At 36.9% G+C, this 127,476-nt stretch overlaps 4 protein-coding genes across 8 annotated transcripts; 1 reads left to right on the top strand and 3 right to left on the bottom strand.

The window, feature by feature from the left end:
* Positions 1 to 16,646: 16,646 nt before the first annotated feature.
* On the bottom strand, positions 16,647 to 22,016 carry LOC132053798 (carboxyl-terminal-processing peptidase 3, chloroplastic). The gene is made up of 12 exons (XM_059445903.1): positions 21,646 to 22,016; positions 21,007 to 21,088; positions 20,716 to 20,846; positions 20,443 to 20,529; positions 20,121 to 20,199; positions 19,302 to 19,390; positions 18,923 to 18,955; positions 18,654 to 18,773; positions 18,448 to 18,534; positions 18,190 to 18,339; positions 17,953 to 18,060; positions 16,647 to 17,035 (listed from the first exon to the last, which is right to left on the bottom strand). Exons 1-12 carry the CDS (start codon positions 21,985 to 21,987, stop codon positions 16,787 to 16,789), a joined length of 1,557 nt encoding a protein of 518 aa, XP_059301886.1. The 5' UTR covers positions 21,988 to 22,016; the 3' UTR covers positions 16,647 to 16,786.
* Positions 22,017 to 45,643: 23,627 nt separating this feature from the next.
* On the bottom strand, positions 45,644 to 67,037 carry LOC132053770 (cytosolic endo-beta-N-acetylglucosaminidase 1-like). Of its 4 annotated transcripts, none has more exons than XM_059445877.1 (12): positions 66,496 to 67,035; positions 64,749 to 64,886; positions 64,166 to 64,275; positions 63,765 to 63,876; positions 63,570 to 63,677; positions 61,824 to 61,891; positions 60,891 to 60,972; positions 57,778 to 57,858; positions 56,728 to 56,783; positions 49,059 to 49,194; positions 46,310 to 46,625; positions 45,644 to 46,264 (listed from the first exon to the last, which is right to left on the bottom strand). In XM_059445877.1, exons 1-12 carry the CDS (start codon positions 66,964 to 66,966, stop codon positions 45,840 to 45,842), a joined length of 2,103 nt encoding a protein of 700 aa, XP_059301860.1. In that variant the 5' UTR covers positions 66,967 to 67,035; the 3' UTR covers positions 45,644 to 45,839. The 4 variants fall into 4 exon arrangements, with proteins under 4 accessions (XP_059301860.1, XP_059301857.1, XP_059301870.1 ...); XM_059445874.1 differs by having other exon boundaries at positions 61,779 to 61,891; positions 66,496 to 67,034; XM_059445887.1 differs by having other exon boundaries at positions 61,779 to 61,891; positions 66,590 to 66,725.
* Positions 67,038 to 70,301: 3,264 nt separating this feature from the next.
* Positions 70,302 to 85,343, bottom strand: LOC132053788 (DEAD-box ATP-dependent RNA helicase 18). 2 transcript variants are annotated; one of them, XM_059445894.1, is made up of 11 exons: positions 85,049 to 85,334; positions 76,595 to 76,831; positions 73,893 to 74,153; positions 73,714 to 73,793; positions 73,501 to 73,606; positions 73,276 to 73,389; positions 72,430 to 72,528; positions 72,224 to 72,313; positions 71,253 to 71,359; positions 71,034 to 71,177; positions 70,302 to 70,836 (listed from the first exon to the last, which is right to left on the bottom strand). In XM_059445894.1, exons 1-11 carry the CDS (start codon positions 85,286 to 85,288, stop codon positions 70,551 to 70,553), a joined length of 1,764 nt encoding a protein of 587 aa, XP_059301877.1. In that variant the 5' UTR covers positions 85,289 to 85,334; the 3' UTR covers positions 70,302 to 70,550. The 2 variants fall into 2 exon arrangements, with proteins under 2 accessions (XP_059301877.1, XP_059301880.1); XM_059445897.1 differs by lacking the exon at positions 72,430 to 72,528 and having other exon boundaries at positions 85,049 to 85,343.
* A 35,980-nt stretch (positions 85,344 to 121,323) lies between these two features.
* Positions 121,324 to 124,562, top strand: LOC132053764 (protein trichome birefringence-like 33). Its single transcript, XM_059445870.1, has 6 exons — positions 121,324 to 121,592; positions 122,196 to 122,406; positions 123,069 to 123,240; positions 123,346 to 123,545; positions 123,735 to 123,893; positions 123,994 to 124,562. Exons 1-6 carry the CDS (start codon positions 121,331 to 121,333, stop codon positions 124,331 to 124,333), a joined length of 1,344 nt encoding a protein of 447 aa, XP_059301853.1. The 5' UTR covers positions 121,324 to 121,330; the 3' UTR covers positions 124,334 to 124,562.
* Positions 124,563 to 127,476: the final 2,914 nt, after the last annotated feature.

Below are 127,476 nucleotides of genomic sequence, written 5' to 3'. Positions count from 1 at the left end.
GGTAAAAAAAATCGATTGAGCAAGACCTGGCGAGGGAAGTTTTTTGAAAAAAGATCTCGAAAATTCTACCGATTCAACTACGGCAATCGCGTCCAGAATGATCGGAGGAAGACCTCGTTCGAAGGAAACACACGCCGTGACACAAAATGAAAAGAAAATATTTCTAAAAAAAGAAAAACAACGCGTTTTTACAAAACTTCACTTTTAAATTTTAAAATCGACGCAAGTACGTCCTAAAAAACCATCTCGAAAATATCGAGACGAAGAGGGTTCAAAGAGCGTCGAGAGGAGATGCCGGCGGGGGGACGACGATGCTAATCGGCCTCTTAGGAAACTCACAATTTTGTGGATGCCGATTACCCAACGAGGACGGTAGGCACGTCGTCAGCGAAGCTTACCCACGCAAAAGGCGAAAAGTAAACTCAGCTAGGCGGCAAATTACCAGGAGGTCACAGTAAAGAATGGGCGATAAAGACACGTCTGACCATGAGGGTCACAAAACAAATGGACAAAAGCATATCCGACCACGAGGGTCACGAAAATAATGAACGACAAAGACATAGCTGACCAAAAGGGTCATGCAAAGAATGAATGAGCATAAAGACAAATCTGACCAAAAAGAGGTCACACAAAGAGCGAATGACAAAGATATATCTGACCTAGAGGGTCACAATGAATGAGCACAAAGATACATACGACCAAAAGGGTCATGATAAGGACGAAAGGGTATTTTCAACCATAAGGGTCAACAACCCATACAATGGACGAAAGATCATCCGGCCCGCGAGGGCCATATGTAAATGCTGCGTACACGAGGGCCATTCATTTATTTAATTTGCTGAGAGGGCCATTCATATCAAACTGCTGAGAGGGACATTCATTCAAACTGCCGAGAGGGCCATTCATTCAAACTGCCGAGAGGGCCATTCATTCAAATAGCCAAAAGGGCCATTCATATCAAATTGTCGAGAGGGCCATTCATACAAGCAGAGAGGGCCATCAGTCAAACAGCCAAAAAAGCCATCAATTCAAATAGCCAAAAGGGCCATTCATATCAAATAATCGAGAGGGCCATTCATACAAACTGCCGAGAGGGCTATTCATACAAATTGCCGAGAGGGCCATTCATATCAAATTGTCGGGAGGGCCATTAATCTAAAACTCCACAAAGAATATCTGCAATATTATCAAGTCCAGGAGAAAGGCACATAGCCGCCAAGAAGGAGTCGGCTTGCTGAACCAGATCCAGACAAATTGCGAAGCAAACGTGGAACTTTTTCCTACGCAGTCGGTCAAGATAGTGTGCCCGTGAGAGTCAAGATCTCCGGTTAGGATTTAGAAGCCATCCGATCTCAAACTTAGCCCTAATTTTGTCTGTTTTTGTTTTCTTTACTAAAAATCGCGACCGGTCGGATACACACCGAGAAATCTGAAGGTATTCCGCATAAAGGATATACTCTTCTCCAGTGAGTCGAACTACATGTGACCTAATTCCCAGAGACCAGAAATATGTAGGTGGACTCAAGACCATAGAATCAGTCACATTCCAATAACCGTCCAGAGAAAATCTGGTCACTACGCCGGGAATCTCAAGACTTTCCTGCCGAATCACTTAAAAGTCCTTAGTTGAGTCGAACTACAAGCGACCTGAATTCTCATGTATCTTGAGATATGTAGGAAATCCAGAAGCCAGGGCCCGGCCATGTATGTGAAAAATTGCATGAAATTGAAAGGTAAGATGAGTCGGGTCAGTGAAAAATAAGGGTTAGTCAAATTTCATTGCTCAAGAATAACTATTATTTTTAAAATTGGTTTCACATGATTTTCAGACTGATTTCTTTATGTATTATTGTACTCTATTTTCTTATTACTTATTGTCCCCGAGGCATTCACTGAGTACGAAGTACTAAAGCATACCATTGTTGTTTTTGATGGTATATTAGGTAACGGAGAAGTGTAGGTTCTTGATACTTGGGGCATTTAGGAAGGACTTGCTATTGCTGCTGATTTGGTGAGCCCACACATTCATTCGTGGGACACCCTATTTATTCATTATATTAGTTTTCGGGCTGCGTTCTGATGAGTCAGGCTATTAATCCTTTATCTTAGAAGCTCTATGGTATACCTTCTTATCGGTAGTTATTGAGTTATTGATTAACTCTCGAGCACGTTGTTACGTTTGACTAAGTATTTGATTAATAAAGACTTCCGCTGATTTAATTCTTATATTCTTGATCTGTTTGCATTTATTTTTATAAACTGTTGGAGGCGAATGTTGAACCTAGCGGGTTCAAGCGTTATTATTGCATCATTTAGGCTCTTCCGATATTGTTCATGACGTTGGATGCCGATCACGTCTAGGGTGGGTTTTTGGGCGTGACAAGCTTGGTATTAGAGCCTAGGTTTAAATACGTCCTAGGATTATTGTCGGTGTCTGTGGAGCTGTGTCTAGTGCGGTTTCCCTTGTGCAGCCTGATCACCTGCATAATCAAGAAACTCCCAGGACATTTATAGGTGTTTCCTATTCTTCTTGATTCTATATTGTGTTGTAGAGCTTGAAGTCCCTTTAGGATCGTTCTAATTCGCTCGTTAATTCGTGCCTTGCAGAAATGGCTCTGACGCGATCCAAAAATGGTAACCGAGCATAACCCGCGAGGGCTAACCGAAATCTTGGGGGCGCGAATGCTGGTAATGGAAATGATGCTGGAAATCAAGCACCAGCTGCTCCTGCTGTTCCTGTTGCGGGTGTGTCGGAGATTGGCACTATGCAAATAGCTATTCAAATGTTGACTGCATTGGTTGCGGCTCAGCAGCAGTGTGGAGGTGTGGGACCTCATGGTGGAGGCATAATTAAGCAATTTCTCGAGTTGAAGTCACCAGAGTCTTTCGGGTCACGAGAGATGGATGACCCCCAACACTTTTTAGATGAGACCTTCAAGGCATTGAGGGCAATGGATGCCTAGAATTCCGAAGTTGTGAGGCTTGCTTCTTATCAGTTGAAGGATGTTGCTCACGCATGGTTTGAGATATGGGAATCTGAGAGGGGTGATGCTGCTTTAGCTCCGACGTGGGCTGAATTTGAAGAGGCGTTCATGGAAAGGTTTTTGTCTGATGAGGAGAGATTTGCTATGGCTATGAAGTTTAAAAAGCTAGAACAGGGTAACAAGTCGGTTCGTGAGTATAGTTTGGAGTTCACCCGTCTGTCAAAGTACGCTTTATACATGATTCCGACTGAAAAGCATAAGTTGACTCGTTTTGTGAAAGGCTTGGTACCACGTATCAAGTGCGTATCTTGCTATTGCTATGTCTCTACTTGCACTTTCTCATCTACGGTTGGGTTTTCGAACAACAAGAGAGTTGGAAAAATGAAGAGAGGGTGGATCGAGATCGAACAAGAAGAAGGCCCGATCGGCGGGTGGTTTCAGTGGTAATAATTACCTTTGGAGGGCAGAGTAAAGGGTATTCTGCACCCGCTCAGTCTGGCGTCTATTCCCATACTAGTGTGCCTTTTGGTAGGCAAGGCTAGAAAAATAATAATAATAATAATAATAATAGTAAGTTTTCGCGGAAGTAGTCATCCGCCAGTGTGGGAAGAACATATCTGTCATCATTGTGGGATTAGAGGCCACATTAAAAGGGAATGCAGAAAGTGGCTACGTGAGATGGCTGCTATGAATAACCAAAAGAATGATTCGCCTATTTACGCACTCCCCAAAAATCCGCTTTTGGTAATCTAACAATAATAATCGAATGCTCATAATAATGGCAAAGGAAAGAAAGTTGCTAACACTTACGGTGGAGGGACAACTCGACTTTATGGGCTGACTCGTAAGGAGGTAGTGAGGGCTTCGACGTTGTGGTTACGGTATCCATGCATCTTGTTCTCATGATGCTTACTCATTGATTAGTCGGGTTCAAATTTATCCTATGTGACCCGTTATTTTTCTCTTGATATAGGTATGAAACTCGAACTTTTGTTAGAACCCTTTGCTGTTAATACGCCTTCGGGTGTTCCTGTTATTGCTTCTAGAGTGTACAAAGATTGTGTTATTGTGATTAAAGGTCGTGAGACCGTGGCTGATTTGTATGAACTTGAGATGGTGGATTTTGATGTAATTGTGGGGATGGACTGGTTGTCCGTGTGTTATGCTAATGTGGATTGTCGCCATAAGTTAGTTCGCTTCGCCTTTCCCGATGAGCCTGTTATTGTGTAGGAGGGTGAAATTGCTAAGCCAAGGGGTAGATTTATTTCCTATTTTAAGGCTCATACGATGATTACTAAGGGGCGTATTTACCATTTGGTTTCTATTAATGATACAAAAGCCGTAGTAACCGAATTTGCATCTGTTCCTATAGTCAGTGATTATCCCAAAATATTTCTCAAAGATCTTCCTGGTATTGCTCCTGCTAGAGTTATTGATTTTGGGATTGATGTTATCCCTGACACCCAACCTATTTCTATTCCACCTTATCATATGGCTCCAGCGGAGCTAAGGGAATTAAAGGATCAGTTGAAGGACTTGTTGGATAAGGGTTTCATCCGACCAAGTTCCTCACTTTGGGGTGCCCCAGTCTTGTTTGTTAGGAAGAAGGATGGTTCCCTTAGGATGTGTGTTGACTACCGACTTAATAAAGTGACCATTAAGAATAAGTATCCCTTGCCTAGGATAGGTGATTTGTTTGACCAATTTCAGGGTGCTAAGTTCTTTTCGAAGATTGACATGAGGCCTGGATGTCATCAATTGAAGATAAAGGAGGAGGATATCCCGAAAACTGCTTTATGTACTCGTTATGGGCACTTTGAGTTTTTAGTCATGTCCTTTGGGTTGACTAATGCGCCTGGTGCATTTATGGATTTGATGAACCGTGTGTTTACATGTATCTAGACCACTTCATTTTTGTATTAATTGATGTCATTTTGGTGTACTCTAAGAATCGTGAGGATCATGCTAATCATTTGAGGATAACTTTGACAACACTTGAGGAGAACGAGCTTTATGCAAAATTCTCTAAGTGTGAATTCTGGCTTGAATCTGTGTCTTTCTTGGGTCATGTGATGACTGGTGACGGCATTAAAGTAGACCCTTAAAAAATTTCAGTGGTGAAGGATTGGCCTAGACCCGCTAGTGCGATTGAAATTCGTAGTTTCTTGGGTTTGGCAAATTATTACCGAAAGTTTGTGGAAGGCTTTTCGTTAATAGCCTCTCCATTGACTAAATTGACGCAGAAGACTGCTAAGTTTCAGTGGTCCGAAGCTTGTGAAAAGAGTTTCCAAGAGCTTAAGACAAGGTTGACTTCGACTCCTATTTTGACTTTAGCTTCTAGGTCTGGTGGATATGTGGTGTATTGTGATGCTTCCAGAATTTGTTTGGGTTGTGTATTAATGCAGAACGGTAAGGTGATTGCTTATGCTTCGCGACAGTTGAAGAAGCATGAGAAGAATTACCCGACTCATGACTTGGAGTTGGCTGCCGTGGTTTTTGCCTTAAAAATTTGGCGTCATTATTTGTATGGTGAGCATTGTGATGTTTTTACTGATCATAAAAGCTTACAATATATTTTCAAACAGCGAGAGTTGAATCTCAGACAGGGGAGGTGGTTGGAGTTGTTGAAAGATTATGACTTGAATATTTTGTATCATCCTGGTAAGGCTAATGTGGTTGCTGATGCTTTGAGCAGGAAGTCTATAGGTATGTTGGTTGATTTGTGTGCTCATGACATGCCTATGGGGAAGGAAATTCGAAGACTTGCTAGTCTTGGGGTCAGACTTGATGAAACTGAAGATGGGGAGTTAGTGGGAATCACGCCATCACGGTCTGACATTATGGAAAGGATTAAATCCAAGCAATATGATGATGAGCTTCTGGCAAAGCTGAGAGATGGAGTGGAAAGAGGTGAGTACACTTCATTTACTGTTGGGACTGGCGAAAGTGTTCTACAATTGCAAGGAAGATTGTGTGTTCCCGATTTTGATGGTCTTTGATAAGAATTAATGATGGAAGCGCATAGTTCCAAATATTCGGTGCATCCAGGATCCACCAAGATGTATAAGGATTTGAAACAACATTATTGGTGGAACAGCATGAAGGTTGATATTTCTAACTTTATGGCCAAGTGTTTGAACTGTTAACAGGTTGAAGCTGAACATCAAAGGCCTAGAGGCCTGGCTCAGAATATCGAGATTCCGTAGTGGAAGTGGGAGAATATCAATATGGATTTTGTTGTGGGTCTACCCCGTGCAAAGGCTAAGTTTGATTCGATTTGGGTGATAGTGGATAGACTCGCAAGTACGCCATTTCTCCACAATGAAGACGTCTATACGCGACGAAGTACACTGAGTTATACCTAAAAGATATAGTTAGATTGTATGGGATTCCAACATCCATCATATCTGACAGAGGTACACAATTCACGGCTCATTTTTGGACAACCTTGCAAGAAGGTTTAGGAACTAGAGTGAAATTAAGCACTGCCTTTCATCCTCAAACTGACGGGCAGAGAGAGAGAACTATTTAGACTCTGGAAGATATGTTGCGAGCTTGTGCTATAGATTTTGGAGAAAGTTGGGATGAACATTTACCTCTTGTGGAGTTCGCGTACAACAACAGTTACCAAGCGAGTATTCAAATGGCTCCCTATGAGGCTCTTTATGGGAAGCGTTATCCGTCTCCAGTTAGTTGGTTTGAACCAACTGAAGTGGAATTGTTGGGTCCGGATTCAGTTCATGAAGTAATTGATAAGGTTAATCTTATTGTGCAAAGACTCAAGACAGCTCAGAGTAGACAGAAGTCCTATACGGATATGAGGCGGCGTGAGCTAGAGTTTTCTGTTGGTGACAAAGTGTTCTTGAAAGTGTCACCGATGAAAGGAGCAATGCGGTTTGGTAAAAAGAGCAAACTTAGTCCTTGTTTTATTGGCCCTTATGAGATTGTTAGGAAAATTGGGACGGTGGCTTATGAGTTAAAGTTACCATCTGATATGGCCATGGTGCATCCTGTCTTTCACGTTTCGATGTTGAGGTTGTACAAACCCCCATGTGTTGAACCATGAAAAGATTGAAATTAATGAAGGGTTAACCTATGAAGAGAAGCCGGTTCAGATTCTAGATCGTCAAGTTAGAAGGTTGAGGACAAAGGATATAGCGTCGGTTAAAGTGTTGTGGCGAAACCATAATACTGAGGAAGCTACTTGGGAAGCGGAGGAGGACATGAAGAAAAGATATCCTCACTTGTTCCCTATGGCAGGTATGAGCTAGCGTTTTAATTATTCATAGATGAATCATTGTGTTTGTTCGAAACAACTTGTGGTTTAGTGAATTCTTTCTAGACTATTATTCTCATTCGAGGACGAATGAATCTTAAGGGGGGAGATAATGTAACATCCCGTAAATCCGTATAGAGTGTGAAAGCATTGTATGAGTCTTTTGGAATCTTATATGTTGGGTTACGTGCATGACTTTACGCTAAAGACCCAAGAGGAGATGGTCAAAATGAAAATTCACTGCAGTTTCGCAAAAAGAAGGTTTGATGGTCGTCATTTGTGCCGTCGATCTGTTCGACGCTCCATCCTTTGCACCGTAGAAAGTATGGAAGAGAAATTTGCTCCTTTGGAAATTTCATGACTATGACGGAGCAGATCGACACTCCGTCATTTGTACCATAGAATTGACCTAGCACAAAGACCATTCGACGGAGCAGATCGACGCTTCGTCGATCTGTTTGTCGCTTCATTAATCTATTCGACGCTTCGTCGATCTATTCGACATTTCATCGTTTGTACAGTAGAATGTGCCTGACGGGCTAAAATTATATAAGTTGCAAAATTTTAGTTTTCTTCGATTCTTTTCACTCTCAAAAACCCTAAGGACGAAAATCTCTCTCTAGTGCTCCAACACTAAGGTAAGAACATCTTAATCGTTGATTATCAATCCTAACATCAAACCCATGATTCTTATAACTAAAACCTAGGGTTTGCAACATAATTCTTCCTAAAGTGATTCAGGCTAGGGTTTGGGTGTTCTTCACTAGAAAATTGAATTGTTAAACTTTGTTTAACATATTAAGGTATGTCTCTTTTCAAAAACTCTTTTTGACTACAAAGGTGAATTGTACGCATCCTGTTGAAACTAAATATGTGAGTTGATTATGGTTGGTGTGTGTGAGGGACAAGCCCACATTATACCTTTTTTGTAGTATATTCTATATATGTATTTATGATTGCTTCCCTCTATAAGAGATGATTAATGATGAGACAAAAAGGTTAGTAAATGATTCTAGAAATTCCCTTAATGGATGATTGAACTTGATACTTGAAAGACTAATTGGCTCATGTAAATACCATTTAACGAATTTTGGAACTTGAATGCTAAATGTTGATGTGACTACCCGATATAAGTGATGATTTAGCTTCTATCTTTGTAATTCGGCTTCTATGCTATGAATTTGATTGTTGTATTTGGCCTAGCTATTCGGGAAGAAGGGTAGTCACTATGGATCCTAGTGTGATAATTCCTAGCCATTCGAGAGGAAGAGTGGCCACTTCTGGGTTCGCTACCTAGGGTGTGATTATACCTAGCTATTCGGGAGGAAGGATAGCCACCATTGAATTTCATATTCCGGTGTGGTGCGCTGTGACAAGGGAACCTCTACGGTCACCCCTTCGAAGTGCTTGATTCTTGGGCCTGTATTGGCATGTGTGATATTCTTATTTTCTCATGGAATTGTTATTGTTAATTATGATCAATTGAAAGACATATTTGAAGTTGTACCTTGGCAAGAGGCCTTATAATCGGTTTTGATAATTCTTATTGAGACACACAAGTTGAATATTTTTTTTTTTTTTTTTACATTGGTTCACCTGATTTTCAGGACTGATTTCTTTATGTATTATTGTACTCTATTTTCTTATTACTTATTGTCCCCGAGGCACTCACTGAGTACGAAGTACTCAGGCATACCATTGTTGTTTTTTATGGTATGTTAGGTAACGGAGAATAGCAGGTTCTTGATACTCGGGGCATTTAGGAAGGACTTGCTGTTGCTGTTGATTTGGTGAGCCCACACATTCATTCGTGGGGACACCCTATTTATTTATTTATTCATTATATTAGTTTTCCGTCTGCGTTCCGATGAGTCAGGCTATTAGTCCTTTATCTTAGAAGCTCCATGGTATACCTTCTTGTGGTTAGTTGTTGAGTTATTGATTAACTCTCGGGCACGTTGTTACGTTTGACTAAGTATTTGATTAAATTTAGATTCGCGCTGGGAAGTTCCACATTGGGGTACTCAAACCCGAGATTTCTAATTAACAATGAAGGAGAATTTGCCACTCCACTACAACCCTTGTTGGTCGGTGTAACAAACTTAAAGGTAGGTGAGACGTGCTTTCAACAGTTAATCAAACAGCTCATAGTTTCATATTAAGATCATTTTCTTGTGTTTAAGTTGTAATTAAAAGATAGAAATCATTTCTTTGTGTATAACTTAGTGGTGCAATTCATCTTCCTTTTTTTTTTTTCCCCCCGAAAGCTATGATATTACGGATCATAACATGGATGGGCCAACAACCCATCTAGAATCTACTCATGTGGCAGTATTGTATAACCAGGTCAATTTACACGATTTCGAGTTGGACTTCTTTAACGCGGTCTATTCCCTCGAACTCTTGGCCCCCTCTAATCTCTTCTTCATGTTTTCCCAAAATTATTAATAAGTAAGAGAAGTTTAGTTGAAAATCAGTAATCACAAAATTCGAAGTCACTCGAACTAAATTACAACTCGTTCAGTGCAATTTAAATTGTAATTTTTGGATGATCGGACTCTGTTTTGGAACGTTGATCTCTTTCTCATTTCGAACTTATAAATATCACAATATTTTTCCAGCAACACAGTACTAATAAAAGTCAGGCCTTAACCTGTTTTAGATGATGAATGCAGTCTCTGTCACTGTCGTTCTAATGAATCTTTTAAATGATGCTATAAACATAATTTAAGATTACGAAATTTCCGTAACATGGATAGACCAACCACCATGTGGCAGAATCATTTGTACAAATTATCTGCTCCAATTATTTGTACAACAATGGTCCAGCTGGTCACTATAATTAACCCGGTCAATTTATACGGCATTTGAGTCGGTCTTCTTCAAATTGGCTATTACCAAAACCAACCTCCTCTCATTCGTTACCTATAAATATCAAACACAATTTCTACTTCAGCTTCATCACTTCAATCTAAGTGCTTATAAGTTGCTTTCTTTAATCAACTCTAATACTAGAAGGCAATTAGCCAAGAGTACTTAGCTTTTTCGAAATGTCGCAAGTTAACATTGTTAAGGTTTTTGTTCTTGCTGTCATTGTTGCTGCCTTTGCTGCCTCCGCACAGGAAGTTGGAACGGCTCCGGCGCCATCACCAGATGCTGGAGCAGGGTTCTCTTTGCCGATTTCTGGTGCTTTGGTTGGAACCTCTTTGCTTTTCTCCCTTGCTGGTTTCTTCATTCGATGATTTTACTGATGTCTCTTTTATGATTTATAAAGAGAGGAAAAAGGAGTTGATTGTTCATTTCGAGTTACTTTGACAGCATATGGCTAGTTGGTTATCATATATGTACTGAATATTGTCATTGATATTGATGGAGTATATTGTACATCTTGTTATTTTAGTCGGTGCCAAATAAAGTTTCTATTATTTCCATGGTTATTAAGTTTGAGATGGTAGCAGCTTTATTTTCTAATTTAATTTATCCTTCTTTTTTTTTTTTTTTTTATTAGAATCTCCTCTAGCTAAAGTTCAGCTTTCTAATTTACTTGAGGCAAATAATTAGACATCAAGGGAAAATCATTACAACTTTTTCCTGACGATTAGCCGAAATGTGCAATGTTCCTCTCCAAAACAACTATATAAGATGTTCATACTATGTTGATACTTGATAGCATACAGATTTCCAAACCCAAAATTAAGCAATAAATCTCTAAATTAAGTACCAGGTTGTTACATCCTCCTTGTCATCTTTCTAAGTACTCTTAGAGAGAAATTTTATATTAATAACTGAAAAAACAACTTAAAATTTAATTTTATTGAACTTTGTAATTGTTGTTTATTGATACTTTACAATAGTTGAAGAGTATAAATAAAAAATAAAAAAACGGAAGCGTTAAACCGACGAGCATCAATGATTTATTGGTTGATAGTACTCTTTATTATTTGATAGTACCCTACCATGGTACAAACAGTTGTTTTTGGGTTGTCATCAATTAGTTGAATAACCAATGGAGGTTATCGGAAAATTCCGGCAGCGTTGGTCGATCTTCCTCACCCACGTAATAATTTTCGGCAGACCTCTTTATGTAGTTTTGTCAGAAATCCTCGATTACAGACTCCACCCCATCGATTTCTTTTCTAATAAAAACGTGTATTTGCAGTAGGGGACGTCCATGAAAGCTTATAAGCATGCGCGACGTGACTAGAGCAAGTGTTAATAGAAAGTTCCAAGGTACATAGCGATGCATCGGATTGAAATGCTAATAAACAATTCATTATCGATGGGGCATCCCTGTAATTATCTATGTGGCTTTAACGTAATTTTTCCGTCCGATAAATGATATTTCCTCAAGGATCACCGGGTGGGATATCTCCCTTATAATGTTTTTAACATCAGATTAACCGCCAAATAAGTCCTTCCTACATGACAGTCATAACTATGAAACACTTACTAAAATGATGATATTTGTTCGTCGTAATTTATTCTTACTACGGAAATTATCATGACAGTTTTAATTCGTTTATTTGCATTCTTATCGGTCGTGTATGATCGATTTTTAGTAGCAGCACCTGATGTTCACAATCCCTCAAAATTAATAAGATTAATCGAACAAATTTAACTAGTTGTTTTTTTAGTATAACTATTTGGTATTCGGAGCTCACCGACCCTGATTCTACGAATCCAAATTTCGCATAGAATCCATTAAATTAAGTTGAATTCTATATCTACACATACCAAAAACATAGCAAAATCCTAGTACCAATCTAATCTATTCTGTAGATATTTGGACTAGAGTTGACAAACAAACAAAACCAGCAATATACTTTATTAGTATCGAATAGAAATCTAAATGGGGCGTGGCCAAGTGGTAAGGCAACGGGTTTTGGTCCCGCTATTCGGAGGTTCGAATCCTTCCTAATTTTTATCTCACATCATGAGATAAGTACGCAGTTATTATTGTATCGGCCCAAAACCTCGCAAATTGATCTTTACGGTGCTTCCTCTATCTCTATCAATTAAAGCCTTATATCCATAGAAAAAAGTTGCTAGGCATTTTTATTTTTTCCTATTTTGACTTCTATCAAGTTCTTTCATTTAAAAAGGCAAGGCCCCTAGCGATAGGGGGAAGAGAGGCTTATTCTCCTTTCCGAAGTTCTTCAACTTGTCCTTGCGCTTACCACTTCTTAAAACTTGCGAGCGAGTGTCGATCGCTCCTTTGCCTGGGCAAGATCTGACAAGTCCTGCCCAAAGATGGCGGGTTACGAATTCAGATTAGCTACTGCCAAAGAGGCCAGGAACGAGCGGAACTTTTGTGTGATCTCTTTTGTGGGTTTGGTATTGGCTTTTTTTTCGCCCTTGCCTTTTCTCCGATCTTTAAGATTTCTTCCTTTGAAAATTCTCCCCATACGTATGGTTTCTTATCTTGCTTGGTGACATACCCGTAACCAGAGAACAATCGAAAAGATTCTGGCAATCTTTGAGAACGATTCATCACCATCTTCACGTATTAAAACAAGAATGTCCCAATCTCAAGTAAGCTTTCCCTCTCGGCTTCGTTAACTAGACTTGAGAACAGCGCCTGAATCATCAGCATGTAGGTTCCAGATCCAAGTGGTAGTATCAGGCCCTTTAGCTATTGTTCTTGAGAAATGACCCGGTCTGGCCCATTCGTCGAAAGAAGTTTTCTTGGATCCCAATCTACAATAAAGCGGGTAGGTCTTACTAGCCCTTACACTCGTCAAACTTATTTACTCATTCTCCACAGTAATGGATTGACTTTCATTCTTTCCCACGCATCTGGTAATTCTGGCTGCCTTTCCACTCCTCACTTTGGTTTCCACCAAGCCAATCAAATCTGCCTCTTGTGCTCTTATACCCGTTGGTACCGGATTCAAGGGATTAGTGCACCCTTCAAAACAACATAACAACATTCCTTTGGAAACAAAAAAAAAAAAGAATCTATTCGAGGGGGAGATGAGAGATATTTTGTTCCACCACAGAAAATTATTTGATTCTTGTCTTTCAAAAAAATTCCACGACATACCCGATCTCGATTATAGGAATAATAACAGTATTATTAGGAGCCACTTTAGCTCTTGCTCAAAAAGACATTAAGAGAGGTTTAGCCTATTCCGAGAAAACACTCCCTATCAAAAATTGTACCTTAACTTTTAGTACTCTTTACCCTCTATTTTTTTTTTTGAAAATATGACGAAAAAAAATATCATTTCAAAAAGATATAGGACAACTAATATTAGAAGTAAGCACCTATACTTCCAGCATTCTCCACCTCAATTTTTAGTAAAAGTTTCATTTAGTTCTTTTTCATCAGGACAGAGCTAGAAGCCGATATACGAGTTTGACCGATCTCAATAGCTTTAGTACAAAGTCCGTAGTTATATTAAACGAATCACTACCATATAAAAAAATTTAATGCAAAATCTAGTTACTAAACCTAATATTGCTATCTTAAAATTTAGAACACATAAAATTATAATCTTGACTACACCCCTATTTTCCATACTCTGTCCTGCCATTTACCCAACACCGAATTGCTCATCATTAGAAACGGCAATAATTTATATTGACAGCTGTAAAATTTAGAATATTATTATAGAAATAATAGAACAAACTTATAGGAGTATCAGAGAAGAAAAAGAATCCGAGTAATAATTAGATACAAAAACAGATGGAAAAGCAAGTTTTTGGTCTCCAATTTAGAATATACCAATAATAATCAAACAATCTTATAATGAAAAGAAAAAGAATCCGAATAATACAATAGAAAAAAGAAGAAGTAGCGTTTGGTCTCCACTTAGAAAATCTTTTAGTCTATAGCTTCCATAGCTTAAATATTAAGCAAGATTTGAATGTTATGACATTGCCGACCATAACATGGATATGCCAACCACTCATAGCATCACACCATGTGGCAGATTATTATTGTTATATACGTCGCCGGTGCACATACCTGGTCAAATTATTAGCACCACATCTTACATATGACAACGGTCTTTCACCATAATATAATCAGGTTAGGTCAATTAAACACCATTTGAGTTGGTCTTCTTCAACGCGGCTATACCAATATTAAAAACAAAGTTCCTCTGCCTCATTCAATACCTATAAATATCAAATACATTTCAACTCAAGTACTCAAATTGCTTTCTAACTATAACTTCAGCACTAGAAAGCAATTTGTGTACTTGATTTCTTTCTACCATTAATTGTATAGAAATGGCTCAAGTTAACGTTGTTAAGGCTTTCTTGCTCGCTGTCATTGTCGCTGCCATTGCTGCCTCGGCACAAGAAGTTGGAATGCCACCAGCACCATCGCCGGATGCTGGAGCGGGTTTCTCTTTGCCAGTTTCTGGTGCTTTGATTGGAACTTCTCTGCTCCTCTCCATTTTTGCATTCTTCATGCAGTGATTATATATACTGATCACCCTTTCCATATGTATATTTTACTGCTTATGATCATTGGATTATATTTATGTAATTTATTACTAATTTGTTATGGTTGTTGAGCTTAAAATAAGGTGTACTCTTTCCATCATTAAGATCGATGTTCTAATAATTCAATTAGTTCCATTTTAATGATTTGTCTGGCTGAGGTGACTGATGAGGAAGCAATATCAAAGTGAATATATATTATCACTTTGCCCCTAGAAGTTTAGTCCAAATGTTACATGTTCCTCCAGAATTTGAACAATAAACATTTCTTTTAATAGCATATAAGTTGAATGTTTTGTAAGATTATATGGACCTTCACAACAATGTTGCTCTAAGTATGTACAATCTTATCGCTCCATCAACTATTTTTGTTTGGGTACCAAAATGACCTAAACAGGTAACAACAACAACATACCCAGTGTAATCCCACAAGTTTCGTTTGGGGAGTGTAGGATATATGTATGCATACCTTACCTCTACCTTTGCGGGGGACTTAAACAGATAATATTATAATTGTATCCTAATATTTGACATGTAGTAAATCAATAATATATTGTATGAAACTTTGATTAGAAATAAGGTAATCATAGAAAAATAATAAACATAACTTTGAAAACTAAATGAATAATTTTGATACATAATAATTTTAAGGAGAATATTTGTTTCTAGGGATGTTACCTTCCTAACAAGGAATGCAATAATTAGCAAGAAAAATAAATTATAGGTTTAGATTGTGAGGACATGGAAATGGTTCTCAAACTCGACCAAACTGTATTTATTAACAAATGTACTTACAAATTTAGAAGCTGCTGAAGCATTGAACTGATAAGATAGACTACAACAAATCTTGAGCTGACATTCAAATTGGAAATTAACATCGGATTACACACCTTACCCTAGGATTTGAGGACATCTATGAGACTCACTGATCTATTGAGGTGAAGTTTAAGAGAAAGACTGGGTGAATTACTGGATTTGCCGTCCTCTGCCACTTGGCCATTTTGCCAAAATGCTACAAACTCTCACTACATCATACTTAATGAATGATCGGGGTTGTCTCTTGAAAGAGGTGGGTGCAAGTGGAGCAAGGCAAACAAAACGAGCAGTTCTGGTAAGATTTGTAATATGAATACAAACTCTCACTACACCATACTTAATTGTTGGATATTGGGTCACGGGTCGCTCCATGTGGGCTAACCCGACCAGGTTAGTAGAGAGAAAGAATAAAAGAGGTTATTAATGATGTGAGAAGTTTTATTTTTTAAATCAGATAACTCCCACTAAGGAGAAACTGTATTATTTGGATAAAGGGAGTGCTTTCTTCTCTATAACCTCTGCCACTTCTTAAAAAGAGCAGAACAACGCATATGCGAAGATATGCAAAAATTTCTTCTTCTCTCAATCTCCCTAAAAAAACACACATAGAAAAGACATTTACTTCGTGGAATACTAACTTCATTTCCTGTAGAATCGAGGTTGGACTTGTGGCAATTCCTTCGGTGGTAATTACAACGACTTCCGCTGCAACAAAGAGGTACGCAATCCTTTGTTCTTGCCCCGTTATTCTTTTCTATCATTAATGAATGATCGAGGTTGTCTGTTTGAAAGAGGTGGGTGCAAGTGGAGCAAGGTGAACTTATAAAATGGTTAAATTTATAATGTTGATCTTATGGAGCGGTAGCAAAAGAGACAACAAATGGATGGAAATGGTCCCAAAGAAATGGCATTGCGTTAATAGTTATCTTAAGAGTCATATTAAGCGCTGTTTTCCTTAAATTTTTGCTGAAAGCATCCTGTGAGGGCTATATTCTTGTTTTTGTTCCATTTTTTATCACAAAGACGACTTAATTGTCTTTGTTGTCCAAGATTCCTTCTCTTTATTCTTTCATCAAAGGAGTACTATGGGTTTGATGGTTGAACTAGTTATCTTCTCCTCATGTTCCAAGGGTAAATATTACCTTTACTTCTATACAATATGATTGATTCATATTCATAACCACTCCTACCATTTTGAATCTCCTACTATACAATGAGTATGCTACAAATGCAAGAGAACGTTGGTATTCCTAACTAGTCAAGAAGTAGAGCCCTTGGATTCTTGATTATCCAATTCATGTTCTGCAACAATGATGCAAGAATCTGTCTCCAAAGATGATGAGGATGCACTTCTGTCCTTGAAGATGTCTTTGGGTGAATTAAGCATGTCAACTGTACACTGAACATCAGGTGTTATTCCCACTTGATCGATGTCATGAAGTGCTGGAGACAAATACTTGGCTACTGTAACAAATAGAGCTGATCCGTCGTGCAACTGTGTAACACTCTGCGTTAAAGACAATTGGATTTCATAAAAGAGGAGATTTATATGCTTAAAGTAACCAACCACTACTTGTGGATAAGTTACAAAGCATGAGCTAGAAGTATCATTTAACAAGACAATGGAGAGAATATTTAGCAAACATAGTATAAGTGTACTACTCAAAAATGCAAGGTTAAAGGATAAGCAACTCAAGCTTTTGAATGTTCAATATCTGTAAGATATGGCCTTATTTGGCATGTGCCAATTTACTTGGTCACATATATTTCTTGGAGCCAAAGTTTGGCTCATGTAGAGGAGATTATTTTGGTCATTTCTTCTTTTATATTTACCCAACTTGGAGCCCAAGTTTTGTAGCAATAAAAGGAGATCATTTCTTCTCATTTGAAATACACCAATTTGAGAAGAATTAGTTGAGTTTGTTTTGTTCTTTATAGAGAGTATTTGTAAGAGAATTGTGTTGGGAAACACTTGTGTGAACCCTTTCTTGGTGTGATCTTGTAAGGTTATTCTTTTGAGGGGTTTTGGGATATTAGAGTATTTAATTAGTCTAATTTTGTACTCTCTTTTGTATCCGTTAGTATTCGTAAATTTGCTCCTCTTTTAGTTGTGGATGTAGGTCAAGCTGATCGAACCACGTTAAATCTTTTGTCTCCCATTATCTTTGTTATTGTCTTTAATTGACTGCTATGTCTCATTCCGCACTATCCCAAACTCCCAATCCTAATAATATACAATTAGGAGATTAATATAATCATAATTTTGACTGCAATGCGACATGTTATGGAGGCGTCAAATCCAACAGCAAGTTAACAATGTAAGATAATCGACAGGTCAAGATACAGCATTTGATTTTAAAAAATAGTGTGTAGCTTTTATACATAGACTGAAGAGTTAGTATCCATCAAAAATTCCAGCCGAACCTGTATCTTTCCTTTCCCAAAAGTTTTATGCCCGACAAGGATTGCACGGCCATTGTCATGGAGTGCCCCCGCCAGAATCTCACTAGCACTTGCACTTCCCTCATTCACCTATCATGAAGGAATCAAAGGCATAAATATCTCTGCAACAACTAAACCCCTCAGCTCAAATGAATTTGTCAAGTAATACTAAATTCAAGAATTTTGCTATTGTATGAGAAGGATGTTTCTTAAACTTACAAGGACAACGAGTGGATCGCGTGTTACAGCATGTCCATTGACCATGCTAATTGGTGCCATATTTCCATCCCTGTCAATAGTGTTCACAAGAGTCTCATCGCCGTCTAGCCATATCTGGGCAACATCCAACCCAGCTGCAACCAGACCTCCCTGCATAATTTTATAAGAAAGATAAGACAGACATTTCAGATGACAAAGCGTGAAAAGATTAAGTATGAGAGTACACAAGTCAAAGAGAAAGGGTTTTAATGAACTTACAGGATTATTCCGAAGATCTAGTATATATGATTGTACACCCTGATTTTCCATCTCCTCAATTGTATTTTCCATGTCCATAGCAGCAGACTGTTACATTAAAAACATGCAAGTATTTACTCAATATATGCAAAGTAATACGTTTGTCTGTCATTTGAAGATGAAGGCAAGTGAATGATCTATGACTCATGAGATGACTGGTTAACTACCTGAGAGAAGTTTGACAACTTTACATATCCAGTTTTCAAGAGACGACCATCAGGCATTTTATGAGGGATGATGGTACTGGATATTGGTGAAAGCTTAATCACTTCACGAGGTAGTTTAACCTTAAAAAATAGGCAATGTTAATAAAAATAATTAGGAAGTCGATAAATTTTGAATTTAAATAACAGGAAATAGCTAGAAGCATGTACTTGAGAAGACTTTAACCAAAAAAATAATAAACAATTTTCATTTCTTCTTGCAGACATCATACCTCTCGGTAACCAGATACTCCTGCACCATTACCCTGGTCAAGAGAAGAGTGGAAAAAAGTGATAACTTGGAGTTAGAAAGAGCATTCACTTCCATTGAAAGATATCAAATAGAGAATTTTTCTAAAATATGCCTATCTAGATGAAGCAATTTTCCATTCAAGCTCCAGCATGATCGTAAGTACTATTGCCTGACAAAAGAGGTTGAAAAATTAAGAGAATGGACACATAATATGCAAAAGAATCACACAGAAAAGGCCATTGCACAGACAAATTCTGATGAGGTGGTTGTGGATATAGAAATCAGATTGCTTAGATGAACAATGTTCTGGAAATTGGTATAAAGTTTCAGTTGGCTCAACAAAAAGAAAACAAGCTTACTTTGTGAACTTTGACTGTAACAATTGTACCAGCACGGCCTCTCAGTTTTTGAGCTGCGGTTTCACTGTCAACTCCGTCAAGTCTCTCACCTGAAGAAATCATGCAAAATTCAAGTTCTAATCAGATTTTTATGTGGTTTATGTTCAAAGGACACATAGGAATGCACTGTTCAAGGATCGTGGTTTTTACTCTCGTTTTTAAAGTGATTTACGACATTGATGCTCACTAAAAAAAGTTCTGGAGTTGCCTTTTAGGGAATAGGTTCATCATCAAGAACATATATATGCAGAGTGCTCCTGAGCATGCATTGTACAAGAACATACACAACTTGATAAGTTTATATCGACTTGTATTAGAAAACAATAAGTGGCGAAGACTGAGAATTCACTCCATCAAATTGAAGTAGGATATAGAACTGGTAACATGAATTATCTCATCTTTAATTAGCTCATCTTTGAAACCTATAGACATTTGGAAAAGGAGATAATGTAAAGCTATGAGATGACAAACAAACTTGAACACAAGAAAAGGCAACTGATTTAGGTGTCACTCTGTGAATCGTACTCATATAAGATAAGCACCATTCTCACACTTTGGACTCACAAGGACTATTAAACTTTCGGAAGAAAGCTTATATGTTTTTAAACAAGACAACAAGGCTTCTGCATTCTCCTCACCAACTGCATTTAGGAAAACTTTATTACTCCACAGGATGGAAGATCACACATTTGAATTCGATTAGTCAACATCTGTAAGCCAATAGGTCATTAGTTTGCCAATTTCTGCTGAAAATAAAAAGATAGTTTGACTAATAAGTACCATTTATCTCAAGCAATTCATCTCCTTCATGAATACCAGCACGTGCAGCTGGGCTATTCTCCACACAGGACAAAACAACCTGAAATCAATTGTACATATGATGCAAAGGTTAGTGGCAATTGTTTCCTGCTTTAGACATGAAGGGTTAAAATAATCATTGCTGAAAATATTTGAACTGGTATAAACTGGACAGTTAAAAACTGATATTTCCCCTCAAGAAGCATTTCTATAAGGAAGCAAACAAAATCTGTTTATGAATAAGCAACCTATACTCCACAGAAATAAAGTAAAATAGCAAGTTCATTCAATCATTGTTACTAACCAGGTGCCCTGTATTTGGTTCAACACTGACGAAGAGGCCAACGCCTTGTAAATTTCCATCACTTCCTATTCTAAAACTTTGGTACTCCTGTCGGGAAGGTTGTCCATGTCATAGAAGATATCAATATTAGTCATATTAGGAACGTAGATGATAATTTATATCCAATAGAGATTATGAACTATTTCTGTATATGTAATATGCAGTTAATTATCTGTTCTTAATCATAAAAGAAAAATTTTCTTAATGCAAATGGAGTGCCTTAAGAATACTGACCTTAGGACTAATAATGCGTGTATAGGGATCTCCAAGTGTAGATAGCATTCCCCTGACTTTGCTATAGGCAGCATCTTCGGACCTCAATGGGAACATTTCTACCATCGTTTGTTGCAGTTTCAAATCCCAATCTGTGAAGAAAAGAACACTAATTAACTTCCATTTTTCGAGTTTTATCACGATTTGGTATCCCGCTTTGAAGAAAAGAAACCAAATTTTTCCTAAAGTTGATAAAAACAAACTTAAAATGAGGTTTTACCACACACCTCCTCATTCAGTAAATGATTTTACCTTGATGATTGAAAGTTGGATCTACGAATGTCTCTCTAATCAAGCCCCAAGCCTCAACTAAGGTCCTCTGAACTGTATTTACCTACCAAATAAACAATCATTCAATTGTATAATTAAGAAACTATAATCCAGTAAATTTCTACATTGAATTAGAATCAGCAACTAATAATTTTTGGATGGTTGTTACATATTGTTTCACAGCACATCATGTAGTAATATTGTATTGTACTGTGTTGTTTTTAATGAAATACAATATTTGGATAGATTTTTTGTTTCCCATTGTTACATAATGCCACACATTAGCAATTTGAAGGATAAACCGACAATATTATAAAGAAAAGGAGGATACAAGGTAGAGTTATTATAAAAAAGGTAGCATATATAAAGAATAAAATGGAATTATTAAATAATAAGCTAAGGAAAAACGATAAAATAAAAGGTAACGACATGACCACACCAAATTGGTTGTTACATAAAATTGAATTTTTTGTCGTTACATAACGATGTATTTAATGATACGATATGATGAAATTCAAGTAACAAACATTATAGTTAAAGTAATAATACAATACAATAGGTATAACCATCCAAAGAAGCTGTTATAAAACAACAAGAAATCAAATAGACTAAATTGATTACCTCAGGTGTGTGAGAGACAGGAAATGCTACAGTTAAAGACTCAGCCAAAGCTGGAGAATTACACAACAAGGACAAAGCAGCAGCTAATCCAGTAACTCCTTTCCCTACCCACATCACCAAATTTTCATTCTCTTCAAGAAAATCCTTCTTCTTGAACTGTGCAATAGCCTCTTTTCTGCCAAGAGCTTGGGGAACAACCCCTCTAAATCTTGGTGTTTTACCATGATTTATGGATGAAAATCTACAAGAAAATAATGGTCTTGAAGTGGGATTTATCAAAGATTTGGAGATTGAGAAGGGGATTGATGATCCAAGATCAAAATTTGAGCAGAAAGTTTCCATCTTTGTGGGAGGGAAAGGAATAACATTTTAGCTTTACGTTTAATAGTGCGTTGGACTTGGGTTCTAAGTGGGGTCTACGTGAATCTATGAGTCTTGTGGTGGTTAAGTTTGTTGCGTAAGCGAGTATCTGTTAACCTCACTTGTCCTTACAAGTGGACCAATAGCCCAATGTCAGAAATAGATACTCCATTTTGTTTTTACTTGAGTTAACACTTTTATTTCAAAAATTAAACAATGGGTAATAAAGATGTCTGATGTCTGATGTCTGATGTCCGATAAAATAAGCACACAATTTTAATTTGTGTTTTTTTTTTTTTTAGTCTCCTTAAAAATATTATCTTTGTATATTTAGTAAATTTTCTAACATTCTCATCTTTCTCATAATGATACTTGTTTAATCGTAACTTAGGAAACAATTTAATTTGTACAAAAGAGGTTAAAAGCAAGTGAATCGAAATCAATCAAACACTTTTTCTTGTAGCTAAACCGATAATATAAGTAAGAACAAGAATATAAATTTCATCATACTATACTAAAAGTGGGAAACTCCTATCTCCAAAATTAGATTACAATTTTATCCCTGATGTAAATTAAAATGTAATAAAACATAATTAAAAAAAAAAAAAGTTAAATTAGAAAAACATAATTGTGGACCCGTTGAGATGCTCAGCTTTTATTAAGTCCTTTGGGCTTCTTGGCAGATGATGCATGTATTACCATTTAATTTTTCTACATTTAAAATTGTTACCTTTCAAAGTGTAATGAATTAGCTATTATAGTGGAGCAAAACATTTATAATTGATCAGTAGATTAACCAAGATTTAGTTATCATTCCATCTACGTTGCTAGAATCTAAAGTGTTTCATATTCACATCCATTGAATCTCATAGGTAAACGCAGGAGTTCCCGTTGATAAATGTGTGAAAGAAGCCCAAGAGACAGTAATCATGAAAATATTATATAAAGCCAAGAAAGAGTTTTCATTTCCCTCAAGTCTTCCTCTCCATTTTTATGGGCTCTAAAGCTTCATAGGTTTTCAAATATTCTCTACTCCTAAGCAGTTTTTTCTCAACGTCAAAGTTAAGGCTATTGAAATACGCTATGATTTTTTCTGGATTCGTCAGAGGATCTTCTTCTTAGTAATCTGCTTAAAGAGAAGGGGAAGTTTCAATGCAGCTATTTTTTTTTCTTTTAATTGTTTTTAGTCTTTTACCCCATGTAATATATTTGTAGCATCATACTCTAGGAAGCTTCACTTTTTGTTAGATGTATAAAAACAGTGTTGTTCGTATTGTTGAAATAATTTTCATCTCCTACGAACTTCAATCCATGAAACTACATTCGCAATGGGTCAGAAATATCATTAAATAACTCAACAAGGTATACACGTGCAAAGCACGAGCTCAGAAACTAGTAAAGTAAAGAAACAAGAGCAAGAAGTATGTGGAATGCCTTAAGTTGATGGTATGAACTCAACAATGGTGTTTCTTACAATAGAATGTGAATCATTTTCCTCCTCAAAGAATGTATACTTATGGGCCCAAAAAGAACTATGCAACGGTAATAAAAGACTATTCCACCCTGTGAAAAGACTACACAACAGTGTAAAAGTACAATCAAACAGTGTCTCAGTACTGGAGGTGGGCTCAAGGTTGATGACTTCGGACTGAGAGTTATTGTGAGTGCGCACCAACTGGAGTGCTTCGTGATCGAGGAGATAAGATCCTATGACAATGGTATTGTGTAATGACCGGTTTAGTCGCTTTGATATTTTTGCCTTATTTTCCCTAAATTACCGTTCTTGTAGTTTCATCTTGGTACTTATGACTTGCAGGTACGGGTGGCGCGATTCCCGTGGCAATTGGACGGGTTTTGGAATGAATTTAGTGAAATTGAAAATTTCTAAGTTAAGGAATGAAGATGTTTGACCAAAGTCAACATCGGGGATAAATGCGTCTTTTTTGAAGTTTCATTGATTCTATTAGGTCCGGAATGCGATTTATGACTTAGTCGTACTGTTGGTTCGGGTCCCAAGGCATTCGGGTGTGATTTGAATTGTTGCTAATTTGGGAATTGGAGTTGACCGAGTCAACATCGGATCAATACGACCTCTTTTGGGAATCTCCAGTACGCGACCAGGTTCATAGCGTGCTTGAAGACTGAAATGTATATTTGGTTTGTGTACAGGGGGTTCTGTATGAGTTTCGGGTGTTGGATCGAAAAATGAGAGAAACCGTAAAAATCTGGTTTTAGCTGTATCTAGTTTCCTTTATCGCGATTGCATAGAGAGGGATCTAGGCGGAGTTTGGGTTGCACTTCACGATCGCGGCAGGTGGCCCTAGTGATCGTGAAAGATAAGATTCACCTGGGTAGAACTTAAAATTCCATTTCGAAGCTCATCATTTCTAAATCAATTTTAGGAGCTAGAGAGCTCGGATTTTGGTGATTCCAAGGGCATTCTTCAAGATTCGAGCTGACGGTAAGATTCTGACCTTCATCTAAGTATTTTCCCATGTTTCCATCCATTATTTAGTGATTCCTTCCATGCTTGAAACCTAGAATTAAGAGTTTTTCCATAGAAATGGGTTTCGTGTAAATTATCAAATTGAAGGTCCAATTGAGATTATATTTCAATGATTTTTGAGATTCTTACTATTTAGATTATGGGTAAGATGAATTTATGTTAAAATTACAATTTTGACCTTCGGGGCTCGGAATTGAGTTTTTTTGGACCCGAAATATTAATATAACAATATGGGTCTGCACGGGTTCATATTCTTACAAGATACCGTATTGGAACATATTGGGTTGTTTTTGAAGCTCAAAGGAAGGGAAACAGATTGATCTTTGGACTCCAGAACTAAGGCAAGCTGCGACTTACTAGATTCATTATGAAGTGTTTATGTTGGCTAATGTAATTAATGGACGTAATGGGGAATTGGAGGTCCTGTACTCGTGAGGTGACGAGCACCTGTGCGCAGTACCACTGTTATGCAGGGGTAATTTATGAAAATGGATTAGTCTTGTGAAGGGGATGAATGTCAAGTCTACGGGAATTAGTTAGTAGTGTTACATACTAATTTGGTATGATGGTTGATTATGTGGGCTCATGATAGCCATGTTTGTTTAATACTTGTGAATATTGATTGATTGTGCATCATCACTCCACATCTCATCTAAAATCATGATAAAAGGAACTATATTTGACATTGAATTGATATTATGCAATTGCATGTTGTACGCATATCCATTTCATATATTTATGATATTTTTGGCATGGTATTGATGCATCATAATGGAGATCCATAGAGACCTGATTGGATATGGTACATGGTTGGAGTGATGATGATATGATAGCCTATTGGCTTATACCCCATATGATTTGGAAGATCGAGCATTCCGGGTGAGTATATGACATGATAGTCTATTGACTTAATCCCGACGTGATCTGGCATTCTGGATGAGTATATGGACCTCATGAGTCTTCATGGGTCACATGAAACCTACTGTAGGAGCGTGTGTATACTGATGTATATTGGCCATTGCTATGCATATCACTTGCATTTCATACCCTTATCACTTGATTGTATTGTCTTATTGAAATACTTATATGAATACTTGGAAAAGGATAAGCTTTATGACTTAATTGAATTGTTGATTTTCTTATCTTAAATGCCGAAGTGCTTATAAACTGTAAAACTTGATACTAACAAAGTGAGGAGGTGAGTATCGAAAGGACCAATCCTCGTCATCGCTTCAGTTTAGGGTCTATCAACAATACTGCTGAGTACACGTGTTTCCTAGTACTCACTCTACACTTGTTCTGACCCGAGTTCAAGTAAAGGATGAGATCCAGCTGATCGTTGAGGTGGGATTTGGAGTTTAGGGTGAGCTGCTGGCTGTTCCACAACACTAGACTTCATTTCTATCTGTTTATCCTATCTTTATCTTCCAAAAAGTATTTGTAGTATTTCAAACTTGTATTCCAGATATATTTAGTAGCTCTTGTACTTATGACTTCCAGGTTTTAGGGAGATGTATGACTTAGACTTATTTATGTTATGAGTTATGAGACTTATTATTGATATACCACGTACTTTATATGTTGAGTTTTGCCGTGAGTTAGCCAACGTAGATTTAGAAATTGAAGTTTTAGTCAAGGTCATAAGAGATTTTACATGTTCATTCTATCTGTATGAGGGTTTATGTTATGTCTAACAAGTATCAGAAAGATTGGAGGTTGAACGAATCAAAAGAAACTGAGTGTGACAGCAGGGCAGTCCGACGCCCTATCTTAACGGACTGTAGAATGGTCTGCGATCTGTTAATCTCCACCGTGAACCACCATCAGAGAGTCAACTCTGACGGGCGCAGTTTGACGCTGCCACTCGACGGTCGTAGAGCAGCTCGACAGTCCGTCGAGTTGACCGACGAAGTTGAGGCAGTGGAAATTTTTTCCCCTTCTTATAAATTAAAAGCCACGACTTGGGGTTCATACTTTTCACCAAAATATATTTCTCTAGACCCTCTAAGCTCTTCTAAACACCCATAAACATCTCATACTATTTCAAGAGGAGATCAAGCATTAAAAATCCTAAGCTAATTCATAGAAAGTGGTTGTTCTTGCTTCTACTTGCGGAGTTGTGGTGAATTTGATCTTGAGGAAAGTTGTGTGTGGCTAAAGTTCTTCAAGTATAAGGTATGTTCTTCTTCTTATTGCTTATGTTGAGTTGATTTGGCGGTTTAGTAATTCTTAAAGTCAAGAAAATGATAGTAGAGAAGTCATGAGGTATTAAATTGAAGTTGATGACTATGGGTTGATTTTCAAAGGGAGTTTTGGATTGATTTAAGTTTAATTTGAATTTAATATCTTGGCTATGGTATTGTTGATGTTGTTGTTGTTGTTATTTGGGTGTTGTTTTGAGATTGGGATCAAGTAAGTGATATAGGGGAAATCTTTGCCCGAATTTCGTTAGCTCATTTATTAGTCTAGTTTGACCTTATAAGCGTTCAAACGACTTAACCTTAATATAAATCATTTTGGTTGACGATTTGCGAGCTCGGGAGGATAGGCGTTAAGTAGTTAAGGAGACGACAAGGTATGTTAAGGCTGCCCCTTTCTTTCTTATGGCACGATCTCATTAATACTAACCTATACGAACGATACCCATAATGTCCTTATTCCTAGAAATGCTAGAAGCTTATGCTTCTCGATGTTCTTGTGATGTTGTTGATATTTTCTCATGATTATGGATCTTTATCTTATGGTTATTGATCTTACTCATTGATGATATTCTCATCTTATGGTTATTGTTCCTTCTAGGTGAGATATGATGATAATGATAGTTTCATAATGATAATCGAAGGTTTACCGACCTTACGTCACTCCGATAAAGTCATATTTTTCTTTGGGCTCTGAATATATATATATATATATATATATATATATATATATATATATATATATATATATATATATATATATATATATATATATATATATATATTCTCACACCGAGCCGCGCTATATGCCGGCACGACACTTATTGTACGGATAACAACGCATTATGGGTACGGATAACGGACCGAGCCTATATATATATATTGTATATATATATATATATATATATATATATATATATATATATATATATATATATGTGTGTGTGTGTGTGTGTGTGTTGAAAAGAAAAAAAGAAAGCATGCATGTTATCCACCTTAAAAGGAATTCAAATGTACTAGTTATTTCTCTTATCTCATATTTCTTTTATATCTTTATTATGTTGTTATTCATGCCTTACATACTCAATACATTATTTGTATTGACGCCCTTTTTGTTTGTGGACGCTGCGTTCATGCCCGCAGGTAGACAGGGAGACGGATCAGACCCTTAGGCTGCTTCCTCAGTGTTTGTACAAGAGCGCTCCGCTTGTTCCGGAGCTGCAGTTCAGTTGGTACGATTCTTTTGTGTATATATGGGCATGGCAGGGTCTTGTCCCGTCCTTGTTATGTTATGCACTCTATGTAGAGGCTCATAGATAGATTCGTATAGTTAGATATCTTGTGACCTTCTCGGTCCATATTTTGTTACATCATTTTGACAGCCTTGTCGGCTTTTATATATGGGCACAATTTGATGACGTATATATGTGTATATATCTCTTGGGCTCATGTCCCTTACAGTTTATGATATCTCTTAGTTAGCATTATGACCTACTCAGGTATGATTATGTGATGTATGTAAGTCATGAGGTGCTTGGTAGATTAGCTCCGGATGCCCGTCATGGCCCTTTGATTGGGTCGTGACAAAAAGTGGTATCAGAGCAGTTCGTCCTAGGGCTGTCTACTAGCGGTGTCTAGTAGAGTCTTGTTTATGGATATGCAGTGCACCACACTTATAAACAGGAGGTTGCAGGACATTTAGGAAGATTGTCCTTTCTTTCTCATCTTAGATCGTGCGATAGAGCCTTGTTATAAGAATTCCCTTTTCCTGACCGTGTGTTATGATTTCAGCGATGCCTTTGACGAGGAAAGCTTCAGCGGCCTAGAAGGGAATGTCGGTGGGCTGTGGGAGAAGCGGACGGTACCACCGGAGGTTGGGGGGGGGGGGGGGGTCCAGGAATAAGGTTCCATCTCGGTCCTCCCAATACTCGCCCATTCTGCAAGGGAGCATAGAGGAGCTCCAGCTCCAGCACCCCCAGTTCCTCCACCGGATGCCTCAGGCCAGGAGATGAGAGAGGCTATTCAGTTGTTGACCCAGTTAGTAGCCACTCAGGCCCAGCGTCAGGGTACGAGTTATGGTGACAGGGCTGTTAGTGCCAGAGTTTGAGATTTTATTAATTTAGACCCAGGAATTCTTTGGGTCAAAACTAGATGAGGACCCACAAAACTTTATAGATGGGATGTTGAGGACATTGCGGGTGATGCATGCTTCAGACACTGAGTCAGTGGAGTTGGCTTCCTATAGATTACGGGATGTTGCCGTTCATTGGTATGAGACTTGGGTGTCATCCAGAGGAGTTAATGCACCTCCACATGTGTGGCAGGAGTTCGTAAATGCCTTTCTTCGACATTATTTGTCCCCAAGAGATCTGACAGGCCAGAGCTGATAGGTTACTGAACCTTAGACAAGAGAGCATGAGTGTTCGGAAGTATAGTCTTCACTTTAATTCATTGGCTAGGTATGCTCCAGCTATGGTAGCTGACATAGAAGATCGTGTTTACCTATTTGTGAGTAGATTAGGACCACATTGGATTGATGACTCTTTGATAGCCTCGCTTCATATAGGCATGGACATTTCCCACATTTTGGGGCGCGCTCAGAATCTTGAAGAGTGTCAGCAACAGTGGAGGGTCTAGCGTGAGCATGATAGGGTTATAGTAAAAGAGCTAGATCCTCCAGTGCTGTTAGTGATTCAGAGAGGGTCAGAGGCAGCAGCATTTTAGACACTCAGGTCATTCAGCGGCTAGTGCACCCCCCGTGATTTACGAGTCGAAGATTTGATCGATGCCTTGATTCGGGACCGGTCGGGGTTTTAGAGCTTCGGGGTCTCAATATAGAGGTGGTTTAGGCCAGATGAGGCCATCTTTACCATGATGTGCTCAGTGTAGTAAGCTACATACTGGACAGTGCCGTTTGGGTTCAGATGTTTGTTATGCCTGCGGTCAGCTAGGTCATATTATGCGAGAGTGTCCATCGAGAGGTGGTAGAGGTATTCGGCCCACGGGATCGGCGGCGATTCGTCATCATCTGTACGCCTGCGGGGCAAAGCTCTCGGACATTAGCGAGCCACGGTAGAGGTCGTCTGGCTAGGCCGGTGCCGCATTTTGCGCGGGTCGACAGATCTTGAGACTTTGCCTAATGTGGTTACGGGTAGACTATCGACGTCTTTCGGGATGTTTATACATTGATTGATGCGGGTTCATATTATCGTATGTTAGCCTTTATTTGGTCGGTTTGGGGTGAAACACTCGAGTCAATTAAACCTTTTGAGATGTACACACACCCGTTGGTGACCCCGGTGATAGCTAGACGGGTATATAAATTGTGAGATTTTATAATCTATATCGACGTTCTATGACGGATTTATTGAGTTAGATATGATAGACTTTGATATTATTATGGTATGGATTGGTTGTTTTCTTGTTATGTTATGCTAATATTGATTGTAGAATGAAGATAGCTCGTTTTAGTTTCGAGCGATTTGTGGAAGGGTAATACAACGTCCCGAAAGGTAGGTTTATTTCCTATCTCAAAGCAAGGAAGATGATTGCTAAGGGTTGTATTTATCATCTAGTCCGGGTTCAGGATACGGAAGAGAAGTCGCCTACTCTTCAATCCGTTCCAGTAGTCAATGAGTTTTCAAATGTATTCCTGAACGAACTTCCTGGTCTTCCACCAGAGCGGGAGATTGATTTCACCATTGACGTATTACCATATACTAAGCCAATATCTATTCCTCCTTATAGAATGACACCTGCTAAATTGAGAGAGCTGAAGGAGCAATTGAAGGATTTTCTTGAGAAAGGCTTTATCAGGCCTAGTTCGCCACCGTGAGGAGCACCTGTGTTGTTTGTAAGAAAGAAGGATTGCTCGTTACGGATGTGTATCAACTACAGGCAGCTGAATAAGGTAACGACAAACAATAAATATCTGCTTCCAAGAATTAACTATTTATTTGATCAATTGCAAGGTGTTAAATTGTTTTTGAAAATAGATTTAATATCAGGGTATCACCAGGTGAGGGTAAGAGAGAAAGATATCACGAAGACAGCTTTCAGAACCAGACACGGTCACTTTCAGTTTCGTATAATGTCGTTTGGGTTGGCTAATGCAAGCGGTATTCATGGATTTAATGAACAGTGTATTCAGGCCCTTCCTATATCTGTTCGTGATTGCGTTTATTGATGATATTCTTGTATACTCCCGATTAGAGGCAGAGCATGCGGATCATTTACACGCTGTCCTTAAAGTTCTTTAGGCCCGGAAGCTATATGCAAGGTTCTCTAAATGTGAGTTCTGGTTGAATTCTGTGACTTTTCTAGGGCACATTGTTGACACCTAATTTTTTACCTCTCGCAATTTATTTTAATCACTCGAAGTCCAGAAATAAATAAATGAGGTAGAAACGTTTTAAAAGCCTTAAATGATTGTTATAAATTGTCCAGGTCAATATTTCTTTCCCTTAAATTAATAAAAGGGATTTTCATGCATCATAAATTTATTTGGAAATTAATGAGTATTTCCATGATATTTTATGAGGTTTTGTTCAATTTAATTAAGGGGGGGGGGGTGGAGAGAAGAAGGGTTTTCATTTATTTAATTATTTAAAATTATCAAAATTTTGCAAATACTTCATTCTCTTTTAATCTTTGAAAGTTTGGATAATTTAAGTAATTAACTATTTAACCCTTTAAACCTCTGATTTTATATAATCTGCAAGATTTGTCAAAAATAGGCATAATTGCCCATAAATTTTTTAAGTAGGATAATTAATTAATTAAGTGATAATTACTGCAAAATTGATCCTTTTTATGTAAATATATTTTTGTCTTGGCCATAATTAAATTAGCCCATTTTCATGATTTATAGAAATTAGAGTTATTTCGCAAAATGAGCTTGTTAATGTTTTATTTGAAATAACTAGTCTAATTTAATTTCAAAATTGCTAATTAGGCCAAGCAAGGCATAATTGAAATAATTATTCTGGGTTAATTAATTAAGGCCATTTTAGGCCCATTTTTTATTTGACCGACCATTTTTTTTTAATTATTTTAATAAAATAACTACGGCCTAATTTTTTCCCATAATTAAAACTTCTTCAATTTTAATATTTCTTCTAATTAATTGTTTTTATGTACTAGATATACATATGTATACACCAAGTATGCATATATATATATATAGACATACAAGGTGTATATATATGTATACATGGTGTATCTGTATATACATAGGCACTTTTAATTAGTACTTTGACATTTTTGGATGAGTCCGATGGCTCAGTGGCTTACCGACTGACTCGTTTTAAATGGGTAATAGGTATACCCCCTTCCCAATTCATTTTAAACAGGTAATAGGTATACCCCCACCCCACCTCTTATTTCTATTTCAAAACCCCGACCCACTGCCCGCTTTCTCTCTCTCTTCTTCCTTATGGAAACCTAGTAGCCGTCTTAGCTTCCCTTGCCTCTCTCATGCCAAAAATGGCGATTCTGATTTGGTGACATGCCTGTGACATCTGCATACTTATTGTGGTGAAAAGTGCTAAGTTTTAGTCATTCTTCATTCCGCTGCCGAGATATGGTAAAATCTTTACTTTACTCTGTTGCTTTCAAATTTTTAGTCAAAATTGTCTTTATTTTTGCTTTTTTAAGTTTGTTTTCTTTAGTATTTTGTTAGTGTGTTGTTGTTGGTCGGATACGACCCCGAAGGTCGAAATACGACCTTACGTTGGCTCGTTTCTGATCTAGATCATCGATTTGTTGGCTATTTGGTTAGATTGTAAGGAAAGGGGGTTTGTCCCACATAGATTGTTGTTGGTTTCATTTGAACTTTTGGAGTTCTATTTTGCACAAAACAAGTCTTCTTTTTTTGGAGAGAAAAATTCGAAAACTGAGAAAATAGCAAGGAAAATATACATAGAGAAAAATTTTAGGAAAAAGGAAGTGAAAAACTCAGATTTTTCAGAAAAACTTCCTAGTAAAACGAATTTTGAAAACCTAGACTAAGTAGTTGGGGTATTAGTTAAAATATTTGGTTCTTACTTTCTCTTTCTTCGTGTGTGGTGGGGTTAACTTCTTTGAGATTTAGCACGAGAGGGTATAAATCCATTCTTTTCTTTCTTATTTTTGCATTTAAAGGTAAACCTTGATTTAGTTTATTTCATTTTGTGTTTAGTATTTAATATCTGCTAGTTTAAATATATTTGTAGGTTAGTTATGCACATATGTTCATGTGTTAAATATGTTTTGATTGGTTTTGTGCTTAATGTGTGATTTCACTTGATAAGAACATGATAAGGATGAAGGAAAATATCATAGTGAAGTTCATTCAAGAAGTAGGTTGTTGAAGTGCTTTTGGTTTTGTTTGTTCATGGTGCTTGAGGTTACGTGTTAAATACAATAAAGAGAGGTGTGTGAGAGTGTTTTGAAGGTCCTTTTTAAAGCTTTTTCCTGCCTTTTCCTTGAATATTGTTGTTGGATTACTAAGCATGATCTTAAGTAGAGTAAATATAATAAGTTCAGCTTAACTTTAAAAGAAAAAGATAAGGGAGGTGAAATAGTCTATGTGTAACACAGTTGAACATGGTTGATTTGCTGGTAGTGTGTGCTTGTGATTATAGTTAAATATCCCTATTTTGCTAGTCCGTCATGAATTGCCCTATTTGTGAAGTGAATGCATTGGCAAAGCCTTGGAACAAAATGACAAAAGACTAAGTGAACGAAAATAACGAAAAAATGTGATACCAAAGGCCGCCCAACGCGATGAAAATTCTTGCGTTATTGGACATTCAACATAGCAGGTCGATTAGAATCCTGTTGTTCAACTATTACGCGAGTTTTTCTGTGTTATTTGCCACTACTCACTTCTCTTCCCCACCCCTTCTATTCCCATGACCCCATACATTCCCACTTCCTATTTCACAACCCACTGCGACACCCTCTGTCCACTCCACCCTCTAACAAAAGCCATTGCCAATTTTCCAAAATTTCTAAAACCACTTCTTATATTATAATATTTTAATGTGAGTATTATAAACTAACATTATCTTATGGAGACGTAATAGTTTATAAACTATACGTATAAATTTTTTAATGTGTAAATTCTACTTAGGTTAAATTATATATTTCCTTCTGAGTTTTAGATTTAGTCATGTATCTTTATGTTCTAACATCAATAATTTCAATATATTACACAAAAATTTAAAATATAATAATATTTTAATGTTAGTTTATATTAAAGTTAAGATATTACACTAAATCAATAAGTAATTTGAATAGTAAAATATTATTCCATATATTTAAATTTTTTGTAACATTAAAATTTCCTACGTTTCGAATTTATGTGTACCTTCCTATTTATTTTGGGAAGTTTAGGTGGTTCTTTGACCATGTTTTTTTCTAACTTTTTCCTAAGAATTATAAATTATCATGACTTATAGTACTTTTTATGTAGTTTCTAAATATAATAATTTTTTTTTTTTTTTACAATTTTGAAAAATGTATGACAAAATTAAAGTCAAAGTTATAAAGTTTGACCTTCGTACTCCGAAAAGGTTCACATAAATTGAAACGGATATTTTAAATTTTGTGTAATGTATTGAAATTATTGATGTTAAAGAGTATAAAAGATACATGACTAAATCTAAAACTGTAATAGTTTTTATCATTTAATTTATCTTTTAGGATGTACACAAGATAAATGACTTAATCAAATATTATCACAAAAATTTTAAATAGTTTATAGTCATTTTAGTTCCGGACTATTACATCCTAAAAGATAAATTAAATGATATAAACTATTACAATTTTAGATTTAGTCATGTATCTTTATACTCTTTAACATCAATAATTTAAATACATTACACAAAATTTATATATTTAGAAAATACATAAAAAGTACTATAAGTCATGATAATTTATAATTCAAATAATATAGAAAAAATTTAAGGAAAACATGGGCAAAGAACCACCTCGAAGACTTCCCAAATAGTAATAGGTACACATAAATTGAAACAGAGGGAATTTTAATGTTATATACAAAAAATTTAAATATATGGAATAATATTTTTACTATTCGAATTACTTATTGATTTTGCAATACTCTAGAACCGTAATATAAACTAATATTAAAATAATATTATATTTTAAATTTTGTGTAATGTATTGAAATTATTGATGTTGTAAAGAGTATAAAGATACATGACTAAATCTAAAAGCTGTAATAGTTTATATCATTTAATTTGGGTGAAAAAGTGAGGAAGTATGAGTATCTTAGCGGTAAAGAGTTTGAACAAAGGCAGTTAAGGTATGATCTTTTGTTTATGATTTTCGATGAGCTAGTATGAGTATCTAAGGTATGTCCCCGGTAATAACTTATGAGGCGATTATCAGAATTTGTAAACCCGACTGTTGAAGTTATTTGTATTGTATTTGGGCTGCCTTGACTTGACTAGATTTGAAAATTTGTATCCGACTGTTGATGAGATTACGTAATATTTTGAGATGTATATAGTTAATATAAGTTGTAAGTTGAAGGAATAGATGATGTTGTTGTGTTATAAATAGGTGTTATATGACCACTTGACAGTTTGAGCTTACTTCTATTGTACAGAGTCGTAAGAAATATTGTTAGGTTGTGATTTGGTATTGTGAAAGATGTTCCCAAGTAAGATCTCCTTTCCTCTTTATGTGTGTGATTCGATAATGTAATAAATCTAAGATGGGAGAAATGGATAAATGGTGTACTTGAACTGATAGTTGTATCGTGTGTATATGTTGAGTGAGTTTTGTTATATTGAGTGGCTGGAAATGTGACGTATATGTATTCATGCGTGGGTTGATAGTGTAAAATAAACTTTAAAAGGGAGTTAGAAGGGGTTAATGTTGTAAAACTATGTTAAAGCAGGCTTACCGTTCGTCGGCTAGTTGATAGACTTCTTTATGTTGAGAATAGTATTGCTTCTCTATTGTGGATTTGAATTATAAGGAATTACCCAGGGATGGAGGACATTATGGTAACGACAAGTGAAGAAAGAATGAGAGAGAATGGAACACGACTCGATGAAAGCGAGTGAAAGAGGAGCGATGCAGAATAAAGTTGATGACTCTATGAATATAAGGTAATGCTATTACCATAACAGGAATCTATAAGTCGGAATAATTAGATTGCTTCGGGAAAGTATTAGGTTCGTAGGAATATCGGAAGCAAGTTTCGACGGAAGTTCCGCATCAAAGTGCAGGCCGATACAACCTGCGGTCACCAGGACACCACCTGCGAGACGTAGGCAGAACGTGCAGAGCCACAGGTGGCGTTGCAGACCTTGGCAGGAAGTAAGGTTGGTGTTTTAATTTGGGGACTTGTATGACGATCACTTAAGTTATACTTGGAGACCTGTGCTAATGCGCGTGTAAAATTTGTAAATGATACCTTCAGTAGGAGTAGTAGTGGGAAAAGAAACAGGACTGGAAGGAGGAGATGTTATAACAAAAATCATCAATTAATAGGAATACGAAGGAGACCATGACACGAAGGGATTATAAATATAGAGAAAATGGGTGACGATAGGGTGTTTGAACAAGATTCCTGGAGTAAATAAAAGATAGAAAGGGAACGGGCTAGATATGATAAAATATAAAGACAAAAAGCTGGACAAAAAGGATGATAATGGTAAGAATCGAAACAGCAAGGTGGCGAGCTACATAATCCTAATCGGCGGACTTGGAAGCCTGATGAGATAAGGTTAGAAAACGAAATGCCTCTGGAAGAACGGTGAGCTTTATGGAAGAAAAAAAATCAACATTTACAAGGCATCTTGAGAAGAAATTGAAGCATGAGAGATTCTGTAAAATGGATAAGACATTGATAGCTTGTAAATTATATAGACGTGAGGGCGAATGACAACAAAGGAATAAGAAAAGTGTGACTCATCCAAGACAATATCTTGCATGAAAGGTTAAAGTAAAGGAGTGTTTTGATAAGAAGGGATAAAAGCAAAAAGGGAAGTGAAAAGTATCGCAAAATGAATAATAGTCACCAACGGGTACGAGAGAAAATATATCGGTATATATATGAATATGGGGATTTCTCGCTGTAAGAGGTTGACTACGAAGGATAATTAACTGAGGATGAAATGTTAAAAGACATAGATGCTATCTCTACACGAAAGGGTAAAGCAAGAATTTCTTCGATACGAGGGATGTGGTGAAAGAAAGTAAGTTGACACACAAGGGAATATTTTGAAAGAATAAGATGATAGAAACAGAAGTTGTAATAAAGTAAAGTCTTTGGAAAATATTGAAAGGACGATGCCCCAATAAGGGGGTGAATTTATCAAAGGAAGTCTAATGTACCTGGTAATTAAGAGACGTCAGGGAAAGTATACATGAATGAAAAAGGAGACAGTCATCGAAAAGAGGACTAATGTAGAGGGAGTAACGATAATTGCAAGCAAGTTCAGGTTCGAGAAAGCAAATAGAAATTTCAAACAAAGACCAAATAACTAAGACAAATAAAAGTAAATTGAGAAGAGACACAGTTGTATTTAAGATAAAAAGCACCGGGGAAGTGGAGGCCTGATCGCGATGTAACCATTGTAAGACAGGTTCGTTATACAAGCTAAGAATGTCAGTGCAATTAAATTCCGAAGGAAAAGATAAGTAACATTGCTAATAATAAGATGATACGGACCGGACCAAAGGTATTAGCCGATGAAAGGAACTAGAAGTGAAAATGGATATGACAACAAGATATGAAGAGTATCGACAAGGATTGAACCATTGGCCCGTTATGTGCTGAGGCTAGAGATGAAATATGTCACTTAACTGTGCAAGGAATCCAAGAAATAAGTCCGACAAGTTGTTAGAAAAAGAAACCATTACACTCAGTTTGGGTTGGAGGGTGTAAGCTATAATACGGAGTGTTATTTCAGGATTAGGCAACGTCCATCGGGAGTTTAATTCCCTTGAGAAATCGTGAGTAGAACTAGTTCTGGTCTGTTCAAACTACGCTCATGGTTGAAATATTTTGCCAAATTAAACAGAAATAAAATAACTCAATCTCGCTAGATTCCAGTCCTTATCTTACCAAACTAAGGTGCACAATTCTAGAGGCCCTTCCAAAAAGATATATGTGCTCATACTAAACTTACAAGTAACATAGGTGGTTGAGTTCATCCGTAGTAATCGCAACCATCCGAGTATGTAACTCTTAACAAGAGGATGGAGTCATGATTTGGTACAGCAAACAGTAATAAGGAATGAAAAAGTGTGAAGGACTAAACATCCCTGTTTCCTTTAAACATCTTAGCGATATTGACAAGTTCTCAAAGCTGACAGGAATTTTATTCGGGTAACCGGCATCCCTACTTTGGAGTTTCACTGTAATCACCACCCATGAAAGGCCTATTGAGACTCGTCGAGAAAGGCAGACTTATCTTGCAGTGGGACCGGCTAAGTAGTTGATAAGTTTGATGTGCTTAAGGAATTTAAAGTAGTTTATCCGGTGTTCTGCACATCTAAATATCATAAGTACCCCATCACTACCCCTAATCCTCGAAATCATCATTTACAAGCTGCAAGTTGGAAAAAAAATATGTTACCAAATAGGATAATGTGGAGGAACCGACATAAGGAGAAAAGGAAAGATATGAAGGCTGGATACCCCCGCTCTATTTCAGAACTCAGATTTATGCCGACACTCGTGTGATAAGATACCTCCTTTCCAGTTATATATATTGAATTTTTATATATCTTTTTAGATTTTATTGTTGAGACAAATATGGCCAGTGTGTTGCAGACTTCAGCAAAGGACGGTTGAGGTAAGTTATGGCTGACCTATTATGGTTTTTGTATAAATAGACGGTCGTGAGGGGCCAAATTGATATTGTTATGTTGTTGTTTGGACTGTTGTTTGGGCTGTTTGACAGGTTTTGGATAGTCCTATTTACAGAGGAAACTTTGCCAAAATTTTTGGAAATCCCAAGAGTTAGAATATCCCTCAACATTCGAGGACGAATGTTCTTAAGGGAAGAAGGATGTTACACCCCGGATTTTCACGCATTAAAGTCGCATCATGAGTTAGTCGATGCAAGTTCAAAAGAAATTGTCTTGAGGTTAAAAGGGATTGAGCTTATTGGTATAAATGGTTATAAGGGGTCGTTTGGTTCAAAAACAAATTACGCTGGGATAAGTTATGTTGGGATTAATTACGTTGGGATAAGTTATGCTCGGATTAGTTATTCTGGAGTTATTTTTTATTGACTATTTGGTATGTTGAACTAAAAGTATTATACATTGAATAATTTCTAAAAAGAAGAGGTTTCTTTCTTATCCCAGGATAACTTATCCGGGGATAACTTATTCCACCCTATGGCAGGTATAAGTTATCCCAGCACTATTTTTACTCCTAGGATAATTATCCCATGATTACTAACCAAACAAGGGATAAGGAATTGCTAAATTCTTATCCCAGTACTATTTATGTTTATCCTTCGTACCAAACGACCCCTAAGAGTTTATAAATAATATTAGTAAGTGGCAGAAGGTTTGGAGGGTGAATGAATCAAAGAAGCATGAGTTTCGTCAAAAGTTGGCAAGTTGGGAATACGATAACTTGTACTTTTGGGTGAGATTAGGAGTGCTTCATATGCTAAGAAAGTAATAATATGAAGTATTTTAATCGTATAATGGTCGTTTGTTAAGTTTGGAAGTCAAACGAATTTTAATACGAAAGTCGACAAAGGGCGTCGCAAGTTAAGCTTTTAAATTTCACTGAAATTTGGGTCAAATGTCGAATAGCTTTTTTCTCAATCTACTTGGAGTTACAAGGTGATCCACCTATCAAATCGAAGGTCTATGAGTTTAGTTTCCACCACATTTTACCATAAATTCGCATTTCCGTTCAGGGACGTAAACTGCCGCAGACAGAAAGCCCCAAAGTCGGTGGACAATGTTCCAACTTATATAAAAACATCCCAAATGTTTGGCAACTCCATTTTCTCTCAAATAAAAACCCAAAGACACTCCCTAAGCTCTTCCAAACCATTTTTCATCAATCATGGATGAATCCAAGAGCTAACCAAGCTAATTCAACATGACAAAGATCCTGGTGATCACAAGACCTTAATTCCTCCATCAATTCGCTTCTCGGAAGAAATCTTCAACTTGAAGTAATCTCTGTTTTGGAGTGATTCTTGAAGTTTAAGGTATGTTCTACCCTTCTCATGGTCCTCTTAAGCTTCTACAAGTATCTAACCTAGAGATTGGAGGAAAAATCCCATAGGGCAAATCTTTATTAACTCTAAGGAACTCTTATGGAGAAACTTGATTGTTTGGGTTGTTTCTTGTGGTTTAAATGTATTATTTGGAGCTATGAAGTTATGTATGGATTGATAAGGAATAGTAGGAGTAAAGGAGAAGAAAAATGATAGTCTTGAATGAAGAAATCAAATTACAAATGACCCTATGAACTTACGCCCGCAAGTTGCTCGATGAAATGCCTCAATGAGTATTTCCATAAGCTATGAACTTGGAATTGATCCCATATTGGTCGTATGATGTAGGTGATCGTTCGTAACGTATTCGAGGACTCATGGAACGTGGAAAACTTCATCGTTAAGGTATGTAGGGCTTTCTATTCTCTTTGTGGCATGACTAGAATTCAAATGACCTTTCATTGAAAAGTTGTTCTGTTAACTTGGATCGATCGCGTTCCATGATAATTGAGCTGACACATACTTCATCTGTGACTTGTACCAAATTATGTTCCACATCTCCTTTTGGCTATCGATTAAAAGACTTTCCGTTCAACTTGTATCGATTATGTTCCAAAATGGTTAAGCTTACCCTTTTCTCATGAATAGCTTGTATTGAAGTACCTTTCACATTTTGTATCCCTCTTGTTTATGGAATGAAGAATGATATTAGTGATGGTACTCTTCACATCAAAATTGAGTGATTGTACTTCCTTTAATTGAGTTAATCCTTATCTTTTTTTCTATTGCTCCAAGGTAACGAACCTCTCGGCACACTCTTTCCGATAAAAGTTGTGTCGATCGATTTCATAAGAGTTTGGCTAACTTTGGCTTCGTGAATAATTCATAACAAGATGTTTCCTTGTACTTTTACTTCTTTGGCCTAATGATTAAAGAATGATAAACATAGTGACAATAATGATAGTCGGAGGATAACGACGATAGATTACTCCTTCTCTTTCCATGATATTTCTTCTGAGGTCAGTCTTGCATTACACTTATATATATGTATTTATTTTCATTACCGCGCGGTGCTATAGTCTGCCGGGCAGGCACATAGATGTGCACCTAGATGGATTTCTTTCATTACCGCGCCGTGTCATAGACGGCCGAGGAGGCACGTAGCTGTGCATACCACTGATCAGTTGGGCAGAGATGATGATATGATGATGAGCTCACCCCACAAAGGGATATATATTATTATATGATATGATATGTTATAAGCCTCCACCGTGAGGAATGATTTTACGAGCATGCATTTATATTTATGTCATGGTTATGGTCGCCCTCAGTGGCCTCGTTCAGAGTTTCAGGTTGCCTCTATACCTCCCTTCTTGTTATTTATATCTCTTATGCTTATGTTATGCTTATGCCTACCGCCTTACATACTCGGTACATCTTTCGTAATGACGCATTTTATGCTTTGTGATCATGCCCACAGGTACGGTAGACGGATTGGTGTACCTTTCTCAATAGGATACCAGAGTTCAGCAGGGATGTTCACACTCCATTCTCCGGAGTTGCTGGTCAGAGTCATTAAATAGAATGCATATATATATATATATATATATACGAGTATGGCTATGTAACACCCCGTATCTTAGAACCCATGTTAGACTCATATCGTTAGAGTTTTAGCGAAAAATTTGAAAGTTTGTGTGTATCACGAAAGTGGTTGACCGACCTACTTCGGGCACCCATAACTCCTTGATTAGTTGATAATTTGAGAAAACTCAAAACATGAAAGTTGTAGCCCTTTGGAATAGCTTTCCAACGGTATCTTGTGGAGCTCAAACAGAGCTCTGTGATAAGGGTTATGCCTATTTTACTAACACCGGTTAGAGCAGAATTTTCAGATTTTGAGTTACGTTTTTTAGCCTTTTCCTACTCGAATTGGGACTCCCTATTTTATTATTTTATGAAGCAAAAACGTCCATAACACTATTATAAACCCTAAGAAACTATTCTTTTTCTCTCTACCTCCATCCCTAAAGAACCTAGACACTTCAATCTTTCAAATAACTCATTCTTGCAATCAAGAAAAATCAAGAAACATTAAAGAATTTGGTTTGGCAATCTAGTTTCCTAAGGTTTCCTCCAAGGTAAATATTTTAATCAAGAACCTTTGTATTCTAAAAGATTTATCATTTATAAAGACTAGAATAAACCCATCCCGTTACCCTATAAAAACCAAGAGTTGTAAAAAGTTGGAGAACTCTAGTATTTTTCTGTTGAGTTTCATTCCGACCAGCCATATTAATTTGGTGTTTTCCGATAATCTAACCGTTGGATTGAGCCCAAATTTTAACTGAGTGTTCATAACACATAAGTCTAAAATATGAACGGTGGAGTTGAGACACGAACAGTAGCTACGAAAATCAGTGAAAACTCTTCTCAAGGTTTCAAATTCAAAGCTTTTGGAATTCTTCTTCAAAGATTCAGACTTTTCTTCAAGTTTTGGAGCGATTAAGGTATGTAGAGTTACTATCTATGTGTGGGAACATCATTGTTCTTCCCCACGCCTCATAATCCATAAATTATGATTCTTTACGAAAACTAGGGTTTCTATACCATGCTCATGATAACCCTAGGTCAATAATGTCCATGATTATATTATGTATGAATTGTTATAATTCCATCATTGAGTTCTTAATATTTCTTTATGATCATTAAGAATCTATCCGTAATCTATGAAAAACCCATATATCTCATTCCATGAGTTCATGCATGCTAGTTTATGATATATTATGCTATTTTCAAGAAAATACCATACATGTGTTTACAAGTTCATGCAAGCAAGCTACAATTCATGATATCCATGTACAAGCAAGTTATATTCATGAAAACTATGGGCGACAAATGCTACTTATTTTTACATGGTCATGTTTTTGGGAGTTACTTTAATTGACCGGAGGGCTTGGATATTTTATTAAAACTACGTAACCCGTAGGATGAGGATCGCTTCACCCATGTCGGGACGATCTCTCATAATGACTAGATCCTTTCATATTTTATTAAATCTCATGTTCCCTGGCAAGGACTAGTGTTCTTACCGGGACGCATTATATATATATATATATATATATATATATATATATATATATATATATATATATATACCATATATATATATATATGTATTCATGTTCATGACCAGGTTTTAGTTTCACTTTCAGTTCTTCTCATTATTATTTCATGTCCCATGTTATTTCATTCAGTTGCTTTACAAACCAGTACATTCAAAGTGCTGACGTCTCCTTTCTATTGCTCGGGGGCCTGCATTTCACGATGCAGTACGGACTTACGGGACGACGGATGTTACATAGGATCATCCATGTATCGGCTTTTGGTGAGCCCCTTCTTCGGCGTTTAGTCATTAGTTACTTTTATGATAGTTATGCATTTAAGAAATGCGGGGGCCTTGTCGGTAAGTATGTTTAGCATTTCATATTCATGTTAGAGGTTTCATAGACTAGTCGATGCCGTAATATCGATACTCGCAGTCGTGTATCCATCTTTAGCTCAATTTATGATATTTCCGCATTAATGTTTTAAACAAGTATTTTATTAAATATTATGACATATCATGTTTTATAAATGCTCATCACATTACATGCTATATTCCGCTCATGTTATGCCTCATGATGATTCAGCAAGCCATGTGGTTCGCTCGGTCACATGTAGTAAGGCATCGAGTGTCGTGTTTCGCCCAGGCCATGGTTCGGGGCGTGACAGGCTATGGGTACGTAGGGCCACTATCCCGACCAGTTAATGCATATTAGTACTCTTATAGGCTTACAGACTATCACTCAGTATACAGGTATTGTGTTTGGCCTTGCCGGCCTTCTGACTAGTTGTCTTTCTTGGTTGTGCCCTTGTCGGCCCTAGTTATGCATATATGTATTGTTGGGCCTTTTCTGCTTGCAGGTTGTCATGTTATACTTCTTATAATTGTTATTCAACGGCCTTGTCGGCCTATGATTCATGTTACAGAGTTCAGATATTACAGTTGGTTCGCACGGCCCTTCGGCTGCCAGGTGCCGGCCACACCCCCTAAGGTTGGGGTATGACACCCTCCCTCCCCACTCCACCCACCACCCCAAACCACACCACACCCTCAACACCCCACCTTCCACCACCCACCCATCTTAAATCCCACTCCACTACCCCCACCCCTCCACCCTGTCCCCCCCCCCTCGAATTTTCTTTTTATACATTTTATTTTACCTTTATAAAAAATTTATAAGAAATGGAAAAAAATTTCTTATCCCTCCCAACCACGCCCTCACCCCCCCGCCCCCTCCAAACTTTTTTAAGAAAAAGAGTTTTTAAATTATTATTATCTTTTTGGTTTTCCACACCCAACCTCCACCCCCAAACCAAACCCCTTCAAAAAAGTTCAATTTTTTTTTTAAAGGAAGTTTTTAAAAGTTTTTTTTTTTTAATTTTCATTTTTAAAAAAGTTTTTCTATTTTCTTGATTTTTTAAAAAATCATTTTAAAAAAATTGGTTTTTTACACCCCCCCCCTCCCCCTCCAAAAAAATAAATAAAAAGGGTTTTTAAAAGTTTTTTTTTTTTTATGGGTTTTTTACACCACCCCAACCACCCTCCGGAAAAAAATTAATTTTCATTCTTAAAAAAGTTTTTCTATTTTCTTGGTTTCATTTTTTAAAAGGTTTTTTAAAAGGTTTTTTTTTTTTTTTTTTTTTTGCACCACCCAACCCAACCCACACTCACGACCCTACAAAAAAAAAATCATTTTAAAAAAGGTTTTTAAAAGTTTTTCTTTTGTTTTATTTTTTTTACACCACCCACTCGCCTACCCCACCTCCCAACCCGTACTCCCCACCACCAAAAGTTGTACTCCTTATTCAAAAATTTCATAGTGATTTTGCTTTGAGTATATGCAAATGCTGATAAAATGACATTTTCTAACTTGCGTACCAAACACAAGAAAATGAGTAGGAAAATCACTTATTTTCCCGGAAAATATTTTCTTCCATACCAAACACGCCCTTAAAGATCATCTAGTTGGAGGCGAATTCAGAATGTAAATTTAATAATTTTAACCTTTAATATTTTTAGTACTAAACGCATCGCACTTCTAAAATTATGGGTCCTTACCTAATATTTATGAAATTTTAGTGTGTTTTCACACATGTATTTATGCTTTGCGGGGGAAATGTTGAGTTCGGATGAATTGTTGCCCAAGCACTATATCCCCACTGCGTCCAGTGACCCTAAAACGTGCTTGAGACGATAAAAAGCCAATAGCTTGAAACTCAACAAGACAATATGACCAATTTAGAGAAGAGAAACTTCTTTAGAACATTTGCAAGTTGGTAACAACGTACTACCTCAAGAGAAACTTCTTTACGAACATTTGCAAGTTGGTAACAACGTACTACCTCTAGGTTAACTTCGTGGAAACTACTGAAATCAGGCTTGCATTAGAAACGATCCAACAATATTTCATTTCCCCGGAAGACTCTTATAGAGTTCCAAGCACGGTTCCGGTTTACTACCTTACACCTTTGCTTGAAAACTTTGGAATGGAAGGGAAGTGAAGATAAAATTACGAAAGAAAATATATATAGTGAAGATAACTCTCCTTGTCAAGCCTTCCCTGTTAACAATATGCTGCAATTTCATTGCTAAAAAGCACTATTAAGAGAGGAAGTTTCCCCATTACCGCCTTTACTCGTTAAATACTTAATACTATATTGTAATGCTACAACAATCTGTATACATAATCCACATTATTCTGTGGCATGTGTAAATGTGTAACACTTGCATTAAAATTATTTTGGTCCTCCCCCATAGAACCGCGGAACAAATGACAATTTAACTTATAGAACATAAAGTAATACTAATAATTACAACCCTTGAACATCTAAATCCAGAGATGGAGACTCTTCTAGCTTTTGGAAAGCTCCATCCAGGCTGCAAACTTGAATAATGAATTTAACGCTTGAAGTGCCAGAGGGAACTACAAGATCAGACACATAAAATGCTTCAACTTCCGCAACTCCCAGGTACTCCTGGACAAGTTGAAGTGATCCATTTGGCTCTGCAATTGAGATACTGGGTTGTTTCTTGACATAGATATAATACTTGGGGAATAGGTGAGTTTTTCCGTCTTTCGATTTCCAAACAAGCTTGATATTAAGTTTCCTGGAGCCATGAGCACCGGAAGACCATTTAATAAAGTTACTATCAACAAGCCATGAAGTTGATGGTGGGAAGTCGGAGTTCAGCGTACGACTATCTATTGCAAGATGACCGAGCACTGCATGATACTCTGCATGATACTCTGATGGAGAAAATACCATGGTTTTACCTTGACTTTCTGGAGAAAATACCATGGTTTTACCTTGACTTTCTGATTTGTGAACTTCAGGTCTTAACATATAGCATACAGCATGGATTTTTGTTAACATGTATCCTTCCATTGCTATACTACTTTCTTGTATGACCCATGATGGTTCCGTCTCTAGTTTAGTAACACGATGAGGCATTATAACGTTGTCAAAATGTCTAACAAAACGAGTCATAGTCAGCAATGAATCTCCTGAAGAAGCAACTAATACTGATTTTTGCTCCCCGATAGCAGAAGTGAACTCAAGAGACAAGCCCAACAAAGAGCTTCCATTTGATTTTACCTGCATTAAAGCGTACTGGATGATAAATGAACAAGTACAACGAGGGCAACAATGTACATGTATTCCATCACAACGTGAACTTTTCGTATTTCTGCAGAAGTTGGGTCATTTGGAGGGTAATAAATCTCAGGAAATGCACCAAGCAGGAAAGAAGGATGAGCCCATAAGAAAAAAGGAGAGTATTCAGCTGCCAGTCCCTGAGGCTAGAATTCTTTCTTGGTAAGGTCCTTAAGGGTAGAAACTGACAATGAAAAGTCAGTATTTTGACATTGGCTACTTGAAAAAATAGAATATAAAATTTTACATAGGTACAAATTCTTTAGGAGCCTGTTTGGAAAGCCACCTGGTAATTGGAATTGGTAGTAATTACGCAGCCTAGTAATTACACAGTATTGTAATTACAACGTCCTGTTTGTTTGTCATAATGTAATTACAGTGTAATTACAAGCGTCTTTGTTTGGTTGCACATGTGTAATTACACAGTTAGTTTAATTTAAAAATAAATTTAATCATAAAAATTTAAAATTAATATTTAAAAAATATGTGCGTATATAAATGATATTAAATTAGTTATTTAATAATACATTGTTTCTTGAAAATATGTTAATTAATAATCATATATTTGTAACTAATATTGTAAAAAAAATTGATATACAATTTCAAATTAATAATATTTTACTTTTAATTGATTATAAAACTTAAAAGCATGCCTTTTTTGTGAGAACATCATGGGATTGGATGTTTGACAAAAAAAAAGAATATTTATAAATATAATGCCACAGCATTATCCCAATGTTTAACAATAATTGTATCAACTGTAAGTGAAAAATAAACAGCATGCAATGTGAAATAACAAGGCAATAATATTAAAACAAATATTTTTAAAATCAAAAATATAACCTAAATTCAAAATCCAAAAGATTTTTTTTTTTAACATAATACTCTTATGTCAAATTCCAACGTTACATAAGTAAGTTTCAACGTAACATAAGTAAATACTCTGATAATTCAAAAGAAAGGAAAAATATAAGTCTATAACCTCATTCCCAACGAAATTCTACTTTAATAACGTCACTCATTATATGCCAAGTTTGTTAATGACTCATTCTTTCTAATATTAAGAGATGTAATTTCAAAAATTAGAATATTAACACGGTTATGCTAAATGAATAAAATAAAAAAATATGAGCAATTATATAGGACCACAAGAAGTAAAGGTTGGGAATGAGAATAAAGGAAATGAAATATAAATACTATAAAAGAAAAATATATATTAAAAAATAAAAATAATTAAAAAGTAAAAATAAGAAAAAATTAAATAATAGAAATAAAAAATAAATTAGAAAAGAAAAGAAATTTAAAAAGTTAAAAAAAATTAAATAATAGAAATTAAAAAGAAATTTAAAAAGAAATAAACTAAAAAGTAATCATGTAATTACAGGGTGTAATTACACCCAATTCTCAGCCCCCCCTTGAGAATTGGAGAGTGTAATTACACCCTCTCAATTACACTCAATTCCCACCTAACCGTGTAATTACCGGTCAAAAACAAACGATAAATGACTTGTAATTACACCCAATTACACTCAATTCCAATTACCTGGGTGGCTTTCCAAACAGGCCCTAGAAAAAATCTGTATATTTTGATGTCGTAGAGCAAGGTACTGTATATATTCTTGTGGAGTTTCTCAAGGACTTTTTATCACCCAGAAAATTTTATCACCAAGCATTGTCGTACAACATGGCTCTGAGATATAACACAGCACTACTCTCAGGTGAACACCAAACAGCTGGAGGCAGTAGGATAATTCTAAGTTGCTCAGACGCGGATGCGAGTGTCGGATAGGGGTGGGGGGATCTAGGGTCGGATCCTTCATGATCTAAATTTTAAGATTCGGGAATACGGATCCAGGTATGGATACGGGTGCGGGGATTCGGCTAAAAATAATTAAAATATCTAAAAATGGAATTATAAAACCTAAATTATGAGATATTATGTGGAAAACTTGAGGAGAAAAAATTGATCAAGAGGAGAATCTCGAAAGGAGATAAAAAGGAAAAGGAGTGACATAGAAATTTCAATATACAGGGTATTCCATTTTCTTCAAGTCCACCTTAGCTTTTGTTTTGATTATAGAAATCATTGGATCTGTTCGGAATTTCTCCATCGATTTTGGTCAAAGTACCCAAAAACAGTTGAGCAGATCGGGTACCGATCCACAGCTACAACCGCACCCATGTCATGTCGACACGGGTGCGGCACCGAAAGTGAAGAGTCCGAGTAACTATGTATAATTCCTCTCCAGAAGAAAGGTAACAAATCTTTCTAAAAGGATTTCTCTGGTTGGTGAAAATTATCAGTATGACAGTACAAGTAATTAGCAACAATTAAGAACTTTAAGAACTATTATCCCAAAGGAAAAGATGGCTTACAGAATACGTAAAGTGAACAGGTGAATCTGCCAACTGAAGCTTCCCTTCAAACAACCTTGCCGAGAACTGAAAATCATCATAAAGTGTTCCATTGAATGCTAGGTTCCCTCCTCCATTATAAGATGGTTCCTTAATACTACCACATCCAATCATAGGTCAAATTCAGTGCAGACGATCAGTTCCCAGTTCAAAACATTAGACAGAAGCGTACACCAGCTAGAAGCAATCTTATGAACAAAAGCATGCACACAAAACCTCAATATGTACACATGCATACATACACGTGCTCTCAGAGAGAGAGAGAGGGGCAGAGATAAAGATTTTGATATCATACTTCAAGAACGTAGTAGGCCGCACTCTACCCACTTCTCTTTCCATTATCTACACAATTAGATTACCCTTGCCAATTCATTACTCGAACGCAATATTCTTACATTAATTTGGCCGTTATATATTTTATCATTTCTGTCTATTTTGTCCATGTTCTTTGAGAATTCAGTCCAGTTACATTGTTTTGTTCGAACTTTGGTTTGGCTTGTCTCTGGCCGGTGTCTTAATTTGTGTTGCTGGGTCAGCACATTATTCTCATATGTGGTTTGGTTATTTTCTGGTGAGTCTTTTATTGGCAATTAGGGCAACTTTTGCTGGTTAATGAGCAGCTTCAATTTTGTCTTCTGGCATTATTTGGTTGGGTGCTGATCTGCAGCAAGCTTTTACTTTGTCATTCAACTCTGGAGTTTAAGGTTTTGGTGAGTGATTCAGGCGATTTCGATTTTGGTTTGGCTGTTTCAATTTCTTTTGTGATCGAAAACTGGAGCACCTGATTTATTTGGTACAATTTTCCAATGATAAACTACAGGGCATGGATTTGGTAAAACATGAGCCATCATTAGAAGTGATAAGGTAGGAAGGTGAAATTGGAAGCTAAAGGTAAAGCAGAATATGTGTGTGTGTGTGTGTGTGTGTGTGCAGAGAGAGAGAGAGAGAATCATGGTAGCTATAAGAGTTATGGGATGAACGGGGTGGTGGGTGGGATTTGATTGTTTGTGAAGATTCAACCTTAGAGGTACTTTTCCCCATGAGTGATCATGACCAAGAAAGAGAAGAAAAAGAAATTTAAAAAACAGAAAAGGACAGCCATGCTGCTCATATATCCTTCAACCTGCAAACAAAAGTAGCACTGATTCCCTCTGAATGATGATGTGAAAGTCCTGTTTGCATATGCTCTTCAATTGTTACGGAATGAACGTAGACTATTTCCTGGGAATGTACATAACACAATTATAAATAGCAGATTTGTAGGAATCCCTTTTATTTCTTTCCTTAGTTTGAACCTTATGTACCTGTATTTATATTGCTTACCTCTTGGAATAATACAAGAAATTATTCTCTCAAATCAGTTCACATGGATCAAAGCGGAGTATCCTGCTCGGCCGGAGTTAGATCTGAAAATCAGAAAACTCACTGGAGATCGCCGGAGTTGGGTCAGTGTACTTCAAGGAAGTTTTGAATCTGAAATTTAGCAGTTGCCATGAACTTACGGAGGACCGGCTCTCCCGATCTACGAAACCCCAGATTCCATTGGTTGGAGGAGAAGCGCGTGTAGCTCACGCGTCGACGAAACTGCCGGAGACAGCCCAGTTCGAGCAGCGCGTGGAGGCGCGTGCGTGGACCAATTGTGGTCCGGTTTTCTGTCCCGACTTCGCCTTGACGTTTTCGGTCGAATTGTTGTGGCACTGTGATTATAGGACCACGTTTTGGAGTAGAAGGGTCTCAAAACAGATCTGTGACCAACATTTTGGTCAGGTTTGAGATTTTTCCCTTTTTGTTGCTGATTATTCTTTTGATTTCGGGAATTGTTGGAGGTTGCCCACGAGTGCAACACTGATTCGGATTGTGGCTTATCAATTTGTGATTTGATATTGTCTGTGGGAGGCTTTCTGAGATTTTGAAAATCGTTTCTTCGAAGTCTAACTGTGAGTCTCTTTGGTTGCGTTACTGGTCATTATCGTTTGTTTCAAGTAGTCTGATTTTGGCATATAGTCTGTTTGGCATTTTTGCTGGTTTCTTCATCACTTTATTCTGATACAGTGAGTTTATTAGTTGGAAAATGACTATAAACGATAAGGAAGGAGGAAACAAAACAATTCTTATTTCGGCAGATGAGTTTGCAAAATTTATTCATGTTTGGAAAGCCACCCAGGTAATTGGGTGTAATTACACAGTTTCGCCTGTTTGTTTGACCAAGTAATTACACAGTTAGGTGGGAATTGGGTGTAATTACACTCTTCAATTCTCAAGGGGGGGCTGAGCATTGGGTGTAATTACACCCTATAATTACAGGGTTACTTTTTAGTTTGTTTATTTTAATTTCTTTTTATTTTTTATTTATTTTTTATTTCTATTATTTTAATCTCTTTTGATTTTTAATTTCTATTATTTTAATTTCTTTTTTATTTTTACTTTTTAATTATTTTTATTTTTTAAAATGTATTTTTCTTTTTATATTATTTATTTTTCATTTTCTTTCTTCTCATTCCCAACCTTTACTTCTTGTGGTTCCATGTAATTGCTCGTATTTTTTTAATTTTTTATGTTATTCATTTAGCATAATCGTATTATTCTAATTTTTGAAACTACACCTCTTAATATTGGAAAGAATGAGTCATTAACAAACTTGACATATAACGAGTGACGTTATTAAAGTAGAATTTCACTGTGAATGAGGTTATAGACTTATATTTTTCCTTTCTTTTGAATTATTTACTTAAGTTACGTTGGAACTTACTTATGTAATGTTGGAAATTCACATAAGAGTATTATGTTAAACTTTTTCTTTTGGATTTTGAATTTAGGTTATATTTCCAATTTTAAGTTATTTGCTTTCACATTGCATGTTGTTTATTTTTTACTTAAATTTGATAGATTTTTTGTGTCAAACATTTGAATAATGTTATGGCATTATATTTATAAATATTATTTTTTTGTCAAACATCCAATCCATGACGTTCTCACAACAAAAAGTCTTCTTTTAAGTTTTATAATTAATTAAAATTAAATATTATTAATTTGAAAAATATATATCAATTATTTTTTACAATATTAGTTGCAAATATATGATTATTAATTAATATATTTTCAAGAAACAATGTGTTATTAAACAACTAATTTAATATCATTTATAAAGGCAAATATTTTTTAATTATTACTTTTAAATTTTTTATAATTAAATTTTATTTTTAAATTAAACTAATTGTGTAATTACACTTGTGCAACCAAAAAACACGCTTGTAATTACACTGTAATTACGATATGACAAACAAACAAGTTGTAATTACACTACTGTGTAATTACTAGGCTGTGTAATTACTACCCTAGTAATTACACCAATTCCAATTACCAAGTGGCTTTCCAAACAGGCCCTTAATGCATCCACTTCGGTTAGTACATTTGCTGAGTCGGGTAAAACCTGTTTTATCTCCTCTTCAAACAAATGGGTAATTGATTCAGGTGCTACAGATCACATGACAGGTAATCCTAATATCTTTTCCAACTTTCGATCATATAAAGTACCCTCTTCTGTTACTGTAGCTGATGGGTCAACCTGCAGTATTGTTGGATATGGGACTGTTAAACTAAACACTCATATTACCTTGTCATCTGTATTAAGTCTATCGAAGTTGGCCTTTAATTTGATTTCTGTGAGCAAACTTACTAGAGATCTCAACTGTTATGTGTCATTATTTCCCGATTATTGTGTGTTTCGTGATCTTGCGACGAATGAGGTTATTAGTAAAGGACATGTATCTGATGGTTTATACATCCTTGATGAACGGGAGTCTCGGTCTATTGCATGCTCCGGTGTCGTGTCTCCTTTTGAAGCACATTGTCGATTAGGACATCCCTCTCTACCTCTATTGAAGAAGCTTTGTCCTCAATTTCAGAATATTCCTTCATTGGAATGTGAGTCATGTAAATTTGCAAAACACCATCGTAGCTCAGTAGGTCCACGGGTTAATAAGTGGGCTGAGTCAGCTTTTGAGCTGATTCATTCTGATGTTTGGGGACCATGTCCTATTGTTTCGAAAACTGGGCATAAGTATTTTGTCCCTTTTGTGGATGATTTCTCTCGAATCACTTGGATTTATCTGAAGTGCTTACTCACTTTTCTGCTTTTGTGCTGAAATTAGAACTCAATTCAATACTTCAGTACTTCTTCCAAGGAGTGATAACGCTAAAGAATACATGTCAGAATTGTTTGGGTCGTACATGAGACAACACAGTATTCTTCATCAGTCTTCATGTGTTGATACACCCTCTCAAAATGGAGTTGCTGAGAGGAAGAATAGACATCTACTTGAGACAGCTCGGGCACTTTTGTTCCAAATGAAGGTTCCAAAACAGTTTTAGGCAGATGCAGTCTCTACAGCTTGTTTTCTGATTAATCGCATGCCATCTTCTGTGCTTGTCGTTAATGTGCCTTATAGTGTTCTTTTTCCAAATAAGTCACTATTTCCGGTAGAACCTAAGGTGTTTGGAAGCACATGTTATGTTCGAGATGTTCGACCATCTGTTACAAAGTTGGATCCCAAGGCATTGAAGTGTGTTTTTCTGGGTTATTCTCGCCTTCAGAAGGGCTATCGGTGTTATTCTACTGAACTTGGCAAATATCTGGTGTCAACTGATGTGGTATTTTCAGAGATACACCATTCTTCTATGCACCTCCCATTTCTACGAATCAGGGGGAGGAAGATGAGTGGTTAGTCTATCAGGTTACTCGTGCTTTGACAGAACAATCAGATGATATTGTTCCTCTATCTCCTAGTTCTTTTATTGAGCACCAATCGATTATTGTACCTTCAACACCCGCTCCATCTACGCTAGCAATACCACCTATTGTTCAGGTTTACTTGAGGAGGAAAAAGGCCAATGATACATGTCACCACCAGTTCTGTTGCATCAGACCCTCCTCCACCTGATCCTCTAGAAAATCTTGACCTCCCTATTGCTCTTCGCAAAGGTACACGTACTTGCAAGTCCACATATTCCATTGCTAATTTTCTTTCCTATGACCGCCTGTCTTCTACGTCTAGATCTTTGATTGCTTCTCTAGACTCCATCTATGTACCCAAAACAGTGAAGGAGGCTCTGAATCATCCTGGATAGTCTGATGCAATGCTTGATGAAATACATGCCTTAGAGGAAAACCACACGTGGGATTTGGTGGATTTGCCCAAGGGAAAGAAACCAGTGGGTTGTAAGTGGGTCTTCACAGTTAAAGTTAATCCAGATGGTTCGATAGCAAGACTTAAGGCCAGACTTGTGGCTAAAGGGTATGCTCAGACTTATGAGGTAGATTATTCAGACACCTTTTCCCCGGTTGCCAAACTCACCTCTGTTCGCTTGTTCATTTCTCTAGCTGCTTCCGAGAATTGGCCTTTACATCAGTTAGATATCAAGAATGCGTTCCTTCATGGTGATCTTCAGGAGGAAGTATATATGGAGCAACCACCTGGTTTTGTTGCTCAGGGGGAGTATGGGAAAGTCTGTCATTTGAGGAAGTCCTTGTATGGCTTGAAGCAGAGTCCACGGGCTTGGTTTGGCAAGTTCAGTGAGGTAGTTCAGGATTTTGGGCTGAAAATGAGCAAATGCGATCACTCAGTCTTCTATCGGCAATCAGCAGCTGGCAGTATCCTCCTTGTTGTATATGTTGATGACGTTGTATATGTTGATGACATTGTCATTACAGGAAGTGATTATGCAGGGATCTCTTCCCTTAAGTCTTTTCTGCATACTAGGTTTCATATGAAGGACTTGGGCCAGTTGAAATACTTTTTGGGAGTAGAAGTAAATAGAAGCAAGAAGGGTATTTTTCTATCCCAGAGAAAGTATATACTTGACTTGCTTGCAGACACCGGAAAGTTGGCAGCCAAACCTTGTAGTACTCCAATGGCTCCCGGTGTACATCTTCTGAAAGACGATGGCGATCCTTTTGATGATCCAGAGGTATAGAAGGTTAGTTGGGAAGTTAAACTACCTCACTGTGACTCGTCCAGATATTCCTTTTGCGGTAAGTGTTGTTAGCCAGTTCATGTCCGCACCTACAGGGAAGCTTTGGAACAAATTTTATGTTACTTGAAAGGAGCTCCTGGACTTGACATATTGTATCACAATCACGGTCATTCTCGTGTGGAAGGTTTTGCAGATGCTGACTATGCTGGATCCAAAATTGATAGAAGATCTACTACAGGCTATTGTGTCTTTGTTGGTGGGAATCTAGTATCATGGAGGAGTAAGAAGCAAAGTGTTGTATCTCGATCCAATGCAAAATCCGAGTACAGAGCTATGTCGCAATCTACGTGTGAGATAATGTGGATACGCCATCTTTTAACTGAAATTGGCGTGAAATATCCTCCATCAAAACTCTGGTGTGATAATCAAGTTGCACTCCATATTGCTTCAAATCCGGTGTATCATGAAAGAACCAAACATATTGAAGTTGACTTTCATTTTATTCCTGAGAAGATTCAGGAGAATTTGATTTCCACTGGCTACTTGAAGACAGGAGAGCAACTAGCTGATTTGTTCACGAAAGCATCAAATGGCACTCGAGTTGATTACCTTTGTAGCAAGCTGGGCATGAGCAATATATATGCTCCAGCTTGAGGGGAAGTGTTACAGAATGAACGTAGACTATTTCCTAGGAATGTACATAACACATTTATTTTGTAGGAATCCCTTAGCAAATTTGTAGGAATCCCTTTTATTTCTTTCCTTAGTTAGAACCTTATGTACCTGTATTTATATTGTTTACCTCTTGGAATAATACAAGAAGTTATTCTCTCAAATCAGTTCGCATCAATAAAATCAAAAGAAAAGATAAATAACAGATGATTTTCAAGTGTGGGAATTGCTAAAAGGAGATTGGAGGATCGCAGGAATTAAAAACTTTCTGAAAAAAAGGATGGAAAGATGATTCTTCTGGTTTTGCTAAGAATATGATATCCCAGGTCCCAACAGAAGGTGATTGGAAGCGCGCAAATGGCTGGTGATTGGGGAAAATATTTTCGTTGAAAGGCAAAAGTGCGCCTTAATGAGAATGTGAGGACATTTAGGAGAACTAAAAACTGGGTAGACTGCTAACTTACTAATAAATTTATGTAGTAGGATAGCAAAACCAGACAGCTTTCAGCTGCTGAGTTGCTGGTTATATGCTCTAATGTTCTGCGTTGCTGAACTAGTGGGCTTTAGTGATTCCCAATTAAAGGCATTTCTAAGATGCTCCGTTGACAATCTATCGAAAGAAAGGCATGTTTGGTTATCTCAAATGAAGCTGCTGTCACAAAATGCACTAGGTCTCAGAGAAACAATTTTAGCTGCAGCAATGTGCCAATTTCTAATCTAGAACAACATTGCAATGGAGGAGGGCAAAGAGACTACAATTTACATATGCGGGTGTCCAAGTTTTTGAATTTCTTACATCTATGATGCCTTATGTAGAAAGATTTACACATAAAACAAATTTTCTCCAGAATTCAAGTGTCAGATGTTTCAAATAAGACTTTATATGTGATAGAAGATCATCAGACTGAAACAAGGGACTACCACTGACAGAAAACAATAAAGTTCTGGAAGATAGAAAAAAAATGTAATAAGTACAAAAACTTACTCAACAACTACTTTTAGATGCCCTCCAGTAGATTCTCCAGAAAACTCCAGGAAAGGCTGAGATGAATGTGTATATATTAGCAAGGGTGAGAAGTTTGTAGAAGGGAATGGATCATCTTAGTGATGACATGGTACATAATCTAAGAGCGAAAGTAACATTGGTACACTCATAAACATATTAAGAGTTCCGTTGATTGCGCAAGTGACAACCCTTATCAGATGTTCAAGTATTTTACTTTGTGTCATGGTTAGAGAAGAATTTATCGCAGCCAAAACTCAAGGATGATATTTCACAAGGTGAAGGCAAATTCAAGTAGCGGATAACCACAAGGAAGTATCAACTTTGTTGTCAGTACTCGATTCAAACTTATAATCTTTCAAAAAATTAATCTGAACAGCAAATCGTATAGTTCAAGACATCCCCATGAAACTGAATTTTGCTGACACTAACGACATGTGGAAGATACGAATAACATGTCTCGTAAAAGGATTTCAGAAATTAATGAAACAGAGTCTGTATCTCCACTATATTGTGCTGAACTGCATGAATTCTAGCCTTGCATACTCCAAACGAAAATCTCTGAGACACCATTTACTTTGGGATATTGTGATGTCCAAAGAAGCAGAAACAAGGTCACAGAAACTTCTTTTGACGATAACAGTGACATTATGTGAAACTAGAAAGTACATGAGAAGATATGAACATATTTTCAGAGACACCATTTACTTTGGGAAATTGTGATATCCAAAGAAGCAGAAACAAGGTCACAGAAACATCTTTTGACGATAACAGTGACATTCTGTGAAACTAGAAAGTAAATGAGATGATATGAACATACACATTAGCTGTAGGAACGTACACCAGACAAATTAATGAATTTGTCTATAATGATGGTAACATGTAAAAATGTAGATCTCAGAGGACAATTAAATTAAAGAGAGAATTTCTCAAAATTGGGACTCCTGATAAATGCTATATTTCAACTATGGAAATTACTGCACTTAATAACAAATAAAGAAAGAGAAAAAGTAAAAGGATACCAGAAGACACCTGAAAGCTTTGGGAAGAAATGTTGTTCCAAGGAGTCTCGGATATTTTCTTTCCCTCAACGGCAAGATGGTAACCATGACCCTGATGATGACAACATTGATGTTAGCGGGCATTGCCACCTCACAGACTTTTTGAATTAGAAAACATTTCAATTGCGTTAGTCTTCCCCCCAAATTATTCATAAACAGTCATGGAAGCACCTTTAGACCAAGATAGGGACCCTTTTATTACATCCCGTATCTTAGAACTAAGGTTAGACTTGTATCGTGGGAGTTTAGCGGAGAATTTGAAAGTTTGTACGTTTTGCGGAAATGGTTGACGGGCCTACTTCGGGCACTCGTAACCCCTTGATTCGTTTAGAATTTGGAAAAGGTTCCTAAATGAAAGTTGTAGTATGTGGAAATACCTTTCCATCCATATAAGGTGGAGCTCAAACGGAGCTCTGTGCTAGGAGTTATGAACATTCTACAGAACGCTGTCGACAAGCTGAAAAACGTGAAATTTTGACTAGATGTGAAATGGACCTAGGAGCTCGCTGAGCCCAGCTCACAGCACAGCATGATCAAGCTATAGGCTAAGCTCAGCGAGGTAGGGGGTCCAAAAGTGAAAATTTTCAAAAAAATTGGCTAAGTATAAAGTGGATAGGTGAGCTCGCTGAGCTTAGCTCAAAGCAAAACATAGTCAAGCTACAGGCTAAGCTCAGCGAGGCAGGGGGTCCAAAAATGTCCATCTTATAAATTCAACACTTAAACCCGAAATTTCATTTATTTAACATTCCAACTTCGTTCTAAAGTCCTAAGCAGTCGTTTTTCTCCTCTCCTCATCCTCCCACGTCAAGGTAAGATCGCTCTAACGATTCCTAAGTGATTCTAACATTAATTTATGATTAGTAACATGATTCTTTAACCAAAACATAGGATTTAAAAGGTAAATCCTTCTCAAGCGGTTCAAAGCTAGGGTTTTGGTGTTCTTTGTTAGAGAAGCAGTTTAATTTGTTAGATTGGAGCAATTACAGGTATGTGAGGCTAACTCTCTACGTTTGGGAATGTTAATGATTCTCCCTACGCTACGTTCTTTTACAACGTTACGAATTTCCTCAGAAATATAGTTCGCCTTTTAGTCTCCTTGAATAGTTGCAGAACTTCTATTCCCTAGTATCGTAGTTTGTTCATGACTTTCATTCCGAACGTTGTGAACCCAGAACGTAATCTAGTTAGACTCGTGTTCTATACCCATGAGTCTCAGTCTAGAAACTCAGCATGTTTATAAACTAGTTAAAGTTTTTGTTCTCATAATTAGTTCATAAATTCATGTCTCAGCTAGTATAGTAATAGTCACATCGCATATCGACCCTCTAGTATGCTTCCATGTCTCCGTATGAATTCATGTTCGCATCTCATATGTAAGATTTCAAAGATGACTCTCAAAGCCATGTTCATATGATTTGTGTCTCAGATAGTAATGCTCTTAGATTTGCTTATTTACAAGCTAATGCTTTAAACTCCATAATCGCCCAGAATACATATCTCGCTTTAGTTCTATTCAAACATTCCGCATTACGTAGTCCAAGATGATTCGCATTATGTATCAAGTAAAGATGACTTTCACTTCCTTGATATTCCATTTAGGTCTCATTTATGAAAACTCAAGATGTTTACACTCCATAACCGCTCAAAAATACATATCTCGCCTCGCTTGATCCGCATTATATTACAAAAGATGATTTTGGCTCCTATATATATTGTTGAATGTTCGAACACTCGCATCTTTGCCCAAGGGCACAATCTTATGTATATATATACGGGCCAAGGCCACCGACCGACACACTTACTTACGGGCCAAGGCCACCGATTTGTGCATTTATATCGCCAAGTCCCTTGAGTGTTAGCACTTTTTGGCCAGGCTATAGTTTTTATCCATCGGGGGCCAAGGCCCCGGATTATTAACTCCATAAAACAAAGATTCATATTCAAGATGGGAGTACCTATTACTTTACTTCTCTTGTTCGCCGTTTATTAGTTTCGCATGCATTATATTACCCGCTTATTGATCGCCGTTCTTTTCCCGAGCACCCCACTTGGGCTTCTTTCCTTCAGCGTTTTTACATAACTAAAGGTAATTCAAACGTGCCGACGTTCCTTTGTTCTCGGGTTCGCATCTCACGACGCAGTAACGATTTACGTGACTTACGCATCCGTCACCAGATCTCCAAAAGACGCTGATTGCGAGCCCCGCATCTGGGCCTTATCATTTATTTACGTATTTTTACGCCGTTGTTTTCGCACTTATTGGGTCAGAGGCTTCCATAGACTAGAGTAAGGGGCGAGACAGACTCGCAGGCTTTTCAAGTTAAGCTATGTTGGCTACGGTTATGCTTCAGACTTGTATTAGTGTTCCCGCACTTTGATTATGTATCATTCAGACTTTCAGTATATCAGCATGTGTTAGTTATTTTCTGCATTCAGTATGTTATGATACCACATGTTGATTCAATCAGCCAGTTGGTTCGCTCGGTCACATGTAGTCAGGCACCGGGTGCCGTGTTACGTCCAGGCCCAGGTTCGGGGCGTGACACCTTTTGATTTTTGGGAATTGCTTATATCTCCCTCTAACTTTCAGTACTTGACAATTTTATCAGATGGCCCTTGTAATAAAGTTACACCTTTCTGATTATGCATTTCGTGGCGTCTTCAGCCTGAAGTTTCTGGATTTGTTCCTCTAAACAGAGGACATTGAACCAGCTTTTATCTGTTGCTAATCAAATTAATTAAGATATGATTACGTACTTGCTTTGTCCCCTCTCCGCCCTTCAGGAGCCACCACTAATGGTCCAGACTCTTCTTTTCCCCCTTGAACCATCATTATTTGCTTCTTGAAGTTGAGCATAAACATGTTTCTAATAAAAGTAGCAAAAGTTTCTAAGTACTGGTTGTGTACTACTATTCAACAAGGAGTTTGATCATAACTGGTCCTTCAGATAAGGATCATAAGGAGCCACCCCACCTTGGCATTGATTGGACGAAGTTACAAGCAATAATTCTGCATTTTATTTTGTAAAAGGACGAAGGAAACACAAAAAGAGATTATGGAAAACAAACAAGCTTAGGCCATACCTGATCAAAATTTGAGTAGAATGGAAGAGTTAAGGGGTAATTTTGTGAAACATGCCATGATCTTTCTACAAGTGCCCACCAACTGCATGTTAAAGCATTTCATTATGATATGGTGAACAGAAGGCATATACTATTCAATTACCAAAACAGGCGTAATCAACTTTAGATATGATAATGCAGCAATATATACAACATCTGAGAAGACATCCAACACAGTTTTGATACACACATTCATAAAGTTGCATAAATCTACTCAGACTGCCCACTTTATGTGACATAGTTTGATTTGGAAACATAGATTAAGAAATAAATTTAAAGTGCATATAGTAATAGAAGAAAAACATTAAACTTTGCTGTTCAAAATTTAGTTTAATGGGGCAAGCATCTTTCCTGGTAAGAAATTATAAATTACTTGAATGTAACTTTTATATAGTAATAATGTAACATTATTTTAGAAGTGCATATAATTTACTGAGACGTTTTAAAATAAAAATGCCATATTGATTGAAATGAAGAGACTTTCATTTCTGACTTGGTTACTTCAAAATATTAAGAAATGGAGGGACTTTCACTCTCGACTTCGCATTTTATTTATTGGACCTCATCTTCCACTTTGCTGGTAATGTGTTATATCATTTGCCAAGGAAAGACAACATGAAGAAAAGGATTTATGCTTTTTTCAAATAACTTAAAAAAGAAAAACCATGAGAATATCCATGTTGTGTAGAGTGCGATCACTGCATGAAAAGAGATTGAACCATGTAAATCAGGATACAGAAATACTGTGAATCTTTGCAATAATCTGAAAAATAACCTTTATTGGAAATCAGTATACTTATTATTTTACAGTAAAGCATTTAAGAGATATTATGGCAGGCAGTACAGGACCGATTTTGTGCAGTCTGAAAGTCAGGTAGCTGTTTTGTCTCATACACCCATCCAGGAGCAAATATGGCAGCTGACACATTATCCTTCTTAATCACATCAAGTGCCAAATTTGTCTGCATGAAAGGGCAGAATCAGATATTTACAAGTGGGTATTTTTATTAACATGTGGTTTAAGAAAACAAAAAGTGGCTACACAGCCTATACAAAAGCTTAAACTAGTGACCTGGAGTAAGCTTGTAACAATGAAATTCGTTTTACAACCAACAGCCCAAAGTAACTATTTGCCAAGAAAGATACTTGAACTAAAACCTTATTAGCTGGTTATATCCGTGAGCTCGCATCCTGCTTTCCGGAACTATTATATACAGATCCCAAAATTGCTAAAAGAAGTTTTCAACAATCAGACAATGCAAGTGTTCTCTAACAAACTTGGAAGTACACATATTGTTTTAAGCTATGTTGCTCGGACTCGGTGTCGAGTGTCGGATACGGGTACGGATCTAGAGGTCGGATTCGGCATAATCTAAATTTTAAGATTCGGGGGTACGGATCTAGGTGCGGATACGGGTGCGGGGATTCGGCTAAAATAATTCAAAATTATAAGAAAAATAACTAAATCTATGCCTAGAAATAAAAAAACAAAAATAATTTTTTATAGTTATGTTTCATTTATAATTAAATTTTAATTTTTAATTAACTTGAAACTCTTCTAGATACAATAAGTGTCCACTCTTCAAGAGCTCTCCGTTTCTTTCAATTTAGCCTCAAATTTTTTCTCAGATTGGTCCATGGATTTGGTCAAAGTATCCAATGTCGTTTTGACCAGATCCAACACGAATCCGGTGTCGGTGTCGGTGTCGGTGTCGGGTCGTGTCGGACACGGGTACGGCAGCAAAAGTGAAGGGTCCGAGCAACATAGGTTTTAAGGCACTGAACTGGGAGACATTGAAACTCAGCATATAAATCACAATTCCATTTTGTCCATTACAGCAGGCATAAATCCCACATTTTATATATACTCATTTTTCTGTTTCTGGATAGGATCCATTTTTCTGCGAAAAATACGGAAGTTTAGAAGATATAAATGGAGTAGTAAAAGGAAACCGTGAAGAAAAGGTCTCCCAACGTTAGGTAGGGATTCAAATATGCTTTGAGAAATAGATGAAAATGTGATAAAAATCTGTCAAGAAAACTCACATGATAGACAATTCATCAGGTAATTTTTTGGAAGTTCATTAAAATCATAGAACTTGGTGAGTCCAGTACTTGTGTGAGAATGATGAGTGAGACTGATGTAGACAATTTTGAATATTGCTGTAATATAGAAGGTTGATGATTATTTATGAGGTTTAACATCTCTTAATTGCCTACTCACAGCATTGTTACATCTGATCCCAGTTATAGTCTATAGTAAGAACCTAGCAAACTGAAAAAGAAAAAGCATTAATGTTACACTCATAGTAAAGGTAGAATTGTGGTTCACAGACATTTTTAGGTCGAATATCAGATATTCCTTTAATCTATTGATAAATAGAGTAACAGGCCCCAATCCTCTCTCCTTGAATAATCAAAGAAGAGAAACAAGGGAAAGGGACTTCTCACTAATAAAGATTCCCAAACAAGATGACACAATAAATTTTCAAATATTCCTGTCAATATCAAACAGTATAAAACAGAAAACTTACAAGATAAATGAGAGAACAATGATAAGGACTATGTATTTAGCACTAATAAACGAGCATAGAGTGTGAGGTATGAAATTTTTTATTTCCCATACTTGGTAAAACTCACCGTCCATTGTCCACCACCATAAGTGTTTCTTCCAAAGACATCAATTCCCATGTAGACATCGAACTTCCTGTCACCGGCAACCTCAGCTGACTGCTTAGGATAGTTCTCCTATAAGTAAACAAGAAAACAGGCTTTAGCAATTATTATTATTAATCTTAAAAAAAAAAAAAAGAACTAAGAATTAGGAGAAAGTACCCGCCAAGTGTAGTTCACAAATATACCATCGGATATGTCAAAAAAAGGCTTGTTTTTTTCATTTAGTTGATCTTGCCAGCTAAGATCCCCATCAATTGTGACACTATCATACCTGTAGCATCACCATAAGAAAAACCAATTATGCTGTTTTTTCACTCAGAAGAGATGATTTATTTCATGATATTACCATAGGACCAAACATCAGGAGCAGAAAGAAAGAACAACTATGCTGCTTTTTGATTAAGTCTCTTTGAAGAGAGGTTCGGCAAGGAGTTTCCCGCAAGTGCACCACTTAATTCGGGGTTTCATCCGATATTAGCGGGTTTCATATGACCAAAGATCCAGGGTTAACAACTATGCTGCTTTTAACTTTGAAGAGAGGTTTTCTTTCATGATATTACCATATGACCAAAGATCCAGGGACAAGGGAATGCATGGACTCAGTTAAGTGGCTGACGAATTCTTTCAGGTTAGGAATTTGTCGAACATCCACGGAAACTTCCATATTGACCTGGAAGCAAGATATTTGAAAAAGAAAAAAAGGATGCTGGTGTAAGACTTAGTTATGCAAAGAACTATGACATACTAAACTTATTCCTTGATGATTTTTTACCGGAAAGCAGTTAGAACTGTATGACTAAACTTACTTTATTTCACAAGCAACAATTACTCTAAGGATTTTTACTGTATAGACATTTGTCCTATTCTTCAATTTCCAAATATGTTACTGACAGAAAACTATTGTTTCTCCTCTGATATAGGGAAAACTTCTCTAGACTACATAGAAATAACAACAAAGGAGGATTATATAAAAAAATATCACTTTTCAAGTCCACCGGGCATATCTAAAATTAAGGCAATCAGGAAATTTCATGCTATGAATGTAAAGATTTGACATCAATTTCTGTGATTAGGAAATGAAAGAGAAGAAGAAGAAAAGTGAAGGGCCTGAAGGCCTATCAGACTTCAGAATCAATCCCTTACCAGCCATCCATCAAAGCCTAAAGCAGCAGCAAGCTCACTTAACCGCTCTGCATACATCTGAGCCGAGTTCGTTGATGACAATAATTTGTTGGCAAGAAGTTTCCCTTCATCCCACTCCATGATAAAAGTTCCCAATACCTTAAAATAAATGAAAATTAAGCTCAATGGAGAAGGAGGAAGTGACCAGCCAAACAGGCAGAACCTTAGGTGTTGGACGAGTAGATAAATAACTCAACATAATTGGAGAAATTAGTCAATCAATCAACTATAACTCAATCTGAAATTACTTGATGTCTTTTATGAATTATTTGTCTCGATTTAGCGCTGTTCAAGTCTTAACAACAACAACATAACCAGTGAAATCCCACAAGTGGGGTTTAGGTACGCAGACCTTACCCCCTACCTTGGGAGGTAGAGAGGCTGTTCCGGTAGACCCTTGGCACAAGGACAAGCAATTCAAAGCAGTACAAAAAAAAATAACTAAAGCGAACAAGCCATGGCAAAATACTATAACAAGCATGATAGAGCAGTCTGAAAAAAGGTTCCGTAACTACCACAAATTAATACGATAATCGAAATACAAGAAACAACAAATAGTAGCAGAAAACAAAGGACAAGGAACTACCAGAGTAATACTACGACTACTAGTATGAAAGGATAGGTGGGACAATGCTAAACTACTTACTAAACTTCTACCCTAATTTGTATCCTCCATAACCTCCTATCTAAGGTCATGTCCTCGGTAACCTGAAATTGTATCATGTCCTGTCTAACCATCTCTCTCTAATACTTCTTCGGCCTACCCCTAACTCCTGAAATCATTCTATTCAAGTTTCATTCAACATAATTGGAGAAGTAAAAGAAAAATATTTGTCTTACTAAAAGTAAAACAAAGAAAGTCTTCATACATTACTTGGTGCTTTTATTTTTAAGGGCGATAAAGAAAAAAAAAAGAGAGAATGAGCTCCTATATCCATATTTAGAGCCCGTTTGGATTGGCTTATAGCTTACTTGGTGCGGGGTAGTCCAACTTATTTTTTTTTTAAGGCGCTTTAGATAAACTAAGTTAAAAAATTAGAGCTTATTTTAAGCACAAAATGACTTTAAGCAAAATTGTACTTTATAAGCCAACTTATAAGCCAATCCAAACGGGCTCTTAAGCATGCATCCTATTGTACTCCTACAAGTGCTTGACAAGTCATTGTTCTGCTCGCAAGTCGCAAATATCCTTCAAAATTTTCAAGATAAAATGCATATTGACATATCGATGAGTACGTACAAGCAGCAAATTAAAGATATGGTTGTCTTGTTCATTTGATTTTCAGAAAAATAGTCACCGTAACAAGTTTCCCAAAGCAGATCAAACTAAGGGGTCGTTTGGTAGGGTGTATAAGAATAGTACTGAATATGGGGTATTAGAAATGCAGATTGCAGGGGTTAGTTACGTTGAGATTATTTCTTCTCGACTGTTTGGTGTGGTATATTAAAAATAACATGTATTGCCTAATTTCTTTAACCATGCTTATCCATGCATTAATAACCTATGTATTAGTTATGCATAGGATAATACCAAATAGGGTATATAACTAATACAGTACAAGATTTAAAAAGTGTACCAAACAAGGGATTAGTCAGAGCTAACACATGCATTATTTTCTCTAATACATCGTAGCAAACGACCCCTATGTGCGAAACACGAAAGAACACAAAAGAAAGATATTTAAATCAAAATTCTTTACTCTAATACCTTAACTCCATGCTTATGAGCAGTATTAGTCCAACAAGGAGGCGGCAAAGTAACCAAAGAATGGGAAAAATAGACAAAAACATCAATTAAATACCAATGCCATATAGCATAAGCATCAGGATTATTCCCTCCTTGTATCCACTTATCATCAAGGTATCCACCAGCCATATCATGACACACAAGCAGTCTAGGCCTTTTCGGTAACTCATTAGAAGGCAACTTCACTGAAGCTTTATTGAATGGCAAATGAAATGAATTGAAATAGGCTCTTGATTCGAGTTCTTCAAGTGTTTTTAATGGGTAAGATATTGGGTTTGAAGGTTCTGAGGGATCGAATGGTGGAGGATTGTTGGAGGGAGGATTTCTTGCCATTGGATTGATTTTAGAGAGGAAAGAGAAGAAGATATTGAGAATGGATTTGAGTGAAGCTAGGGTTTGGCTATTGAAGTAGGAATGAAAGCTGAATCTCATTGTTGAGAATCCACGGAATGGAGTGGACTCTTGACTTTGGAGTGGACGTTTGAATATTTGAATTTATGCTTTCTTCCCGTATTTGTACGAAAAATAAAGATAAGGCGGCTTCCCAATTTCATTTAGACATTAAACTATTTTTGTTCTAATTGAGTATTTTGAACAAATGATAAAGTGTTTCACGTTAGATATTTGATTTAAATTTTGGAAATCTTTTGCATGTGTTACGAAGGGTATGTTAAATAGTTAAGTTAATCATATAAAATATGTCAATCTTTTTTAATTATATGTATTCGTTGCGATAAGCTATAAAAACCTCAAGTATTTTGAAATTGAGGTTGATACGTATAATTAAAGGAGATAATATATATATATATATATATATATATATATATATATATATATATATATATATATATATGTGTGTGTGTGTGTGTGGGGTTAACGTACTAAATAAACGAATGAAACATGTATAAAACAAATTTAATAATTGAATAGAAAATGCCTAATTGGAATAATCTATCGTGTGTTCAATAGAAACAAGTTACTTTGACATAAAATTTAAAAAATAAATGAATGCTTTTGAAATTTGTGGCAAAAAAATAGGATAATTTTTTTGAAACGGCTGTAAATAGTACTAGTGGGGTCATGATTATGGACATACCGTGTGGTTCGAGTCTAACAAGTACTAGTGGGGTCACGGGTCATGCCTTTTCAACAAAAAGTTAAGGTAAAGTTTGTTTCTATGAAACTTCAATTGATGTACACTTTTTCTTAGGAAACGTATCATTCACCCATAGGACTTCCATGCCATGCTCCGCAACTGTCTGACGTAAAGGAAAATATAACAGGAAAAAGAGGGAAAATTTGGTGAACTTAAGGTGTGTTTGGTATGAGGAAATATGTTTCAATTTTTTTATGTTTGACTGATTAAAATATTTTAAAAAACATGCTAAGTTCCTTATAAATGAAAAAAATGACTTTCTTAATAGAAATCGACAAAATAAGTTTCATACCAGTTACTAAGCACGAAAAAATAAGTAAATTTTTCATGAAATTATTTTCTAAGAAAACATTTCCTTCTTACCAAACACACCCTTTTAACATTAAATTCTTTCTCGTATCTTTCTTCTCTTTATTTTGTCGAGCAAACTGCAAAGTAAGGAATTCATTTCCTTCCTTGGCTTAGTTGCAAAGCGTGGTGACTCTTTCTCTTCAATTAAATGTACGTTTTGTACTTTTAAGAATAAAACTTAGTTTCGACGCCATTGCTCGAGCTAAATTGACCCTATCCATCCACATAACAATTTAAGACAACGCTTTGTTCAATAAAAGAGTATCATATTTGATTCAGTTAGAACTGAATAAAAACAACAAATCTAACAAACACAATCACCATGGAAAGCAAATCGAATTCAAATAAGAAAACTTTAGTTTCATTTCGTCTTAACTCAAGCGCTATAATTTCTTGCCCTTGATTTTCTGCTATTATCTGTTATTTCTTGTACTTCGAGTATTTTATTTATCTATTCCTTTTTTTCCAGATTGTTTTATCATGGTCTTTGATCTTTCACTATTTCATTTTCATACTGTTTTGAATTACTTGTCCTTATCTGACCTTTTTTTGCCATGCTTTCTCTTGAGCCGAAAGTTTTCCGGAAACAGCCTCCCTACATTGTAGGGATAAGGTCTGCGTACACTATACCCTCCCTATACCCCCACATTGTGAGATTTCATTGGGTACGTTGTTGTTGTAGTAGTAGTAATACTATAGGATCAATATTGGCTTGGCCCGCGAGGCCGGCCCAACCCAACTGGATTTATTTAAGAAGGTTGAAATTCAAGATTTTTTCGCCCATGATAAGGCTCAAAAAATATTTTGTGTTAGATTGTAGCCCAAATCGAATTTTAAAAGAATAATAAATTAATTAATTTTTTTAAAAATATAAGTAAATTAAACAACAAGATAAAAAGTAATGAGAAAAAAGAATGTACTTATTACTAAGTAGTAATTCCGGAGTAATACTTTTTAGTCTTAGAATTTATATTATGTTTAATTTCTTTTGAATGTGAGCGAATTAGTGATTAAAAATAATAATTTATATTTGTTCTTTTGAATTTTTTCTTCTATGATATGGATTTGCGCAAGAATGGGTGGTAGAAGATTCTATTTTGAAAAGTTTCATGTTCAAATTGTACCAAAATTCACTTAAAATATTATTTCTAAAGACGAAAAAAGATTGACATTCCCCAAAACTTATTGATTGGGCTATTTTGGCCCTTCAATTAAAAGCACAAATTCGTAAAATTTCATTTAATTGTTCTTTACAAGTGGCTAGGTAGTGCACCAGCCCATTTTGACACCTCTAAGTAATAGTCTTAACTCAAGCAAATTGAAGAAACGGTTGGATTAGTTTACAGAAATGTAATAAGACATTCAACTGGAGGCATAAAAACAGTATATAACATTAGTAATGGGTTACTAGAAATGAATTTTGCTGCTTCTTCTCAAAATTTTGACCGATCAATCTGTTTCAAGAAAATATATTGTCAGATTGTAAAATCACTTTTCAATAATACATTTGGAAAAAAGAAAAGGAACACTAGAAGACTCGTTTTGAGTCCAAGATTGACGAATTGTGATCCTCTTTCATTTGGAGCTCAACATTTCTAAAGTCGTGATATAATTTGCCCATTGGAGTGAATTGCATTTGAAAACTCGTCCATTTTCAAAAAGTAACATCAGCACAAAATTATATCAAACCAACAATGTATAAAAACCGTCCATCATCCAGTTTAAGTCATTGATAAAATCCAGTGTATCACGATATATATGACATAAATTACATATCAGAACAAAACACCCCGCTACCAATAGTTAGAAAAAAAAAAAAAAAAAAAAATCAACCCCTTCGTACTTCGATCCAATCAATCGATCGATCAAGAGGCTAATCTCTTTTGTTTGGGCCGGTAGCTAAAAGAAAGTCCTCGCTTTCTCTTGAACAAGGGTCGCCTATCTGTTCTCCTGGATTCCTAATGATCTTGAAATTTGCTCCCGGTAGTTATGACTTAAAGGCAATGGGGAGATCGGAGCAACAGGGAACGCCTAGACGACGGGCTTACCCTTATTAAGAACAGACTGGTTGACTTCCTAGCTTTTTTAATTCAAAGAAGGCAAAGAAGGAGAGGAAAGCAGCTTTCTTTTTTTTTTTTTTCAAGGGTCCAGAAGGCTAAAAGGTGGGGGAGAAGGAAGCCGAACCTCTAATCGACCTGGACACATAAAGAATTCTCGGCGTCGAGAGAGATTTGAGATTCCGTAAAGGGGGAAAATGATAAATAAAATCACAAGAAAAGGTCAGATAGAACAAAATTTGGTCACTCTATCCATGGATCTGCAATCCAATGCAAGGTAGCATCATAGGTAACTGATGAATGATTTTGCTTGTTATCCAAAAATTGCTTGATCAACTTCGGCTTCTGGGCGATCCCGACATACTTATCTTTCTTAGCTAGATAACTGATATAACATCTCCAACCACCACATATGAATGTATTTCACTGACAGAATTTGCGCCTCGATGTAATCATGTGTCAGGAAGCAAGTCTTCAGTCCCAGTCAATTTTGCAAACTCGTTCTCATTGATAGCTCCCTTTTTTAGCTTTTTCAATAGGCGGTACTCCCTTGTAATCTCATCTTCATCTTCAACGAACTGCGTAGCACGTCTCTGTTTGGCAGTTTTCTTTCTCATGGCAGTTGCTGTAGAATTTGCTTCTTTTTTAGGTCTCTGTCTCTTCTGTTCTTGTTGTTGTGCCATTGCAGCTTTTTTCGCTTGCAAATTCTTCTTTCTTTGCTTCTCCCTGGACTTGTCCCTGAGTGGAAAAGGTAACAGCTAAATATCAGAGGCCAAGGCTCCACAACAGATCTAACATTTAGTGACCAGTACTTGAAGTCACACATTGAAACTGCGCTAAAAAAATTATAATGATAATGACGAGACGCATTGAAACTGCCTAATCTCTATGATTCGAACTTGATTGTTTGCAGGCTGAATAATGAAAAAACTTACTTATACTTGATCTCCTCCAGGTTGATATCTTCAACTGGAGTAAATCCCTTCAGAGAAAGAGAATGATGCTTCACATCAGGCACTGCAGGAAGCTGCAAAAGACCATATCCCATGCCCAACTTCCCAATCTCAAGCTCCTTCCACCTGTAAATAGAGGACTAAGCTTAAGACATGCAAATATAATTACAATTTTCATATAGCATCACGGTCTTAACTTACCTCAAAATGTAAGAGCAGTTATGCTCTTTATATGCACGGATGTATGACACAAAGGCTCTGAGTCCTTTCTCCAATACATCACGATCTTTCTTTGCTGCTGACCGTATCTAGAAGAAAGAACATCAGTAACAAACAGAATTCATTAGTCAACTGCCACCTCTCCAACCTTTTCGAGTACCGAGGACAATTTTTTTGGAAACTACCCAATTCTGGATCTTATTCTGTTAACTCATACTACAAGTTTTTAACTGACGATCCTTAGAGTACTAACTCATGGCCTTGGAGGAACATAAGAAGATCAAAGTCAACACTGAAAGTGGCTGCTTTGTGTGGCTAGTTACAAGAAAAGCTTGCTTGACACGAAACAACCATCAGAAAAGAGGCTTTCAGCTCTGTAACATTTGTCATCTTTGTGAAACAAATTCAAAAACCATCAACCATTTGTATTTGCACTGCCCTACTGTTTCACAAGTTTGGAATTATTTCTGAATAGGCTGGGATTACAATGGACACGCCTAAAGATACAATTGATTTGATAAGAAGCCGGTATAGAAAGGACTTGTCAAAAGAACAACAAAAATGGTGGAGAACTATCACAGCTACTATGTGGTGGACTATTTGGAAAGAGAGAAATGCAAGATGCTTTGAAGATACGACTAGCTCCATACAGAAGATAAAAAACAAAATAACTCTTTAACACTTTTTTTTTAATTTTTGGTGTAAAGAGGGTTTTGTTAATGATGCAGAATCTGTGATAGACACACTTCAATCCATGCTAATTTGATGTGAAGCTGGAGCTTTTTGTAATTATTCAAGCACAATTCATGCTGCACTTATAATACGTACCCTTTTCTCAATAATAATAATAATAATAAAAAGAAGCAACTAAACAAACTAGAGGAATGAAAGCATTTCCACTACAAAGCAAGGGGGAAGAGAAATATGGCACAATGGCGTAGTTTAATTCTTACTTCATCGATAATAGCAGGAGCCTCAGAGGCACATTCCCCCTCTTCTAAGAAAACGTTTTTTATACGCAAGAACTCCACATAGGCTTCCTCCTAAAAAGACCAAGAGAGATCATAGTTAATAAGTAGGTCGGGAGTAACCCTTGGTAGACAATATATCCAAACAGCTTCCAAAAAATTTGATACACTACAGAGGTGCAAGACCTGACCTTTGGTAATAGAAAAATAACTGCACTTCCTTGTCGGCCCAGCCTAGCTGTTCGGCCTACTCTATGTATAAACATTTTATCATCCTGAGGAGGGTCGTACTGCACAAGAAACAAAATAAAAGAATAGTACATCCATGTAAGTTCCAGCTGCTTATTATCATACTCATAATTACATGCACGACTGACTATAGAACTATATTTTATTACGAGAGTGGTGGTTCATATTTCTACCACAAACGTCCATTTGTACACTTGTTCATGAAGAAATTAGTGGCTGTGGTGTGGCTAGCTGGGTGTGCACAAAAGCCTAAGCATTGACAGGTGGCATTTGTTTCAAAAACAGGTGAAAAATATTTCCTCAATTATTTTCAGATTTTGCAAAAACTGAAAAACTTCTCTGGTGTTTGACCAAATCAAATTTTCAGAATAATTGAAGAAGTTTCTCGAAATGATTTTTCAACACTTCTTGAAAACAAATGCCAACTAGATTGTTCCTATACATAATGCCCTCTGTATGAAAATATTCTTTAAATACTGTAGTGTGACTCATCTATAAACCAGGTAACATTTTCTTATGATGATATCATGCTATTGAATAGGGGAAGGCAACAGTCAATAATGTGTAATACTAAATTGACTGCTGTAGGAGTTGTTAATTCTGCTGCACACATTCTCAGTTCTTTAAGTTCAGGTGGTAAAGGAGTTATGTAAAGCAGAGTGATGAACATGCTATAGTAACATAGCAATAAGCCCTCCCCATCCACCATCCCCCCTCAAAAGAAACCAACCAAAAAAGGAAAAAAGGAACTGAGCTCACCAAAACTAATATGCCTAATAAGAAAGTACCTGTATTATATAATCAACACCTGCAATATCAAGTCCACGTGCTGCTACATCTGTGCATAAAAGGATACCCCTCGAAAGAGATGTAAATGATGCTAGTGCTTTTTCCCTTGCACTCTACAAAAGTTTTAAGACAGTAAATTTATTCAGCTACTAGAGCACCTTCATAAATAATAGACCTTTTAATTTCATAAAATAATAGGCCTTTCTGATTATCAACAAAGGTACCTGCTTCATCTTTCCATGAAGAGAGATCAATGAAAAACTTTTCAGACAAGAGAGACGTGGAAGAACAGTTCCCCAATAATCAACACAAGCACAAGTCATGAAATAGCTGCAAAAGTAAAAATATCAAATACCGAAACCAAAGTGATCTCCTACCAGTGATGCAGGTGTATATATATAATTTTACAATTCAAGATTCCAGGAAAGCTAACTCACACTATAGTTTTTTTTGACTTGTTCTTCGTTAGGAGGTGTACAAGCTGTGATGATTTCTTGTCGGCTTCACATACAAGATACTGCAAAATTGAAGAGTTACTAGAATATGGAAGTATGCACCTTGACATATATATTCTTAGTTTGGAACAAACGGACAATCTGAAACACTGGAAGTATACCTCAATATGAAGGCCGGAAGGGGTTTTAGATGAGGTCGAATTCCCAGACGATGCAGAACCACTCAGCTGTTTTGCTTCTGCCCGAACTTCAACCCTGACAGGATTTCTCAATCCTGCCTTTGATAGTTCTTCAACTGCCTCAGTTTGAGTAGCAGAGAAAAGACCCGTTCTACGAAGCTTAGGTAAACGAGTAATAATTGAATTTAGCTGCTTCTCAAATCCCATGCCTAATAGCCTATCAGCCTCATCTAATATCAGGATCTGTACCAATGACATGGTTGTTGGTGAGTGGCTAATTAGGATATTTATCCCTACGCTACCAAATCCCAAACACCACGGACAAAAGAAAGATTGGGGAAAGTGGGAGGGCTCAACGCCCAGTGTTCCATTTATTTACAGCCAACAGACTGCATGTAAGAACATGTAGTAAATCAGAGACTAGAAAAAAATTTAAAAATATAGGAAATCAGAGACCCCTTAGGTGTGATCCTAGGCAATCATGAAGGTCAGCCTTGAGTACGAACATGGAGGTAAAACTTAGTAACTCCTTTGGTAAGGCTGAACTTAGCATTACTCCAGTGCACAAGTGGAAGCTTTACATATATTTAGCACAAAAGTATGTGCCTAAATTGTTTTAACACACTGCGTATGACACTTTATTTTCTTTTTTAAAGTACAGAAATCCTTTCATCTTAGTCTCAGTTTCTCATCTGCTATATGCTGATGACACCCTTATATTTTGTGAGCTGATTGTCAGCAGGTTTCCAATCTCAACACCATCCTCATGATCTTTGAGGCCATTTCTGGACTTCATATCAATATGCTTAAGAGCACTATATATCCAGTGAACGAAGTGGCCAACCTAGAAGTTCTTGCTGACATGCTTAGCTACAAAACAGGCTCCTTTCCCACCACCTATTTGGGACTTCCTTTGGGTGCTAAATTCAAATCATCTGGGATATGGAGTGGAGTCATTGAAAGAATGGAGAAAAGACTAGCCACTTGGCAGATGCAATACCTCTCATTGGGAGGTAGGCTCACCCTCATTAACAGTGTCCTAGACAGCATTCCCACTTACTGTATGTCACTCTTCCCTATGCCAAGCTCAGTACTAAAGCAAATTGACAGGCTCAGAAGGAAATTCCTATGGGAGGGTAACAGTGTTACTCACAAATTCTCTTTGGTCAAATGGCAATCAATTATTCAACCCAAATGGGGGGGGGGGGGGGTGCTGCTGGGAATCAGAAATCTTAAGCTTCATAACAATAGCCTACTCATGAAGTGGCTCTGGAGATATGGTCAAAATGAGGCAGGGTACTGGAAGGAAATCATCAAGGCTAAATATGGTATTCAAGACCACTGGACTGCAAAGAGAAGCAATGAACCTCATGGTGTTGGAGTATGGAAGCACATCAGTAATCTCCAAGAGGAATTCTTCCAGAATGTCTCATTCAAGGCTGGAAATGGACTCAAGATCAGATTTTGGCAGGACAAATGGCTTGGGGACGCTTCAGTAAAAGACTCATTTCCTTCACTATTTCTGATAGCTTCTAACAAAGAAGCAACATTAGCTCAATATAGAGACAGACTGTTGGACACCAATTATTAGAAGAAACTTACAGGATCGGGAAGTTGATGATTTTCTTTTTCTCCTAGAAAGATTGGGACAAAGTACTTTGGTGGCAGAATCTCAAGACAGAATCCTCTGGGGCAATTCCAAGGAAAACATTTTCACTGTGAAGGAATGTTACAACTACCGGAGTTCTCAAAATAGCCTTTTAGAGGTTTGGCCTTGGAAACTTGTATGGAGAACCAGACAGCCTCTCAGAGTTACTTGCTTCACTTGGACTGCACTGAAGGAAGTATGCCTAACACAAGACAATCTCAGGAGGAGAGGTGTAATCGTCGTCAACATGTGTGCCATGTGCAAGCAGACCAATGAAATTGTCAACTACCTATTTTTGCACTGCCCTGCAGCAGCTAGCCTTTGGTATTTCTTCTATTCTATGCTTGGACTCCAATGGGTAATGCCCTTCAACATCAAAGATCCCTATGCTAGCTGGATACTTTGGAGAGTTCACAAATCCATCAAAAGGACCTGGAGAATGATCCCAGCAGTAATTTTTTGGACCCTATGGAAGGAGAGAAACAATAGATGCTTTGATGGAATCTCAACTCCTATTTGCACTCTAAAGTCTAGGTGTTTAGTTAGTCTTTTCAGTTGGCACTTTTTTGCCCCTGTAAACAGTGTGGATAACTTTCTGGATTTTGTTAGTTCCTTGTCTCTACTACAGTAGAGATGCAGGGATTTCTTTAGACTGTTTTACAGGTTTTTGCTAAGTCTGCTGCATGTTTTGTTTGAAGCAGCTTGTCGCCCATCTGTACCTTGCATCTTCTTGAAGCTTTTCTAATGACATTTTATTACTTTACCAAAAAAAATAATAAGAAAAACACAAATTATCATCTTTCAAGTAAAAAGAACTGACACTTTTAAAATCCCAAGCAAACTATATCTTTAAAAGTAAACAAATGGTTAGCGGCTAAAAAGATACTGCAGCACTCGAGCAAAAGAATTGATACCCCTAAATTCCCAAGCAAACTTTATCTTTAAAAGTTAAAAAATAGGTAACAGCTTAAAAATCACTTTAGAACTAGACACAGCTTTTTGTTTTTCACTGAAAGAGGCAGGTGAAAGTAGAAACCTCAAGATCCCGAAAGTCCAGTATATCCATGCGCTCCATTATGTCATATAGCCTTCCAGGTGTCCCAATCAACAAATTTGCTCCTTCCTCCTCTATCTTTCTGATATCTGCCTTTACTTCTAGTCCCCCAACAAGAAGCATAGGCCTAACATTTGCTAATGTCGAAATGAATGGTTGAGCAACATGAAATATTTGTGACGACAACTCCCTGGTGGGTGATATAATTATACCCATTACCTGCAAAGGCACCAAAGAGGGAGCTAAACACAAGAAGAGGAAAAAATAGAATTAAAGGAAACAAACAGAAAGGAATAACAAAAGCATATCACAAGGATCTCCGTTGGCAGTCAAGTGGGTCTATTTGGATAGAACATCATGCCATAAGCATGAAAAATTCGTTTTTATAAAGTATAACATGTGCGGCATAGATTATTCTATGTCTTTTTTTTTTTTTTGGGGGGTGGGGTGGAGGGGGGGGGGGATAGAGAATCTATAGTTGAAGCAAGACAGGATAAAAGTATCAGAGAGCAACCTCCAACTATACTAATCTTATAGCACCACCCAACTGGAAACTACTGCTGAATCAAGTTCAAGCTGGTACACCCAAGATCCCTTAAGTCTGAAATATTCCAAGAAAGAAACACCCTAAATGAACCAACTGCAATGACCAAGTGACTCATTTTTCACAAAGTCAATCAGCATAGAGTCCACGTCCCCAAACAAATGAAGTGGATAACAGCGCCATTGTCGTGCAGCTCTTCATTCCCACAAGAATATGTATTTGTATAAGTAACTCATTATGTAGTCAAATTTGAAAGGCTAGAGCGTGGGTCAGTGTCAGATACGGGGGGCGCAGAGAGAATGCTTCCGGTCACTCTCCCAGAGAGAGAGATCGCCATTGTACAAGGAAGCTATATACACATTTTCGAATTGAAGTATGCAGCGAGGAATCGAAGGGATGAGACCTGATTCACCTGTCCTCTTGAACTAATATGAAACTTGACATGGTACAACTGAGCTCAACTAATAGTTAACATTCTAGTTCTTCAGCATCTCAATTATATTCAGCTCGTATGCCTCCAATTCGGAATACTAAATTCCGCTGTTCTTTATGAACTATATCAGCTTTAGTTCCGTTCTCTGTATGTAATAAATATGTTACAGCAAACCCTTTCGACTGAACCCAAAATTTGCCTACCTAACAAATCTAAACTCTAGTGCAGCACTAATGCTTGTATACTTTGCATAAAAGATCCTAAACAGGTCTTTGTAAAAAGCCCAAAACAAAACAGAAAAATAGAAGCAAAACAAAAAACCAACTTGAATTTTCAAAAGCCATCAAAGTTCACCCACAACTGCTCTAAATGTTTGCATATATTAATTTAATGATACTGAGAATAAGCATAGTTATACATTAAGACTTAATGGTCAAAAACACACCTGAAGTATCACATTTTCGCGAGTTTCACACCCCAACTATCAATTGTTCTCTTTTCCTACCTGAACTATCACCATCTATGTATTAAAAGTAAAACATACCTCGAAGCTGATTAGGCCAACTATCAGCATCTACTCAACTAGGTGTATTTTAATACATAGATGTTGATAGTTCAGGTAGGAAAAGTGAACGATAAATGAGGTGTGAAACTCGCGGAAAAGTAATACTCCCTCTGTCCCAAAAAGATTGTCTTAGTTACTATTTGGACAGTCAAAGGATATTCTTTAACCATAAATTTTTCAACTACTTTGTAAACATTTTGAATTGCTAACTATTGTGACTTATACTTTTTATGTAGTTTCTAAATACGTAATTTTTATTTTAAAAAAATTAAATAAAGATTTTATGTCCGAATTCGTACCAAACATTAGTTAGTAATCCGAATCAAGACAATCTTTTGGAATGGAGGGAGTAGTTCAGGTGTGTTTTTGGCCATTAATTCTTTTTTTGGCAATTAAATAACTATTATTAACCACCAGTGCAGAATTACAGAGCCAGGGGAGACAAAACCTAATCTGCCCCTCTCAGTAAGAACCAAAAACAACATCCTACCAGTAGCAACAGCTATGCCTAAACAGACCAAACAGTTAATCTAACTACAATGAACTCAAATACTCATACAAGGTTCTATTGTCTCTAACTCTAAACCCATTAATTCTTATGTTAAGATTGAGGAAAAGAAGTAGGAGGAAGCGTTATTACCCTCTGAGGTTTAGGATTAGAAGATGGAATAACTAATATTCGCCCTGTCCCAACTTAGTGTGTCACTTTCATTTTTGGTTTGCCCCAAAAAGAGTGTCTCTTTCTATATTTAGTAAGTTGACAATTCAAACACCCTACATGGCAAGTTTTAAAACCACAAGATAAAGGACATTTTAGTACATTACACACATCTTTAATTTAGGATGACGAGATTCAAAAGTCTTTTTTTATTCCTTAAACTTTGTTTACCCAATCAAACTATGACACTTAAATTGGGACAAAGAGATAACTAAACCCTAAATAATTAATCCCCACATAAACTAATACATAGATGCTCTCATAACTAATTCCTAGCCCGAAACAAAACAGGCAAAAAAAGGAAGCAAAACAAAAAAGCAACTTTGAAATTTCCAAAGTCCAGACTGCTTTGTCATGTTTTAGTTAGTGTATTGTCATTGCTCCTTTAGCCCGAAACAAAACAGGGTCTATCATTAAAAAAAGAGTTACAGCTAAAAAAACACATTTAAACAGCAACTGATCCCTCCGATCACCGGAAATTTCTCCTCCTCTATTCTCTATTTCTCTCTTTCTTTATTATGGGCGGGGAGTTGTTTCTTTGTTTCAGGTGATAAATCTTTTGAAATTAAAGATATTAGCGAAGGTCGATTAGGTGGTTCTTGTTCAGTGAACGGAGCAGTCGTTTCTCCAGCAAAATAAAATTGAAAGCATTTGAGTGGGTTTGCAATACGTTGTCATGATGGGGAAGAAAGCAACAAAATGATCTACATTATATCAAAATTACAACATTTGCGTATTGAGATTTGAGGGAGACAGGAAAATGCTATTATTTTCCGGAGGTAGATTCTAAGTCTGCTTCAAAGATTCTCAGATTCTTCAAGTGCTTTCTTGAATGCTTTTCCTTCAGGGGAAGTCTTATTTCGAGGCTGAGGGTCTATCATAAACAAACTGGGCACCTTCAACGATCCCTACAACTCGAGCCCAACCGTGAGGTTATTCAAAAATGGTACGGAAGGGTAAGGTCACTCCTATTTCTCACAACCAATTTCTTTCTAGTAGAGGCGGAGAGGGTAAAACGGGTGATTGGTTTTGGAACAAAGGAACGGTGGTTCAAACTCAACTATGCAACAAAATGAGATATATACGTAGTTCGGGCGGGAGAAAACCATGAAATTCATCGGTGATTCTCATGGGTTATGTGGATACCGACGAGGACACGAAGAAGGGAATCATTCTACCGGGCTCGTATTTGCATCACTGATTCTACTAGAAAGATCGATCTGAAATATATGGACCTTGAGATCTCCATTGTTGCTGATGCTGTTGCAAAAATTTCAGGGAAGGGGCCACAGGGGCAGGTTATTGACCAGCGGTCCAAGACTACAGAGCCAGCATGTGTCATGCCTGCAAAGTCAGAGTTTTTAAATATGGGCCATCCTCTATTTCAGCCCAACAGCAGGGTCAGGCCCAAACTTCAGTCCAGCCCAGAGTGGACCACTTATATTATTCCCGGAAAAGAAATAAAGCTCCCTTATTAAGAAAAGACCACAATTACATGAGGGAAATCAAAAGGGCCGGCCCAAACCCTTTATCAGGAAACCCCTACTCTTTTTACAAAAAGGGAAGGGCCCAGCTGGTGGGATTAGTAGTGACGACTAGTCAATCTCTTGTCAAAACTGATCACGATGGTTCTATGGCAGATAATGACGATGCAGATGATGAAGCGGAATACTTGCAATCCCTCTCTCTTCTCACTCTCCCTTCTTTACACCCTGAATCTCATGCCCAATTCAGGGTTTTGATTTTTCCCCTTCCTCTGGAAGTGATACTTTGCAATTAACATGGTATGGGTATAATCACGATATACACCAGGATATTCATAACAGTAATTGAGATGTCGCACTGGACTAAAATAACCATGACTAAAGCATGCAAGGCTTTTGGGGTGAGGTTTCGAGCCTGAAATCTTCGATATGAATGGAGCAGAAAAGGCAACAATTGCAGCAGCAAAAGGGGAGAAGTAGCAGACTAAGAAACCAAAAAAGAAGGAAGAATTAGAGGCAAAGAAATTGGCTTGCACGATTACATATGAAAAAGGTGAAGGATCCAACAGGGGCAGGCAACTCAAAGCCTTCTCTGAATGAAAGCCAAGATCATTAGCTGGAACGTAAGGGGGCTCAATAATACGAGCAAGAGGAGCACCATCAACTCTCTTATTCAGAAGTGGAAGCCCGACATTCTATGTTTGCAGGAAACTAAGATCCAAGGCTGTTCTGTGGAGATAGCTAGACAGTTATGGGGTTCAAGATGGGTTGAATGGGTGGAACTGAAAGCCAGTGGCAATAGAGGGGGCATAATTATATTATGGGATAAAAGACAATGGAGCTGTATTGATGCACACCAGGGACAACACACCATGTCAACTATGATGGAAGGTGTTCAAACTAATTTCAGATTCTGCTTTACTGGTGTCTATGGGCCACATACTAACTGGGAAAGGGATGACTTCTGGAACGAATTAGCCGGTGTAAGGGGCCTTTGGAATGAAAGTTGGGTCATCGGAGGAGATTTTAATGTGTGTCGTTTTGAAAGTGAAAGATTCAACTGTATAAAAAGATCTAGACGTGAAATGCTTCTCTGAATTTATTCAAGACATGGACTTAGTTGATTTACCATTGCAAGGGGCATTCTATACTTGGACCAGGGGGAAAATTCACTACAAGCTTCTAGAATTGATAGATTCTTGATTTCTTCAGAGTGGAATGACGCTTTTGGCTCTGTGAAACAATTGGCTCTACCCAAGGCTATCTCGGATCATAAACCCATCTCCTTAGAGAGCGGTGACTGGTCTAATGAACCTTCTTATTTTAAATTTGAAAATATGTGGCTCCAGCAGGAAGGTTTTACTGACTTGGTAAAGCAGTGGTGGCAAGGCTACGTGGTTAATGGTTCTCCGGACTTCATCCTCTCTCAAAAGTTGAAATCTTTGAAAAAGGATTTGGTTACATGGAATAGGGAGGTTTTTGGCAAAGTTTCTACCAGAACTAACAAAGCTTTGGAAGTCTTGAACAGGCAACTGAAGGGAGGTTACAAACTCAAGCTGAAAAGAACAAATTATTGCATTTGAAAATGGAGATCCAACAGTTAGCTAAGGCTGAAGAAACATCTTGGAGACAGAAATCAAGATGCTTGTGGTTGAAAGAAGGGGACAGAAATACTAAATACTTCCAAAGAGCTGCCAACTCTCATAGAAGTTACAACTGTATTGATAGGTTGAAGGTGGGGGACAACATCATTGATGACAAAGTGCAAGTAAAAGATGCTATTCTTGACTTCTATCAGCAGTTGTATGCTGAGGATGAAGCTTGGAGGCCTTCAGCAACCTTTGAAGGCTTGGGTTGTCTGAACCAAGACGATAGGGATGCTCTTGAACAACCTTTTGAAGAAGAGGAAGTGTTGAGTGCTTTAAACTCTTGTGCCCCTGACAAGAGCCCAGGACCAGATGGCTTCACAATGGCCTTCTATCAGAACTGCTGGGACACTATTAAACAGGACCTTATGGGAACTTTTCATCATTTTCACAGCAATTGCCACATGGTAAAATCCTTCAATGCTTCTTTTATTGCCCTTATCCCTAAAAAGAAAGGTGCTATAGAACTTAAAGACTTTAGGCCTATCAGTCTTATTGGTAGTGTCTACAAGTTGGTGGCAAAGGTGCTGACTGAAAGATTGAAAAAAGTGATTGGGAGATTGGTCTCAGGTTATCAAAATGCTTTTATAAGAGGCAGACAGATCACTGATGCGGCTCTTATAGCAAATGAAGTCTTGGATTGGAGACAAAAAAGTGATGCCCCTGGTCTCTTATTCAAGTTGGATATAGAGAAGGCTTTTGACAAACTCAACTGGCAGTATCTCACTTCTATTCTAAGGCAAATGGGGTTTGGTGAGAAATGGATCAAATGGATTAAATACAGCTTTTCTACAGTTAAATTTTCTGTTCTGGTCAACAGAAGTCCTGTAGGGTTCTTCTCCCCTAAGAGAGGGATAAGGCAAGGTGACCCCCTATCTCCCTTTCTCTTCATTTTGGCCATGGAGGGTCTCAGTAACATGCTTTGCAGTGGATTGGTGGTTTTGAAGTGGGTAACAGGCCTGGTCTTACCGTTCCTGTTTCTCATCTTCTCTTTGCTGATGACACCCTTATTTTTTGTGGTGCTGAGGAGTCTCAAGTGAGGTATCTCAACCTCACCCTTATGATCTTTGAAGCCTTATCAGGGCTCCACATTAACATGATTAAAAGCATTATCTACCCTGTTAATATGGTTCCAGATTTAGAGTTTCTGGCCAGCATCATGTATTGTAGCACTGGCACTTTCCCCACCACATATCTAGGACTCCCCTTGGGAGCATATCTAGGACTCCCCTTGGGAGCTAGTCACAGACCAATGGAGATTTGGAATGTCGTCATCGAAAAGTTTGAGAAAAGATTGGCCTCTTGGCAACAACAAGTACCTTTCTTTTGGTAGAGTAACACTCATCAATAGTGTCTTGGATAGTATTCCTACTTACTTCATGTCTCTGTTATACCATCAGAGGTTCAATATCAACTTGACAAACTAAGGAGGCCTTTTTTATGGGAAGGTAATAGCGAAAATCACAAGTATCATCTAGTTGTGGGACAAAGTAACTCTTCCAAAACATCTAGGTGGTCTTGGTATAAAGGATTTAGCATTACACAACAAATGTATGTTAATGAAGTGGCACCGGAGGTTTAACCAAGATGATGCTGGTCTTTGGAAGGAGATTATCCAAGCTAAATATGGTAGCACTAGCCATTGGTGCTCCAACCCAATCTTAACTCCTTATGGAACTGGTTTATGGAAAGATATCAGGAGATTGTGGGATGAATTCTTTCTCAACACTTCCTTCCAAGTGGAAAATGGGGCTCATCTTCTATTCTGGAAAGACAAATTTGGCTCTATTACTCTTAAGGATGCTTTTCCCATGTTCCCTATAACAACTAACCCAGATTCAACAATTGCTCAGAACTGGGAGCACAACTCATGGAATTTGCACCTAAGGAGACACCTAAATGACTGGGAAATAGAGGACATGATAGCATTGATTGGGTGTCTACAGAACAGTCCAGTTCTCACTCAGAGAAATGACAGACTTAAGTGGGGCAGTAACAAGGACGGTTCTTATTCTGTCAAAGAAGGCTACCTGCTTCTGACCTCCAACAAGGACCTGATTGATCAATGGCCTTGGAAGCTCATTTGGAAAATCAATTTACCGCCTAAGGTCTCCTGTTTCTGCTGGGTCGCTCTAAAAAGGGCTTGTTTAACTCTGGACAACCTCATGAAAAGGAAATTTCATCTCGCTAATAGATGTTACATGTGCCATTGCACCTCTGAAACCATTAACCACCTATTCTTACACTGTCCAGTTGCTACAGATGTGTGGAATATGTTCCTTACTTTGTTTGGTTTGCAATGGGTTATACCTCACACTGTCAGGGAAGTCTTTGTCTGTTGGAGTTCTTGGAAAGTTCGGAAGGCCATCAGAAGAATCTGGTCTATGGTCCCTGCTTGCATTTTGTGGTGCTTATGGTTGGAAAGGAACCAAAGATGTTTTTCACCAAATCTCAAGAAAATGCTCGACTACTCTTTTTTTAGCTGGATTAATTTTACCCCTGCATATAACCCAGACTCCTTTTTGGATTTTATTAGCTCCTTAGTCTTATGATAGATTCTTGGATTTGTCAGCTCTCTAGACTTATGATAGGTTTTTTGTTATCTTTGTATGAGCTGATATTTCCTCCTCTTTTGTAACTATGCATCCCCTTGATGCCTTTGTGATTATAAAACACTTACATCATCAAAAAAAAAACTACTTTACCTCTCAAGGTAGGGGGTAAGGTCTAGTGGCGGAGTCAAGATTTTTACAAAGGGGGTTCAAAAATATAAAAAATATATATACGAAGAAGCCAGGGGTTGAACATCTACTATATATACATAAAAAAGAATTTCAACTTTGTATATACAATGTAAGTTTTCAGCAAAGGGGGTTCATCCCCGCCCCTGGTAAGGTCGGCATACACAATACCCTCACCAGACCCCACTGGTGGGATTACAGTAGGCATGTTGTTGTTGCATCAAAGGCCACCCACAATGGTTGCACTTATCAATTCATTGATACTGAATATAAGCACAATTATATAAAGAGGGAAGCGTTATTACCTTGTGAGGTTTAGGATTAGAAGAGCGACGAAGGATCTCAACGAGGGGCAAGACGAATGCTAGGGTTTTACCAGACCCAGTGGCGGCGTCGACAGTCACATCTTTGTAGCTGCACAGTAAAGGTATAGTGGCGGCCTGAACAGGAGTACAGTACTCGAAGCCCGAATTGGTTAAGGCTTCCAAAACAGGAGCAGAGAGTGATGGTTCCAGGTCCGAGAAACGACTACTCGTTAACGCCATGCCCAAGCAGCTGCAGCAGTTGGTCTAATGGGGTGCTCACGGTCTGGGGATGAGAGAAAGCGGAGGAAATTGGTTAACAGGGGATTTTACAAAAATGAATAGATTGTGTTATGACCCTCCTCACGCGACCATTTGTATACATGGGATTATGTTATATTTTATAGAACGTCATTTAATTAATTCAAGAAAGAGTTGTAGTAAGTAGTACCTATGCTAATGTTCTGGTCTTGGCAAGAAAATTGTCGGACTGATTTGGCCATGAGAATTATTTATTTATTTTTGGAATTATTTTACTTTTTTCAAAAGTTAGTGTTTGACTATAAAAATTCTAAATATAACTTGAAGTTGTATTTAAAAAAACAACCAACACCTTGTATTTCACTTTTTCCATTTTCTATTTTGGACCGTTACTTTTGTTTTTGTGTTTTCAATTTTAACCTAAAAGTTTTTATTTTTATAAAAAGAACCCTCAAAGTGTTTATTTTTACAGCTATTTTTATAGAAGTTTTTCATTACTACAGCTACTTGGTTTAGTTCTTCTTGTTGAGTTTGTTCGGAGTACAAGTGCAAGGTGGTTGATGGGACAATGTTTATTCACTGGTTATTTATTAATTATTTTGGGTGCTTTTTCTAGTTTTTAGATATTGGGGGTATAAATTTTGTTTCATGTTTTTTAGAAAAAGTACATTTCAACAATCAAATATTATTCGCAAAAACTATGGTCAAACACAACTCCAATTTTTTTTTTTTTTTTTTTTTTTTGTTTCTATGGCCAAACACCTACTAAGAGATTGAAGACAAAAATTACCAAGTGTTTTCAACTATGCTCTTAGCATTAAATAAGTAGTCCTTTTTTAATATTGCTTAATTTTTTTAAAAAAAATTCTAATAAATAGGAGTAGTTTAGTAAACTCCACATTGTATCTATTGATTTCTTAATGGCCTTGATTTTTGCTAAGATGACACTTATTTTGGAACGGAGGGAGTATACATCTTAGAGAAAATGATCAAACGGGTCCTTAATGTATAAAGGTTGGATTATTTTGGTCCTTAATATATACTCCCTTTATTTCAATTTGTTTGTCTTATTCTTTTCTTAATCTGTTTCAAAAAGAATCTTTTTCCTTTTTTTTTTTTTACGACACTTTAATTTCAACTTTCCACATTGTGTTACGATTCACTTTTACCCGAGGCATAAAAGCTACTTCATAATTATGAACTCTTTATTTTTATTTACTTGTTTTTAGAGTTTCCACCTCATTTATAAAGGAACTTAGGAAAATCAAGTTTCAAAAGAGAGAAAACTTCCTTCTAAACCAGAGTTCGAGGTAAGGGTTCAAGTGATTTCTCGGGGAAGGTGTTAGGCACCCTGATATTAAGAATCCGTATAATACGATGGACCTTCAAATTTCAAAGTGAGATTTGTTATATATTTGTAAAAGAGTTCAAAGTTTTGTATAAAGTCATGGCATATCGTTTGAATTGTTTTTGGTAAAAAGCCCTTTTCTTGGAAAAGAGTTGAGTTTTTCTTGGAAAATTCATATAAGGTTCAAATGGTCATTTCATTTGGGGCCAAAAACACACCCAAGGTTTCCCTTAAGTAGAGTTCAACTTAATTTGGTGCAAGCAAATGTTATGTCATATTTGTTGTACTTATAAGTTTTGAAATATATTCCCAATATTCCCTTTTGCAAATATGTCATGAAGTTGATATAAGTTTATAAAAATAGCCTTATTTGTAAATCATAAGAGACTATGTTTTAAAGGTCAACTTTTTTTTTTTTTTTTGCTTTAATTTTCTCTTTTATTCAAGTTCAAAAATGAGCTTGGCCCAAAACTATATTTTTTGTTTCTTTTGAAAACCCCCTTTTTCATTTGTAAACTCCTTCAAACCCAACCTTTTGTTTCTTTTAAATTTTTCCAAGTTTAGAAAAAAGGTTTTCATACTTTCACAAGTAATCCATTATTCCATTTTTCTTCAAAAATTCCCAAGTCAAAGAGTTTGGTTCTTTCAATACGTTATAATACTCTACGATTTTCGATTTCTGTTTTTCTTGTAAAAATAGTGAACATCATTTCTTTGTTATCGAGAAAAAAAAAAGAGTAGTCGTTTATCTTTTGTTTGGTCCGAATTTAAAAAGTGTTTGGGTTCCTACGTTCTAAACGATATTACGAATCGTTTGCCTAATTTCCAACTAGGTTCCAACCATATAAGTTTCAATAATTTACAAGTACCTGTTGCATAATACAAAATGTAAAGGCAATAAAAATAGGGGATTTGGCGCAGTATATCATCTGAGACAAGCAATTGGCATAAAATAGCCAAGTTTTAAAAAGTTGGCATAGAATGACCCATTCATATGTTTTAGGCCATTTTCTTTTGTACTCCATAACCCATAAATGATCTCACTAAAATAACTTTGTATACGGTTTCAACTTCATTCTCTCTCCTCCAAAATTTTCTCTCTTTTTTTACTTCATCTGCTAGAATCTCTCTATTAACAATCGAAATTATAGCCGGAAGTACATAGTTTTAGTACTCTCTCTCTTCTAACTTTTAAACAAAATTTCTCCTTACACCCGATGTATATCTCGCAACATCAGTCCAAGAGGAAAATGAAAGAAGGGATTTTGAACAAATGACTTCAATTATACATTAATCAGACTAATATTCCAAGTACACATAGCACAAATACACCTTTATACACTTACTAGGGTCATGATATATGAATCAAATTTTATTCATGTATTGGCAAAAGCATCTGGGAAGCATACAAATGCAAAAGCAAAAGATCATTTTTATACCACTTAGAGATTGTGTATAAAGACCATTGTAGCATGCTCATTATTATTTCACTCAACCCAATTCCCATATATGCACAATTAGGAGAATAAGCACATCTTAGTTGGTGTTTCAACAAGACGAGTAAGACAACAGGTCACACTTGTATACCAGGTCAAGTATGTGTGTTTGGCCATTCTTATAGTACACTCAAAGGATAGGGAAATGGGCAGATTGACTGATATATGGGAACTTTCACACATTCAAACACTTGACTTTAAGGGAGAATTTATATCAATCTAGAGTTCATCATGGATGATACATGGTAACATATACTTCCAGTCTAAAACTTGTTTACCCATGACATAGAGCACACACCATGACAATCACAAGAGACACAACAGAGTTCCAATCATGCACAGTGGTATAAAGAGCAGTAAACAGCTATAGAGGGGTAGTTTAACCTGATTTTAGCCTAGTTCCAATAACAAATTCACAAAGAAAACATACAAATGTCTTGTGGGATTCTCATGACACTCTCAGTATAGCAAATTGATATTAAAATAGTCTGCTATCAAACACACCCTAGTCTCTAATTATATGGTCTTAAAACTCAACAAATCTTTCCATTTTAACATACAAGCACAATCAAAGGAAATGCCATAACCTTGTGATTTAGACAAGAGGAGCCCTAGCAATCTAGGGTAGGCAGTACTAAGCTAAGCATCACTCAAAGCCTTCCTAATCCTCCCTTACTCTTGGACATCACTCAATGCCTTCACACAAGGTAAGTGACACAGCCTTGCACTTACCAATCAACAAAAAAGGCTTGTCTTCATTAAACTATTCACAACTCATGTCATTAAACCAGTTTAGTTAGCCCATGCATACAGAAGCTATAGCTATCAAAATCTTTCCCTTAAAACATATAGGTCAATTGCTAAACAAGGATGGGGAGGGGATCATACTAAAGGGGACACAAAATCACAGTAGTGGAGCTTCTTACAAGACTGTGACAAGTTGTTTACATTTTAGGACAGGAAAATTACAGACCAACTGAGAAAGCAGAGCAATTTTACAGAGACATACGTTGCAGTTCAAGCTTTGAGTTTTGACGAATCATTTGAAAGTAAGCAAGTATTTTCACAATGCATAGGTAGGCAGATAATCAATGCACCCTTTGTAACGACCTGTCAGGTCGTTATTGCACTTTTAACCCATTTACCCTCGTTGACCAATAGTTAAATTTTGGGTAAACAGACCTTATTCGAAAATTTGTCGATTCCGAGAGGTTCGAATGGTCGATTGTGACTTGGTGGTACGTTCAGTTAAGTTCCAAGGCACTTGGGAGCGTTTTGGGTTATTAGTTGAAAAGTTGATTTTGGTCATTGGGTGTTGCCCCGATCAAATAGACCTCTGTTGGAAATTCCGAGACCGTGAGTAAGTCCGTAGCATGTTATTATGTATGGTTACATGTCTATTTTATATCTAAAAGGTCTCGAGTGATTGTTGTATTTTGATATTGAGATAGTAAAAAACAAGGATTATTCTGGTCTGGTGTCCATTGTAGCGGCACTAGATCCGCCATAGTGGATTTGCTACAGTGAGGTCTTGGTCCGCTATAGTGGGGTGGTGACGTTTGAGAGGGATCGCCACAGCGGAAGGTGATCCTCTGTGGCGGATGCGAGATAGCGAGGGTAGGCCGCTGTGGCGGGCCTGCTGTAGCGGACGTCCTACCACTACAGCGAAATGACTCGGACCAGAACCTAATAAATGCTAAGTGAAACCCTTTTATTTCCCATTCATTCACTTCTTGTTCCTAAGTATTTTTTAGGCGAATTGAGGAGATTCTTGGCTGATTCCTCTTTAGGGTAAGTTCCCTAAGCTTGGATTCTTTCTTTTACATTCCTTAAGCATGAATCCATGATAGAAAATTCATAGAACATAAGAAGGAAGATGGGTTTTGATGCCTATTTCATAAAATGAGTTTTAGTCTTTCTAAATGGAATTTGCTTGTGGATTTGTCTAATCTAATCATGGAATTTGATGATTTAGTAAATAATAGCTTTGAATCTTCCATTTATGTTGATGAAATTGAAGGTTTGAAAGTTAGGGTTTATACCCAAATTGGGGGTTTTGACTTGATTAACAAAATTGACCCATTCTTGAGTTATTTAAGCAATTGATTAGTAGGATTGAACTCCTAGAACGTTGAATTCCATATTTTACTTTCAAAATACCTGTTTTACCATTGTGGGCCCGTTTTCCCCTTTCTCCATAGTTGAATTTGATTTGAAAGATAAGTATAGCAATATGGGTGTTGTTCTTCCTTATTTCTAATATAGGCTTTAAGTATTTGGAGGCACTACAAAAGGGCAAGGCAAAGGTGTGATTGTTCGTGGCTCCTACTCGGCTACCAGGTAGGTTATGACTTACCTTATGATTAGACTTCAGTTAGTAAAGCACATGTAGAGTTAGTGATTATCGGAGACGGCATGTTACGCCTTCGGGTATGAAGTTGGGATGGATTACCTAGGTTGGTACTATTGTTTAATTATGGCTTGTTGCCTTGTTGTGATCTATTGGCCTGTTGTCACGTGTGTGATATTAGACTTGATGCTTAGTCATCTTATCATGATTGTGAAATTGCTATCCCTCACTTGTTGGGTATTATCTTGGATAGGGGAAAGAACTTGACTTGTTACTGATATCGAGAGATGTTTCCATGTGTGGCACGATTGATTTGATATATTGTCATCATTCAATGATGCAGTGTACTCATTCTAATCTTTCATGATACTCTGATATGAGCTGAGCTTGGTATTGTTGTTGATTATGGCTTGTTGCCTTGTGATTTATTGGCTTGTTGCCACATGTGTGATACTAGACGTGATACTTAGTGACTTATTCATGGTTGTGAACCCATATCTCTCAGTTATTGGCCGGTTATTGATTTGTATAGAGGAAGGAAATGATATTGATCTTGATATTGGGATACATGTCCATGTGTGGCAAGATTGTCATTGATATACTCTTATTGGCATTGATATCATTGCATTTGCATTCTTACTCATATAATTGGATCGGGTTGCGCATCGCAACACACACACATACACACACACACACATATATATATATAAAGGACAAAGCAGGAAATTGATGTTGTTTTTAAATAATTTTTTAACAATCCTACTCGGTACTTCCTCACTCCTATATTTCTTCTTATCATGTAGTTATAATTAATTTTCTGTCTATCTTATCCATTTTATAACTAGGTTTATAAAATTCTAAACAAGTGTTGATAAAGCTAATATATGCCTTATAAACATAATGTTTATATATATTATGAGTTCCATCCATTTGCATGACTGCAACTGGTTTGTCTGTGTCTTTTTGTATCTTGTACTGAGGGGTTCTATCTAGATTTTGTCTGAGAGCTGGAGAAATATAATAGTTTGGTCCCAATACTCCTCTCTTTCTCTTCTCTCTCTCTCTCTCTCTCTCTCTCTATATATATATATATATATATATATATATATACACACACACACACCTTTTCAGTTGTCCGATGAGTGTGAGGAGAGCTTTTAAAATCTCAAGGCTTTATTGACTTCACCCGATTTTGGCAATACTTGTGGAAGGAAAAGACTTTACTGTTTATTGTGATGCTTTTCAGATTGGGTTTCATTGTGTGTTGATGCAAGAAGGTAAGGTAATTGCGTATGCTTCGAAGCAATTAAAGGTCCACGAGAAGAACTACCCCACTCATGATTTGGAGCTGGCGGCAGTAGTCGTTGCTTTAAAGATTTGGAGACACTACCTATATGGAGTTCAATGTGAGGTGTTCACAGATCATCATAGTCTTCAGCATATATTCAATCAGCGGGATCTAAATTCGAGGCAGTGTTGATGGATCGAGTTTCTCAAGGATTATAAAATTACCATTTTTTATCTTCCAAGAAAGGCTAATGTGGTGGCGGATGCATTGAGCTGAAAGGCGATAAGTATGGGTAACTTGGCGCGTTTGATAGTTAAGGAGCGTCCCTTAGCTATAGAGGTGCAGTCTCTGGCTAATAGTATGGTGAGGCTTGATCTTTCAGAACCGGGCAAGGTTCTGGCTTGTGTTGAGGCGAGGTCGTCTCTTTTGGAGCAAATCAAGGCACAATAGTTTGAGGATGTGAAATTGTGAAAGATTCAAGATAAGGTGTTAAGTGGGGAGGCCAAGGAGGTGATTCTTGATGATGAGGGTGTTTCGAGGATTATGGGGCGCGTGTATGTTCCTCGTGCTGGTGGTTTGATTAGGTTGATTTTGGATGAGGCTCACAATTCAAGATATTTCATCCATCTTAGTGCTACAAAGATGTATCGTGACTTGAGACAACATTATTTGTGAGGTTGGATGAAGAGGGATATAGTGGAGTTTGTTTCCCAGTGTTTGAATTGCCAGCAGGATAAGTATGAGCATCATAGATCGGGTGGTATAACTCAGAGGATGTCCATTCCCGAGTTGAAGCGGGAGAGGATAGCTATGGACTTCGTGGTAGGTCTACTAAAGACGTTGGGCAAGTTTGATGCTATTTAGGTTGTCATGGATAAGTTGATCAAGTCTGCGCACTTCATTCCAGTTCAGACTACCTATAATTCTGAGAAGTTGGCAAGAGATTATCCGATTGCATGGGGTGCCTTTACAATAGAGGCACTCAGTTCACTTACCATTTTAAGAGGACTTTGCAGAAGGAATTGGGGACTCAGTTGGATCTTAGTATCGCCTTTCACCCACAGACGGATGGTCAGTCCGAGAGGACTATTCAGTTTCTTGAGGATATGTTGCGCGCTTGTGTGATTGATTTTGGTGGTCATTGGGACTAGTTCTTGCCCTTAGCAGAGTTTGCTTACAACAACAGTTATCACTCTAGCATTGACATGGCTCCATTTGATACTTTGTATGGTAGGAGATGTCGTTCTCCAATTGGTTGATTCGATGCTTTCGAGGTGAGGCCTTGGGTTACTGATTTGCTGAGAGAACCTTTGGATAAAGTGAAGTTGATGCAGGAGAAGCTTATTGCGGCTTAGAGTAGACAAAAAGAGTACGCAGACCGGAAGGTTCGTGATTTGGAGTTCATGGTTGGTGACTAGGTTCTATTGAAGGTTTTGCCCATGAAGGGTGTGATGAGATTTGGGAAAAAAGGCAAGCTAAGCCTGAGGTTCATTAACCCTTTTGAGATTCTTCAGCATATTGGTGAGGTAGACTATGAGTTGGCATTGCCACCTAGTTTAGCGGGTGTTCACCCGATGTTTCATATTTCCATGTTGAAGAAGTATCATTCAGACGGGTCTTATATCATCCATTGGGACTCGGTGCTATTTGATCAGAATCTATCTTTTGAAGAAGAGCAGGTAACAATCTTGGATAGGCAAGTTAGGAAGTTGAGGTCAAAGGAGATAGCTGCAGTAAAGGTGCAGTGTCAGCACCGCCCAGTTGAAGAGGCTATATGGGTGACCGAGGCTAATATGCATAATAGATATCCACAGCTCTTTACCGATACAGGTTCTTTCCCTTCGTTCCTTTTGGTTCGAGGACGAACATTTGTTTAATTGGTATCTAATGTAATGACCCGTTTGGTTGTTTAAGTCATTTTACTCTTTCCCCAAAATACCCTTCTGGTAGTCTCTTTTATGTGCTTGTGACTTTCGAGGATGGATAGCGCGGTTCCTGAGGATAATTTTAAGGGTTCTAGAGTTTTCTAAGTTGAATAAGAGAAAAAGAGTTGATTCATAGTTAACTTTTAGGTTATTGAGCTCAGAATCGAATTCTGATAGTCCCATTAGGTCAAGAGCATGATTTTTTATTTAGTTGGGTCCCTGGTTCGGGTCCCGAGGCATTCGGTGGCGTTTTGGGTCATTGGTTGGAAATTTGGTTTTGATTTGGTTGGAGTTGACTTGGGTCAACATCGGGTTAAGGAGACCTCTTATGAAAAATCTGAGTGCGTGAATGAGTTCGTAGCGTGTTTTACGATAGATAGGCATGTTTGATTTATGTCCGAAAGGTCTCGGATGAGTTTCGAGTGTTAGGTTGAATTTGGTGAAAATTAGATTTTTTTGATTTCTGGTGTAACCGAGCCTGCGGGTGTAGGACAACACCTATGGTCCCGCCTCTGCGGGTTTGGTTCGCAGGTGCGAGTATTAGTGGGATTGGGGCGGGGGGGGTGGGGGGGAGGGGTCGCATCTGCGGATCTTCCCCCGCATCTGCCCATTTTGGGCCCTTAAATAGACCGCATATGTGGCCTTTTCTCCGCAGGTGAGAGTCCACACCTGCAGAAAGGGTCCGCAGAAGCGAAAAACGCTGTCAGTGGTATTTATTCCCCAATTCGTGTTTTGTTCATTTCATTCACAAATTTAGACCTAGAGATTTCGAGGAAGGGCGATTTTGTGAAGTTTTTCAAGATTCTTCAAATGGGTAAGCTTCTTATATCCTTTTATGATTATATCTTCTGTTAATTAGCACTAGAATTCATGTTTTAGGGTGAGGGTTTATGGGTTATGAACCTTGAGTGAAATTTTGAGTTTTTCTAAATTTATCATGGTTCGTTTTGAGTAATCTTCTAGATTTTGACTAGTATATCATTGGGTAAACTAATAGTAAGCTTGAATTTCCTATTTAAACCCAAGAATCTTGATATGAATTTAACGATTTTCCATAATTGGAGATTTTGATAATCAATAGAATTGGCGGCTCATTTGGGGTTAAATTTTCATGAAACTTAGGATTGTAACTATTTAGAGTATGGGTAACATGTTCCTACCTTAAAATTTCAGTTTTGCCCTTGTGGGCACGAGGTCACTTTTTAAGGTCGTTTTTTGGAATTCAAATTAGCAGTATAGCATTATGTGTATCCCTAGACTCGTAATCTAACGTAGAGTACTTATTTAATAGACTTATCGTTCAGAGGTTCTTCGCAAAGAGAAGGCTTTGGCGTGATTGTTCGTGGCTCCCGCTCGGCCTTTGAGGTAGGTTACGGCTTACCTTAGTTAGACTCCGATTAGAGAATCGTATGTAATGATAGATATTGACGGGAAAAGCACGTTAGGCCTTCAGGCATGGTTGTGGTGATAAATCCACTAGTTTGGTATGGATGTTATTATGTGAGCTTGTCGCAATGTTTGCTAATAAGCGGTGTTTGTTGATTTATCCACTCCTGTCACTTGATATCTCACTTATGACATGGAAAAATGAAGGATAATACTATCGAACTGAGTTGTGATTTGCATTCGTGACATGCATGTATTTATTCTATGATTTGTGTTGTTTTTGCACTTGATTCCATGAATGTCATGTATTCCTTTTGTATTTATGACTGATATGATAGTAAGGTAAGTGATTGATAGCCTCCAATGTATTTGTCGGAGAGCGAGCTGATTGATAGTTTCTGAGGTCTTCGCCATAAAACGAGTGTTATTGTTAGCTTCCGAGGTCATTGCCGAAACACGAGTTTTGTTGATAGCCTTTGAGGTCATTGCCAGAGAGCGTGATATATTGATAGTTTCTGAGGTCTTTGCCAGAGAACGATGTGGTACATGGACTTCACGGGTCCCCTATGTGTCATGACTTTGAGGCATAGCCCTTAGCATGTGTGTACGGATTGCAGAGGTGGCCTGGGGGAATTGCCTTCCATTGCATTCCATTTCATATACATTCATTCATTTACTCATTGACTATCTTATCTTATACACTTTGTCTGATCTTGTACCTGAACATATTTTGTGACTATGCTTGAATGTTTATCAATTGTATTAGTTGATTTCTTCCTATTTATATGCGTTATCTAATCGTTGTCGGCATATGATGTCTACAAGTACAAGTGTTGTACTCATACTACTCTTGCTGCACTTTTTGTTGAGTGCAGAGTTTGAGCCAGAATTCAGTTCGCGACCTCGAGAGTGACCCGAGGCCTTTCTTCTGGAGATTTCAGGGTGAGCCACTTTCCGGATCCTGCAACCCTAAATTTCCCTCCATTGCTATCTGTCCTTTTGATTCACAGACATATTTTATTATGCATTTTTTACTTGTATTAAGTTTTCGGATATTGTACTGTATTAGTGCTCTTGTACGAGTACAGACCAGGTTTTGGGATGGTAATTGATGTTACTTCCGCACTTACGCTACTTATATATATATATATATATATATATATATATTTTTATTTTTTATTTTTTTTTATGGGTTTTATTAGTCTTATTCCTCTATTTCCCATTACTTCTACTACATCTTCTACCTTAATTTTAAATTTTGTATTACTATTATTAGTCATTTTTCCTAGAAATCCTACACACATTAATAAATTATTACCGTTACACATCTCTTCATATCCCTTGGCCTGTATTCCTATTTTTATGTATTTTCCAAATTCTGCTAAACTCATTATAAAGTTGGGCTAATATAAAAAATTCCTCCATTATTTGTCATGTCTACTTTCGTTAGTCCTATTATTGATTTTTTCATGTCTGACCATCTATCGTCATAAATTACGATTAAAACTTTAGTTCCTAAGTTCTTTCTAGTTAATCTTCTTAATCCTACTATTATTAATCCCATATGCATCAAACTTCTTCCAGCATATTTTATTTGTCTTACAGCCTCTGGATCTATTAGATTTATTGTAGTAACTTTAGTTTCTATGGCTGATAATTGTTCTTCTCTATAATGCCTATATAATTGTGCTGTACTTAAAAATTGTCCTATATTGTATAAAGTCTTTGGATTTAATAGTTTTAATTGATTTTGTTGGAAAATTTGTATATCTCTATCTACGTCTATTACTTCACTTAGCTGTTGATTGTTTTCCTCTGGTCTCTTCTATTTAGAATTCTTGATAAAAGATTATTACCTATTCTATTGTCTGAAAAACTCACTCTGGGTCTTTCTTGTCCTTGCCTTTCTGATCCTCCTTCGTTTCTTGATCTAATTGGAAGAAAGTCCATTTTTGTGGTTTTCTAATTACTTTAGCTTTCTCCTTCTGAGGTGTTATTTCAACCTTCTTTAATTGTTCTATTAACTCGACAACTTCTTTATTTCTTGGGGTTTCTATATTTTTCTCCTTTTGTGTTTCACTTATTACTCTTAAGCGTTCGCTTATTATTTCTAGCCTTGGAATTATTGCCTGCTCTACGTTCTTAGTTATTTCCAATAATAAAGAAATTATAGTAATATTCTGTTTTAGTACTATTTGATCAGATTTAGCATTAGGTATATAGTCTATATAGTCTTGTGGTAAAGATATAGATTTTTCTATTAGCTTTGAGGCTTCTTGTTTCTCCAACAGTTGTTTTTTGAAATGGACTAGAACTAGACGCACTAGATTCCATTAATTCTTTTTGACTTATTATTGAGTCTATCTCTATTTCTTCATCACTGTATTGCATATCTTCTAATATTTTATCAAATTCGTCTGATTTCTTTTGGTACATATTTTCTACAGTAGATCCCCAATTATCAGTTCTAGCTTCACATAATATAAAGTGTCTTATAATTTCTTCTATTGTTAGTTCTCCTAACTTACATCCTTTACATCTAAAGAGTATATTTTTGTTATCTTCATGGAGTCTTTTTGCTTCTTCTATAGCTATGTCTACCGTAAACTCGTCTTGTATTAGTTTTATATTCATTAAATTTGATTTTGTAATTTATTTTCGTCTAAAGTACTTTCTTCTTCTATGTCTTTTTGTGGTGTATAATTATAATTGGTGAAACGTATAGATGTCTCTCCCCTAGAATTAGTGTACATTAGGTGAGACTCTGGCTGCATAATCTTTTTTCTATTAAAATCTTCTAGATTCCATTCCATCCCTGCATACTCTTCAGGATTTGGTTTGCCAAAAAGTGAAGATGAGGGATGTTCATCTCTCCAGACAAGATGGAGATTACCAAAGACAATTATGCAAGGAGCAACTTCTACAAAGAAAAGCATACTTGCAAAAAAGAAAAAGAACGAAAAAATAGAAAATATAGTAAAAGAGACACTAGAAAAAAAAATTCAGACAAAAGAACAAGATAAACATATAGTTAAAAATCCTAGTCCAGAATTATCTCCAAGTCAAGGGATGTCACCAATCCATAGTTCAGATTTCGAAGGAGATGATATTAATTTCCAGGACAGTGCATTTCAAGACTCTCAAGATTCGAATGATGTAGACTCAGGCATGAGTTTTGATTCGGTTGCTCTACACAATTTGGACACATAGACAAGAACTAATGGAGACAATAATGATATCACAAGAAGACAAAATCAAAAAGAAGATATTGCAGAAAACGAAGAATTTAGTGGAAGCACAAGACAAAGACATTTCAAAAAAAGAAAAAGAAGACTTTAGTGGAAGCCCAAGACAAAGACATTTCAGAAAAAGAAAAAGAAGACTTTTAGTGGAGGCAATAATGATAGCACAAGACAAAGAAAAAAGAAGACTTTATTAAAGTAGCTTTAATAAAGTAGTAGCTTTAATAAAGTAACGGGACAGCTCAGCAAACGGACAATAATATAAAGTATCTTTCGAAAAGTTTCACGTGATGATGGGGCCCCAAGAGCACCCGGCTGAACTCAAAAGATTCTTCACAAATTTGAAATCCGGAGTTGAAGTCCGCCAGACACCTATAAATAGCAGCATTTGTGGAGAAGCAAGATCATCGAAAAAGAAGCATCTAACACTTCTCTCAAGAAAAGCTCCATATTCCCCTTCTCTTTCAAAATGCCCCAACCCCTTCTTCAGTCAAAACCTTTTGTAATATAAACTTCCTTGTAAAATAGTATTAAGCCTTCAAGTTATTTTCTATTAGTGTGAGGTAGTTTTCGGGTTCCCCGAAAGGGAAACCTCTCTCCATCTTCAAATCATGTAAGTTTTTAACTATGTTTTCTGTACTTATTTCCCTACTATGTAAATTATTCCATGTTTAATTAATATATTATGTTTTAGTAATTACTTACTTGTTATTATGAATCTATTACTCTTAGTATATGGTTATTCTCTTAATTTCTTAATATACTCAATGGATTAACCTGTAAATTTCTAGGTATTTGAAAGGCCGTTTTAATGTCCAAATGATAAAAGACGATGTTGGCCATGGTAACCGGGGTGTGGTTAAAGAAGAGGGATATTAAGAACTAAGATTAAGAGAAAGAGATGAACAGTGTAATAAGATTCATAACTGGATAGAGTCCAGACTATTAAAAAACAAAAAATGTAAAAATTGGGAGATAGGCAGAAAATAAGAAATATACTTACATAATAAGAGGAATCAAGGAGTGAGGGAGTACCGAGTAGGATTGTTTAAAATATTTGCTAAAAATCACTCTATATTTCTATCCATATTTATATTGAAACAAAAAATATAACCCCCCCCCCCTATCACTTTCGCTCCCCCCAATCACTTTGGTATCAGAGCAAGAAGATTTTCGGCCCTAAACCTATATTCTAAACTATATTTTAGACTATATTTTATGAGAAAACCATTCTCTGCACGACAAAGAAGACAAACCCCTATACCTGTTTATAGACAATATTATATGAGACAACATAGTTTTACTAAATATATAAGTCATAATTATCGTATGATATATTTAACTCGAAAAAGACTTACAAATCTTAGAAAAACAACAACAACAACAACAACAACATACCAGTGAATCCCACAGCGTGGGGGTCTGGGGAAAATCTTAGAAAAACAAGAAAGTTTTTAACTGAATATTGTAGATATATAGATATAGTCTGTTGACACCCGATTTTGTCCCGCCCTCTTCCAAAATATTTATTTGAGCTTCTAATATTTTTGACAACTTAAGAACATTCGCTTATATTTTACCACAATTATTTGCTTTCAATTAATATGGTCGTTTTCACTGTCCAACTATAGTCATCACCTATTATCGTTATTATTATTATTATTATTATTAATGTTATCGCTATTATTATCATTATTTTTTTATTATTACTAATATTATATTATTATAGTTATTATTATTGTTATTATTATTATTATTCTATTATGCTGCGAGCACTTAATGTTATAATTATTAATATTATTATAATCGCCGTCTTAATATTATTATTATTGTTATTATTATTATTATTGCTATTATTTTTTCATCATACTGCGAGCACCTAATATTATAATCGCGATAGTCTCTTTTAATATTTTTTTTACCGTCTTATGTAAAACGCATCGCATTTATTTTATACAATTAGACAATAGCATTTACTTACTTTCAAACTTTATAAATGTTATCGCACAACTATTACGATATCATGTAATTTTATTTGAGTAGTAATAAATACATTTTTATTTAGTAATATTTTAGCACGCGGTAATTTTATGATTGAATAAAAGTGGCTTTCACCTTAATTTTCTGAGCTCAAATTAGCCATTGCAAGAAACCAGCCCACATTTTTCACGTTCCAAACCGAGCCCATCCGAGCATCCTTTTAAAAGAAAAAGAGATCGGGCCAATATATGGCCCAATATTTTCTTTACCCGGCCCATACGTCTAGAAAAAGAAGAGCAACTAGGTCTGGACCCTTTATTTTCTCTTCAGCAGCCGCAACATTCTTTCTTTATCCCCATTTCCATTATCAGCAAGGCTTCAGCCTTTCTTTTCCATAAACACAGATTTGTTCCTCCATTTTCGCATATTTTCTTGCTTTAAACAGAAGCCCCTCTGTCATGAACGCAAAAAAAAACAAAAATGCACTTCAAAATTTCTGAGAGAAAATCATTCGTCAGAGATCGGATTTTGACCTCCAACGACTATTGATTTTCGTTTTGGAGCCAAAATTTGAAATCGAAAAAAAACCTAGTTTACAGCTATAAAAAGAGCTGGAAGCATTCATTTAGGGGGTGATAATCTGATCCCTAAAAAAGGATATAGATATAGCTTTACAAAAAAAAAAAAAAAAGGGCAAAAATCAGTCAAGAAATCGTTCTCTTTTCATTTTTTCCGGTTTGGGACTTAGTTAATTCACGCGGATTCTGGTTCGTTGCGTTCGGGTATAGATTCGAGACCTGAAAACCCAGTTCACTGCACTTGGAAAAGGTCAGTGCAATCCCCTCCTTCCTATTTTCAGTTCGATTTGATTCTTTGATGTGTGTTTGTGATTCCTTGTTTGTGTATGAGTTAAGTGTTTATTTCCAGCATTTTCCATTCTTAGATTCCATATCATGCTACTGTAGATTATTATTTTTTGAGGAATTGGTTTGATGGTTGTTTTAAGCTTTCAATTCCTTTGTTCGGAAAAACAAAATGAGTTTACAAGCACTTATTATCTGTTGGTGTGCCTGAGATTATAGTAGGTTTGTGGTCTGAGCTTCACTTTTTTCAGTAGTAATGGAAGTCTTGGTGAACCTTTAAGCATATGTATTTTGTATGTATTGGAACTTAGTCTAGGCAAAAACTAACCAAGAACCCTCCCATGTTTAAAAAGCTTGAGTGATTAATAACATTCTAACTTTCTTGATCTTGGCTTTTGGTTAAATGTCAATCCCAATGAGGGAAAACATCTCCCTGTTGCCTCTCTGTTTAGATCATTAAAAGTAGGAGTTACGTTAAGATATTATCATTACTTGTGTGAAGTTGACATTTCAAATTTTTGAGTTATAAAAAGGGGGTTGAACATTTCAAGTTTAGTCCCTATTTGTTTTCCCGTTCTCTTAAAAATTTGTTTCTTTTCTTAAAACAAGTTTGGTGACCTGTTAATATATAAATATAGATGTTTAAGTTACCTTTCCATTTACAAAGAGCTAGTGACTTTAGGTGTATGTTTCTTGTTAAGTTATAATTCCATAGATAAGTTTATGTTTCTTGTTAAAAAAAACAAGTTTGTGCTGGTGACTTCACCCAGTAAATGCGAATGCTAGTTTTCCTCCTTGCATACGAAATCATGTTGAGTACTTTTGTCAATTGCAAACCAGTAGCTAAATGGATTTATTGAAACCAAGCTGTAATTATCTACCAAACCTGTTTTGAGTTGAAAACTCTCTATTATATTGATTAAAGTGATTTAAACAGCGAACTAAAGAGATTGTTGAGTTAAAAAAAAATGATTTTTCATATCCTCTAGTACATGTCCGTTTCCAAGTTTTTACTTGCTCGGATCTTAAGGAGTCACTCGGTCCATCCTTCGAAAGAAACTGTTTCCCCTTTTTGTGTTTTTGGGATTCATGTAGCTTTCAAAATGTTTGGCAGAGTTATTTTAGTTTCAGTTTTTTTTTTCCTTTCTTGTTCTTTTTTTTTGCCAGTGAGAGTGCTAGTAGTCTGATATTTTATGTTGTTGGGTTCTCTAAGTTATGTTATACGTTCTGTTCCGGACAGCTTAACCTTTTATCAACTAAGCTACAAGCTGCCGATAGTTTGGGATTTTAATAAGAGCCAACAGTACATTTGTTTATTAATATGAAAATATATTGATGCCAAGTGTTTCATCTATCTGGTTCATACCATATCTGTTTTAGGATGTTTAAGACCTAAATCCTTGGCTTTGTCTGAATGAGTTCGTTGTACAGATTGTTCAATTTTTTTTAGTGATCATCGATATTTGACAACTACCTTAAAGTTCTGTCCCATTGTGATATGGTTGTTGAACTAGCTTTTTACATGATTGGTTGAAGTTTCGGCTTGTTCAAACTTAAAGCGCAAGTTGAAAGGGAATGACTTAGATTCGAAACAAAATGGTAGAAAGAATTTTGAATTCTGTGCTTTCAGGGATCCTGTTTTATTTGTTGGACATCTTTCAAGAACTTCCACCTTGATCATAGACAAACCTTGGATTCAAGTGGTTAAAACTCTTGATGCTCCACCCGTTCACAGACGTATTTTTGGGACATAACTCTTATCACAAGTTTTTGTAATACTAGGGAATGTTTCGAGGAGAGTATTCAAACCCCTTTCGCTTATAAATTTTTCTTTGTTATTAGTCGGAGCTTGGGTGGGAAAAAGGTTTGAAATCGATTCTCAAGTTTCAATATAGTTTCACTTCATCTGCAGGAGTTCTATGGAAATGCGTGGACCTGTAAATATAACTATTGAGCTTTACGAAGTGTCCGTTAGCCTCTTCAGATATTGACTAATGTTTTCATGTATCAATTAGTATTTTTTTTTAAAAAAAATTTCTGTATCAATCAGTTTTGTCCCTTGAAAAAAAAAAAAAAGTCGTCTTAAACTATGTAGTTGAGGTAGTGTTCTGAAGTTTATCAGGATCTTGTTCAAATCTGCTTCCTTGTCTTGCTTAGTGATGGTCTTGTTTGAATAATTTAGAAGCAGGGGAAGAGTGTTATATCCCGTATTTTGTACATTGGGACAATCCGGATTAACTATGGTAAGTTAGGGACAAAATCATTCCGGGATACGAAGTCGAGACTTTTGACCTTCGATTTTATTTTAAGACATAAGTTGTTCATGAATTTGTTGGCATGGAACATTTAGGAAAATTTGGGACCAAAAGTGGAATAATTGAAAGTTGGCAAATCATGAAAATTTGGCCATTTGGCCGTGTGGCTTGAGTGGTGCCCACACATTTTGTGGCCAAATTTAATTGGTTCAACCCATGTGTGGGCCAAGGACACTTGTGCAACTCATATATTAGCACAAAAGATGACTAATAAGTCATCTTCTTATCATTTTATACTTAGAAAAAAAAATCAAGAACCTTGGAGCAAAGTTGAAGACCATTCGGCCATAGATGCAAAAATTCAAGTCCAAAATTAGCCATCACAAAAATATTTCCTTCAAGCAAATCCACTAATTGGAGGTCCCTAGTTAACGTGGAAGTGTTGTTGGAGTGAACAAACTATCCGTTTTGTCAATCGCAAGCCGTAGCCTAGTTGTGAAGATAAGAGGAAAAAGTAAGATTTAATCTTGTTTTATGTGTTATGAATGATGTGTGCATGTTGTAGTATGTCAAAATGGATGAAAATCATGAAATATGGCATGTTGGAGTTGAGCCGTGCATGGCTTGTAGCCGTGTGGATATATATGTTGTGTTGAAGTGATGAGTTAAACTCTGTGTAGCATGTTCAATTGTTGTAGTGTGTTGAAATGGATGAGAATCACCAATATATGCATGTATGGTGATGGCCGAATATGGGTCATATTATGTGACAAAGAATGTATTAATGTTACTTAGTGTTTTAGTTGTTGTCGTTATGAATTCTATGTTGGCGACAAGAGTTTAATGACTCAAATTGATATTGTAAGTGTTGCGGACTGATTTGGAGGTGATTGTGCATTTGATGTAATTTCTATATTTGTGAGAATGACATTGTTAGAGTGTGGATTGTTGGTGCAAATCATGATTCGGAAGTTAGGAATGTGTTATGGATGTGTTCTCGGGTTTGGGACAGTTTTTCGGGTAAATTGGAGCATTTGTTGGATTGTTGGAAATATTGGATGAATTGTTTAAAATGTTCTTGAATGTTATTGGTATGGGTTCAGACTAGTATTTGAATGTGCGTTGATGTTGGCTTGAAGGTAAGCCTGTGTATGATTCGTGATTTGATGAATGTGTTTGGGTGCCCGGCTCGGGCTTAGTCACGGCTACGGGGTTGGGTCGTGACAAAAGTGGTATCGAGCGGTTCGTCCTCGGAATGTCTACAGTGTCTAGTAGAGTCTTGTTTATCGGTGTGTTGTGCACCACATCTATAAACGGAGGCTACGGGACATTTAGGATGTTATCTTTCCTTCGATCTTAGATCGTGCGATAAGAGCGTGTTATCGGGATGACTCTTCTCTAACGAAATGTTATATTTTCGGCATGCCTCCGAGGAAGGCCACGGCGCCAAAAGGGCAAGTACAAGAAGCAGAGACCGCCAGGCCCGGAGAGACACGGGCCCGTGCCGAGCACGTACTCGAGATTGTGCCCCGACGCCCGTTCGGCCACACCGCGTGTCGAGAGGGCTTGGGCCGGCGCGGTTTGCGAGTCGAGAGGCGGTTCCACCGCCAGCTCCCGAGGTTCGAGTGCCCGAGCCCCCAGCTCCCCAGCCAGGGGCGGAGTATGGGGCCATGCGAGAGGCGGTCCGATTGCTGACAGTTGGTAGCGGGGCGGTGTCCGAGGCACGGAGTAGGGGTGATCGGGCGGACCCGGCCGTGACAGTTCGAGGGCCCGTGATTTTCTGACATGTAATCCACCAGAGTTTTTCGGGTCGAAGCCCGCGGAGGACCCTCAGGAGTTTATCAGACAGATGCTGCGTACATTACGGTTGATTAAGGCGATCGAGATTGAGTCTGTCGAGATGGCATCATACCAGTTGCGGATGTAGCCGCAACCGTACGAGTCCCGGGTATTGTCCGCAGGGTGAGGGTGCCCCTCCACCGTATGGGGCGAGCGATCGAGGCCTTTCGGGCCATTTTCTCGCCCCTAGAGCTACGGCGAGCGCGTGCAGACGGGGTCCCTGCCACCGAGACAGGGGTGACCGTCCGGAGTACGCTTTGGGAGTTCGATTCGCTGGCCAGATATGCGTCCGCTTATGTAGTCGATATGACTGACCGGATGCACCGGTATGTGACGGGACTAGATCGCTATTTGGTCGATAGTTGTTTGGTGATGGCGGCCCGGCCTGTGTATGGATATTGCCCGTGTACGTGCACACGCCGGTATGTGTCACGACCGCCTCCTCGCGGTCGCGACTGATGTCCTACTTGGACACCCCAAACAGACGTACAGACTAACTCGTTAGATTTTTATCTAACTCAAACTTTCATATTAATTATCTCAAACAGATTAAAAGCAAATGTTATCTTAAGCGGTCGCGCGTGCAAAAATTATCATATCATAGTCAAAAGGGGCGGCGGAATACACACGCGAACGTATATACACACATATACAAAGTACGGGCCATTTAGGGTCGCATCCAAATCGATAGATTGGCGGAATATACATCGCCAGATACATACACATGTACAGACAATTAGGCCGTCTTGGCCGTAATAACAAACGGGACCGCATTAAGACGCAGATCATAAACAAACGAACGCACACATGACCCATGACCCACATATATGACTACAGGCCTCTACAGATCAAAACAGAACATATGACAGGACAGGGCCCCGCCGTACCCCAAATAATCTATATACAAAAGCATAAACATCACAGAAGATAGGTACCAACATATGGGCTCCGGACCAAAAGGAGCACTCTCTGATAGCGTAATGTATAGTCTACACCGTGATCACGAATCTCTCGTACCGCGGGCATAAAACGCAGCCCCCGAAGAAAGGGGTCGACGAAGGATGTACCGAGTATGTAAAGCATAAATGTAAATCCAAACCATAATCGAAGTGAAAGGTACGAGAGAAAATAATGGATCAATATATATACCAAACTGTACCGAAGACATATGTACATAATGCAAACAGAGATTATGCATAAGGCTCGTGAACGTGGTCACCACTCCGACGCCGGTGCCACACGCATACCCGGAAGGTTTCAAATCTCCGTACACCCCGAACACAACATATCATATCATCAAACATATCATAAGCCATATCACAAAGATAACTCCATAAATGGAACCCGGCCCTATGGCGAGGTCTCGGGAACCGTAACACAGCATACTACCGAATTTATCATAGTGCGCACGATCACAAACCGGCCCGAAAATCGGCGAATGATGTCATAGTATAGTCACGAGCAGAGTAGTGCGGAAACTAATGCAATTTACATATCAAAACATTTATGACACTTGACATAATCATATGGTAACCCGTTGGGTAAGCTAGTCAAAACAATTGATGAACACAGAGCTTATCTCACAAAATACTTTTGAAATTGTATTTATAGTTTAAAATATAAATCAGAATATCATGGAGCAATCAAAACGTTGTTCTATAATAGCCAAAATCATAAGCAAAGGTCTTTTCCCGACATTATACCAAGATGAGTGTATTAGGGCAAACGAAGGAGTCTCGGGGCTAGTGGGCCCACCTCGGGTCAAGTCGAGGTGGCGGACACAAATTACGAACATTAGAATCTATGGAGTCATCCATGTAAATTTCAAAACAATTCTATCACATTTGTGCAAATTATGGATGTTCGGATAGTTTTCCAACAAAACATAAGAATTATAATTCAGTTACATTGGATGAATAGTGCCTAGAATCAGACTCGGATTTCTAAGAACAGAATTGCCCCCGAGGCTCAAATCTCAACCTAGTATATCTAGGACATGCCAAAAGAAGAAGAGGGATAGCTTTACATACCTTACTTGCGTCCTACGCTCGCTCAAACTCAACTCTCGTTTTGCCCAGAATCTATAAATGGTCACATTTACCAATTGTGAGTTGTAGATTCTAAGAATTCAACTTAAATTCATATTTGTCTACCGAAATTTCGACAGCGTTTTCCCTATAAATTCAATATCCCCGAGACTTAGCTCGGCCATAATATCAACAACAACAACCACAACAATAACAACAATCATCAAAATCACGACAAAACGCATTCTAGTATTCGTTCTTCCTTTCTACATAAGGCAACAATTTCCATTCCAACCTCACAATTCCAAGCTAATATCAACATTTCCATATCCATTTACTAATCAAAATCATTCCAACACCACTCGGGAGTATTCCATATCATTATACAAAATTTTCGCAAACATACAAAAATTCCACCGAAATCCTAATTCATTCAAAACCTCCATTCTTCGACATACATGTTCATAACACATTTTCGTCTCCCAAATTCATCAACAATAACCATAGTTCACATTTAAAATCTTACTTTCATAATTATATAAAAATCATATAAAAATCGCATAATTTCCCATACTAACATACAACCAATTTCAATGCCATTTCGAATCGTTCAAGACTTATTTACGTCGTAAGCATCATAACGACGCAACTAACACGCTAAATGAATTGCATTTCACTTTCCTCTCCCTACCTTATAGCACACGGCCACACACCCACTCACACACACACACGGCCATGCACACACAACACAATTTCCATAATTCTCATTCAATTCCAATCATTATAACATATACACTTATTCCATAACATGAAAGAAGGAAATTCTTACCTTTTTCTTCAAACTTCCACTTCCCGCAAACGTGGTTCTTTCGCTAAACTAATTGTACCACGTTGAAGAGCGTCTTGAGCTTGTCAAGAATTCAAGAAACACAAGATTCTTAGATGAAAGCTAAGGGACTTGGAAATTTTTTTTTCTTTTCTTTGTGTTCGGCCGAAGGGGCCTTGTGGAGAGGCTCCCAATTTTTTTCTTGAATCTTCTACTTGAAGATAACTAATGGTCCCTTTATATTTTTAGCACATGACTTTGACTAAATTCATGGGCTTGGACCCTTCCTTTTAGGCCATAGCCGGCCAAGCCCCTCAATTGGGCTTCTAATTTGTGACTTTTTCCCTAGCCCAATTATTTGATTCCTTAATTTGTAATTCCCGAAACTAATTTCCGAAATTCCAATTTTTGCCCTTGGCCTCCTTCCGTATTTCCGCTTCAATAATTCTCATGAATATCACACATATATTAGATAAAATAAAAACATAGCCTTATTTCCCACAAGGCGAGATTATTCCAAATTTTTCAAATGCGCAAAACGCGGGATATAACAGTATGGAGGACCGGCACAGAGGGCGTCAGCCCGATAGAGATTATGATAGGGGCCAGCCCAAGAGGGCTAGATTCGGTGGGTATTCTGGGGAGTTTCGAGGCGGGCGGCCTCGCAAAGCGGAAAGCGCATATCCTCCCCACGGCCGGACGGAGCACACACACGGTTCGCCGGCGGAGATCGGAGGTGCGGGATATTCAAGGGCGTAGGCTAGAGCTCCGGGGTTTCGGGCTCACGGTTGGACGAGGTTCCGGCCGGTTGAGACCACCCCGGACCTCCGTGTTCCCCACCGTGGGAGGCATCGCCTGGAGAGTGTTTTCGTGCCACCGTGCTTGTTTTACTTGTGGCCGTCGGGGCCATGCGATGAGAGATTGCCGGTTAGGGGTGGTGCGGTAGTGCGGCTCGGCCCCACCGGGTCGGCCCGCTGGTTCGTCTTCATCCTCGGTCGCTATGCGCCCGCGGGGCGGTACCCGGCACCGCCGGGCCGCGGTAGAGGTCGTGGCGGAGTTCCCGATTCTAGCAGTCCCTCAAACTGCATATATGCCTTAGCCGGCCCGACGGGACCGCAGGCGTCGGCTAATGTTGTTCTGGTATATTGCGGTCTTCTCTCGAGATATATATGCATCGATAGATCCCGGCTCTACTTTATCATATATTTCTCCCTTATTGCTAATAAAATTGGGATAGAATCCGAACCGATAGAGCTTTTTGAGGTAGCTACACCAAGAGGGGATCTCGTTATAGCAGTGAGTTTATAGACCTGTTTCGGTAATTATCGTGCACGCCGCACTAATGCGCATCCGGTAGAGTTAGATATGACCGAGTTCGATGTTATTATGGGTATGGATTGGCTAGCTTTTTGTTATGCTAATGTTATTTGTCAAAAGAAGATAGTCCGTTTCCATTTCGTGGGAACCGATTATAGAGTAGGCAGTAATACAACATCGCCAGGGTAAGTTTATTTCATACCTCAAGGCAAGAAAAATGATCGAAAGGGCTATATTTATCATCGGTTCGGGTACATAATTTAGAAGTAGAGGCACCGACTCTTGATCGGTCATGGTTAATGAATTTCTAGATGTATTTCGGAATAGCTTCCGTGTCTTCCCCCGGCGGGAAATAGAGTTCGCCATTGATGTCTTCGGATACTCAACCCTATATCTATCCTCCGTACAGAATGGCACCAACGGGAATTGAAGAAATTGAAGGAGCGACTCGAGGGATTTATTAGAGAAGGGCTTTATTAGGCCCGACATCACCCCCGGGGAGCGCCGATATTGTTTGTGAGGAAGAAGGATGGGTCACCGCGGATGTGCATTGATTATAAACGTGAATAAGGTAACCATCAAGAATAAATATCCCCCCCGGGATTGATGATTTGTTTGATCGGTTGCGGTGGTGCAGTGTTTCTCGAAGATAGACTTGCGGTCGGCTATCATCGAGTACGGGTACAAGAGGTTGATATTCCTAAGACAACATTCGGGACCCGACACGGCATTATGAATTCGAGTGATATCTTTTGGGCGACTAATGCTCCGAATTTGTATTTATGGACATGATGAATCGGGTATTCAGACCGTTCTTAGATATGTTCGTGATTGTATTTATTGATGACATCCTGGTTTATTCACGATCAGAAGCAGAACATGCAGATCATTTGAGGACGGTACTTGGCGTACTCCGGCACCAGAAATTGTATGCTAAATTTTCTAAATGTGAATTCTGGCTGACTTCAGTGGCATTCCTGGGCATATTATTGGAGTTGATGGCATCCGGTGGATACCCGGAAGATTGAGGCCGTAAAGAATTGGCCTATACCTATTACACCTCGAGGTGCGTAGCTTTCGGGATTGGCCGGTTATTACGAGAGATTTGTAGAGAAGTTTGCTTCATTTCGCCGCCTTTAACAAGGCCGACTCGAAGGGAGCTAAGTTCCGGTGGTGATGCTTGTGAACGCAGACTTCCGGTTCGAAAGAGAAGTTGACTACGGCTCCGGTTCGATCCTTCCCGAGGGACCGGATGGTTATGTGATTTATTGTGATGCCTCTCTGGTGTTGGTTTGGGGTGTGTACCGATGCGGCATGGCGAGTCATAGCTTATGCTTCCGGCGGCTCGTAAAGCACGAGAGAAATTATCCTACTCACGATCCGGAGCTAGCCGCGGTAATTCATGCTTTGAAGATGTAGAGACATTATCTATATGGTGTTCACGTTGATATTTATACAGATCACAAGAGCCTCCAGTACATCTTTAAGCAAAAGGAACTAAACTTGCGGCAGAGGAGGTGGTTAGAGCTGCTGAAAGACTATGATGTTGATATTCTATACCATTCTGGGAAAGCTAATGTTGTGGCAGATGCACTCGGCCGTAAGTCTATGGGCGATCAGCGGACGTGCCATCGAGAGGAAAGAAATGGTTCGCGAGATCCATCGGTTGGCTAGTCTTGGAGTCCGCTTACCGATTCGGAGATATTGGGGTTTTCGAGGAATTGTGAATCCTCTATTACGGAAGAGATAAAGCGGCGTCGATATGAGGATCTGTTCGGCACGGTACGGAGACGCGGCCCTTGAGAAGAAAAGACCCCGTTCGAGATTACACGATGGAGTGCTATTACACGGGCATTATGTGTGCGATGTAACGGTCGCGGCGACGACAGTTATGGGCGAGGCACATTATGCCGTTATTCGTTCACCCGGGGTTGACGAAGATGTATCATGACCTCGGATGCTTATGCGGTGGGATGGTATGAAAAGGGACATAGCGCAGTTCGTCGCTCGGTGCCAAATTGCCGCCGAGGTTAAGATCGAGCATCAGAAGCCCAGTGGATTATTACAGGAGATGGAGATACCGTCGTGGAAGTGGGAAATAATTAATATGGATTTTATTACAGGCTTATCTCGCACTCCACGGAGGTATGATGCCATATGGGTTATTGTTGATAGACTGACAAAATCAGCCCATTTCCTCCCAGTTCGGACTACGTATTCAGCTGAGGATTATGCCAGGTTATATATTAAGGAGATTATGAGGCTTCACGGAGTTCCCATATCTATCATCTCCTACAGAGGTGCCCAGTTTACAACTAATTTCTGGAGATCATTTCAGGAAGGATTGGGGACACAGGTGAGTCTTAGTACAGCATTCCATCCTCAATCGACGGACGGAGCCGAGCGCGTTATTCGTACGCCGGAAGATATGTTGCGGGCTCGTGTTATTGATTTCGCAGGTAGCGGGATGATCATTTGACGCTTGTTGAATTTGCTTATAATAGCTACCACTCCAATATTCGGATGGCACCATATGAGGCTTTGTATACTACAGAAACGAGTCGGCGATCGGGGTTTGGTGTGATATTGGCGAGACTAAGTTGATTGGCCCGTATGTGATCCACATGCGGTTGATAAAGCGAAATGTATTCGGGAGCGGTTGTTAGCGACCGCAGTCGACGGCAATCATATACGGATAATCGCCGTCGACATTTAGAGTTTCAGGTTGGTGATTGGGTATTCCTGAAAGTGTCACCTATAAAGGGTATTATGAGATTCAGCAAGAAAGGGAAACTCAGTCCGAGATATATTGGGCCTTATCAGATCATCCGTAAAATAGGCAAGGTTGCCTATGAATTAGATCTGCCAGCTGATTTGGGAGCAGTGCATCCGGTATTCCACGTATCTATGCTTCGCAAATGCATTGGTGACCCCTCCAGAGTATTTCCTGTAGATGATATCCAGGTCACAGAGGAGCTATCTTACGAAGAGCAGCCTATAGCCATATTGGATCGTCAGGTAAGAAAGTTGCGGAATAAAGATGTGGCTTCTGTTAAGGTGCTATGGCGGAACAATAACCGGGAGGAAATGACCTGGGAAGCTGAGGAGCAGATGAAGAAGAAGTATCCTCACTTATTTCCGGTGCCTACAGGTAATCTAAATTCCTTACTTGACTATGTTGCTTGATAAATGAATTGTTGTGATAGTTGTAAAAGAAACTCCCCCGAGTGCTTATAAGATCCCGTAAGGTTAATCTAACATTCGAGGACGAATGTTCTAAAGGGGAGGATGTTATATCCCGTATTTTGTACATTGGGACAATCCGGATTAACTATGGTAAGTTAGGGACAAAATCATTCCGGGATACGAAGTCGAGACTTTTGACCTTCGATTTTATTTTAAGACATAAGTTGTTCATGAATTTGTTGGCATGGAACATTTAGGAAAATTTGGGACCAAAAGTGGAATAATTGAAAGTTGGCAAATCATGAAAATTTGGCCATTTGGCCGTGTGGCTTGGAGTGGTGCCCACACATTTTGTGGCCAAATTTAATTGGTCCAACCCATGTGTGGGCCAAGGACACTTGTGCAACTCATATATTAGCACAAAAGATGGCTAATAAGTCATCTTCTTATCATTTTATACTTAGAAAAAAAAATCAAGAACCTTGGAGCAAAGTTGAAGACCATTCGGCCATAGATGCAAAAATTCAAGTCCAAAATTAGCCATCACAAAAATATTTCCTTCAAGCAAATCCACTAATTGGAGGTCCCTAGTTAACGTGGAAGTGTTGTTGGAGCGAACAAACCATCCGTTTTGTCAATCGCAAACCGTAGCCTAGTTGTGAATATAAGAGGAAAAGGTAAGATTTAATCTTGTTTTATGTGTTATGAATGATGTGTGCATGTTATAGTATGTCAAAATGGATGAAAATCATGAAATATGGCATGTTGAGTTGAGCCGTGCATGGCTTGTAGCCGTGTGGATATGTATGTTGTGTTGAAGTGATGAGTTAAACTCTATGTAGCATGTTCAATTGTTGTAGTGTGTTGAAATGGATGAGAATCATCAATATATGCATGTATTGTGATGGCCGAATATGGGTCATATTATGTGACAAAGAATGTATTAATGTTACTTTGTTTTAGTTGTTGTCGTTATGAATTCTATGTTGGCGACAAGAGTTTAATGACTCAAATTGATATTGTAAGTGTTGCGGACTGATTTGGAGGTGATTGTGCATTTGATGTAATTTCTATATTTGTGAGAATGACATTGTTAGAGTGTGGATTGTTGGTGCAAATCATGATTCGGAAGTTAGGAATGTGTTATGGATGTGTTCTCGGGTTTGGGACAGTTTTCGGGTAAATTGGAACATTTGTTGGATTGTTGGAAATATTGGATGAATTGTTTAAAATGTTCTTGAATGTTGTTGGTATGGGTTCGGACTAGTATTTGAATGTATAAGCGTTGATGTTGGCTTGAAGGTAAGCCGTCTGTATGTGATTCGGATTTGATGAATGTGTTTGGGTGCCCAGCTCGGGCACTAGTCACGGCCTACGGGGTTGGGTCGTGACAAAGAGCTTATTTTTTCTAAAATAGGAATACTTTGGTTGAGATTCAGTTGTGCATAATCTATTTTAATCCTATATTTCTAGCATGTTTGAGGCATAAAATACTTGTCTAAGATTGGTTAATTTATGGTACTTCAGTGACCTTTACCATATTCTAGTTATGTTTGTTATCTATTATAAAATCTTGTTTATTGTAAAAGCTTGTCGATGCCCTAATTCTCTCTTTTCTGTCTTCTTCTTTTGCATGATATCCGGAGTTACAAGGAGTCTCAAATGAGACTCGGCATCGTTAGTACATCCAGGAGAAATTGCATTCCATCCTTTCGAGCATCTACCTCGTTCCCTCGTCATATCCCCGAAATAAAAAATGAAAGGAAAAAAAACGGGAAATCTGGAAATCGCGTCTGCTTCTTCGCTCGTTCCTTCCCTTCTCCGGATGAAAAATAGCGGACTGTTGCATATTTTGATTGTCCTCTGATTAATAACTAACTGTCCTGCTTTCTTATTTGTGATTGCGTATTTGATTCTTAAGATCACTGAACGTAGAACACTTAAAGTAGACGGGGTAGTTGATATTGAGGAAAAACTAGTAGTGCCACTGATATGCAAATGTGGGTTCAAGCATATTGTTCACAAACAATTTTTTAAGTTTGGTATAGTTGTGCATGTTTTTACAATTGAGCATAAGTAAAAAAAAAAAAAAATGATTAGAGGAATCGCTCATATTTTAAAAATCAAATTATTGGGTTTTGCTAAGATTAATCACTTATAGTTATTTTCTAATTTCAAGTCCAAAAGTTATTTAGACCTTGCAAGCAAGTTAAATACTTGGTGATTTTCTTCAATTGGAAATAAATGCCTTCACGCTCTTTTTGATACATTAAAAATCAAAAGTTTTACTTTTTTTAATCAATTTGGATCTCTCTCTTTTGTTGCAATGATTTTTCATTCATTTCATTTGAGAATATATAGTTAAAGTAAGTAAATTTAAGCATTATCGTATCTTAAAAGCTAATCCGCACCTAGTTATAATAGACATTGTATTTTCTTTAAACTATTTTAGTAGTATATTTTTTAACCCTTTTTTAATTAACCTAAGTTTGGCCGGATTAATTGTTTTTAACGAATCTTAAAGGATGCTTAACCCCTTCCCTTTAGGATAATTAGAACCCTTACCTAGAATTTATTAGGTTCGTAAGACCTAAAAAATGGAGTTTAGTTTAGCAATATTTAGTTAATAATTAGGTGTCCTAATTCACCCTTAAAATAAATTAGGTGGCGACTCCTTAAATAAAATAATATAGGAATCACCAATATGTTGTACTCCGCTTTGACCCGTTTAAAATGGGGTATAACATAGTCCATCACCAAGACTTGCATGATAATATAACAATACTAAGTTTAAGAAATAACCTTAATTGGGAAATATATTTCACCAACGACGAGAAAGTTAGAGCTGAAGATCGTATTAGATATCTAGAACAGAAAGTAAAATTTATCCTATTAGGGTAATGCAAGATAAATATTTAGAGGTAAAACAAGAGTTAGACAGACTGTACCCAGAATATATCAGACTAAGTAGTACTAAAGGGAATCAGTTAAGATTACAAGAATTAATAGATATGATATCAGGATTAGAATATAAATTATTAGGACATATAAAATCTAGGAAATACTCTCAAAAGCAGATCCAGAAGCGATTTAAGCCATACTAGTTACCTCTATATGAAAACACAACCTTTCGTTAAACAAATAGCTATAAACTACTGGTATTTATACAGAGATATAGAGAAAAGACGAGAATATAGAAAAGTTGAAAATAAAAGACGAGAATATAGAAAAGTTGAAAAAGCTTTAAGTGCATATTTAGAAGTAATAAATACAGAAACTTTGTCATCCCTAATAGAAAATAGACTGTTACAAAGCCAAATTAACGAAGATACAATTTCGGCTATAACTTGGGAGTTACAAGGCGTAAGAGAAGATATAAAAGGACTTACAGATAATAGAGAGAATCAAAAGAAAGTTTGTAAAATAAGAATTCCTTTAGGATAATAAACAAATTTTGATAAAATAGATACACTAAAGAATTTAGAATATTTAGACTTAAGAATATACCCAGAAAAGAAATATAGAGCGTTAAAAGATCATAGTATTATAAAGTGTAATTTTAGTAACGGAGAACATATATTACATAGTGAAGACAAATAATTTAATACACTAGTTGATTTAGTCATAAATTTTAGTGAAAAAACTCAAGAAAATAACAAGGATATTACTAGAATATTAGAAGTCATAGAAGTTTCTCAAACTAAGCAAAAGAAGAAGTTAGAAAAATTAGAGCAGAACTTTGATTACCTAAAATCGCAAGAATTAGAATTAGAACGAAAAAATTCAGATTTTAATTAACAGATCAAATTTAGAAAAATCGCCTACAAAGACTGAAATAGAAAAGATAATTAAGGCTATTCTAGAAAAGCCAAAGAAATAGAAATAAAGACAAACCAAATAGTAACGCAAACGACACAACAAATAGAAAAACTAAATAACGATATTAAAGATTTGAAAAAGACACCGACTGTTGACTTGGTATAATTCTCTCTTTTTATTCCACAAATTTTTCTTAAATAATGTGATAAAGGGAAGGGTTTGCCCTCCTGGGGATAGTGTGGGTGCCTCATGACCCGTGATTTTGGTCGTGACAAAAACTCTGAAAAATAAAGAAAACAATGAAAATTACAACCTAAGATTGTTTACTGAATGAGTATAATAAGATAAAGATTTGGGGAGAAATTTTGAGAAATTCGGGAGAAAGATTTCGTGAGAAATAGAATAAAATTATTTATATAGATAGCGAGAAAAGGAGAAGATTGTGTTCGTGTGTTCGAAGAGAGAAGTGAGAGAGCGGTTTTTTTAATTATTGCGTGATAACCTAGTTTGGCTATAAAATACTATATTAAAATATGAATGTGGGCTACAAGGTGCTAATAACCTTAAGTTATTTTTATGCCATTTATTAGGCTAAGTTGTCATGCAAGGCCAATTCCCTTTAGCATTTAAGTTCTATGGGTTCAACTTTTTAAGGTTTATTGAACATTATATTTTTAAAAATTATGCATTCAAACTACTATTTATTGCAATTTTAGTGCATCTTATACATATATTTATGCTTCGCGTCAAAAGTACTAAATTCAAATGAACCTGGTGAGTCATCTCTTTGAATCCACCTTCGGAGATAATATGGTAAAAATTTCACCGGCCGCTCTATTTTATAGCCTCATTTAATATGTACCCACTTTTTTCCAAAAAATTAACTGGTACCAAAAGTATAGGTAACTTCAGACAAAACTGCTTATGCTTTTTCCGCTTCTTCCTCATCCTCATCCTTCTTAGCTGTTGTACAATACTCTTTTTTGAATTTATAGCAATTGAAGTACAGCATTTTGAAGAAGTGGGTTTCGAGTTTCGACTATGTAATAAGTTTAAATCAAGTGAGTGTTATTGAAAAATCTTGAAAACAATGGCAAATCACACTGTTGCAAATTGGGTTTGTTAGACTTCTTGTTGTTTTAGAAAAATTGATGATTGAGGTTTGTTATTTATAATATATGAAATTTATGTTTCAAAATTGAGCTTATTTGAGATAGATTTGAGTGTTGAATTGTGTGTTGGAATGCTAAAATTTGAAGAACAAGTTGTTGTTCTAAACAAAAATTTGTTCACATGAACTCATGCCAAAATATTTGAAGTGCAACATTATATGTATGAAGTTTGGCCTTGCTAAGGCCACAACTTCAATTCAAATGTTTGAAGTTTAGCCTTGGCAAGACCACAACTTCAGTAAAAATGTCCGAAGTTGGCCTTGACAAGCCATTATATGATGAAGTGTAGCCAGTATATGCCTGACGTTGGGCCTTCCCAAGGTCATACCTTTATTAAAGATGTTCGATTTTTGGTGCCAAGACCACAACTTCAGTAAAAAAATGCACGAAGTTAGCCTTGGCAAGCAAGGCCAAACTCTAAGAAAAAATGTTCAATGTTTGGCCTTGACAAGGCTACACTTCAGGCAAAAAATATCCGAAATTTGGCCATATGAGTTTTTGCAACTTTAATCTTGTATGTCTAAAGTGGTCCCAAAGTAGGTATATTTGTACGAACATTTCATCTTCGGCTACAATTTAAATGGAGGTCAAAATTGGGTATTTGTGCACTTCTCCAGATAATATAATGGTGGCTTGTAGGTTCGTGGTGATTATTTCTTAATGACTTTTTAGCTCTATTGCTTGGGTTCTCAACATTTTTGTCGTACTAGTGTGGTTACAACACAATTTGAGTGTAAGTGTGGTATCCACATCGAATTTAGTCAATCTAATTTGAGTGATTGACTACCCCTATAGTGAAGAAGTACAGGTTGTTTAGGTGTTTGGTTTGATTTTTTTTGTTATGTCATACATATATTCACATAAACTATTAAAATACTTTGTTATGATACGTATAAAATATTTAGTGTTTACAAAGAATTTAATTAATTTTCAAAATACCTTCTTATACATGTTATAATATACATTTCTTGACTCTCTCTTACACGCGTAAACCCGAATCCTAAGAGTAAAAATGTAATACTACATATTTTTTTTTATCAATTTATAATTATGTCAAAGTCAATTTTTATTTTGACTTAATCAACAGAATTGGATTTAAGTTACATTGTTAATTGAAAAATAAGTTTCTACCTTAAATAATATATTGTCATATATATTATTCTTGTATCCTTATTGATTATATCTCCTAACACCCGTATTCACACTCGATGCATATCCTTGAATTCCAATTTTTATGAGATGACGAATCCGATTACTAGTTCAGCACCCGGATGCATACCCACACCCGTACTTGAGCAATATAGCAGTTTTGAGTCTTTTCAATTTGCCTCTGTAAATGGAGAACTCTGTTGTTATGTACTTTATGATAATAGACTTTGGGACTAATACTATATGCATGTTCCAACCTTTCTACTGATTATAAGTTATAATCCGTCCCAATTAATTGATATTTGAGCCTATTTTACTTGATGAAAATTCGATATTACTATTGTTTCTTACAAATGGATATTCCACTCGTTATTCTGGACTACTTTATTCTTAAGGATGTCTCGATTCCGAAATGTCATTCATTAGATTTCTATTTTAGCAGTGGACTACTAGGATAACTAATAGTGGTGAAAGTAATTTTTTATTTATTTATATTAGAATCACAGAAGGAGTGGTGAGATAATTGACATCTCTTCGCTCTTAATTAGAGGTCTTGTGTTCGAACATTGAGAATGAAGAACTTATTGGTAGCAAACGTTTTACCCCTTAGCGGGCTTGGCAAGCACTAATTTTAAGAGCATTTTACATAAATAGCAAACATTTGGGGTTTGATTATATTAGAATCACGTAAATCGCCTTAGCTCCCACATGTGTATTCAATTTTCTTTTTTTAGCTGTATTTATGAATACAATAATTTTTTTACCGTATTCATGAAATAACTATACGTATTCATCTTGTTGTATTCATGAATACAACGAGTAAAAATTGAATACATATACACCAATAATAACAAAAATACATCATATTTTCCGGTATGTATACAACGATACAAAGATAAAACATTCATACACCAAAAAATTAACAAAGATGCCATATTTTCCGGTATGCATACGACAAATACAATCGAAAAGCATTGTATACACGGTAAATATACAACAAAATAAAGCGAAAATTTGGACTTTTTCCGTATTTGACCGGAAAAAATTCCGCGAATCTAGATCCGACCGGAAAAAATTTAAAGAATACGGACCGACCGGTAATTTCACTTTGACGGCTCGAGAACAACAAAACCCTAGTAAAACCTCCCTAACCTTCTTTTGGCCATATTTTCGCCTCACTATTTTTGTAGCGAAATCTCAAATTGTAAGTGCCTTCTTTGCTATTTGTATTTCTGTATGGATTCCTCAAGCAAAAATGTGACTTTCTTTGACAATCCTAGATGTTTTTTCGCCGGACGATTGGAAAAAAAGCCTCCCATTTTCGCCGGAGCTCGGCGGCGGTGGAGCGGTGGGGAGAGACGGGGGGGGGGGGGGGAATGGGAGGGATGAGTTGGAAGTGAATAGTGGGATGAGTATTCTATTTTGTGTGTGTATATATATATGTGGTTACTAAATGGTATTAATACACAAATGTTTGTTATGAGAAGTAATTAAGTTAAACTATAGCTACTAAATGTCAATACCCACTATATATTTGCTATATCACGTAGTTATCCCTAATTTTAATGACTAGGTTAGAGGGTATCAGATATAGAACAGTGAAAATTAAACAAAACAAGAAAGCTAGTTAAATCTTGGTTTGTCAAAGGGGATCAACTGCTCCATGTGAAAGATTTCTGGAGACTGGAGTGTGGGCTCACTTACTGCTGTAGAGTGAAGAGATAGACGATCTTGCCAACTAAAATGAATATGAAATGTTACCTCAATCACTCTCTAACTAAACCTTTAATTAAACAAGTATAGGGTGCTACTTAATTGCTTTACCAAATTTCTTAAATTCACCTGTATAAAGTGTCGAAAATGATTTCCCATCTTTCCCACAACCCGTACCCTTAACTTAGAAGCTAAGGGAAAATCATTGCTGTTTCGAGATCCTATCATCAAATTCTCACGTTACTTCACCTCAAGCCTTCAGGCTGTAAAGGGAAGAAAAAACTAGACAATTTGACCATCATTCAAGTTATGCAAATCTCATAAGTTTTGATGTTAATGTGCCATCAAGAATTAAATTTCTAAACATCAATTTGACCATCACTTAAGAAATAGTTGTGTAAAAAGAAATGTGACACCAAGTTTTGAAAACAAAAAAATACAATGTGCTTACCGTAGGACATTAGAAAAGATAAAAGACCCATATATATGCATGGTTTAAAACTCACTAAACCGAATGATATTTTATTGGCGAAATAGCTGTTCTTCTATTCGTTTGGTGCAGTCATGTTATTATTATTATTACCTAAACAGAAATATATAAGCGAACTCAACAACTAAATACGTCGTTTTAGTGGTGTATACTCCATATATTATTCCTCAGCTTTGGTAGTGCCCTTTACTTTATCTATTTTCCTTCAAACCTAATATAACAATGATGATAACACAATAATAACGAGAATAGTAAGTAACAACTTTCAATAAAGATCTCAAACATAAATATATTTAATTGCTGGAAAGAAACCTCTTGTCAACTCCTTCAAACGTAACCGATAAATATTTTTCATGTATTTATTCAGCCATAGACTACCTAACTTCAACAAGAGCCACTCTACCAAAGGCTTCAAAGCAATGAAGCCACCTCCCTCTTCTTCTCCTTCTTCTTCGTCTTCAATTCTCCGAAAGACTCGTCTTTCTCCTTTTCTATTCACTTTATTAGCTTTCATCATCTTCGTCACCATTCTTTATAGTGAAGATTTCAGCTGCATTTTTAGCCAGCTTGAGTATTCTAGTCTATATGGTCCTCCCAATTCCATCTCAAGAATCAGTGAGTAATACATTCATCAAATTCTACACATTTATTTTTTTTCCACGAAGTTTTTGTTGTATCGATTTGAATACACCAACATTATCAAAAGAGTTGACTTATATACTGACAGCGTAATGAAAGTTTTCCACTAACAGTGCAAATTTTACTTGCTACGAAAAGTTATATACCTTATTTTCTAGGCTACTAATTCCACTTGTTAATCTTCTATTTCGATTCAGCTGCTAGCAAGACTGAGTTAATTGTCAAAAACACACATCAACTATCACTTTTTGGCGAGTTTCTCACCCCAACTATTATCTCCTTTTTCCTACATGAACTATCACCATCTATGTATTAAAACACACCTCAAAGCTAAGTAGACCACTATAGTTGTTCTCTTTTTCTACCTAAACTATCACCATCTATCCAACTAGGTGCGCTTTAATACATAGATGATGATAGTTCAAAAGGAAAAGGGAACAATCGATAGTTTGAATGTGAAACTCGCGAAAAAAGTAATAGTTTAGATGTGTTTTTGACCATTATCTCTAAGGCTGTTGCACATATAAGTTGAGGCTTATTAAAATAGCATGTTGAGTGTGTTCTGCATAAATTTGGTAGAGAAGAACAAGAAGTTGCCATTTGCCATTGGAGAGACAGAGGAAGGCTGCGACATTTTCAGTGGGAGGTGGGTTCGAGATTACAGCAGGCCACTGTACGAGGAAGCTGAATGTCCTTACATACAGCCACAATTGACTTGCCAAGAACATGGCCGGCCAGATAAAGATTATCAGCATTGGAGATGGCAACCTTATGGCTGCTCTCTTCCGAGGCACGTATAGTTTTAACTCAATTTATCTCATGTTTGCCATAGAGTAATCTACTTATCATTAACCAATACATCATTGGACATCAGTTAGTTAGTTAGTTAGTTACAAATAAGTGAACACTTGCATCCAATAGTCTCATTCTCAAGATTAATAACCAATTGATGCGTAATTCATTTCCTTGATCAAGTTGATGGGTCAAGATGATGTATGATCTAAGCATTCCGTAGTTACTATTACTCCTATAATACATGAGTGTGAAAGATAAGTACTTACTATATTGTTTACATATTTTAAAATAAAAACTTTCAGCTCAGAACACATAACCTCTAAATTCTGGATCCGTCACAGACATGTAACATATAGAGCTAGGCCACGAAAAGAAAACCTGAGTCGATAATGTTTGAGAAATGGTTCCTTCACTATTCTTAATCTGGTTTACCGGTTAATGGTTACATTCTACTCTTCGTCCCTATTTGGTAATATTTGTTTATTGTGTAGTTCAACAACTCTTACCTGCCAGAACCTCGGGTCACACTTTTATAATAGCATGGAAATTTAATAGTTTCGATTTCTCTGTTTTATATTCTGATTTAGAAGGCAAAGATTTTGTTATTTCCATAATATTGCAATGAATTAACAAGGCAGTATTTCCATAATGTTGCAGTTTCAACGCGACACTAATGCTGGAAACCCTTCGTGGGAAGAGGATGTTATATGTAGGAGATTCGTTAAACAGAGGACAATATATTTCCATGGTTTGTCTTCTCCATAGACTTATTCCTGAGAATGCCAAGTCCATGGAAACTTTTGGTTCTCTCAGTGTTTTCACTGCTAAGGTAGGTGGTCATTTTAAAGTTACATAAATATATAGTATCAGAATGCTATGACTACGTGGATTAACTAAATGTTGCTAATTAGCTTGAATTTAATTGGCACTGCAGGATTATAACGCGACGATTGAGTTCTATTGGGCACCATTTCTGCTGGAATCAAATGCTGATGATGCAGTGGTACATAGAATATCGGATAGGGTTGTCCGAAAAGGCTCAATCAATAAGCACGGAAAGAATTGGAAAGGGGCTGATATAGTCGTTTTCAATACTTATCTTTGGTGGATGACCGGCCAAGAATTCAAGATTTTGTAATTTATCTTCCCCTCCCTTATTTATTCTTTTCAGTAGAGTTTAAGTTCTGTGAATTGACACATTAAAGGAAAAAAATACTGATACAGCATGTAACTAATTTGGTATTTTGAAAAATAAACAATTTGCTGTATTTTGATTTATTTGTTTGGGAAGGAACTAATGATATAAAAATGAAATCGGTACAGGCAAGGATCATTTGAGGATGAGGAGAAAGATATAGCAATAGTATCAACAGAGGATGCATATCGAATGGGAATGAAGAGTATGCTGAGATGGGTAAAAAAAAATATGGATCCCAAGAAAACCAGTGTCTTTTTCACTAGCATGTCACCTTCCCATCAAAAGTAATACTACTTGATGTTCGATTTTTGTTGAAAAATTGTGTGTCATGTTACAATTGGAAAAAAAACAGTACGTAGTACTAATTAATCTCTATTTTTGCAGGAGCATAGATTGGGGAGGAGAACCAAATAAGAATTGTTACAATGAAACAAAAATGATAGAGGATCCAAATTACTGGGGATCAGATAGCAGAAAAAGCATAATGAAAGTAATTGGAGAAGTGTTTCGTAAAACAAAAGTGCCCATTACATTTCTCAACATCACACAACTCTCGAATTACAGAACAGATGCGCACACATCAATTTACAAGAAGCAATGGAACCCACTAACAGCAGAGCAATTGGCAAATCCAGTTAGCTATGCTGATTGTGTACATTGGTGCTTGCCTGGTCTTCAAGATACTTGGAATGAGCTTTTATTCGCAAAACTTTTTTATCCTTGATATTTTAAGAACATGAACCAAAGCCAATTTTTATAAGTACATAAATTTTTAAAAATGGATGAGATCAATTTGGTTACCTAGTAATTTCTTTGTTCTTTGGGATGACATTTGCGTCGGTAAAAACACAAAAATATTGTGTATAAATGTAATTCCTGTCAAGTTTGCGAAAAACAAAAAATCATGAAAGATTGTGAAAAAGAATTCTTGCAAAGAGAAATATTTAGCATTATTTTTTTCGCCCTAATTTGAGCATCAGAATATAGAGTAATAATATCACAAAAAGTCACTCAACTATGAAGAATTATATAGCAAAATCATTCAACTTTGTTTTGTATATATCAACAAAGTCACTCAGGTTAGAGCTTTTCTCTTATAAAATCATTAAACCAAATTTGTCATTAAAAAGAATCTGACATGACAAAATAAATTAATTTTTTATGTTACGTAGACATGAACCCCCACAAATAAAACAAAAATTAAAGAAGAGTCATATCTTAGACCAAACAACCTACCCGGGTCTTCATCTAAAACTCCTATTTCACCTACGTATACTTATGATCCAATTTGTTTGAAGTATATAGGTACTCGTTGATCTTTGCTTGTCAGAAAAATAAGTTGGACAAATGAGCACAACGAAATAAAATATAGTACACTGCATCAAATTAGTACTAAGTGTTTTTCTGGACAATCAATACAGAAGACTGACAGGGTACAAATAATAGGATACATTGTTAAGAATAAAAAAGATTAAAACGATAAAAGAAAAACGAACAGCAAAACATCGTGCAACAAAAATCGTCTTTAGAAGTGATGACACACTCTAATTCAAATTTAGAAGAAGAAGCGTAGAGATCTAAGGAGGAAAAATAGGGGAAGCGCACATAACCGATTTTGGGACCTCCAGCTAAGCCATAATCGAGTTTGTATTTTTGTAAATTTAGCTACTTTGGAATCAACTTTCAACATACGCGATCAAAGTTACAAAAAAATGCGTATGAAGTCATAGATCTAGCCTGGAGTTTAACATATTTCTTGTACAAGCAAACTTCCAGCATACGAGATCAAAGTCACAAAAATCCGCATATGTAGTTACAAATTTTGTCTGATGTTTGGCTTGCGAAGGCTTAACTTCCGACATATGTATCTAAAGTTGGCTTGGAAGTCTCAAACTCCAAGCGTTAGAAGTTTGGCTTGCCAAGGCTAATTTTCCAACATATGCTTCTCTGACAAGCCAAACTTCCTATATACGCTAAAGTTAAGCTTGGAAGTTTCAAACTTCTAATATGTACGTCTAAAGTTTGAATTATTAATGTCTGAAGTTTCAGACATATATATGTTTGAAATTGAGTCTTTTCTAAAGTTTGAACTACCAGTCTTCATCTTCACCAATGTTTTCAACTTTTTTAACAACACCCACTTGATATAAATTCACTTTTCAGATTCTAAATTCAAGGCACACTTAAAGTAGAAGTATGTTTGGATGGGCTTAAAAAAGCGGATTTTTATGTTTAAAGAACTTACGCTTAAAAAATAAGTTGGGGTAGGCCAACTAACTTTTTTTTTTTTTTTTTTGGTTTATATGTTCGTTTTCGGTTTATAAGCTACTTTTAAATAAGCTAAGCCAAACAGGTCTAATTATTTTTTTGGACTTATTTTTAGACAAAATGACTTTTGTTACTAAAAAAAAAAACCAAAACTAAAAAAAAAAAAAAAAAAAAAAAAAAAAAAAAAAAAAAAACGAAAACAGCTTATAAGCTATTTTCAGCAACTTATAAGCCAATCCAAACGAGCTCTAGATTAAATTTCTATATTTATGTCTCAAGTTTGTAAATTTTGTGTGTTATACCAGTGCTTGTCATTTAAAAGTCATATGGCGAAAACACTTGAGCGAACCAAAACGTTTGAAAGGGCCATGTCTATTTAATTATTACCACAACAAATTCGAATGGCCAATCTATTTAATTATTACAGCAGCAAATTCGAGTGGCCAATTATATTTTATGTAATTACAATTACATGACACATGTTATTTCCAAAAGAAAATAAACTGATTACAACAACTAAGCATAAGGGGAAATGGAGAAGAAGAGGAGTAGCATGTATTCTTTTATATGAAATTTATCAATACTGAAAATAACGGAAAAGGGCCAAAAATACTCTTGTACTATTGGAAAAGGGCTAAATATACCTTTTGTTATACTTTGGGTCCAAATATACTCTTGCCGTTATACTATTGGTTTAAATATACCCCTCCTCCGTTAAAGTTGTTCAAGGTGGACATCATTCCTACGTGGCAATGACATTTGATGAGGTGGATGCCATGCGGCATGCCACCTCAGCACCCTAACCCATTTTATCTCTTCCCTCTATTTGTTATTCCACCATGAAGTTTTCTTCCCCTCCACCACCATTGCCACCATTACCGCCATATAGTTAGAGCTTTGGAAAGAAATGTATCAATGACGTTTAGCTGTATATGGTTGTTTTTAATTTGCTATCTATGAGGAAAAGTTTGAATTTTTTCTTCAGGCGGGTGTTGTGTTGTATTGGTACACTGTGAAGGTGGGAGTAGTGATTGATGCTAGAAAAAAGATCTATTGTTATAATTTGTCTGGTAATTTGTGAAATGGGTTGACCATCAAGTAACAAAAAAGAGTTTTTTTTTTTTTAAACTTCAATTCTGAAAAGAGGTGCTTTTTCACATTTTTGGTTTATTGGATGTGCTAATGAGCTATTTCATTTTCATAAAAAATTAAAGTTCTTGATTTGTGGAGGCCTGAGGGTGTATGTCCGCTTCCATTGTGTTCTAGATGTAGTAGGGACAGATTCTCCGAATTTTGAAGTGAAATCTTTATGTTTTTTGGGAGTTGAATAATAATATTTGAGTATGTTTTTGGCTTGGCATGGAGTTTCGGTGAACGTTTTTGAAACTTGTTGAAAATGGGACTTATAGGTTCACTGATGCTATGGAGCTCCGTATTGAATTTCAACCGTGAATTTGGCCGCCTTTAAACTTTGGTTCATCTTCATTATATATACAAGTAAGTTGTTTTAGTTTTTGACTTCAGAGTCTGCTTATTATATATATATATATATATATATAGCAGACGTCATTGATACATTTCTTTCCAGAGCTCTAACTA

This window comes from Lycium ferocissimum, chromosome 1, assembly GCF_029784015.1.
Source record: "Lycium ferocissimum isolate CSIRO_LF1 chromosome 1, AGI_CSIRO_Lferr_CH_V1, whole genome shotgun sequence".
Lineage (NCBI taxonomy): Eukaryota > Viridiplantae > Streptophyta > Magnoliopsida > Solanales > Solanaceae > Lycium > Lycium ferocissimum.
This window is presented reverse-complemented; position numbering and strand designations above follow the sequence as displayed.

Excerpts from the sequence above, each read along its gene's own strand:
- LOC132053798 (XM_059445903.1), bottom strand. The coding sequence starts at position 21,987 with ATGGAAACTTTCTGCTCAAATTTTGATCTTGGATCATCAATCCCCTTC. Across the intron at positions 18,340-18,447 it reads TAGATCTTCGGAATAATCCT|GGAGGTCTGGTTGCAGCTGG; the intron begins GTAAGTTCATTA and ends AAAATTATGCAG. Across the intron at positions 18,061-18,189 it reads GCGATCCACTCGTTGTCCTT|GTGAATGAGGGAAGTGCAAG; the intron begins GTAAGTTTAAGA and ends CCTTCATGATAG.
- LOC132053770 (XM_059445874.1), bottom strand. The coding sequence starts at position 66,966 with ATGAGATTCAGCTTTCATTCCTACTTCAATAGCCAAACCCTAGCTTCA. Across the intron at positions 60,973-61,778 it reads TTTCAGACTGCACAAAATCG|TTGGTGGGCACTTGTAGAAA; the intron begins GTCCTGTACTGC and ends TTTAACATGCAG. Across the intron at positions 49,195-56,727 it reads CATCTAAAAGTAGTTGTTGA|TATTAAGGAACCATCTTATA; the intron begins GTAAGTTTTTGT and ends TGGATGTGGTAG.
- LOC132053788 (XM_059445894.1), bottom strand. The coding sequence starts at position 85,288 with ATGGCGTTAACGAGTAGTCGTTTCTCGGACCTGGAACCATCACTCTCT. Across the intron at positions 74,154-76,594 it reads TGGACTTTCGGGATCTTGAG|ATCCTGATATTAGATGAGGC; the intron begins GTTTCTACTTTC and ends TCATTGGTACAG. Across the intron at positions 70,837-71,033 it reads CTGGAGGAGATCAAGTATAA|GGACAAGTCCAGGGAGAAGC; the intron begins GTAAGTTTTTTC and ends TTTTCCACTCAG.
- LOC132053764 (XM_059445870.1), top strand. The coding sequence starts at position 121,331 with ATGTATTTATTCAGCCATAGACTACCTAACTTCAACAAGAGCCACTCT. Across the intron at positions 122,407-123,068 it reads TATGGCTGCTCTCTTCCGAG|TTTCAACGCGACACTAATGC; the intron begins GCACGTATAGTT and ends ATAATGTTGCAG. Across the intron at positions 123,241-123,345 it reads TCAGTGTTTTCACTGCTAAG|GATTATAACGCGACGATTGA; the intron begins GTAGGTGGTCAT and ends TTGGCACTGCAG.